The 144,179-nt window shown below is 44.4% G+C and overlaps 1 protein-coding gene across 1 annotated transcript; it reads left to right on the top strand.

Annotated features, from left to right (window-relative positions):
* The first annotated feature begins 21,342 nt into the window (after positions 1–21,342).
* Positions 21,343–107,692, top strand: FBL (fibrillarin rRNA 2'-O-methyltransferase). Its single transcript, XM_086930084.1, has 9 exons — positions 21,343–21,544; positions 51,765–51,893; positions 58,206–58,334; positions 59,529–59,623; positions 61,676–61,846; positions 64,861–64,993; positions 65,369–65,481; positions 102,016–102,161; positions 107,235–107,692. The coding sequence occupies exons 1-9, from the start codon at positions 21,535–21,537 to the stop codon at positions 107,257–107,259; spliced, it is 951 nt and encodes a 316-aa protein (XP_086786210.1). The 5' UTR covers positions 21,343–21,534; the 3' UTR covers positions 107,260–107,692.
* The last annotated feature ends 36,487 nt before the right edge of the window (positions 107,693–144,179 follow it).

Genomic DNA, 144,179 nt, shown 5'->3' on the forward strand with positions numbered 1-144,179 from the left:
TAGTTAACGGCTCACACTCAGCCGGTTAATTTTAATTTATATGTACTCATGCCCACTATCGAAACAAAACTTTTTGGGAGCATCACAGCTGACACGCAGGGGCATGTCCGTTTTTTATGTCTACATGTATACACACAGTCGTGTGTCTGTCCTCTGTGTCTACCTTCCTTCACAGACCCTAGTCACATCAAGCAGCCAATCGCTTCCACCTGTGATGAAAAGGTATTTAAACTCCACCGCGACCGAGTGCCAGCATCGACGGAATTCTGATGCAGGCCATAACCGGTTTGATACACGGGTCTCAGACCTTGACGAAGTAAGTGGGGCCGCCGGGGGGATCTTTCCCTGCATTTCTTGACAACGGAGATTTTTTTTCCCCGTCACTACTGCATCACTGATGTTTGTTATGTGTTTCTCTCTCTCCTCATATACTACCAGTGTGTGACTAAAGGTCAAGCCCCCTCCCGGAACTCATGGGGCTTTTCTCTGTATACACCAGAGTAAGAATTTGCTTACTTCTTTCTGTTTCTAATTCCATTGCCACTCAAGCAATATAATGCATTTACGCTATTGACTTTTGTGCACAGTAGCGCATACTGTTCAAACTGTTTTTACCGTTACGTATCATCCACCACCACGAGCCGTTTTCACTACCGCTCTTACCTTGTTTAGAGCACGGGCACAATGGTATTGAGTCACTTATACTGAATGTGCCTTGCTTGAAACTGTTTACCATATATGTGTGTTTGTTTTGTGTTTTTCACTGACTACAGGTATAAAGCCGCTAGAGGAAATCATCCTCTTATATAAATATTGCACCTTAGCGAGTGCGTCACATAGCTGGTCTTCACAGATTTCTTAGACCACCTCTTTCTTTTTAATTCACACTCACATTAGATCCTGAAGAAAGCCAGTTTAACCATGAGGCCTGGCTGAAACATGTCGACCACACTGGATATAGAAGTTCTTAAACACCTCCACTTATATCCACCGCCTTGCTTTTAATACTGCCAAGGGCCCATCATTAACCTCTTCGGGGCTCATGACGGAGCGGTTCCGTCATGAGCGCCGGTTGGGCTGTGCTTATGACGGAACCGTTCCGTCACGGCCACGCCCGTTTCTTAGAACTTTCAGCACAGCGCAAAAATTTGTGCGGCGCTGAAGGGGTTAAAGTAGTCTTTGTGGATATCAGGGACCCTTAGGACAGTCTTTTAACCTACACTCTTCCCACCATCACCGCACACTCACAAAAAAAAACCCGCTCTGCTGTAGTCAGGCGTCGCAGCACAACCAAGGTACACTCGGTGCCCTAGGAGGGACCCAATGATGAAGCATGCCACCAGCTAGGTTGGTGGGTGAGGGTCTTCATAAAAAAACAAATGTTTTTTACACACTTTTGAGCTTCTACCTACTAGCTAGTTCTAGTTGATTCTTACACTCATTTCTGGCACTTAGCCGCTCAGGTCTCTTTAGGACTTAGGATTGCTTTAATCTTTCTTCCCTACGTTCTTGCTTTCCCTGCATATGCTGTGCTTGTGGTTTAATTCTGACTGTCCCTCAGCCTCTCTCTATTTCTAATACCCAGCCCAACTTGTCTGACACCGTGCCCTCACCCTTCTCGGGACCGAGGAGCATAAGCCTGCTTTTCCCGTGTCATGCATTTTTTAAATGCTCGCTCGCTCGCTAGTTAAACACAGCACTGAATGCGCTCCTTTTTCTGGACACCCATCACCCCTCACTTGTCTTTATCACAGAAACGTGGACTGACTTATCTTTTGGCCCCGATAGCCTCTCCTACCCAGCTTTAGCATTTTCTGACACGACCGTGTGGGTAAGCTCGAAGGTGGACTGGCAATTATCCACTCTTCTGACCTTTCAGTTCACTGTACTCTCTCATCGCAGCTCTGTGAATCCCTCCTCTTCAGCACCCAGTTGTCCAGCACAGTCTTTCTGAGGTATTCTCATTTGCTACACCCCTGGACCGTGAGCCGTCTTCTCCCAGGACTTTAGTTGTCTCCTTGAAGCTGACATTTTGCAAAGAGACCTGTTGCTACTTGGTGATTCTAATTTATATCTTGATATCACGTATGAGCATTGCCCAGCAGCTCTACTTCAGACAATGTCCTCATTTAGTTTAGATCAGCTAGTAACGGGCCCTTCACATCTAGCTGGTCACACTCTGGATGGCATATTTTCTAAAAATCCTCTTCTTGGAAATAATAAACTACTCCTGCTTGTCTGGTACGACCATAGGGCCATTCTTTTTTATATTTCACTTACGAAATCTAGCATATTGATCCCCACAAGACCATCCTGGACTCTATCTTGCGCTTGGCAAAATGTTAAACTTTCGCTACTCTCTCATCTGCTCGGCTCTACTCTTCCAGCTTTTGCTTCAAATCTCGACTCAGCTGTTTCTGACTACACTAACTAACTCAACACTGCCGTTGCTATTTTCGCACCTCTGCAACGAACAAGGATCAAACTGCAAAATTCTTCAGCCCAGTGGTTTTCTAACAATCTAAAGGCCCTTAAACAGGCTTGCAGGAGGCAGGAAATCCACTGAAGGATCAGTGATGAAGACCTGGAAAAGTCCAATTACAAGCTTTATCTAGCTAGGTAGAAGTCCCTAATTTGCAAGGAAAAAACTGCTTACTTTACTGCAAAAATTGAGGCAGGTACTAACTCTACAAATGAACTGTTTGCAGCGGTCAGAAAACTCACGACCGACACTTCATCCCTGATCACAGACTGCACTCAGGGGCATATTACCAATGTTTAGCGATATTTATCGCTAACGAGGCTTAGCAACGAATTTTTTAACGTTAAGCATCGCCGGAAATTTTCTCAGAGATAACTTGCTATTAGCAAGGTTTATCTCAGAAGTGATAAAAATCCTTGCGCTAACTGCCAATTGAGAGATTAGCGCAGGAAAACCATTGATAATCTCTCGAAGTTTGGCGTTACCTTGATGATAGGGGCTCACAAACTTAGCCACGATATTCACCTTCCATAGGATATCATGGCTAAGTCAGGAAAATACCAGGTGTAAAAAAAGCAGTGCTAACCGCGGTTAGCGCTGCTTTTTTTTATCACTAACAGGGTTAGCGAAATCCTTGATAATAGGTGAAATGTCACTTAACAACATTTCTCCTATTATTTTTCTCTGGAACGCCCCCTTTGCATCTCATTAGAGATGCAAGGGGAAGCGTAGAGAAAAAGGGTGCTAACATGCGAATTTGCGTGTTAGCACCCTGTTGCTGATAGGGAGATAATTTTATCTCCGCTTTCTTGGCTTTTAAAGCCAAAAAAGCGAAAAATTATTAGCAGACACTTTTCGACTAAAATTAGAAAAGGTATACAACACCTTTTGTTTCTTCTGCTCTCACCGTCCTCCACTTTCCAGTCAGCCTCGTCCCTCGTTACCACTTCCTCACTTAGTGGTTTTTTGCAACCCTCCAGTACTGAGGTTAAATCTCTGTTTAAAACTGCCAAATCTGGCTCGCCTCCCTCCTAAGGTTGCCAGTCGCGTTGCCGATACCATCCAGCCCTGGCTGACACAAATATTTCCCCTTATGTTCCGTCAGGTTTTATTCTCTCTGCATAGAAGAAAGTTTCAATCCATCCACTCCTAAAAAACCCTATGCTTGATCATCATGATCCGAGTAGCTACCATCCAATTTCCTGCTTACCTTTGCCTGCCCAAATCATTGAAAAAGTTCTCAACATCCAGTTGATGGAGCACATTCAGGCTAACAGCCTCCTTGATCCCTCCCAACTCAGCTTCCATGCTAAGCACAGTACAGAGACTGCACTCATCAAGGCAACCGAGGAGTTCAGAATGATGCTTGAATAGGAGGATAAACCCTGATCCTGCTTGACCTATTAGCAGCATTTGATACCGTTTATCATGGGCTGCTGATGGTGAACCTGGGCAGCCTAGGGGTAACAGAAACCGCTTAGGAACTGATCAAGTCATTCCTCTCTGACCGCAAAAACTATGTCCATCTCTCTGACTTTACTTCTTCCTCCTTCTCTTTTCCTTGCATGGTCCCCCAGGGTTCATTGCTCAGTCCCACTCTTTTCAATCTGTATGTTACCCACCTGGTTGAGCTTATCCGATCCTACAATTTTGCCCTAACATCCTACGCTGATGACAGGTAAATTGTCATCTCTTCAGCCGCCGAAAATAACAGAACGGCTGCCAGGTTTTCTAACTTCATGAAAGCTGTCAGATCCTGGATGGCATCAAATTGCCTCAAACTCAACTCCAGTAAAACAGAGATACTACTGTTCGGAGCACAACCCTCTTTATGGACCCCTCATTAGCGTCCCGCTGAGTTGGGCTCATTATCTAACCTGGTTAAGGTGGTCAAAAATCTAGGCAATTTGCTCAACAACACTTTGTTGTATCACAGCCCAGTTAACGCAGTCACATCTTCTGCTTTCTTCATTCTCGAAACTACAGAGAAGATTCTACATTTGATTCCCACTCAACTACAAAAAACAGTAATCACCTCCTTAGCTCAATCGAAAATCGACTGCTGCAATAAACTGTACTTGAACACACACCAGCAGGTTCTTAATAAATTACATACTTGGCACAACAAGGCAGCACGTCATTTTTAAAGTGCTCATCTCATCTACAAAGCACTTCATGATCAAGGCCCGGCCTTCTTGAGGAACACCTTTACCCTGTATGTACCATTCATGGCTCTACGCTCTTCCTCTGCCAATCTACTTGTAATTCCCAGATTAGGGTGACTGGAGTGGATAGGCAGAGCATTTGTCTTTGGGGCAATTAAAGCCTGGAATGCAATTCCCTTATATATTAAAGTAATGGCCGATCTACTCGCCTTCAGGAAAAATTTTGATAATTTTTTCTTCCACTCTCTCCTTGTATGTCTCTCCGCTAGCACCAAGACGCCCCATCAGTATGCGAGAGCTCTACAACATTTATTAACTTAACACAGGAATTTATACAAAGATATTTATACATCTTACATGGTTGTCACGATATGCACCAATAGGGAACAAGCAAGAAGAAACATTTTACTACAGAATATATTTGACGTTTCTCTCATGGTAATAATACTTTGGGTTTGCAACCATTCTCACAATTTTTTCAAGTAATTCAATTGATACATTGTATAGAACCAGCCTGAGACGGTTGAAGTGGCCTTGCTTAGGTACGGTTGAGAGGATCTCTGTCTGGGAACACTTTCAGTTTATTAGTCCGGATCTAGCAATGCTTTATTTAGAACAAAGTACAGCAATAGTCAGTCATTATGTGATATGCTGTGAAGTCGGTGCAAGATGGAGGACACTGTAAACACAATCTAGGTTAGCGTCAGCTCAATGTATGATGTGTTTAATACCCAGAAGGAGAAGAACTCCCACAATGAGATGGGTCAAAGTATGAGACAAGTAGCTTGCACTCAGACGGATATTCAATCCTGTTTGCTACCTTTGGCACCTCCATATGACCACAGGCCATGCCACCTTGAAAAATGATCTCAAAGCACCTGAGTTAAACTCCTTTTGCTTCTACTCGCTCTCTGCTGTTACTTTAATTTTTCAGTAATATCTCAAATGTACACCTGCCCTGATTGTTTGGGTACTGTACTCATGTAACGCTTACCTTGCACTTAGTCTATTGGTATGTATGCTGTTCTCATGTTCCACTTTTCTTCCACTTACTCTAGATTACTTGATTTAAATTATCCCTACGTTGTATGACAGATAACTATTCTGTTTTAAAACGCTCTGGTGCCTCCGTTACAGTTTGCGCTATATAAAATCACAAAAATAAATAAAACTTTGAATATGAAACATAAATTAGGCATGCTACTAGTAGGTTAAGTAATATATTATTTGTATGTTTGTTATTTACATCTGTACTACACTTTATCTATGCAGTCTGCCTCTATCTTAGTGATCTCATTGGAGTAGGTCTAGAATAGAGAATGCAGTGAGTTCAGTTCAGGGCACCAGTCCTAACAAGCATTTGCAATGCAATAGGTCTCGCATTATGAAAGTTTGAGCTATTGGTCTTGTAAATGACAATTTTTTTTAATTGTGTGTTGGTTTTGAAAATAGCTAAATTAATAGCTTTGTCATTTACAATGCCAATAGTTATAACTTTAGCAAATGTGACACCTATAGCATTTGTAATGCAACATGTTTTGTATTTACGTGACTGAGATGTATTGATATTACAAGTAACAATGGCTTTTAATTTTTTTTAATAATTAATACTTAAATAAAAGTGATTCTAATTTATAATGGCAATATCTTAAACTTTTGTAAATAACTTTTGTGAAGATTATGTTCAGTGTATTTTATTGTGATGAAAATCCAAGAACAGAAGTGAAATATAAAAAAAAAATTGTGACATTTGTAATAAAGCTTGAAATATTGAGAGAACATATTTGAACCAGTTGTTGTTGAATGGTTGCAGAGATTGATGCTGTGATGGCGCGGAGTGATGCTGTGATGGCGCGGAGTGATGCAGGGGTTGCGCTGAGTGATGCAGGGGTTGCGCTGAGTGATGCAGGGGTTGCGCTGAGTGATGCAGAGGTTGCGCTGAGTGATGCAGGGGTTGCGCTGAGTGATGCAGGGGTTGCGCTGAGTGATGCAGGGGTTGCGCTGAGTGATGCAGGGGTTGCGCTGAGTGATGCAGGGGTTGCGCTGTGTGATGCAGGGGTTGCGCTGTGTGATGCAGGGGTTGCGCTGTGTGATGCAGGGGTTGCGCTGTGTGATTCAGGGGTTGCGCTGTGTGATGCAGGGGTTGCGCTGTGTGATGCAGGGGTTGCGCTGTGTGATGCAGGGGTTGCGCTGAGTGATGCAGGGGTTGCGCTGAGTGATGCAGGGGTTGCGAGGGAAAAAACAAGTCTAACAGAGGGCAGAAGGGCACAAAAAGCGAGTCTAACAGGGGCAGAAGGGCACAAAAAGCAAGTCTAACAGGGGCAGAAGGGCACAAAAAAAAGGGTCTAACAGAGGGCAGAAGGGCAAAAAAACATGGGAAAAAACGAGTCTAATGGGGCAGAAAGGCACAAAAAACGAGTCTAAGGCACAAGAAGCGAGTGTAACAGAGGGCAGAAGGGCAGAAAAACAAGGGAAACAAGGGAATTATGGGTAAAGGAAGAACACACAGGTGTCCTTAAACACATAACTTTGATAAGGTCACATAACTTTAATGAGGTGGGACTAACGCAAGTACCTACTTTCGAAATTGGCCTTCCATCAGAATGTGAAACTTATACCACCTGCTAAACCCATTTGACTACAGAAGTGTTTCCAAGCTTCTCTGCCAAAACACTTTTGCCAACAAAATGACTACTATCCATGCGGGTGTGGGGAAAGAAGTAACCATAAAAACATGTGTGTCCCTTCAGAGCCAGCAGAGTGCTTGAGAAGCTCTGCTGATTTTATTTAAAAAAACGTGTGGAATTTGACTAAAAAACTCCCTTTTCCACCTGGTGTCCCATCATGCACCCTATCCACCCTAACATCGACCAGGCAAGCCGATTCTCCTACTTCAAGTGCAAATCCTGTTATACCCCCTCTTGCCTGCTCTTTTTCTCATAATACTGGCACATTCAAAGAATAATGACCAACCACCATGTATCCTACGGGTCTCCGTCCCGTTCGATATTTTCCTTTAGACCAGAACGGAGTCAGTCGGATGGTTGACTCGGAACCCCCCCCCCCCCTAACTCTGTCACCGAATGAGCAGCTCTTGCTCGTCAATGATCTCCCAGTTTGCGAGGACAGCCATGGGTTGGGTTAACAACCAAGGGAAAACCTAATCAAGCACACGAGACAGCCACGAAGAATAATAGTTTACTACAGCCCATTCTCTCTCTTCCCAGCTGCACACACATACCATTGTGAGACATCACCGCCCTTGTGTAAGAAGTAAAGAACGCACAATGCCTCGTCCTCTTTACCTTTCCGACAGAAATGACCCTGTAACAATGCCTCGATTCTCTTTCCTCAGACGCAAGCAACTTTGTAACTTGTCACCACAATCACCCCGATGCAATATGTTTGTCTATGTCTGTATGTAATTCGAGTTATTCTTTAAACGAGAACAAGCATGCTATGTCTTCCGTATGATTACATCATGAATGATTGAATCAAGTCTAGGGGAACTCCTTCTTTTTGATTGTACTCATATTGTATATAAGTGCTGTTATGCTCCAAGTAAAGCAGACTACTCCTGAACCCGCTTGGTGAAGGAGCTCTCCCTTAACTCGAGTTCTGGAATAAAACCCTTCGAACCTCGAAGACCACGGACTCTGCTCCTCATTTTATGCATTACCATTTTCTTGGGTAATTACAGAAATTCCGAACAGCGTAAATAATTAGTTTTTTATTTACCACAAACGGGTGAATGTTCACAACCAAAGCTTTCCAGTTTGAAAGTAACATAAAAAGTAAGCACTGAAAGCTCTGCAATGTTACTGCCCATGTCATTCACATCAGCTCATGTCAGACGTTTTTCACTACACGTGCACCACAAAAATAACACTTGGCACCGAACATTTGTAGCTTGTCCGTGACATTAAGAACACCCATAGCTCGGTGCCTGGAAGAGAGAGAAATAAACAGCAGGGCGGGGTGGCGGGAGAGGGAGATGTCGAAAGAAAGAAAATCAGGGACAGAAATTAGGAATTCCAGATATGGACAGAGAGTGATAATGAAAGACAGGCCGAGCAGGACAAAAGTCAAAGAAAGGGAGAAGAGAGAAAGTCAGACACAATGATACACAAAGATACAGAGAGAGGGAGAAAGAAGACAGACAGGAAGTGGCAGAGAAAGACAGATGGAGAGACAGGGAGAGAGCGTCAGAGTGACAGATGGCTAGAGAAAGATGAGGAAATAAAAGAGAGGCATAAAAGAGAGAAAGCAAAAGAAAGACAGACTAAGAAAAACAGAGACAGGATGTTACAGAAAGAAAAAAAACGAGGAAGAAAGAATGTGAAGTCAGAGTGGGGCGGGGGAGAGCTCTTTGAAATGTGAAGCTCTCGGCGAGGGGGGAGGAGAAGTGAGCGGATCCCTTTGAAGCACGCACGGCCTTGCGGCCGTGAAAGAAGTGTGAACAAGCAACAAATGGCTTTCATGTGGTGATGCGAGGCAGGCGGATAGAAGCGTGTTCACGAGACCACATGCACTTCTGGAAATCCGCATTTTTCAGAGCTTAGTTTAGCTCTTAGTTTAGCCCCAATAGTCTCGTCCTATTCATTCCTTGCGGAATTTATTGTAATTTATAATAGAAATAGCTTAAACATTTGTAAATAACTTTTGTGAAGATTGTGTTAAGTGTATTTTATTGTGACGAAAATCCAAGAACAGAAGTGAAATATTAACATCTTTTTGTGACATTTGTAATAAAGTTTGAGACTTTGAGAGAACATATTTGAACTAGTCGTTGTTGAATAGTTGCACAGATTGATGCTGTGGTGCCCCTGAGTGGTGGTGCTGAGTGAGGGCGATAGATAGAGTGAGGGCGATAGATAGAGTGAGGGCGATAGATAGAGTGAGGGCGATAGATAGATAGAGTGATGGCAATAGATAGATAGGGTGAGGGCAATAGATAGAGTGAGGGCAATAGATAGATAGAGTGAGGGCAATAGATAGATAGGGTGAGGGCAATAGATAGATAGGGTGAGGGCGATAGATAGATAGAGGGCGATAGATAGTTAGAGTAAAGGCGATAGATAGATAGAGTAAGGGCATTAGATAGAGTGAGTGCGATAGAGTGAGTGAGATAGATAGATAGATAGATAGATAGATAGATAGATAGATAGATAGATAGATAGATAGATAGTGCCTATAAATAAACCCATCAAAAACATAAACACCTAATAAACAAAAATGCCTGATTATTGAAAAGGAATAGACCAATATATTAGATTTGTGAAAATACAATAAACAGAAGCAAGACAGTGAAGGGGCAGGAGAGAGTGAGACAGAAATAGAGGAAGAGTGAGAGGCCAACACAGGGAAGAGGGAGGAGAGAGTGAGACAGAAATAGAGGAAGAGTGGAGAGGCCAAGACAGTGAAGGGGCAGGAGAGAGTGAGACAGAAACAGAGGAAGAGTGAAGATGGCAAGACAGGGAAGGGGCAGGAGAGAGTGAGACAGAAATAGAAAAAGAGTGGAGAGGTCAAGAGAGTGAAGGGGCAGGAGAGAGTGAGACAGAAACTGAGGAAGAGTGGAGAGGCCAAGACAGTGAAGGGGCAGGAGAGAGTGAGGCGGGAACTGAGGAAGAGTGGAGAGGTCAAGACAGTGAAGGGGCGGGAGAGAGTGAGGCGGAAACTGAGGAAGAGTGGAGAGGCCAAGACAGTGAAGGGGCATGAGAGAGTGAAACAGAAATAGAGGAAGAGTGGAGATACCAGGACAGTGAAGGGGCAGGAGAGTGTGAGACGGAAACAGAGGAAGAGTGGAGAGGCCAAGACAAGGAAGGGGCAGGAGAGAGTGAGGCAGAAATAGAGGAAGAGTGGGGAGGCCAAGACAGTGAAGGGGCAGGAGAGAGTGAGACAGAAATAGAGGAAGAGTGGAGAGGCCAAGACAGTGAAGGGGCAGGAGAGAGTGAGACGGGAACAAAGGAAAAGTGGAGAGGCCAGGACAGTGAAGGGGCAGGAGAGAGTGAGACAGAAATAGAGGAAGAGTGGAGAGGTAAAGACAGTGAAGGGGCAGGAGAGAGTGAGACATAAATAGAGGAAGAGTGGAGAGGCCTAGACAGTGAAAGAAACATAGTACGTGGCTATCCTGAAAACGTGTCAAGGCACCAATCTTTCTGGACTTACGATGGACACCCCTGATGTACTGTTTTGTGTGCATGCATATGTTGTTTTAATGGTGTGCTGGCATGCACTTATGATAGTGGATCGTGCATTATTTGGGGTTTGGGTGCACGCACTGTATGCTATGAATGCATGCAGTGTGTGTGAGTGTGAGTGGGCTGTCTGTGCACCCTGTGCGTTAAGGGAGCCCAGGCACAGTTTGACAGCATGAAGAGTGGGCCGCTTGTGCTGTGCTGAATGGGCGAATGCACCGATTTTATGAGCAAGCACACTCTTTGATGTGCACGCATGCTGCAGTACACCCCTATGGAATGAATGGCTCGAACATTCCAGTTACATATGGTGCCAGTGAAACGCTACCGTAGTTTGTCGTGAAATATGACTCGCAACCATAGACTGAGGAGACACAACTTAGGAGATGCGTCACTTCCTGCTATCGGGGAACAGTAGGGAAATTCAAGATGACTGGCTGGTTGTCCTCCGTTTTAGCTCAAATATAGTCTGATTAGCTTTGATTGAGGCGGAGGAAACAGACAAAGACGGAAAGAGGATGTGAGAAAGGAGGGTCCGGCTGGGAGCCACCCAGACAAATTTATCAAAAGTGTGGAGCATTTCACACTTTGTACTTGAGTCTTCAAGGGAACTTTACAAAAGTATACGTACTCCTGCAGAATATTATTAAAAAAAGCTTACGATGCTCAAGTGAGTCATAACAGAGAAAGCAATTACATGCGTTTCTTGCTTTGCATTCATAGCACATCCAATCCTGTGCCACTCAGGCAGAGAAATGACATTTTCAGGAGGCCGCTGGTATTGTTCCTAATAGCGCAGAGTCGTGAACGGGGCGGCACTTGAGTCCAAATATAGAGTTAATGAACTTGGTCAGACAAAGCGTTGTGTTGGGATAATTGTTATAGATGGTGCCTAATAGGCAAAAAGAGCATGTGCTTCTTTTTAGAAAATAACATTTTGAGTACACCTTTAATTTAATATCTCACGATGATCAGAATAAAACCTGACATTCTTTACACTTTTTTTTTCGTCTACTGAAGAATGCTGCCGCAGGTGACATGGCCCTGCTCTCGCTCCCATTTCTCAAGCCTTCAATAAAGGCATCCAGACCCTGTTTGTTCGGCGCGCGGCTGGTCGTATTTACACTGCGCGAGGCAGTAATGGAATTTGGTATGAGATACGAGTGAAATATTTATGAATGACAGATGACGACTTGTCTAAAAAGGCCCGGCTTTGCAGTAGTGTCTAAAAGCTTTGCAGCGTGATCTATCCTCTGTGATGGCTCATTTGTAGGCTCGCCAGGCTGAATGCATTGTTTGTCCAAGCACCTTAAGAGAAGGAAAGAATGTGAAGTCAGAGTGGGGCGGGGAAAGAGCTCTTTGAAATGTGAAGCTCTCGGCGAGGGGGGAGGAGGAGAAGTGAGTGGATCCCTCTGAAGCACGCACGGCCTCGCGGCCGTGGATGAAGTGTGAATAAGCAACAAATGGCTTTCATGTGGTGATGCGAGGCAGGCGGATAGAAGCGCGTTTACGAGACCACATGCACTTCTGGAAATCAGCATTTTTCAGAGCTTAGTTTAGCCCTAATAGTCTCGTCCTATTCATTCCTTGCAGAATGAAATAGGACGAGACCTAAAAAAAGAAGTGGGGGGGACTAACCAAGATAGGCAGTATGCAAGTGATACACAAGGAGATCGGTAGTGGTGTATCCATATTGGAAAAGACCGCACATACACAGATAATAGTAAGATGAACAGCAGTACTGGATAATTGAAAAATCTTTAGTTTTTAAAGACGGAGTGCTACATGGACCACTGTCCCCCACTACCAAGAGGGACCAATGACAATCAAAAGATTGGCAAATGTACAACTAAAGAGAAGAGGTCAAAGAGAGCACATTCCTAGAGCACATGTATAAGAATGACTGATAAGTCTCGCAGTCTCAACAGCACTTGAGCTGTACGTATCCTATGATCTCAATGTTCAGACAAGACAAAGGAGCAGAAAAAGTTCATATTTCCATTTTCTTTATTTGAAGATCCATAAAGTTAAAGTTGTTAGAAAACAGCCAACACATGTTTCGTCAGTACTATGAATCAGTACTCTGACTTTTTCATCTCATGCTCAGAGGACAGATAACGAAGCCAGAGAAAAAGTTTTCTCTGGCTTCGTTATCATGTGGGGCCATCTATTATGCTATCGCCTCTAAACTTCTTCGAGGCAAGGCTGCAGGAGTCTTAACTACATACAGTCTTGGATACACCTCTCACTATATGTGGGGATCTTTAACCGTCCTCTGAGCATGAGATGGCACATTGATCTACCTTACCCCACACAACAATTAATTTGAGTGATCTTATAGGATCGTATGGACTTGACATCACTACTATGATTCCTGAGTCTTACATTTTCTGCCAAATTTATATGACACGAGGTTCTATGCGCCGAGCTAATTTCATCTTTATAACCTTGAAAAAGTCAGAGTGCTGATTCATAGTACTGACGAAACACGTGTCGGCTGTATTCTAACAACTTTAACTTTATAGATCTTCAAATAATGAAAATGGAAATATGAACTTTTTCTGCTCCTTTGTCTTGTCTGAAAATTGAGATCATAGGATACGTACAGCTCAAGTGCTGTTGAGACTACGAGACTTATCAGTCTTTCTTATACTGATGCTGGGGTGGCGCTGAGTGACGCTGGGGTGGCGCTGAGTGACGCTGGGGTGGTGCTGAGTGATGCCGGGGTGGTGCTGAGTGATGCCGGGGTGGTGCTGAGTGATGCTGTGGTGGTGCTGACTGGTGCTGTGGTTCTGCTGTGGTGGTGCTGAGTGATGCTGTGGTCGTGCTGAGTGATGCTGTGGTGGCGCTGAGTGATGCTGTGGTGGCACTGAGTGGTGCTGTGGTGATGCTGAGTGATGCTGATTGATGCTGTAGTGATGCTGATTGATGCTGTGGTGATGCTGAGTGATGCTGTGGTGGCGCTGAGTGGTGCTGTGGTGATGCTGAGTGGTGCTGTGGTGATGCTGAGTGGTGCTGTGGTGGTGCTGTGGTGCTGCTGAGTGTTGTTGTGGTGGTGCTGAGTGGTGCTGTGGTGGTGCTGAGTGATAATGTGGTGGTGCTGAGTGATAATGTGGTGGTGCTGAGTGATGCTGGGGTAGCGCTGAATGATGATGTGGTGATGCAGAGGGCAGAAAGGCACAAAAAGTGAGTCTAACAGAGGGCAGAAGGGCAGAAAAAAAAGGGAAAAACGAGTCTAACAGAGGGCAGAAGGGCACAAACAACGAGTCTAACAGAGGGCAGAAAGGCACAAACAAGTTATTGCTTAATAAAACACAGTGAATAGTAGCATGGCTCAGTGAGTAGAATGCTCTCTGCTGATACAAAATGGAGTGGTCATAGGGACACAAATCCTTTCTGCACACGGTCTGTGCCCAAAATGGTCCACACAGACCACAACCATGAGGTAGCAGCCAATATCACATACAATCAGGGACTCTGGAATGATGCGACAGGCAACTCGGGTGGCAGTGTTTAAGTAACTTTAGATTTGTTTGAGTGTGAAACTTATTTTTGTTAAAATCTGCAAATTACAAGTGAGTTGATTATGTGGCAAGTGCAGAAACTCCATAATGACACATAAAAGACTGCAGCCACTGAACAGCATAATTCCAGTGGCCCTGCATTTAAACCACCATTACCCAATAAATTAGCCTATGCTGCACTTGTTACAGTGTTAAGTGGCATGAGCCATACAAATGGTAAAATTCTGCTATGCAAATTAACTTACCATACGTGTTCCATTTCAGGTTTTTCTTGTCAAACGAAATTTGTATTTCACATCTCAATTCATTCCATAAGCACCTTTCTTTGATAACAGTTGCTACAAAAAGACCCAATTCAACAGTGCTCATTGAATCAACCTCGGAAGGATGAAAGTCTATGATGACCCAGCTGAGAGATTCAAACCACTGACCTTCAAATTTCATGCAGATATCTGCAACAGGCACATAAACCCCCAGAACAAATATGGCCATTACATCCTGCACACTGATGGCACCTGGTTCCAGGCCCGTCCAGTGGCGCAAGGTCACACGCTGAGAGAGTGATCTTCACGGGGGCGCTGAGAATGGGTGAAATGTTCCCTGTAGTGTTGTGTGTGCGCTATTGTTTGTGTTGGCCTGTATATGTTTTGCCGACCTCAAAGTGAACCCTTTCCAGTTACGCGTTCATTTTTAAAAACTGCCTGCATCACTTTCATGGTTTGTTCTTCACAAGCGGCGATAATGTTAAAGCTGTGGTTCATAATATGCCCCTAAATTTCTACACAGAGCTCAAACATATGGCTTCACGGGGGTCAAAGCAAATCAAACAGGTAATAATTGCGCATCAACACTCTAGTGGGAGCGCTCGGGGGAAGAAAAGGGAGGAAGGGGTTAAGGGTGGTTGCATAGTGGGAGGGTAACTCAGTGAGGAAAATGGAGAGAAACAGCCCAAAAAAAATGCCGATTGTTTTAGACAGAGAGGATGTGGGATAACATCCAGAGTTGACGACTTTGGAACTGGGGAGCTGGGTTCGAGTTAGCGTTGGCCCTGTGTCTACAAAAAAAGAGAAAAATGCCTGGACATGACCATCTGAAAAATGTAAATAAAAGAATGGCGAAAGTTGTAAACGGATACAAGCTCTTGGCATTGCTGTAGGGAGGCCGTGAATAATTAGGGGGGAGGAGAAATGCGAGACACGGCCTGGTGGCCGTGAAAAGTGTCCCAAACACACATTGAGGACACATGACAGCGACGGGGTGGGTGGGGGAGCTAGATGAAAGCGGGCTCATGTAGAATATAAGAAAGGCATGCAGCCCCCACCCCTATACACCTGAGGCCCCTGAAGCCCCTCCTATGCTTGGGGGAGGGGGAGTATCTGGGGCTACAATGCCTCATGCTTCCTGGGAAAGTAAATTTAAATGTAAAGGAACAGCAAAACTCGTTGTAGGTGGGGGAATAAAATAAAGCGCAGCAGCGGTAATTAAGGTCTGAGTCCCGTCGTGGGCAAGAAAAATGCTAATTAGGGAAGGGGCTATAGAAGTGCACTCCCTTCCGAGTCCGTTGGGGCAGCGAGTGGGGGCTGGGTGAAGCTGCACACGTCCAGCCTGGCAAGGCAGATACCAGGAAAGGGGTATTTGTGGCAAGAGAGCAGAGAAGCGGTCTCCGGAGGCAGAGAAGGGCTGCAGCTGTTCTTTCCAGCCCCCCCTCTCTATCCCTACGGTGGTTGCCCGAGTATGGGGAGATGGAGTGCCCGCTCTGCCTTGCCCAGTGCTAGAGGGACACGCAGGAGGCTCGGTTAGGCTTGCTCTCGCTGAAGACTGATCTGGGAGGAGGGTACGGGAGGGAGGTGCAATGGCTGCGGGGCTCCTTCCCATCAACGGAGGATTGATAGGAAGCAGCTGCACCCGTGTACGCTTTAACACTACCATATAATGTGCAAAAAAATTAAATATATATTTTCCTAAGCATTAGTTAACAACAAAAAAACTGCCCAAACCACAATACTATTTTTAAAACTTGCACCACTGTTCTCTGCCCGCATCCATACAAAGCACACGCATCTCCTTAAACTGTAAATAGAGTGAGTGTAAAAGAGAAAGAGTTAGGCAGAGATTAAGAGAGAGGGGTGGGCAGAGACAGAAAAAAGTATATGGAAAGAGGCAACGAGATAGGAGAAAAGAGAAACGTATACATACAGAAAGAGAGAGCGTGGCACGGACTGTCCAAACAAACACCATATTCACATCATGGCAGCTGCCAGGTAGAGAGGCCCTAAAGAAGGGGGTGGTGTTGTGATCCTCGGGGCGTACATGGCACAGATGCGGCCCCCACGCCAATAAGGTTTCCAATTACCAAATCTCAACTGAAATGTAAATTGAAACAGCACGAGTGGGAGGGGCCGCGAGGATGGCTAAACTTGGCGTCTCTAAATAAGCCACCACCAAATGGGGGCAAGCAAAGCACGGCGACTCTGAGGCCCCCGCCAGCGCACTGACTGGAACACATGTGCAAATCACAACATACAGTGAAAAATGCACTTTGCCAATCCTGAGCTAAAATTCAAACTAAATGCACGTAATCAGAGGCATAGGAGTAGCATGTTATGGCATGCACGAGGACAATGTGTAGTAAAGATACTTTCGAAAACTCTTCCGCGCTGACCATTACAGATACCAGACTGTGCCAAAGCTGCCTTGTTTTTGTGCGTGTTGACTCTTTCGAGGCAGCCATAGGAATCTTTTGCTTCCTGTAGGAATCTTTTGCTTCCCAGTGGGGCCTGGGGGGTGGGTCATAGTAAACAGATTATTAATAGTTGGTATTTTTGCATGCCTATTGAGCGCAGTTTATTGACCTTAAAAGGATGAGTGCGTAAGTCACACACACCATGGTTAAATGAATAAAGTCTTATTGGTGTACGAGGTGTGGGTTACAGGATGCAGGGATGACAGTAAAGCAGTCAGTGTCCAGCCTGACAGGCTGGGGACAGAAGGCTGGTCTTCCCGCCGTGACCACCATAAAAAAATTGAGAAGTGGGAAAGGAGAGAAGGAATTAATTTAAGAAGAAAATGAAATTAGGAAAAAAGAGAAGGAAAGGGGGAACAAGGAAGAGAAGGAGGAAGGAAGGAAGAAGAGAGGGAGGATAACCAAGAAAGACCAAAGAAACGAAGGAACTAGTGTGAGAAGGAGGCAATGAAAGGAAAGGGGAGATTGGAAATAAGGAAAGAATACAGAGGAAAGGAAAAAGAAACAAAGAAAGTAAAAGTAAAAAGGTGAGGAAGAAATAAACAAATATGAAAATGAGAGGCAACACAGTAAGGAGATCAAACAAGCAAAAAAAAAAAAAGTACACTGGGAGGGGGCAGGAGAAACGCGAGACAACGCTGACGTGAAAGTGAAAGTACGGCCGGCCGTGGGCAGTGAATAATTAGGGGATGAGAAATGCCTGAGGCAGAGAGCACGCTGGGGGATGCCTGTGGGAGGGAGGCAGATGGCTTTGATGTGCACGCACTTTTCACGGGCACTGCATGAAATCGCCCAATGGTTAAGCTGACATGACCATCTGAAAAATGTAAATAAAAGAATGGCGAAAGTTGTAAACGGATACAAGCTCTTGGCATTGGTGTAGGGAGGCCGTGAATAATTAGGGGGGAGGAGAAATGCGAGACACAGCCTGGTGGCCGTGAAAAGTGTCCCAAACACACATTGAGGACAGATGACAGCGACGGGGTGGGTGGGGGAGCTAGATGAAAGCGGGCTCATGTAGAATATAAGAAAGGCATGCAGCCCCCACCCCTATACATCTGAGGCCCCTGAAGCCCCTCCTATGCTTAGGAGGGGGGGGGGGGTATCTGGGGCTACAATGCCTCATGCTTCCTGGGAAAGTAAATTTAAATGTAAAGGAACAGCAAAACTCGTTGTAGGTGGGGGAATAAAATAAAGCGCAGCAGCGGTAATTAAGGTCTGAGTCCCGTTGTGGGCAAGAAAAATGCTAATTAGGGAAGGGGCTATAGAAGTGCACTCCCTTCCGAGTCCGTTGGGGCAGCGAGTGGGGGCTGGGTGAAGCTGCACACGTCCAGCCTGGCAAGGCAGATACCAGGAAAGGGGTATTTGTGGCAAGAGAGCAGAGAAGTGGTCTCCGGAGGCAGAGAAGGGCTGCAGCTGTTCTTTCCAGCCCCCCCTCTCTATCCCTACGGTGGTTGCCCGAGTATGGGGAGATGGAGTGCCCGCTCTGCCTGGCCCAGTGCTAGAGGGACACGCAGGAGGCTCGGTTAGGCTTGCTCTCGCTGAAGACTGATCTGGGAGGAGGGTACGGGAGGGAGGTGCAATGGCTGCGGGGCTCCTTCCCATCAACGGGGGATTGATAGGAAGCAGCTGCACCCGTGTACGCTTTAACACTACCATATAATGTGCAAAAAAATTAAATAAATATTTTCCAAAGCATTAGTTAACAACAAAAAAACTGCCCAAACCACAATACTATTTTTAAAACTTGCACCACTGTTCTCTGCCCGCATCCATACAAAGCACACGCATCTCCTTAAACTGTAAATAGAGTGAGTGTAAAAGAGAAAGAGTTAGGCAGAGATTAAGAGAGAGGGGTGGGCAGAGACAGAAAAAAGTATATGGAAAGAGGAAACGAGATAGGAGAAAAGAGAAACGTATACATACAGAAAGAGAGAGCGTGGCACGGACTGTCCAAACAAAAACCATATTCACATCATGGCAGCTGCCAGGTAGAGAGGCCCTAAAGAAGGGGGTGGTGTTGTGATCCTCGGGGCGTATATGGCACAGATGCGGCCCCCACGCCAATAAGGTTTCCAATTACCAAATCTCAACTGAAATGTAAATTGAAACAGCACGAGTGGGAGGGGCCGCGAGGATGGCTAAACTTGGCGTCTCTAAATAAGCCACCACCAAATGGGGGCAAAGCAAAGCACGGCGACTCTGAGGCCCCCGCAAGCGCACTGACTGGAACACATGCGCAAATCACAACATACAGTGAAAAATGCACTTTGCCAATCCTGAGCTAAAATTCAAACTAAATGCACGTAATCAGAGGCATAGGAGTAGCATGTTATGGCATGCACGAGGACAATGTGTAGTAAAGATACTTTCGAAAACTCTTCCGCGCTGACCATTTCAGATACCAGACTGTGCCAAAGCCGCCTTGTTTTTGTGCGTGTTGACTCTTTACAGGCAGCCATAGGAATCTTTTGCTTCCTGTAGGAATCTTTTGCTTCCCAGTGGGGCCTGGGGGGTGGGTCATAGTAAACAGATTATTAATAGTTGGTATTTTTGCATGCCTAGTGATCGCAGTTTATTGACCTTAAAAGGATGAGTGCGTAAGTCACACACACCATGGTTAAATGAATAAAGTCTTATTGGTGTACGAGGTGTGGGTTACAGGATGCAGGGATGACAGTGGAGCAGTCAGTGTCCAGCCTCACAGGCTGGGGACAGAAGGCTGGTCTTCCTGCCATGACCACCATAAAAAAAATTGAGAAGTGGGAAAGGAGAGAAGGAATTAATTTAAGAAGAAAATGAAATTAGGAAAAAAGAGAAGGAAAGGGGGAACAAGGAAGAGAAGGAGGAAGGAAGGAAGAAGAGAGGGAGGATAACCAAGAAAGACCAAAGAAACGAAGGAACTAGTGTGAGAAGGAGGCAATGAAAGGAAAGGGGAGATTGGAAATAAGGAAAGAATACAGAGGAAAGGAAAAAGAAACAAAGAAAGTAAAAGTAAAAAGGTGAGGAAGAAATAAACAAATATGAAAATGAAAGGCAACACAGTAAGGAGATCAAACAAGTAAAAAAAAAAAAGTACACTGGGAGGGGGCAGGAGAAACGCGAGACAACGCTGACGTGAAATTGAAAGTACGGCCGGCCGTGGGCAGTGAATAATTAGGGGAGGAGAAATGCCTGAGGCAGAGCGCACGCTGGGGGATGCCTGTGGGAGGGAGGCAGATGGCTTTGATGTGCACGCACTTTTCACGGGCACTGCATGGAATCGCCCAATGGTTAAGCTCTGGTTAAGCCCCAATATCTCTCGCCAGCAATGCGCATTAGCAGGCGAGACCTAAAAAGCACTCCTCTCTTAAGTATTTGTTTCCCCCTCCCTTGCATCTATATGTGACTGCTGCTCAGATAGATACCAGCCAGGATAGTGGAACTAAAGGAGGCCCAATGGCCCCTTAAATTCGGCTTTTGTTTTGAGTCTCCAGACGGATGGAGTCTGAAATACGGAAGCCCACTCACAGCCTGCAAGTTGCTGCTTTGAAATAAAGTAGGCAACGTGCAGGTACAGCTGAATGCGTCCTTGTGCCTGGAAGTTACAACGGGACAAGTAAATCACATGTCAATGAGGCCCAGCTTCTTTCAGGGTGAAAATAGTGGGTGAACGCCGTGGACCCCTCCTTGTGCCCTGGTTTGGTTCCATGTACCGACAGTTACAAAGCAGACGGTGAGACCGGATACATCAGATGGCTGTGTTGTGCGAGGCTTCTGCTGTATGAATAAAGCTTACAAACCTTTCGATTCTTCTGCTTCTTTTATGAAAAACCCAACACTACTACTTATATCGATAGAGACCCTCTGACACACACAGCACAATGCTTACAATTAACTACATTTAACTAACCATCTGGTAAAGTCCGCCAATTCAAATGGCCGACATTTTGCATGAAGACTGGAGAAATCGGGAAACGTGGTTGGCAGCCATCTCGAAAGTGGACAGTAAATTAACGGTCAAGGAAATTACAGAAGACTCACGTACATAAAGGGTTGCGTTGCTTTCCACCAAAATACAAGGAAGACAGCTGAGTCGGGTATCGAATAAACAACACTGTAAAATGTAATTATTAAAATGATGCACCTTTTTTCTTTATTATCTAGCAATAACTTTATAACGTCTCTCATAAAGTATTTATATTTTCTTGAGTCGTTTGCTATATCCGAGGAGTCCCTGTATCGGTTCGTTGAAAGAGTTGGGGAGTCTAAGATGGCCGCCACGGTAGCCCGAAGTGAGGCTATGCATTTCTCACGAAAGGACTATGGATACTTTCTTCTGCCACTCTATGGTCTTTTTCTGCGCATGCTCGGCTGCAGCTCGTAGTTTGTAGCCCTGTAGGACACGTGTGGACGAGGAGCTGTGCGTTGAAGAGCGTGCGACATGAGGCCAGGTAACGTTGGATTGAGTGGCCGTGCATGCTTGGGGAGGAGAGTGCATAACGCGGAGAAGGGTATCCGAGAGAAAGAAACACTCGAGTTGCAGAGTGATTATAAGGGGCGCCCTTGGGGATAGCGAGAGAAGTAGGGCCTACTATGGACCTTCAAGGAGTTAGGCGGAGGTAAAGGGGGCTGGGGGGCGGTAGCATTGAGGACACACCGATTTTGTTTTTGGGAGTGTGGGGGCTATCAAACAAAGTAGTCGAAGGTAGGGGGCGGCTGGTTGTGTGATATCTCCAGTGCCCATTGTAGTGTAGGTTCAAGGTGCGCTCTACAGCTCGTTTGATAAGTTTCTCCAACCTTACGTGTGGCGAGCTAAGTGTCTGTCCGTCCTATTGGTGTGTGTAGGTAGTTTCAAGTCTGCGTTTATTTCCTTGGTACCCTCAAGCGCCGCAGTCTGGAACCAATTCTGACTAATTTTGAGGCACTCTCCGGGAAACTTGATAGTTTAGAGCTTAGGTCTCGGTTCTTATGTCCAACAGTCAGGCTATCCCGATCGTGGCTGGACGTTCCTGGGTAAGTCACCAAAATCTTCTTAATAGGTTAAAACTAGGGTCTAGCGTATTTATTTTTTGACAATCAACTTTGATTTTTGAATATAACACACAGCACCATTCAGAGCTATATTGTCAGAGTAGGGTGAAAAACACATCACAGTGACATCAATGCTACGCAAATAATTCAATAATGACATATCCACGTGTATCTGAAGAGCGAACCACTCCATCTCAGTCGTCTATTACCCCAACCCAATCTAGCGTATTTATATGTTCTTTCTTGAGTGCAAACCTAGCCAAAATGCAGCAGAGGACTGTACATAGTAAAGCAAAGGTAAACTTAAAAACCACAAGCAATAGTAGAGGAAGCTAAGTTATGAACATTTAATATATTGTGATGTAGTGTTTTTTTTAAAAATGTGCGACTTAATTTCTTTCCTAAATTGAAGCATCACTGGAACGGTCCTGATGAATATGGGATGTTGTTCCACGTCCTAGGTGCATAGATGAAAACGGCCTTTTGGCAAGGGATTTAGGTGTCCACCTCTCCCTTTTGTTTGATATGGTTTGAGAGGTATACTGTGAGTGGACAATGTGTTGACCAATATAGTGTGCAAGGGGCAGAGAGTGCCTTGTTTGTATGGAGTGCATGATGTCGTGTATGGCGAGATATTAGACGCATGTTCTGTTGTGTATCTGAATGCCCTGTGTGCAGAGGAAGTGTGTAGTTGTATTATGAATGGTCTAACTTCGTGTCCTTTCTTCACGTTTTGTTGTTTGAAGGGATATATATGGTCGGTTTCCCCTTGTATTCTAGGGACTTGGTTCCAAAGTCAAGTGATATTTCTTTTCCTTTCTTTAGTGCTTAGGTTAATATTTTGAACCCATCTCCACCCGCCCCCCCCCCCACCTTCTTAATCTGCCTATTTCTGGGTATCAACTTTCTGGTACTGTAAGCATTTAGTTTTTATTAGATTAATTTGCTTTGAATATTTTCCCTTGTCTTGCTATTCCATCATGAACTTGAATTCAACTTAGGGTATTTATGCCTAGGTTTATTGTAGTTTTGTGGATGCGATGTAGACAAATTACAGCATCTGGTGGAATGTTCCTCCCTGAAGGGGGAGCAACTAAGAACCCTATATAAAGATCAATTAACCATCACCCCACCCGCCCTAATTTTACTCTTGGGTTATTTTCTTGACTGTAGTGTTATCTCTGTAATCCTTGGCTAACAGTGGCATTTGCCCTGTAGAAGAAAAAGACATGCATCCAGGACATGTATTGACCTATAAGTGATGAGGTGGACACAAGCACATAATTACAGCATATTTCTTTGAAATGTGAATAAAGTAATCCACAGTGTCACAATAAGTAACAGTGTCACAGTAGTTATATGGATTTTACATCCGTTTCATTGAAAGGTAATTTGTGGTGACTTTCAATTGCTGAGAATTCTGTTGCATTGTTCAAAGGTTAATTTTCTGATTCAGGAGAGGGACATCAGCCTATGTGTATTATCACCTCTTGCATAGTATACCTAGGGCTTTCTCAAGGTCGGAGTCATATGGATACAGGATGTCTTGTTGGAGCTTGCAAGCACTACAAATGAATATGAAAATCGAAAAGTCATAAAAGTACATTTGATGTGGTACGCAACTAGTGGCACTGCACAACTTTGTGTGGAAAAGTAAGAATTGCTGAGTGTGTCTATCCTTTTCTAAGAAATTAGGATGAGTCTCTTATATTTGATAAAGGAAAGTGTGATTTGAAAAATATGGAATCATTAATCCTAGTGTGTGGGGAAGAATTGCCTTTGTTGGTAATTCTGTGGTTAATCTAAATGAGTCCCTCCTGGTGGGGAATTGACCTCATAACTGTTACTTTATGGTTTAAGGAATGTAACTGCGGGATTCAGTGTCTCATCCTACCATTTAAACTGTGATGACTGAGAAAAAAGGGAAACACTACAGCAAAAATAAGGTGGTGGATGGAATGTTTTAATTCAGCTACTGCCAATCGCTTAGGCCGCATTCCAGTCCATTGGTTTTTGCCCCATGCTACTTTAGACAAAGGTGCGCCTTTTGCAAATCAGTACTGACCCTCCAGAACGTACCCTAAGCAACCTTAGACCGTTCTTGACCTGCTTAGCTCTCTTCAGTGAGTGATAACTTGAGTACTATGGCATAATGAATACGGAGTCCCGCATACTCGTCTGACTTACGGCATAAACTTGCACTATCGATGGTGGAATGCTTGATTGAATTTGTCACACTTTATACAAAGGGCTGCGTTTTTAGGTCGAGCCTAGCAGCGTGCATGTGCTGCTCTGCGAGGCTTCTTGCATCTATACTGTGTGGGTATGACTCCTACCATGCATTGGATTGGCTTTTGCGTGTGTCTTTCTATAATGAAATGAACAAACAATATCCCACAAGATATTAATTAACAGACAGTTAAGTATGTTTGCCAAAAGCATTACTAGCAATGAAAAGGTAGACTTAATTTAGTTTTTAGAAAGTGCATATAGCGTCATATATTTAAATTATCAACAGGATATACAGTTATGGCAGCACTGTATAGACTTAAATCAAGAGGCAACCCAAATTGCACTTGGTGCTCAGTGTGTATCGGTAACACAAGGTGGTGACGCAAGTGACAATGGTGCACAGCAAAAACAACGCAGGTGAAGTGAGTGGAATAATATACACAGTGTAAGGAAAAGCCTACATCGCGCTCGACTGAGAAGCTGCGCTCCCTGCCCCCGGATCCACCAGGGCTCGCTGCTTCATTCAGCTTCAGCACGCTGCTGATTGACTAGAACTGCCCGTACCCGCGACTATTATATCCCAGGAACTATTACAGCTACCTCGCGGTACCCGGCACCGCAGATGACCAGCATTCCCTCTTGATTTACTCCAAGGCTCTCTTAGACAGTTTTCACGCCGATCCTGGCCCAGCAGGCTCCCATTGCTGTAGCCCGTACTTTACCTGCAGCGCTTCTCTACAACTTACGGTGAAAATTGCAAAAAACAGTTGATGGACAGAATGTAGAACAATGTCATACATTCACCCCAGTACAAGGATCTGGGCCTAAATCCATCGGTTTTTTTTTGCACTCCACACCACCCTGGGTTAGACACTGGCTATATGCAAATCCGCTCTGACCCTGTGCCTCATGGGAACAGTCCAGTCCGAACTACCAAGCCATGTCTTTCCTAGAACGGAATCAAGCATCCAAGGACCGGTTTCTGGCTATCAGCCTTAATCAGCCTGGATAGCTTGACTCCAGACTGCAATTCTCTACAACTTACAGCACCATTCATTCACTGCAACCCCGTCCTGAGGACGATCCCAACTAAAGTGGATCGAAACGTCGTCGACAACACTGCGCAATCATTGGCGCAACTTCCTGCAATGGCTTACTTTAATTGTCATCTGTAAATCATACGTTATCTGACAAAATTACAAATTTTAATACAATGTCATTCTCATTTTTTATATATATATATATATATATATATATATATATATATATATATATATATATATATATATAATCTTTTTTAACAGTATTTAACTAATGTATTATATGTCAAAATTTGCAATGGTTTTAATTAACTGAGCAATAAAGATTACTTAAAAAAAAAAAATTGCCATTGCTCTTCATTACACTGTATATATTATTCCACTCCACCTGCGTCGTTTTTGCTGTGCACCATTGTCACTTGCGTCGCCACCATGTGTCACCGATACACACTGAGCACCAAGTGCAATTTGGGTTGCCTCTTGATTTACGTCTATACAGTGCTGCCATAATTGTACATCCTGTTGATAATTTAAATTTATGATGCTATATGCAGATGGACAGAATGCAGAACAATGTCATACATTCACCCCAGTACAGAGATCTGGGCCTAAATCCATTGCTTTTTTGCACTCCACACCACCCCAGTTTAGACATGGCCATATGCAAATCTGCCATTGCAATATGGCACTGTAACAAGCAGGGTGGCTCAGGTTTCTGAATCCTCTTCCAAGTGGTGCCACACCTCAGAAAGATTCAACCACATCCAGAACTGCATCTACCTAGTGGGGTCCCTGAATGCCTCAGTGACTTCTCCAATCCCAATGTAGCGCATGGCATTTTCGATCTGTGAGACATGTCAACTGGCTTAATCTGTTGGCACTGTCAAACTTGCAGTGTCAATGACTGCATGTGGAAGTATCCTTTAAAACTCTTTAGGAGATATATTTGAAATGGAAATCCACTACTTCTCCTGCTTTAAAGACAGACTAAGCCCAAATCATTCTTATTGTCCTGGAGTGGGCAAGGAGTGTTGTACCTAGAGCTGCCGAACCTGAGTTTTTCCCCTCTTTGCAGACTTACACTTCGGCAGGGCCTATTGCTTTACCAACAGGGCAGGGTCCTTCATCTGAGTTTCCACAACCCTTACCTTCATGTGTGGAGATTGAGAACCAACTGAAAGCATTTGTTGCGCCGACCGTGGTGGTTGATGGCATCCTTCCTGCCAGATACTCTTCCTCAGTCTACCTACTCTGAGTCCCCTCCCCCGCCCTCCCCACACACACACATATACTGATGTCTAAATGGGATCTGAACTTGCTTTTGGTATATCTCAGGTGCCTTTCGATCTGATGTATGTCTGTTTGTGACCATTGCTACAAACAGTCTCCATCATTGCAATTACGTCCGCATGTTGCATGAATGAGCTACGGGTGCCCTCAATACAACCACTTTACACCTCCTTTCTGGATAAACTCGCATTGCAGACTAGAGTGGTCTTCCAGTTGAAGGTTGCAGCCACTTCAAGGTTGGCCAGTGATTACTCTGCTAGTGTTTCCCCCAACACCATCCTAAGAGGAGGCAGTAGTACATCACGTGTCCCTTTGTGGGCTCTAGGCTTCATACATTTGCTGCACAAAAGACCATCGCATGGGTGATCATCTCCTTGTGGGTTTCTGGTGGGCAAAATAAGGGAAAGCTGTTTAAAAAAGAAGCCTGTCAAGGTGGAAAGTCCACTATATTAAAATCTTCAACACATTGGCCAAGGAGCAGTATTTTTTAAGTCTTCACATGACCTGAATAGATTAACTTGGCATGGGGAGTGCCTGGTCTTGACATCTGCAAGGTTGGTGGCGGTGCACACGCGCACGGAACATAATTTTCAGATAGAATTTTTTTTTTTTGGTGCAAAATACCTTACTGGAAACTAGGATATCAGATTTCCTGCCCTCTTTCCTAATCTGGTAATGCCAATGTTTAATCAACAGCTTTGCTTGTACAGTGTTTTGTGTAACCTGTCTGGATTAATTGAAGCTACGCATTTGTGAGTTTCAATATTATACTACAGCCAATCTCTGAGGCTGATCACATGTAACTTAAGTTTAAACACTTAGACCGACATAAAACCTGTTGTGTGATACTTTAGGCCAGTGGTCTTTAAACTTTTTTTAGGTCTCGCCTAGACGAAAGCAAAAGCGAAGCTTTTGCTGTCTATGCGAGACAACTTATGTTGCCACTTTTCTGGGAATATTGTGGACATCAGACTGTTACGAGCTTTTTCTGCTGTAGTCAGGCTGTCACGAGCTTCTCCTTTGGAGATTTGACCTCGTGAGCGCGCCTTGACTGCATCTAATGGGCCATGCGCTTCCTTTAGTCAGTTTCACTTTGACGCCTGCACTTTCAAAGTGAAATGAAACCATGTGTCTGGTAGTTGTTCATGTGGAGTGCCTTCTGACCTCGTGAGCGCGCCTTGACTGCATCTAATGTGTGTGGCTTTTTTTTCTCAACGTGGCCCTGGCGCTTGCTTCAGTCAGTTTCACTTTTAAGGTGCAGGCGTCAATGGGTCTGGTACTTGTTTTATTTCCATTTAATGCTCTTTGGAACAACAATTTTATATTACTTGTGTGTATTACCACTGGCCAGAATTTCAAAGACTTATATTCACGCAGGTGAAATAATACTATTGTGATTAGGGCCGATTTTTGGAGTCTGACCGTTCAGAGTGGAGCTTCAGAGTGGAGCTTCAGAGTGGAGCTTCAGAGTGGAGCTTCAGAGTGGAGCTTCAGAGTGGAGCTTCAGAGTGGAGCTTCAGAGTGGAGCTTCAGAGTGGAGCTTCAGAGTGGAGCTTCAGAGTGCAGAGTGGAGCTTCAGAGTGTCAAGAGCAATGCCAATAGCTCTAACTTTAACAAAGGCAAAACCATTGCATTGTAAATGCTTGTTATTTTACCGAATCACATGCTCATGCTGCTGCCTGGTTTGTCTACATGCACACAGGCAGAATCACTCGGTACAAAATGGCTCCTGTTCACTCGTCAGTACGGTCTTGCGCCGCCCCACCTTCCCCCTGCCAAATACATTCATTCCAAATACTGCTTATTTTCATATCAGACTGACTTCTCACATCTGGGATAGCAGGGGCACCTTCCACAGTGATTAGTGCTTCACAAAAAATAATTCTCGGCTAGCGCTCAGAAGCCTTGAAGCTTTGATTGAATGACACTGCAGTTTGATGCCCCGCTCGTTTTTTGATGCTATGCGTTCCAGACACTGATTTTATTAAGACTCACTTGGAGCTCTAAACTGTCACTTGATCTTTCTTTGGGTCATTTCGTTTGCCCGGAAGGACTAACATATCTGTGAAACCCTCTTCTTTTATAGTTTGAGCATCGTCTTCGTTTAGCAGGATAACATTATACATTTGAAAATACAAATATCCGGGAAGAGCAGAGAGCAAATCTCCGCGATGTTGGGCATTCTCCTATCATAAAGGAAGCGTGTTGGTGGGACCTGTGGCATCTAACGCATCATTTAACCCTATATGCGTGGGCACCTACCACAATAATGTATAGGATGCGTTTGTTCCGTTCCCGTTTTTAATTTGATGTAAAACTCAAATCACTGCACACTCTCTACTACACACTCTCTACTACACACTCTCTACTACAGTCACTACTCTCTACTACACACTCCCCACTACAGTCACTACTCTCTACTACACATTCTGCTACACACTCTCTACTACAGTCACTACTCTCTGCTACGCACTCTACTCTCTACTACACTCTACTACACACTCTCTACTACACACTCTACTACACACTCTCTACTACAGTCACTACTCTCTGCTACGCACTCTACTCTCTACTACACACTCTACTACACACTCTACTACAGTCGCTACTCTCTACTACACACTGTACTACACACTCTACTACAGTCACTACTACACACTCTACTACAGTCACTACTCTCTACTACACACTCACTACACACTCACTACTACAGCCACTACTCTCTTCGACACACTCTATACTAGACACTCTCTACTACACACTATCTACTACAGTCACTACTCTCTACTACACACTGTACTACACACTCTACTACAGTCACTACTCTCTACTACACACTACTACACACTCTCTACTACAGTCACTACTCTCTACTACACACTCTACTACACACTCACTACACACTCACTACTACAGCCACTACTCTCTTCGACACACTCTATACTAGACACTCTCTACTACACACTATCTACTACAGTCACTCTCTACTACACTCTCTACTACACTCTCTACTACACTCTCTACTACACACTCTACTACACACTCTACTACACACTCTACTACACACTCTACTACACACTCTACTACACACTCTACTACACACTCTACATTACACACTCTACATTACACACTCTACATTACACACTCTACATTACACACTCTACATTACACACTCTACATTACACACTCTACATTACACACTCTACATTACACACTCTACATTACACACTCTACATTACACACTCTACATTACACACTCTACATTACACACTCTACATTACACACTCTACATTACACACTCTACATTACACACTCTACATTACACACTCTACATTACACACTCTACATTACACACTCTACATTACACACTCTACATTACACACTCTACATTACACACTCTACATTACACACTCTCTACTACACACTCTACTCTACTACACTCTACTACACACTCTGCTACACACACGCTCTACTACACACTCTACTACGCACCCTCTACTACTCTCTACTACTCTACTACACATTCTCTACTACTCTACTACACACTCACTACTTTCTACTACACTCTACTACAGACTCTCCACTCTCTACTCCACACTCTCTACTTCAATCTCTCTACCTCAATCTCTCTAATTCAATCTCTCTACCTCAATCTCTCTACTTCAATCTCTCTACTTCAATCTCTCTACTTCACATTCTGTATTACACACTCTCTACTACACACTCACTACTCTCTAGTACACACTCTCTACTACACACTCTACTACACTCCCTACTACACATTCTCCTACACACTCTACTACACACTCTACTACACACTCACCACTCTACTACACACTCACCACTCTACTACACACTCACCACTCTACTACACACTCACTAGTCTCTACTGCTCACTCTCTACTACACACTCTCTACTACACACTCTCTACTACACACTCTCTACTACACACTCTCTACTACACACTCTCTACTCTCTACTACACACTCACTACTCTCTACTACACACTCACTACTCTCTACTACACACTCACTACTCTCTACTACACACCTACACACTCACTACTCTCTACTACACACTCTACTACTCACTACTACTCTCTCTACTACTCACTCTCTACTACTCACTCTCTACTGCTCATGACAATGCCATTTATTTATCTGTTTCCAAAACCAACACATAAATAAAACATTTGTCATTTACAATGCCAAAAGCGCTAACTTTTGCAAAGGCGAGACCGTTGCATTGTAAATGCTTGTTCATCTCTTCCACCCCCCACCAGAAAAAAGAAAATTATCAGGGCCACTCAGAATTTCCCAAAATTAGTTTATTCATTTGACAATGCTTAACTATGTCTAGACTTATGTAAACATTAGTTACGTTGTTGCCGTTTTTAAAAATGCTATCAAATACACAAATGCCAAACATATATTCTGGTCAGACAGGCCTTACTAAAGCGTACGAGTATGCGCTGTGGGGTGGGGGTTTTGAAGTATTTTTGAAGTCCCTTTGCTTTTGCCACATACTCCCGATAGGATATAAATGACAAAAGATGCTAGTGTTGGCCCATTACAAAGTGGTTTGCTGCTTGCTGCTCATGTGTTTTCAGCTTAAAACCAAGCAGTGTAATCAGAATAATGCTACTTCTGGCCAGAACTTGGCGCCACCCCCCTGGGAACACTGGAGGGCCCTCCAAGGGGGCCCGAACCCCAGTTTGAAGACTCATGCTTTAGGCAGTGAGTAGCCTCAGCAAACAAGCATTGGAAATGCAATAGGGCTCGCATTAGGAAAGTTTGAGCTATTGGTCTTATAAATGTTTTTTTTTTATTTATGTGTTTTTTTTTTTTAATTGCGAAATTAATATCTTTGTCATTTACAATGCCAATAGTTATAACTTTCGCAAATGTGACACCTATAGCATTTGTAATGCAACATGTTTTGTATTTACGTGACTTAGATGTATGGATATTACAAATAACAATGGCTTTTAATTTTTTTAAAAAAATTAATACTTAAATAATTTATTTAATTTCTAATGGCAATAGCTTAAACTTTTGTGAAGATTATGTTCAATGTTTTTTTATTGTGACGAAAATCCAAGAACAGAAGTGAAATATTAACATCTTTTTGTGATTTGTAATAAAGCTTGAAAACAGCTTGAAACATTGAAAGAACATATTTGAACCAGTGATGCTGTGGTTGCGCTGAGTGATGCTGTGGTTGCGCTGAGTGATGCTGTGGTTGCATCGGCGGAGCTGTGTCGGTGGGGGCATCGGCGGAGCTGTGTAGGTGGAGCTGTGTGGTGGGTGGCACTTTTTATAAATCATTAGTAAAAGAGATCAATGAAATTCAACTAAACCCATATATAGCAGAAGAGGAGAAAGCTCTAGTAACGGGATTCAGGATGAATGTATTCCTTTGAAGCAAATCGCCAGCATGTGAAAGGTGTAAAATAGCAATCCGCATAAAACGAAAATGCCAGCAAAAGACTTTATAAAATTCTGTGTGGCCTGATAAAATAATTAGAGCGTTTAATTATATCATGACCAACAACGGTTATTGTTTCAAGAGCAGCGTGCGAGATGGTTAGGCTGCAATATAAACAAGCCCTCGGCATTGCTGTGGCGGGAAGGGGGGCGGGGAGAGGCAAGAGGGGAAGAATAGGGGCCTGGAGCAGCAGCCTTTGATGTGCTGGCCGGCAGTGCAGTGAATAATTAGGGGATGAGAAATGCTGGTGGGGGAAACTTGAGATGCTTGAGGAGGCTGATGGCTTTGATGTGCACGTGCTCTCGGGCACTGCAACAAATCGCCGAGATGGTTAAACTCTGTTTAAGCCACAATATGCCTCGCCAGCTATGCGCTTGAGCGCATCAGCAGGCGAGCCCTAAAGACCAGTGCTGGGAACTTGAAACGCAAATACATGTTATGAAAGGATAAGGTACCATATTCACTGATTGACTATCTCCGTATTTGCATCTGAATGAATCTTGCCTCACATTCATCTTTTGAGTATTTATTTAGCAGCAATCTCCTGATAAAGGAGAGGACGAAAGAAGCTGGCTTTGAACCCCATAGCTTACCTAGCGATAACCACCATACTCTGAATTTAATTTAGGACTCTAAGCTCGCAGGGCATCTGTTTTAAATTATGATCAGAGTAAATGTATAGGAATTTTGTAAAATGTATTTTGGTGGAAGACTACTCTTTTTCTGGCTACATCATCCAACGGTTACATGCGGGAGCTGCTGCGTTTTCAATCTAGCAACCAAATTCTAGATTCTTCCTAAATGAATCTTTTTACTGATGAAACTTTTTAGTTCGTTCTGAAGGTCAATTTCAAGTTTCACACCTACTTTTCCAAATATCTCGCTTGTAGTTGGAATTCTATTCTTTAGATGAGTTACATACATGCCTTTCTCCCTTTGTCTGCTTTCTCATGTGTTCTCTCCTAATTCCAGCACTGTTGGTATTAAGGTTGGTTTAATATTTTTTTGTTCTTGAAATCAGTGTTTATTCGCTTTTGAGGTTGGAGGGTGTTCTTGATCCGGGTATCTTAACAAACTTGTCCTTGGGTCAGACGTTTGGCACGGACGTTGTTCCTGATTCTAGTGGGCTTAGGATGGACATGGATTCAAGTATTTGCAAGTTAGGGTGCTGCAGGGCTAGGCGGCTTTCTATTATAAATCTGATTGTAGTTACTAAAAGTATCTAAATTTCAGCAAGGTGCAGCTTTGTGCTTTGCACCAATTCAGCCTCCTTGTAGTTTTTCCTCTTGAGACCACCCAGGCTCACTGTCTTCCTCCCCCCCCCCCCCCCCCCCCTCCCCTCTTTGGTTTGGATGCCATCGAATAGTAGAGCTGAACCCTTGGGCATTGTAGTTCTTTTTCTGTGGCCAATCTAGTTCTCACTAATGCTGAGACTAAAACTCAACCATGTTTATTTACCTGTCTAAAGTAAAAGTGAACCCCTATGGGGTTCCTGAAATGGGTTGTAGTGTCCTTGGGAGGAGACATTTATAAATGATCAAAGAGGTTGAAAGCCCTCGTTCGGGTCTTCTCTACCTGATTCTTTGTTTGTCAGTTAACTCCGTCACCACCTCACGCCCCAAAGACAAGTGATCCAGTTTTTAAAAGCACATAGGTGCACTGAGAGGGCCCATTGCAGTACCTTCTCAATTATACCATGGTAGAGGATTGTCTTGTGTGAATATTGGTACTTGCTTGAGCTTACCGTTGCCTTACGTTTAGGATGTGGGAAAAATGCAGCTGTAGGTTCTGGGATTTACCCCCTTCACTCACAAATGCTTGCACTTGGAGATGTAAGGTGAAGTCTTATTTAAGCAAAATTGTTTCGCTACTATGCTTATGTTGTTTATTGTTTAGTTGTGTTGTGTAGCTGCCTTGTCGGGCGCCAGGACGCTCCTTAGCTGGAGCATCTGTGCGCCAATTAAAAATCACATAACATAACATAACAAGGGTATACAGTATCAGTGCCCAAACTACCATTAGTCGTGGAGCTTAGTTTGAATGCCAAACGTGACACTTAATGGAACCCCAACCTACTGGGACATACACACCACAGTACATCCTGTATGGGTCAATGATAACCTTAAACAAGCATTTGCAATGCAATAGGTCTCGCATCAGGAAAGTTTGAGCTATTGGTATTGTAAATGACTAATATTTTATTTATGTGTTGTTTTTGAAAATAGCTAAATTAATAGCTTTGTCATTCACAATGCCAATAGTTTTAACTTTCGCAAATGTGACACCTATAGCATTTGTAATGCAATATGTGTTGTATTTACGTGACTTAAATGTATTGATATTACAAATAACAATGTCTTCATTTTTTTAATAATTAATACTTAAATAAAAGTTATTGTGATTTATAATGGCAATAGGTTAAACTTTTGTAAATAACTTTTGTGAAGATTATGTTCAGTGTATTTTATTGTGATGAAAATCCAAGAACAGAAGTGAAATATTAACATCTTTTTGTGACATTTGTAATAAAGCTTGAAACATTGAGAGAACATATTTGAACTAGTTGTTGTTGAATGGTTGCACAGATTGATGTTGTGGAGGCGACGAGTGATGCTGTGGCATTGTGATGCTGTGGTAGCGCATAGTGATGTTGTGGTACCCCGGAGTGATTCTGTGGTGGTGCTGAGTGATTCTGTGGTGGTGCTGAGTGATTCTGTGGTGGTGCTGAGTGATTCTGTGGTGGTGCTGAGTGATTCTGTGGTGGTGCTGAGTGATTCTGTGGTGGTGCTGAGTGATTCTGTGGTGGTGCTGAGTGATTCTGTGGTGGTGCTGAGTGATTCTGTGGTGGTGCTGAGTGGTTCTGTGGTGGTGCTGAGTGGTTCTGTGGTGGTGCTGAGTGGTTCTGTGGTGGTGCTGAGTGATGCTGTGGTGATGCGATAGAGGGGATGGATAGAGGGAGGGCGTTGGATAGAGGGAGGGCAATGGATAGATAGGAGGGCGATGGATAGATAGAGGGAGGGCGATGGATAGATAGAGGGAGGGCGATGGATAGATAGAGAGAGGGCGATAGATAGAGGGAGGGCGATGGATAGATAGAGGGAGGGCGATGGATAGATAGAGGGAGGGCGATGGATAGATAGAGGGCGGGCGATGGATAGATAGAGGGCGTAGTGTGCTGCCCCTAGAGTACCCTATTCCTGCTACAAGCAGCACACAGCATTGATGACACATGAGCTGTCCTGCAAAAAGTGTACATTTGTGGTCCCTGAGGATCAGTGTTTGCCCCTTTGCTCTATGACAGCAAAAGTGAGAAAGAATGAGAAATGGAGATAGAGAATGTGAGAGGAAAATTAGAAGAGGAGAGAAAGAGACAGAGAGGGAAGGATGACAGAGTGCAGAAAAACATGTAAGAGAGAAAGAAAGAAAAAGAAGGCAGAGAAAGATAGGATATGAAAATAGAAGAAATAAATGAGGATACATAGGATATAGAAAGGAGCAAAAGAAAGGCAGTGAAGGAAAAAGATACATTAGAAGAAAATTAAAGGAAGAAAAAACGAAACAGTGAAAAGAATGAATGAAAGGAGAAGAAAAAAGAATGACAGAACGGCATAAAGAGACAAATAAGGAAATCAGAATTGAGAGAGGAAAGAAGGCAAGAGAAAAAAGACAACAAGAAAAGGATGTGGTGTAAGGCAAGAAGAAAATGAGAGGTGCAAAGAGAGAAGTTAAAATAAAATGGGAAAGAAAAAAAGGATATATTTTGTGAGTTATTAATGTCTTGAGTAGATGTTGTTTCTTGCAGTTATTGTAATGATTTAAATAAATCTGTTATATGTATGTGTTAAACAACATCCTATATAGAAGACACGGCCATGATCTAAATATCAAAAGATGATGCAGATATTGAAAATACCACTAGTTACATTAATCACCGATACAAGAATATTGATACATTAAAACAGTGTAATAGGTTATTGTTGTTGGATAGCTAGGAATGTAATTAAAATAAGAATGAACCCGGCCTAAAAGCATGAAAAGTCAGCATTTTGTAAATGTCAGTGTCTTTTACTCTGCATCATGTTTGAAACTGCAGAAAGTGAGAGGTGTCTGCCTTATAGTGTAGAGTCTGCAGCAATTATGACGGTTTTGTTATAAACAGCTTTGCATTTAAAATATACAAGTCCAGACCAGCAGTGCGCAACAACTTTTAACTCCTTACAGAGTCAATAGATTTCACGCTAACAATTTTTTTGAAAGGTCAAAAGAAAAGCCGAGCGCAAACATTTCCTGAGCCGATCATATATTGGGGTACTTTGCGCATCGGGGTTGAATGATAGGATAAAATGCCTGAGCTAAGTAGTACTATGCACAAAGTGGAACGAAAGTGTCTATTGTCTATGTCCTTTTCCCATTCAACAGACACGTAATGGGTGTGAAACTGTGGTGAACGTGACCCCAATCAGGGTCGGATTGGGATCACAATTTGGCCCGGGCACTGACGAAAAAGTGGCCCACATTAAGGGGGCATGGCCTACATTTAAGGGGTGTGGCCTACATTTAAGGGGCGTGGCCTACATTTAAGGGGCGTGGCCCACATTCGAGGGGCATGCCCTTTCATGAAACACCATTTGGTTACTCTTTGAGGTCTAATTTGTAGACAAATATTTAGTGAATTAAGCCTTTTAAAGCTTACAGAGCAAGTAACATTGGTAAAGACTAGGAGCACTGCAGTTCAGATAACTGAATACTTACTTGCAGTCTTAACGCCCTGCACAATGTCGTTGGATACTCTTTCCTAACCAGCTATGTCCTAGACTCTAATCATCACATAAACCAGAAATCTAGAACAAAGTCAAGGAGAAAGGGTAAGACTGGAATCTCTGGTAATAGAACATGTAATAACAAAAGTAAGAATTCACAAACGAGGAAAAGGCAGTCTGGGGTGTAAAGAATGCTGAAAAAATGTATCTGTACAATCTAGTCATACATTTATTTCACAGTCAGCAGGTGATGTCTATATACAAAAAACACAGTTTTATTCATATCTGTTGCTGCCTTAAAGTCTGGGCCATGGGGAGTGAAATAAAACAATTGCCTAGGATCACATGATCTGATTAAGATACGAAACCAGTATTAATGCCAAGTTGTTGGTATCACATTGTGCAATTCAGAAACTAGATGTATATGCCTCACTTCCCTTACACTCACCTTACCCCCAACTGCAACTCATCTGGTATCAACATAGCTCTTGGTCATAACTCAGACCAGATGTTGTTGCTCCTGGCAAAATGTTTGTGAGCACCTATGTTCAGGCCTATATCATAATGTAATACAATCTGGAATAATGCTGCAAAATCATTCCTTGGGTAAATTGTGTACATTAAATTGCAACAACATTTGACGTGGAATTCTGTGTGCAACCTGCCTATTTCTCACATTTTTAGTGGTAAGGGTGATTTGGTTGTTGTTTTGTGAGCTAGCACACAATATCACAATAAACCATACGGGCATTGTGTTTGCAATTGTAGCTTTAGTTATGTTTACTTATGCCATTCTTTCAGCAACAATGAAAACCAATGCGATGTTCTGAGGATTTTCACCATTCCATTGGAGGAAATCTAATAATTTCCTCCTTATATAGAAGAAGCAATACACACACTCTGTTCTCTGAATCATGGTACAAGAGACCTGCAAACAACTAGTGCTATTGGTTTTAAATATTCTAACCGTGTAACAATCCCTCACAATTTTTCGCATGTCCTCCATGTGTAAGACACATTATGTAGCACCAACTCTGAAGCACGTTCTGGGGCCCACATGCATGATAACAAAACACAACCAACCAGAAAAAGTTGTGCAATACCCTAAAAACTAATCCCACCATGGTCCCTTTAAATACCCCTGCACCCCATAATCATAACCCATCCTAACCCTAAAAATACACCCTGCACCCTAAAACCCAAGCCTATCCCTGAACCCTAAAAATACCCCTTTACCCCAAACCCATCCCTGAACCCTAAAAATACCCCTGTACCTCAAAACCCAAACCTATCCCTGAATCCCAAAAATACCCCTGTACCTCAAAACCCAAACCTATCCCTGAATCCCAAAAATACCCCTGTACCCCCAAACCTATCCCTGAACCCTACAAATACCCTGTACCCCAAAACCCAAACCTATCCCTGAACCCTAAAAATACCCCTGTACCCCAAAACCCAAACCTATCCCTTCACCCTAAAAATACCCCTGTACCCCAAAACCAAAACCTAGTCCTGAAACCTAAAAATACCCCAGTACCCCAAAACTATCCCTGAACCCTTAAAATACCCAATCACCCTAAAACATATACCTCAGAACCCCAAAACATATACCCTATATACCCATACTTACCTTATCCTAACATATACAAAAAAACATGCCATTTGACAGTTTTATGTAGTGTAAATTCAGCCCAAGACAAAGGCTATTTGAGTTCTATTCATGAGTACCAATTACAGTACACATGATCTGATTTTTTATTTAAGGGCCTGGGCGAGGAAATGATCTGCCCAGAATCACAGGCTGTTGAGCAGACCCTGGGATTCAAACTTGAATCCCCATCTCTGCAACTCTGGCGTTAGGCCACCTATGCCTATGCAAAGATAAGGAATGAAAGTGGGAGGATACTGTTCTTGCGCAGGACACAGGCCCAAGGTGACAATGGCCTACATGCTGAGCAACTAAAAAAACAGCAAGGCCCCTTTCTGTCACAAAATTATTCAAGAACTTCAGTGCAGGAGCACCTGAAAAGAAGGGAAGCCCCTGCTATTACTAACCTACTTAGCTCAAGAGCACATGAACAGCAGTATGGCCCCTGCAATTAGTAAATTAATCAGCCCTCCCCAGCCCTCCGGGCCCCAGGGCAATGTCTTGGCAGGGGAGCACAATGGTAGACAGGGGAAGGCTGAGGTGAAGATGGTGGGAGTTCAAAACATCACCTAGCCGCCACAGCCAGACCCATTCTTCCTCGCCCACTGTGCCCTGAATCTGAGGGGCTGTGGGCGAGGTGTTAAGATTAACACCGTTTCTCGGCTGGCTGCGTGGGCCCCAGGGGGGCCGAGGTGGAAATGGCTCAAGGCCTGAGCAACACCTGGCCCCCAGGGAGGCCGATTTTCGCAAACAATCACCGCTGCCCAGCCCACCCTTGGCGTGATTGCTTTTCAGGGGCAGGGGGTGAAGTGAGGCCACAGCTAATAATCACTGCATGGCACACAGTGAAGCGCTTTCATTTCTGTCTCTGTTTCCGTGCGCTCTGTGGGCCGTTTTTTTTTCTCCCCTTCCCAAGTTCACAGAGAGCAGATAGCAGAGAGCACTCTCTGTGAACTGAAAAAGGGGAGAAAAAAACCGGCCCACAGAGGGCACTGAGACAACGGCCCTTCGGCCGTTTCCCGAATGCCCGCCTTGCCAATCCGACCCTGACCCCAATGATCGGTTTGCGACACAAGTATAACTCATGTTACATGAAATGACAAGTTTCACATAAATACGTTCACCATTACATTTTCTTACACAGCCCAAAGAAATTAAATCTCAAATACTGATTATCCACGACAGATTAATAAAATACACATGTCAGTTAATACGTTCCTATTAATACACATTTGCGGGGGGGGGGGGAATTGTGTTGGGGCGCGCGGCCGCTGCACTGTTCGGATTTCACGTTTGCTGGCCTGGGGGCAGAACGGCTGGTGGGGGTGCTGAGGGCGGCAGGGTGCATGCCGCAGTGAGTGCATGGGGATAGGGTTCGCGTGTCCGTAGGGTCGGGTTGTCTTTGGGAGGGGGAGGAAGCGGCGGTGGAGTAGCGCGCTTAGGGGGCGCTCCTTGCTCCGGCAGGCTGCAGGCATTGTGCGGGGGCCTCCGGTTGTTTCGGCGTGTCGGGGTGGGAGGTGTTGCAGGGGTGGCCTTGGGGGGTCCCGGCTTCCGCTTGCGGGCTGCGCGGTTTTGCAAGGACGCTATTTTGTACCTTGTAACAGATGATGCAGGCCCTTCTTCCACATTCTCGGCAGAAACGCCTCAAATAATTGTCCCGGCTTCCGCTTGCAGTTTGGGGCTGCGCAGGGCCACGCGCTCTCCGGCGGGGCTGCCCTGCTGCTGTGGTTGTCCTCGTGGTAGGCGCCCACGTGGTACGTGCTCGTGGTGCTTTGGCGGGGCTTGCTGGGCTTGCTTGTGTGCTTCCCAGAGAGACAGGAGATTGGGAACGCGCGCACGCGGCCGGCTCCGATCGCTTTTCTGACCGTGCGCTTTTCTGAGCATGCTCGTGACAGTCTCCTGTCTCCTGGCAAGCAGACCAGGCAACTATAGTATCGCGCCTGCGCAATGGCATATTGCTTTGCCATATGCATCGCAGGCGCGAGACCTAAAAAGGGACAGTGAGCCTGTTTTTTACGATTGGAGTGATAATCAAGCATGGTGGTAAAGGGGTGGAAGATGTGCAATAATGCAGAACACACCACAGCTGCAAAATCACAAAATTCCAGTGGCCCTGCCTATCATCTAAGCCTGTTTTGAACGGCCATTCCAATTTATTTGATTGAAAAAGCAGACCTTTTATTATATTTATAAATGGTGCTACCATTCCTGCAAAACAAAAGGTGCAAATCTAGTATCATTCTGGGGGACTCTTTATCTCGCTTTGTCGGAAACTACAAATATTTGCAATGAAAATATGTGCATTTGTTGAATGTAAGTATGCATGTATGTGTATACTGAACCAATTGTATTAGCCTCTCCTCTTAGTCACGTCCTGCTTTCTGTGATCTGGTCTTAATTGATACCCAGTTAGAATAATATTCTGTGTACCACACCTTTGGTTTGAGGTACTTCTGCTACTTTAAAAATGGTTGATTTGAATGATTCCACTGTTTCTTGCACCTTTGGTCGTTGATAAAACTAAATAACATCAAGTATATTAGTGCAGCTTGCATCGTTGCCACCACACTCTGGCCTACCAGAAATACAATTTTGAATTTGTGGAATTGATGTCATGTTGACATTCTATTACGAAAAAATACCAAATTCATGCAGAATTACACAGATTGCAGCATTGGGAAGTGCAATTTTGCACCACATTTGTGAACTGCATATATTGCACTGGTGCTAGTGCAATCTCATACTAATCTTTAATCTGTTTGAAAGGTACAAGAACTGATCAACTTTTACACCAGTTGGTCCGTCCGAATTTTTGTGCAAAATTGCATCTATGGTGATGTAATATTTCTTCAACATTTTCAGATTACATAGGTTGAACCAGGGTCCTCTTACACCATTATTGTTAACGCACTAATATTCCAATTTGCTGGTTTATTCTGCGCCAACATTTTTGGATTGCACTTGTGCTGTGGCAGTCTATGCCAACACTTGTTCCATGTATTAAAGCTAAATGTCTGGTAGAGCCCGACCAGGTTAGAGCTACTGGCTTTGCCAAATCCTGTTAACTTTATCAGGATCTGCTTTTTGTCACATATAGAAGCTCAATTACCCTTTTAACAATAAAATATACCTATATGTGGTTTAGAAAAACTAAAAATGAAATCTAAAACGTTGTTTTCAAACTTATATGTGTTAATATATCCACACATATGTGTTTTTCATGCAAATAGTTTGGGGAAAAATGGGTCCATGTGTCAAAAACTGAGACGAGGATGCATTAAACATTGAAACAGAGCACGTGATGGATGGATTTACATGTAGCATACATTTTAAATTACTTTTGTTGCAATGTCCTATAATGACGCAAAAGCCCCTAAAACACGCACTTTTTATCATGGCCTGTGGCTGCACTTCCTGACGTGAGTGACATCACTGTCTAGTGCCTATGTCCATTCGTTCCCCAGGTATAGCTTTTAGGGACTTGTGTCCTGGCCACACACACTGTCACTTACCGTGCTGTTGCTGATGCTGTCCACCTCCTGTTTCCCAAGGTAACCCTCTGTGATCTTAATGATGATGGGAAAAGAGGTCTCAAACTTTCGGACAAACTCCTTCAGCGAGTATTCCCTCGCGCCCCACTTAATATTTGCCGTGTCCATCTTGAGAATCGGGAGCCTTGGAAGGGGTTTCCTCATTTCTGGTTGTTTAAGTATGTTTTCGACGACGCTGTAGCTTCTCTGCCATCGCCACATGGAGCTTTGCCGAGCCTGCTGTCCTGTGCACTGGGCGCTCGCTGCCAGCATGAAGTGTTTTCTGTTAAATAGACAGGCTTTGCAATGCACGGTTTGCTAGAGACTCGAGAAGGAATGCACAAACAGTGTCACTAGGAGCCTCTTACTAACCGGTTTTTCGCTCTCTGGTGGGTCTCTACACAGCGTCGCGTTTAGGCTTCATGCGGTGTGTTGTGTTGTGACTTTCCAGCAACGCGGAACTGAGACTTCAAAGAAGACGCCGATATCCCGAAACATGTGCAGCTCAAACCCAGAGGAGCGTGCAAGTGCGGGAACCCGACTTTTGTATTAGGCTCGCAAAACCCATACTGTGAACTATGGAAGAGAGATAGATATTGTTCACTCAACCATTGAATTTAAATGCAGTTTTTTTAGGAGGCATATTTGTTTTGTACACCGCATTCGCCAATGTCCTCGTGGTAGGCGCCCACGTGGGAAGTGCTCGTGGTGCCTTGGCGGGGCTTGCTGGGCTTGCTTGTGTGCTTCCCAGAGAGACAGGAGATTGGGAACACACACACGCGCGCGGCCGGCGCCGATCGCTTTCCAGAGCGTGCGCGTGACATCTCCTGTCTCCTGGGAAGCAGACCCGACAGCATTAGTATCGCGCCTGCGCGATGGCATATGGCTTCGCCATATGCATCGCAGGCGCGAGACCTAAAAATCCAAGAAGCTATGCCGCACCCTGGAGAAAACATGGAGAAAAAACCCGACCACAGACATGTCCACCCTCAAGGCAGCCACCCGCAAACACCACCAACTGATCCGATCAGCCAAGAAATCAGCACTCAAGGATCGTCTTGACAACAACACCCACAACAGCAAGGAACTTTTCAACATCGTCTAAAAATTCACCAACCCCACCGCAGCATCCAACGACATCACTCCATCCCAAGACCTCTGCGATGCGTTATCCTCCTTCTTCTACAACAAAATTGCCGACATCCACAACAGCTTCGAAAACATCCCCAGCGCTCAACCCTCCCCACCCCCCTCAGATCCTACTCCACCAACTAACAACCTTACCACCTGGAACCCAATCTCCACTGAAGACACCATCCGCCTAATGAACTCAATCCACTCTGGCTCGCCAACCGACCCCTGCCCCCACCACATCTTTAACAAAGCGGATTCCATCATCGCACCCCATCTCCGTGATGTCATCAACTGCTCGTTCAGGTCTGCCACCTTTCCAGAAAGCTGGAAACACGCCGAACTCAGCGCCCTCCCGAAGAAACCCACAGCAGACCCCTCCGAAATCAAAAACTACCGGCCCATATCCCTCCTCCCATTCCCGGCCAAAGTCATCGAAAAAGCAGTCAACAACCAGCTCGCCGCCTTCCTTGAATCCAACAACTCCCTTGATCCTCTCAATCCGGATTCCGAGCCAAGCACAGCACCGAACTGCCCTCATTGCAGCTACTGACGACATCCGAACACTACTGGACAACAGTGAAACAGTGGCCCTCATTCTACTCGACCTCTCCGCCGCCTACGACACAGTCTGCCACAGCACCCTTATACAACGCCTCAGCAACATCGGAATACAAGGAAAAGCCTTGGACTGGATCACCTCATTCCTCGCTGGGAGATCTGAGTCCGACTCCCCCCGTTCAACTCAGAAGCCACTGAAGTCATCTGTGGAGTACCACAAGGATCTTCACTCAGTCCCACCCTCTTCAACGTTTACATGAGTCCACTTGCTTCCATCGCGCGTCAACACAACCTTAACATCATCTTTTATGCCGACGACACCCAGTTAATCCTTTCCCTCACCAATGACCCCAACACCGCCAAAACCAATCTTCACGAAGGCATGAAAGAAGTAGCCGACTGGATGAAACATAGCCACCTCAAACTCAACTCAGACAAAACGGAGGTGCTCATCCTAGGATCCTCCCCCTCTGCTTGGGACGACTCTTGGTGGCCCCCCGCTCAGGGCACAGCACCCACACCGACAGACCATGCACGCAACCGTGGCTTCATCCTAGACTCCTCTCTCTCTCGATGTCCAGACAAGTCAACGCAGTCTCATCCTCTTGCTTCAACGTACTTCGCACTCTTAAAAAGATCTTCCGCTGGATTCCCCTAGAGACAAGAAAGACTGTCACCCACGCACTGGTCACGAGTCGACTGGACTACGGCAACACACTATACGCAGGAATCACAGCAAAATTACAGAAAAAACTCCAACGCATCCAAAACGCATCAGCGAGACTTATTTTAGACATCCCCCGCCAAGATCACACCACCGGACACCTAAAAGACCTCCACTGGCTTCCCGTCAACAAAAGAATTACTTTCCGCCTTCTCACCCATGCACACAAAGCCCTCTACAATCTAGGACCCGAATGCCTCAACAATCGCCTGTCCTTCTACATACCCACCCGCCAACTAAGATCGTCCAATAAAGCCCTCGCCGCGGTCCCGCGCATCCGAAAATCCACCATGGGTGGTAGATCCTTCTCCTTCCTTGCCGCCAAGACCTGGAACTCACTCCCCACTCACCTCCGCCTTACTCAAAACCACACCTCCTTCAGAAAAGATCTTAACACCTGGATATTCGATACATAATGAACCCCTTCCCCAAGCGCCTTGAGACCCTCTGGGTGAGCAGTGCGCTATACAAATCCACGAACTTGAACATGTAGGAAGTTGGTTCTTTATGTATTATATTGACTCTGATGTTGTGTAAAGAGTCCAGGTGTTCCCTTACTAGTAGGCAGGACTTGCTATGCAATCCCAAAGTGCTCTTTTAAGGAGTAGCGTGGTACAGCAGACTTGGGCTTTACAGAGAGGAGTGTAAGACACTTGCAAATACACACAATGATTAATAAATGACAGCCCAACTCGAGAAGATCCACACAAATTTATAAAAATAGCAAGTATATTTCTATAGGTTTAGGCATCATAAAAAATCGTCCATGTAAGTACACGTTCCAAATATAATTTCTTTTCACTTTAAGAAGTAGACACAATGCAATTTCTGAGTTCTGCAATGTTATCTTATGGAAGGAAGAACAAGTTCTGCAAACAGGTACAGTACATTGACTTACAGGACAAGTCTCCAAGTTAATGTGAGTGGTGGGCAAGGTCCAAGGCAGCCCCAGCAGTACACCACCAGCAGCACATGGGTGGCAGATTGCATTAATCGTCGGGCGCCCAATGCATTTTATTGAAGCTCAGTCCCTGTGAAAAGAGGCTGCAGGTACAGGTTCGTAAGCCAGTTGGGCTGAACCAGCATATGGACTCTGGCAATGCGATACTTGGAAATATGAATTGTTAAATATAAGTAATACATACTAGTTTTACTTTGGGTAATGCAATAAGACATTGTAAGCGGTTTAGCAAGTCTTATCCAGCTGGCTAGTATGGCTATTTCTCTTCATTTGGATGGGCCACTAACGGGCTGAGGTTTAGAGAGGTAGTTACCTATCTGGTCTAGTAGTCTCAGGGTCTTTTGTGAGTTTTTTGTACCGCGGTCCTCTTCTCCAAAGCCTTGGGGCGACAGGTGCAGAGGTGTCTTAGGCATACGTTGTTTTTTTTTTTTTTTTTTTTTTTTTACCAGAGCGGTCGAGGGAGCCTGTGTGCTGAGGTGACTTTGGGGAGTCCAGGGGGGAGGGGTAAAACAACAATTGGCTCTGGTGGACTGGGAAACCTTTTTGGGACTGATGGCCCACTTCAACTCGAGGCAGATGTGACTGGTGCAGTGGTTGCTTTGGGAGTCTGGTTTTGGCGATTCCAGAGGCCTCAGTCTCTTTGGAGTTTCTTCTTAAACAGGTCCACTGTTCAAAGGAGGTCTTGAGTCTTTTTCAAAAGCAGGTGGTCCTCCCACGTTTCTGGAGTCGCCTGTGCAAGACTAGTGGACTTTGGCCCAGTTTCGGCGAGGGTTGAAGATAGTAGTCTCCTGCTTTTGCTGCTCTTCAGTGCCCTCTCTTCTTGGGTAATCAAGATCTCCATAAATAAGGAATTTTGGGGTATTTGGGGAATGTAGGCTAGTAGCCAATGGGCTAATGACCCTTGAGGTCACTTCGCCCCCCTATAGGACCACTTGTGAGCAGAGTGGCATAACTCTGTCACAGAATTTCCAAGCATACCACGACAAAGATTGCTGCATCTGAAAAATCGTGTCTACCTCGCAGTTAGTATACCTTAGGGGTGGCACGCCAACCCGACGAGCTGATTTACCCAGCTGACCAGGCCTCTAGTATATAGGCCTGCAGTGAATCTCCTCTACTTCAGAGTGACAGATTGTTGCCTTTTTGAAATGTTGTCCTATTTCAAGAGCTTGTTGAAGATGCTTGACTTAACACCTTCGACGCTCATGACGAGCTCAGCTAGTCATGATGTACACCCCTCATACACATGACGAGCTGAGCTCGTCATGGAGCATGGGCTTCTGAATATCTCAGCACCCAGCGGGAATTGCTCTAGCAGCCAAGGTGTTAATATTACTGCGTGTGTCAGCAAGACTAGTCCTACCAACCACTAAAGGCCTTAGTTGAAACCAGCCGAGGTCGTGCGTGATCACGTTGCAATCTGGCAGCAATTATAACACTTTTAATAAATTAGTTTGGTCTGAATTTAGGTTGGGGTTCTAGTTCCTTACCTGCAAACTACTCGACTGTCTGAGCAGAACTGGTTTAGAAAATTCCTCTCACTTTTTCTATCACTTGACAAATGTAAAAGGTTTGTGAGTTTTCAGAAAGCGATTGTGATAATTGGGCCTTTTTGCCTCCTCTGAGCAGATAGCATCAATAATTTATTTTGCAGAGGTGGACAGATTGTGCAGAGCATGCTAGCTTACTATCAGTTCAGTGTTGAGTATTGTTTCTAGAGCGATTGTTGCATTTGTGTGCCTACTTACAGACAGAGGCAGATGATAAATTGATTAAAGTAGAGCATTTACTGCAAAGTTCCCGTATGGCGGTGTGTATACTTTGATTGTTTTGAACTTCCACATCGTTCTTACCAATTTTTAGGTCTCGCCTCTCAATGCGCATGCGCATTGAGCGGAGCGCGACTTTTAACAGACTTTACCCAACTGGCGATTTGGTGCTGTGCCTGCGTGCTTTTAGGTCAATGCGTAAGCGCATTGACCTAACATGCGCGTGCACAGCATCAAATTATCAGCCATCTGTTGCCCAACTTGGTGCCGCTGCGGCACCAAGGGTCGCTCCTTTGGTTTAAGGGCCCCTCAGTTGTGGAACACCTTGCCTTTGCCTTACGGCGCACCCCCAATTTGCTCCTGTTCAGGAAGAGCCTTAAGACTTGGCTTTTTAACCTTTAGGTTGTTTTTCTTTTCCTTTTCTGTCTCTGTTTTTATGGTGTTATGTTGTTACACTGAGCGGCCTAAATAAAGCGCCGGGACACTCTTACTGAGTAGCCGTGCGCTATAGAAATAACATAACATCAGAGGCTTTCACAGCCGGCCGTGCTTTCAGTTTCACGGCCAGCCTACCGGCCGTGTCTCCTTTTCTTTTAACTTGTTTCTAGTTTTTTTTAGGCGCTGAACACTAATTTGTACATGTTTCTGGAATTGGGTTGTCACATACACTCTTTACGACCAAAGCATGGTAAACATCTTTATTTTGGGGGAAATCAGTCCGGACAACTTGTATACTAAGGTTTTTTATACTGTAGGAATTAACAGTAATAATTGTGTGGACTTATCATTATATATTGGATGGCAACACTGGAAATCATTTCTAGGAAACAACATGGGGGTGGTAAATGTTAAAACTTGTAATAATATTCTTTGTATGTTGCGGTGCGAGCAAACTGAATTTTTTGGAGGCTGTTTCTTAAACGTTAGTCTTAGCCGTTGTAGGGCCCATCTTAATAATCTCTGAAAAATGGTAAGAAGTAAATACCTTACTACTTTCCGGGCTCTAATTTTTGTATTCTCTGGTTTCAATTTCGAGGCTTTGGAAATAGATCTTAAAAGTTAATTTTGAGAGTTTAAGGCTAATTGGCATCTGCTGAAGTTACCTCAAAACGACAAAGGATGACTTTGAATGCACCAATTCCTGATCATTGTATATCGCAGACCCGATTTTTGTAAAATAGGCTGGGTGATAGTTCTGAGACGAGTTTGAAACTTTAGATGGTGCTTTGAGACAATTAATAGAGGCAGTGCGGGCCTTAGACAGAACCCTTCGTTTAAGCCCTGGGGTCCACTAAAAGAAGAACACTGCCGTAATTTAAACGGGATCATGGACCTTTGTGTTCTGTGTGAAGTTGCCAATTAAGTGTCCCAATTAAACTTTTGATCCCAACTTCGATGTGTTCTAGGCTTGGTTGCACCCCATGTTATTTTATACTCTGGAACTGTACCATCCTTGCACGAGACGACCTTACCGCCATCGCCCGGCCACCGCCACTACCGCTCCCCTTGCTCTTCTTTCTCCCCTTCCTGCCTCATCTCACATGGCGGCAAAGGGCACTACCGGAAGTTAAAGATACCGGCACTTCATGCCCACCCTAGACTGCACCTAGTTAGAGGTTAAGCCATATTAGATTGAACTTAGTTTTTAGTAAATAAAACAATATTTACATACTTTTCTCAACAGTTAGTAGTTCTGCAATGACTAAAGTAGTTCTGTGAATCTAATTAAATTCCTATTTATGTTCGAAATGTACATTTAAAAAATATTTATAAAAAGAAACACCATTTTAATTGTCACTATAGAATAATAAATACGTGGAACGTAGTAAAATTCGAACAAGGCCTTCAGAGCTGAATTAAAGAATATATCACTATTTTTAACTGAGTTACCTGCAGTTCTGGGTATGTTTTTGGGTAAACCTTTGTAATCGACAAAGCGACAAGAAATACGTCGGCCAACTAGAACCAACCGCACATCCTACTTGAATTGGCAGTTGTCCTTCCTTTTCCATGGTTCTCTTTGTAAAGTGAATTGGGCAGTGGTTGTTGCTTTAATGCAGTAAAGGATCTGTGTCGCGAGCTGTGGTAGGAGCGGCTTTGGATCAGTAGATCTTTTCTACTAGAAGGGGGAGCGTTTCAGTGAAAGAAACAGACGGTGTACCAGTACATATTTGAGGATTAACCAGAGCGGTAGACACTCCCAGAGGTGACACCAGGTTCTCTGGTTGTGTTGAAGGCTCTGGGGAGGAGACAGGACCCAGCACTAGTAGAGGCACCATGTCTTACGCTTAACTGTTTAAGTACATCATCATTGGAGATACCGGTGAGCTATTCTTCCTCTTACCTAGCTTTCCACCTAAATCCGCCTGCCGTGTACCTCTATGTTGAATGGCTACATCATGCGTGACATCTTAATCTTCGCTTGTCTTTCTGGCCTATGTTACTTTGCATGCTGGAATGTTAAGCCTATGCTTTAATAGTTGAAGAGAAACTATAAGTCCGATTTAAGAGCACTGTCGTTTAAAACATTACGGATGTTATCTCGTGGGCTTGTTCTCTTGTTATGTGTCTTTGTAAAGTGTTCAATAGCTTCAGGCTTCTGATCTGTCTGCACATAAGCAGCTAAAACATCAAATGAAAGAATGTACGGGCAGGTGTGGGGGGGAGAAGATTTGTGTGGGCTAGCATGCTTCACTGCATTATCGTTCATGTGGGCCCATGGCGCTATGGCCAAAGATACACACAGCACAGTCCCGCATCCACCTAAAAACATACACACAGACACACACCCCCACCCCATCTCATGCACACACATAGGAATTTGCCTAACTCCCTATCCACTTGAACCCCCAAATATAGGCTTGCACTCACAGTATGACACACACTTGCACAATCACTCACACAAGTGTGTAATGTAACTTACCCAGTCATTGGCTAAAACACACCCAGTGACCCAGACACGCACCAATCGTACATAGAAATGGTTCCCTCACAGCTAGTAGGCTTGGTGTCCTTTTGAGAGTTTATCAGTGCCTCTTTGTGTCTACAGGTTTCTTTCAAGTGTGCTTGTTGCATATTTCTCCCTGTCCTTCAATTTTGCAATCACAAAACTGCTTAGCAGAAGCCCTTCCATCAATACAGTTTTTGTGAGATGTTCATGAATACCTTCAGAGTCTTTTTTTTGTTTTTGGTTTGAATATCAACATCTGTGGAGATCTGAGAGGAAAAATAAGTTTTACGGGTATCCAGTGTGTCCGCCGCGCAAAGCATATTTATCACTCTAACAATACTGGTAAACTTTTAAAATACAGAAGTAATCAACAACCATGTTTATTTTGAATGTATTGCATTGCACGGACTTTAGACTCACCTGCACTTGTGATGGCTTACTTCATCCCATAGTTGTTACGTGTGTGCTTGTTTTTTATTATGCATCAAGCTCCTAAACTAAACGTGCCTTCCTGGTATTTCATGGTGCTGGGGTCGATAACATGGTTCTCCCTCTCCCTCTCCCTCACCCTCTCTCCACTCCCTCTCCCTCTCTCCACTCCCTCTCCCTCTCTCCACTCCCTCTCCCCACTCCCTCTCCCTCTCTCCACTCCCTGCTCACTTTTCTCCCTCTCCCCATCTCTCACTCAGCACCACCACAGCATCACTGCACCACCACAGCATCACTCTGCACCACCACAGCATCACTCTGCACCACCACAGCATCACTCTGCACCACCACAGCATCACTCTGCACCACCACGGCATCACTCTGCACCACCACGGCATCACTCTGCACCACCACAGCATCACTCTGCACCACCACAGCATCACTCTGCACCACCACAGCATCACTGGTTCAAATATGTTCTTTCAATGTTTCAAGCTTTCAAGCTTTATTACGGTGTTAATATTTCACTTCTGTTCTTGAATTTTCGTCACAATAAAAAACACTGAACATAATCTTCACAAGTTATTTAGAAAAGTTTAAGCTATTGACATTACTAATTAAATAAATTATTTGAGTATTAATTATTTAAAAAAATTAAAAGCCATTGTTATTTGTAATATCAATACATCTAAGTCACGTAAATACAAAACATGTTGCATTACAAATGCTATAGGTGTCACATTTGCGAAAGTTATAACTATTGGCATTGTAAATGACAAAGCTATTAACTTGGCTATTTTAAAAAACACATAAATAAAAAAAATAGTCATTTATAAGACCAATAGCTCAAACTTTCCTAATGCGAGACCTATTGCATTTCCAATGCTTGTTTTTCTTTCTCCTAAGTAATGATTTCTTGGAGACATTTTCTTTCTCTTGGAGAGCACTCATTTGCCTTAAGTGGCTTTGGCAAAAATGGAAAATTCCACCTTTATCGTCTGACACTTTGAGCTTCTTTCAGTGAAGTAAAAAAGTTAATACAAGCTACAATATTAGTTTAAAATGTGCAGTTATACAAGTCAATTTCATGAGCGCTGCTTACATTTTTGGCATTCTTTGTTCTCTAGGATTCAGTCCACGTGGTCGAGGAAGTTTTGGTGACCGTGGTGGCGGTCGAGGGAGAGGTGGATTTGGTGACCGTGGCGGTCGAGGGAGAGGTGGATTTGGTGACCGTGGTGGCTTCAGAGGTGGTAGAGGTAAGTGAAATAATGACTGACAGTTTATCACCATGGTCAAATTGTTTAAAAGTACTCTTGATTTTACCCCCACTTTTAGGTCGAGCTGGTGTAGCAATGTGAAGCATTGGGTCCAGCGAAGTATCTGTTGTTGCCCACTTCCTGGGAATCTGAGACAGGGGATGTGCATGCGCAAGCCCTCTGCGATTTCACCTTGTGGGCGCGCACGCCCAGCCCGGTGCCATGCACATCTCCTGTCTCACATTCACAGTAAGTCAGCCTGTCTCAATCACGCATGCGCGCATACCCCCCACCCCCCGCGTGCGCGCACACAGGCATGCGCACACACACCCACGCACGCTTCCCCTCAGCCACCCCCCACTTACCTGGCTCTTTTGTCGCGACTCCCCTGGTATCTCCACCGCATCACCTGGCCTGGGTTGCATAATTCAAACAGCATCCAACAGCCGTGCGCCGAGACCGAGTGAAAGCGGACGCCGCGTTCCCAGCGCACCCCTTGCCTGTAGCAGCCGCCTCTGCTGACCCGGAAACGCTCCAGCCGCCTCCGGTACCCGGATGTGGGAGGTAGCCATGGGTACGTCATTGTAGTAAAAACACTCACAAGTGACAAACGCGAGATTGTTGGAACCTCAGGGTGTCTGTTGTGCCATTAGCGATGCTGTGCAACGGCTGGTTTTACATGTTGCATGCTGTGTAATACAGCTTAAGGGAATTTTTTTTTTTTTTAAAACATGTTATAACGCGTTTCATGTTGGCAATGTCATACCGCTTTTTCCCCGATACAAGAGATTTTGCAAGCGTTGCGCAGGAAAAATCTAAAAATTAATGTTCTATACTTTACTTTATAAACAAAAAAAATACATAAGGGAGCGGCAGAATGTTTTAAAGCCTGATTTGTTGGCTCTTTGAGAGCTATCAGAAGGTGTTAATCAGGGTAGAGAAGGTGGGTAGGTAGTGAAAATAAAGACCACAAAGGTTTCTGGGTAGCCTGGAGTTCTGCTGATCTTAGGGCATCGAGAACAGAATACCAGCCTGAGATTGCATGTCTTTACAAGATGGGATGAGCCCCTCCGTTGATGTTGCCTGGATCAGTTTTGGTTGTTATGGCTAAATGTGGCAGTGGCATGCATTTTATTAGATCGTTAGTGAGCGAGTCTTGAATTTGCCTTCTTTCTTGTGGTCTATTTGTGTTTTGTTCGCAGTCTAAAAAGCAGATATTTGGACGGGATGACTGCACAAATGACACCCCTAGTCTTTGTGCTCAGAGCCAGACGTCAGCTTGAAAAGATTCTCTGCCCGCACAATAATCCAGTGACGCTGTGCAGAATTGTATTTATATGTATTTTAAATACCACCTCGGCTTGGAGGACGAGAGCCAGGACGTCGGCCTTGAGACAAGCCCTGGGTGCCCCATCACACATATCCATCAGAACATGGCTGACCTACTCTCCCTGAATAGCAACCTTTAGGTTTTAACACAAATAAAAAGAAATAAAAAAATAAGCAACAAGAAGAAAAACAGAGACATGGTTGGGGTGATCTGTAGACGGGGCAAGCGACAGGTGTGAGGGAGCAAGCAGAGACACTAGGGAGGAGGAGGAGGGGGGAACAGGGAAAACCACAAAAAAATGAGGGAGGGGTGGCTATTGACAGCGTGCAAAAAGATGCACTCTGATGGAGTCAAGTGGCAATTTAGCAAATCGGCTTTAAGCAGCTTTCATACATCTCTCAGCCTGGACGGCATCGGCAGTAGTGTGGCATAATCGTCGCTTGCAGCATTACAATACTGTAAATCCTGAAGCCAGCCCTTAATGGTTGGATGACTCCTACCCCATTTTAAGGAAATTTGACGCTTAGCAAATAGGAATGACATTGCAGCAAATAGTCTGATATTTTTGGGGAGAAGCTTACCATATCCCATTAACGCTAAAAGTGGGCTAGGGTTTTGCTCCTGCTCCACCATTGAAGAATTGTGACGAAAAACCTCTTCCCAATAGCTCCGTACCACCCCTCCGTTCCACGTCATTTGTACAAAGTTTGCCCCCTCCTCAGCACATTTAGAAGAGGTGATAAACTTCATTAAATAAAAAATCATCCTATAGTTAATGTTAACCTGTAAATAATTGTTACCCTCATATATTATGCTAATTTTCATTTTCAAATGGGATTTTGTTTTTTTGCTAATGACTTACTTTTGACAGATGTGGCATCCATACCTCGCTTTCCACTGCATTCACCCTCTATTCAATGTAGGTCTCTCAATTACTGTTTTTGTCCTGGGGAAGTAACCACCTTCCCACCATATACCACTCAGTGCCACATAAGTATATGCTACATATTTACACTGCGCTCAACGCACAATACACTCCAAATACCACTCAGTGCCACATAGTTACACGCCACATAATTACACTCTATCTAATCACCACAGCATCACTAGTCGCCACCACACCATCACTCAGTGCCACCACCGCATCAATCTGTGCAACCATTCAACAACTGGTTCAAATATGTTCTCTCAATGTTTCATGCTTTATTACAAATGTCACAAAAAGATGTTAATATTTCCCTACTGTTTTTGGATTTTCGTCACAAAAAAATACACTGAACATAATCTTCACAAGTTATTTACAAAAGTTTAAGCTATTGCAATTATAAATTACAATAACTTTTATTTAAGTATTAATTATTAAAAAAAATTAAAAGCAATTGTTATTTGTAATATCAATACATCTATGTGACGTAAATGCAACACATATTGCATTACAAATGCTATAGGTGTCACATTTGCGAAAGTTAAAAGTATTGGCATTGTAAATCACAAAGCTATTAATTTCGCTATTTTCAAAACCAACACATAAATAAAAAATGTCATTTACAATACCAATAGCTCAAACTTTCCTAATGCGAGACCCATTGCATTGCAAATGCTTGTTCCTAATACTGCTCTGTTATGCTCTCTAGGATCTGAGGTGCATTATTGACAACTATGTGATTATCTCGCTTTCAATTGATTTTTATGTTTAAAAAGTTTAAGTAAATAAAATTCTTTCAATATCTGGATGCATCGTATCGTTAAAAACCGCTAATGTGCTCATCCTTTCCACATATTTTGTGATAATTTTGAAAGTAAATGTAAAATTCTCTGCAAAAGCAGAGGATTTCTGCTGCATTTTTTTAATTACATCAAATTAATTTAGTAGGAGCTGGTATGAGCAAGCTTGATCTTGCAGGCTGAATATTTTTTTGTATCACAGTGCTGACATGAGGGGTAAGAGGACAATAAAGCCTATGTAGTTCATTAGTCTGTCGGATAGGTTTTGCTGCCTAGGTAGGATATGATTTGCCTTGGAGATCTTGTCACAGAAACTGTTTCATATTTATTTATTTATCGGGACGCAGGAACCTACATTCCATAACCTGTGTGTTTGGAGCAAGGCATTTGTATTTGAGTCACATCAGCAAGCAAATGTTGAACCTTGCTGGTCAGGGCATTTACTCCTTAGGATACCATGCTCAGGATGTTGGAGAGTTATTGACTAGCTTTCCAGTGAAGAAACCAAGATGGCAACAATGAATACACAAAGTACCATTTTGCACTATCCATTTTCTCAGTAAACTACGGTTTGGAACAGAATGTTGTTGGGAAGTGGATTACGTAGTGTAGGTGTGAGACCTTGCCATGTAATAATATCACAATCTTCATTCGGTCCAGTTAGTTTTCTTTAATAAACCCTTAGCTCAGTCCTGGGTAGCTGTGGCACAGTGCAGTTAGGCTTAATCCAAGTAACCAGTTTAAAGCATGTAGGAGTTCCAAAACAGTCACTACAGAAGCAACACAACACAAAAATCCAACTCCAATTGAAAAAAGTTGTGTATTTTTATCTTAACCAAAATCTGAAACCAGAAATATGAATTGCTGAATGTAAGTAATTCATACTAGTTTTACTTTGGGTAATGCACTAAGACATTGTAAGCGGTTTAGCAAGTGTTATCCAGCTGGCTAGTATGGCTATTTCTCTTCATTTGGATCGGCCACGAATGGGCTGATGTTTAGCTAGGCAGTTACCTGTCTGGTCTAGTAGTTTCAGGGTCTTCTCTGAAGTTTTATTTTGTACCGCGGTCCAGACAAGTAGTGGTCCTATTTGTAGGAAGCGGAGGATACTCAAGAGATGTGGTGAGTATTCCTGTGGGCATCCCAGGTATCCACGAGTGTTTGGTAACATCTCAGGACGCTATCTCCCACTGTCCAGCAGGGGAGATCAGTGATGGTACAGTCGCCACTGGTCAATGGTCTCCCTGATACACGGGTACTGCGGTTGCTTGCAGGTAAGCTAATCTTTTCTTTTGGTGACTATGGTCCACTTCGGCTACTCGTCGCAGGGCTTAGGGATACATCGTAATGGTCAAGACTTGGCTGCCAGCAGGCACTTTGGCATCCAGCGGCAGGCAAGCGTTACTGGGAAGCTGGGCTCTCTGGTAGTGCAGGGTTACTTCGCTTTTGATGATCTTGAAACTTTACAGGTGGGTATCCAACTAGCTATTGAGTCACTTTTTCCATCCTGTCACAAGTGGAACTTGTTTTCACGAGTGGGCATAGCAGATGCAGTCCAGTCTTTGGTGCGGTCAGCCTTTATTGAGTCTAGAGAGCAGCAGGACAGTCCTCCTGTCTTTACAGTCCATTATAGATCGGAGGAAGTTTGTCTGGGGTGTCATTTTTATTCCGCCTTATTTTTTGTAGGAGAGGATTCGCTGTTCAATGGGGCAATGGTTTGCACAAGGCAAACTTACTCACTTTACATCACTTCCTTGTGTTTTGGCTACCAAACAATCCCAGGATTCCCTTCCTAACCAAATCCAAGATGGTGCAAGTAGCCTTACTTAGTGAGAGTCCCTGGGCACACCCCTTGGGTGTACACAGCATTATGAGGTACTCGTCTTGGAAAACCGGTACTGAGACAAACTTTCCCATGAAGACGATGCCAGCCTGTCTCCCTACACAAAGGCGAAGGTGTGATCACCATTTGCTTCACTGAGGCGGTAACATCCCTGAGTCTGGCAATTTGTGTTCACCTCCTTGATAATCAACCTGCTTGAATAGGTCGTACCGCCTCCCACCAGCAATTTGTTCCCTGTTCCTGGGAGCGCTTCACTCATGTTAGCGGGGCAGAATATTGTTTTGGGTGACAACTGCTGCGGATAGAAGGAAAGGCTACCCGATATTTGGGCAACAAATTGGTGACTTTCTAAAGTCTCCTTTATGTTTAATAGTTACTGCATCTATTAATTTGATACCTTGGAGTAATACCGATCGTGGTGCCCAGTGGATGTTACCACTACGCGTGGTGGCAATTGAAACTGTTAGTTACGGACACTACCATCCTTGGAACTGGAAAAACAGCAATTTTTGCGTGGCCTTTCAGGGAATATTAATCCCACAAAGCAGCATTTTTATAGGCCCAGATCTCTGTACTGGGGTGGATGTATGACATTGTTCTGCATTCTGTCCAACTGTTTTTGCATCTTTTTAATATTGAGCACCCTACCTGGTGGGATATTAAGGTCTTCCCTAAGGATGGTTTAATAATATTTAAAAGGACGTTTTTGACCTGGCAGAAGGGTTTATTTTGCCATGTCGCGTTAGCAGTCTTAACACTTCCCGATTAGGCTGCAGTTCCAGGCCTAGAGTCCAGTTTTCAGTATTGGGCATCTGTACGCATAGTTTTGGGGTCAGAGCACATAGACTGGGGCCTGGATGCCAATGCCCAGTGGCCCATTCAGTCTCAAAACCAGCACCATTAGCCCAAAAACATTGAAGGGGTGGATACAAAAATAGATCCTTTCCTACAAGCTTGCAGTAAGTTATTCAAATTAATTTAATAAATATAGATTTTACCACACAAACTAGTTTTGTTTCTACTTTCAACGACAACCCAAAACAAAACTTTACACTTTTCACAATGAATAATCAGAAGTTGACGAAGTTAACTTAGTCTGTGTAGAGCTATTGGCAGTACTGACATTTTGCTTTTACATATTGTAGCAGTCTTTCTGTATTACCTAGGCGTGTTGCCATAAATTGTTAATAGTCTGTTTCCCTCTAGTAGATTAAAGAAGCATGTCTTTTGTCATTAACATGAGACGTTAGTTTAAAAAAAAATGGGGAAACAAAATTGGCGTAAGACCAAAGGACATGATAAATGTGTATGGTAATTGTGTTGGATAGTTAGGTAAATATCCACTTTCTTGGGTATTTAAAATAATGTTGTGGCACTTTTGTGGATTTATTCAAGCTGTATCGTTCCTCCTTAGGTGGCTTTCGATCTCCTGAAGGTGGCTTCAGGCGTGGAGGGCCCCCAAGAGGAGGCAGAGGGGGACGAGGAGGCCGAGGGGGCTTTGGAGCAGGACGGAAAGTGACAATTGAGCCACACAGACATGAAGGTGAGTAATCTGAAAAGGCTTGAGCCGTACTATCTCAAGACGTCTACTGTGACTTTCATGAAAGATTTTTAACTTTCATCATCTTGACACACTAGTGGAGGTTTTGGGCAATCTGAGCCTCTTTTACAAATGATGATAAAAATATTCTGTACTAACTTTGCATTCTTTGTCTTGTTGAAGGCTTCCTTTGATTTCAATGAGTCTACACTAGAGAGATTTACAAAATCTCTGGGATGTGCCGTATTGGCATGTAGCACTAAATATGAACAATTATTTTACACCCTTCATTAACCCCCCTTATGGTTGGTTCTTGCTTCGCCTTATTTCTGCTATGTTATTGAAGCATTTTTGTGCTTGTGTGGGATAATGATTATAAGATTTGGATGTTGAGGACATTGTCACTAGGATCATGGATGAAAGAGTCATATAGTCTGTGAACCAAGATGATCAAATATTTTCTGGTATGCACCCACAGAGTGTGTGTGATTGTTGCCATTGGGCATTTACGACCTGAGAAGCTACTGAAATAATTTAATGCACACACTGTGCACTTACTACTGTGATTGTGAAGCGCAGAGAGTAACTAGTCATCCTCCGCATACGAAGTTAATGGTGTATATATGCTTTTGCTGAAACTGCAGCTGTACTAGTGAATTTTCGATGCCTTATCGTTATTCTCAGTCTGATGCGTTTCCTGAATACAATTATTGGTAAAGCCATTAAGTGTCACCTTAAATATTAGGTTTTTATTTCTTTGCATAACTTATTTAAAGTTAAATGTTATGTTTAAGAATGCACTCTTTGCAATATTCCTGCTCCATATTATAGCCGGCCGTGAATCATGATGCGTTGTCATTCAGGTATCTCATTGTTACATTTCAGTTTATACCAAGTAGTTACCAGTATTCAGTTAACCTGCAGCGTTCTCGGACTGTGAACCTATTTCGAAGGTAGTAAACACATTGTTAAAGAAATATTTTTCAAATCTCTATTGGCAGCATTTTCATAGTTTTCGCTTACTTGTGGATTTAATAAGTTATCAAAGTTCTGAGCAGTCCCCCGTTGCGTGCACTTTACACATACGAGCATAAGCAAAGTGCGGTGACTTTGGTTCATTTAATTAATCTACACTAAGTTGAGTAGAACGGAGGTCTCAGTGCTTCTATCTATGAGCAAAATGTTTCTTTTTTTTAGGAGTCTTTATTTCCAGAGGAAAGGAAGATGCTCTGGTCACAAAAAATATGGTCCCTGGAGAATCTGTCTACGGCGAGAAAAGAATATCTGTTGAGGTACATGTTTTAAATTTATCTATCTTCAATGATGTAGACTCAGGAAATATGTGGTGCGGGGTCCATTGTCATCAATGCGGAATACCATGAACTGTCCCAAATACTTCTGTAACCATTTACTCCCTGTTGCCAGTAGCTTTCAGGTTAGCCTAGAGATCTTGAAATTACCATGTACTTGTTGCCAAATATTAGAATAATCACCGGATATTAGGTCAAATAATTTAAGTAAACAAAAAGTTGTACCTAAATGCAAGCCATTTTATGCTGTTAGTCGACCAGCATCCCACCCCGCCTTCACAACCTTCAATCTCACATTATAGTTGAAAACACATTGAAATGTTCTATAGAAAGCACTGAGTGAACAAGGGACACGCTACCATCCAATCCAAAGACAAAACACAGGAAAGTCCTTTGGCACACCTATTCGACACCCAAGACAATACAAACACCTTTACAGATGGATTTTGCTTTCCTGCTTCAACTTCTAAAACAAACAAGCTCTACTAACTTAAAACAACCAATCTTTAACATAAGTACACACTTGAATAATGTCGCTCATGGAGCCACACAAAACAGACTATGGTAAGCACCATACAAATAAATGCCGGTAACCTAATTGCAGTTACTGGGCAGATTTTTGGATATGCTATTCATACCAATGGATTCTTTTGGAAGCCAATGTCACTATCTGTCCTCTGAACTCAGCAGAGTTGGTGAATTGCCTCTACAGCAATTCACCAACCGGTGGTAATTTCACCTGTCAAATTAATCTCCTTAACATATCCTAGCTACCATCACAGTTCCCAGCTGTGGGTGGACCGAACACGTAGTCACAATGGAAAACCAGCCAATCGTGACATGTCTTTTTACCTTTTATAATGGCAATTCCAAACTTCTAGTCTGTCGATCGCAGCCAGCTAAAACTCATGTTCTCCAGTCACATGGAACCATGACCCTATTATCCGTTTAAAATTCTCACCCCATAATTCTTGAAAATATCACAAACAGCATCACTGAAGTATAAGCATTACATTGGCACCAACTCAGCATGAACATAATAAAGATGAAAGCCCAGGCCTCATTGTTTTGTAGTCTGAGCCTCATCTAGAAGACGTTTGACTACTGTTTTTGAGCAAATTCAGTGTGTGTAAATTACTCCAGTCCTGCTTCTTTGTAGGTCATGTCTTGCAGGTGGCACTTTGCTTTAATTCTGCTCCAATTTCTACCCACTCTCTCCAAACTGGTGTAGAACAATATTACATGGCGACACCCCCTGCCTCCTTGCCATTTTCACTATCTGCGGCCAGGGTTTGCATCCACAGTTCAATATGCAAACTTAGTGAAGGTAAACACTCCCAAAATCCGACCCCAGTATCTTTTTCTATTCGGGTTGCTGACTTTCTAGTTCTTATGCTCCAGAACTGTTGCACATGTTTGAAACCCTTTCCATTAATAAAGATTTTCCCCCTCACTGTTTCTTGGCAATGCTTCGTTTGGCAAATCTGGAGGATCTCCCAGTCTATTTTGAGTGCCTCTCCTCTTTTCCCTCAAGATGTTCGTGTTTATATAGTTATCCTCTTCTTCGGAAATTGGCAGTATGAGCGGGAAAGGCTGAATGTGGAGGGTCTTGCTGGTCAGAACAATGGCTTTCGATTTGAATGGGGAGGACAGTACTTGTTAAGGGTTTCTTTTTCGTTCTGCTGCTAGGCTTTTAAGAATCTTCAGTCTTGGTTTTCACCCGCTTATTTTATGATTGGTTTGGAGATGGTTTGTTATAGTCTGTGATAGATGTTTTTGCATGATTTGTAGTTTTGGGAGGACTAAAGGAATCTCTGCTAACATTTTAAAAATGTGAATGGAGTTGACATGATGGCAGTTGTTCCAACAGTACATTGTGTTAGATGTTGAAAAGTCATTAGGACACCAGTTGTCTAATCTAGCATACTGCTGTCTTGATCGTTTGACCTGAACATGTTTTTAAAGCGTTGGCACCTTATTTGTATATGCCCTTAAGAAATCTTAAACTGTGCCTAACATATTTTTCTGTTGCAGGATGGGGAACAAAAGATTGAATACAGAGCCTGGAATCCTTTCAGGTCAAAACTAGCTGCTGCCATTCTCGGTGGAGTTGACCAGATTCACATCAAGCCTGGTTCCAAGGTCTTGTATTTGGGAGCAGCTTCTGGCACAACAGTGTCACATGTGTCTGATGTTGTGGGCCCAGTAAGTACAACCTAGATACAGCACCAATGTCTATGCAAATAGTTCTACTACTAAAACACCATTGATGGATAATTTATGTGCTTATCTGATTCACACTATAGAAATGAAGTAGGAAATAGTGCAATTCAGCAAAGCATTTTGAAATCTTGCCTCTAGAATTTTCAAATGTAGCAACACGGAATACCCTCAATGCATTTTAACTTCAACTTCTTTTGATTAGGTTTTCAAAAAACATAACAGGCATTGCCGAAGGCAGCATTGTTCAAGTTACATAGCCATTCCATAACCAAGCCTGAAAATGTACACTGGAACCATTAGTTGCTCTCACGTCCTGCTCCCTAATCTCCTTGACCTTACCCTAGTGAGGGTTTAGGAATGGGCGTTTCAGACCATGGGTCAAGAAATCATGTGTTGGTTGGTATGTAGGCAAACTAATGTCTGGTGCTGAGGGAGCTCTCCCAATGTGTTGGGAGGTATGGATGGTGGAGTTTGGGCGTTTAGGGTCTGTAGGGCCCATGGCCTGGGATCTACATTCTTATTTTGAACAACTGGAGGACCCTTTGTGCCCCAGGGGTTTAAAAAGTCTACAAGTAGTCTGGCAAGGATTTCTACCTTGGTATGAACATGCACTTTTATAATCTATAAATACATACAGAAACTATCTATTAGTATTCTTAAGATGGTTTTCCCTGCCGTAACTTGCAAGTGCCCGATCAGTAGGTGTGCAGATTGACAGGTAGGGGAAGTTTAAAAAAAGAAAAAAAAATACCTAATGAAGCTTTTATTAATCCAGATATACAGCTGTTATACGGTGAATGTTTTTGAGAGACTGAATTCTACTATATATCTATATTGCTAAAACATCTTGGACATTCAAATATAAGTATACATTTATCAGCTGAATAAATGTGGAAATACACCCTTTCCAGCTTCTTTTATACACCTAACACAAGATAAACAAGTATTTGCAATGCAGTAGGTCCCGCATTTACGTGAGTTTGAGCTACGGGCATTGTAAATGACAATGCCTTTTATTTGTGGTTTTTAAAACATAAATAAAAGGCATGGACATTTACAATGCTAATAGCTTAAAATCTAGCTAGCAAATGCAGACCTATTGCATTCCAAATGCTTATTTGAAAACGTGCCCTATGCTGAACTTTCACTTTAATAGCAGCTCCCCCTAGTCTCTAGACTATCCGCATCTAAAGAAAGGTGTGCAGCCGCCATTAACGTAAAAGCGGAGAATGGGCAAGTTTAAAAATAAAAAGCATTTGTTAAGCAGCATCGTGCGTGCAAAAGTGCTGCACCGTGCAGGAAACAATTTTGTAAGATAAAGCGCAGCGTCCATGATCGGGCGCCGCCATGAAAAAAAGAGTTGGTTAAGGAGAGCCTTTTGTGCCTGCAAATGCAGCTAAATTGTAGCAAAAACAAACTGTATGACAACACAAGCAGAAATTACAGTTTTCATGGGAGCTTACAAATGTAGAATGGTGTTACTAAGGCGGGACTAACACGCCTATTAACCCGTTGCGTGCTACTGACTAGCTCAGCTCGTCATGAGGCACGGTTGAGCTGCACTCATGACGAGCTGAGCTAGTCACAGCCCTTGGAACGTTCACACGTTGGGATAATTTCCCTGCTGTGTTGAACGTTTGAAAAACTGGTGTGGCCGCGACGAGCTCATCTCGTCATGAGTGCAGCTCCGCTGTGCCTCATGACGAGCTGAGCTGAGCTTGTCACCAGCACGGCGGCACCGCGCACGTCTCCCCTTCCCCCCGCACAGGAGGTGAAAAACCCAGCAGGAAAGGGGTTAACAAATTGGAAGCAACCATTTATAAAGGACAGGAGCCAATTGAAAAGATGGGCGGCGCTTCAACTCCATATCCGAACACAGCATGGTAAGCAGCGCATGCGCTGCACAGGCTCGACCTAAAAATGAATAAATATACATAAAATCAACACATAGATGGAAATGACGAACAGAATACCATAAAACCGAAAGTCCTTGTTACAAACTCATGCATCTGCATTGTCTATGCTCAGTTGTTTGTAGTACCTTCTGATTTAGTCGCAAACAGCACCAGCTCCGTATCCGCAAACATTGTGAAGCCCAAGGTCCGCTTCATGTGTCCAAAAGCTTCCATGTAGAATGTCTATGTCGCTATGCATGATCATTGTTTTTGGAACAGGCCTCCTATCTCCACAAAACTGCTAGAAATCCTCAGTTGCCATGGGTAAGATGTAGCCTAAGAACACTAGGGTCATGTACTACTGATGCATTATCTCATAGGGTGATCCCCTCTGAGGAGTGCTTAGATAAATCTTGGGTGTCACAGCCCACAAGTCCTTCCACTGACCCTCTGTGATCGGTCTACCCAGTTCTGTATCCCATCTCTGCTGATGGCAGAGTGTCTCAACAGCTTAACTAATCTGAAGTGATGAGTATCCAAGAGCATTCCAATTGGCATACCAAGTTTTTTTACATGAGACATGTGTAAGGCCTAGTATCTTAGATTCAGATTTGTAGAGCGCATGGCTACCAGAGGGCTTCCCCATCCTGATGAGTCCTGTAAAGAGAGCGAAGCCCATTAGTGGCTTAGGGGAAACACCCAAACAACATCTTAATTGGCAATATTTGTTAACGGTATGCAGAAGTTTGCTTTGCAAGTTGGTCTGCAACTGAAGAGATGTTGCAGCTCATTCTTCCTGTAAGGGAATATATTGGCCCTATTTGCCAGAGTGTTTGGGTTGTGGCGGATGAGCATGATTGCTGCCAGAAAATGTTAATTTTACTCTTTAGCTTGAAGGTAAAGTCCCCAAATTCCTAAGCTTACAGGTAATGGTAGAGCTCACATTCAACTCATTGGTTTACTACCATGTACCAGAATTTTAATATATTTTAATGGCCTAGCTGCCATGAAATTGAAATGCAGCATAGGGCACGTTTTCAAATAAGCATTTGGAGTAATGTGTACAATGCAGTTCTCAATCCCAACCACTTTCTTTTGCAGGAAGGACTCGTTTATGCAGTAGAATTTTCACACAGATCCGGTCGTGATCTCATAAATGTAGCCAAAAAACGCACCAATATCATTCCAGTTATTGAAGATGCAAGACATCCACACAAATATCGGATGTTAGTTGGTGAGTAAATTGGACTTGGATAGTTCTTCCTTTTCAGCGTAGTTATTAGAATTGATAAGTCCATGTGAATGCCATTGCATTGGAGTTTTAAAGTATTTTATCATTCAGGAGCTGCAGGATCAGTTGGGGTGAACTGAGATAGTTAACATTAAATTTAAATGACTAAGGCTTTATGTAGCATGTTTTCTGGACAAGTCAAAGTTTTGTGTTTGGGAAATTTACTTTTTGGGGAAATATTAATCAACTACTCTTTTGTATTTACATACCACAAATATAACCTAAATAACATTCCTCAACCATGAGTTGCATGTGTCATAGTTATTTACCCTTCTGTATTTGCTGCTATTTAATATGCAACTCTTTTCTTTCTGCTAGGTATGGTTGATGTTATCTTTGCAGATGTTGCCCAACCCGATCAGACTAGAATTGTTGCTCTAAACGCTCATAATTTCCTCAAGAATGGTGGCCATTTTGTGATCTCCATCAAGGTACGTCCAGTGTCACTTTAAAAAAAGAATAATTGGAAACTATTATGGAGTACTCCCAATTTTTTTCTTAGGATAAAAGGAAAAAGCTTTGCTAATACGTTTTGCATTTGATTTAATGTGCCCCATACATGACAAAGCATTCATGTTCTGTTCCACAGTTTAACCGGATAAGATGGATTTCTGTGGATGTTCATGATTCTAATATTTTCCTACGCAGCTGCGGGTGTATTTATTTCTTTCGGACTAAAATCTATTGCTTGCACCAACTCTGCTGCTTTCCACTCTTGCCTTACCCTCTAAGTGTGAATACAAAGGCATTTCATTATGTGATCTTCAAGTCAACCAAAGTGATCAACCCATCCTGTTAGCACTATAACTACTTCCCAATTCACCATACGTGGGAGGTTTGTGTTGCAGTCCTAGTGACCTGACCCTAAACTGTTTCTACTATGCACCTCTTGGCAGGGTTGTGTTCTGCAGGCGACTGTAGTGCTGGTGAACAGTTGCCTGCAGATGACCTGTTAGATGGCTTCATGAAAGTATTTGTTTTGGTCGGAATGATAGCTCGGCTTCCCCTATGCACAGATAAGGCTTTCATTATTCATGAAGATGAGTGTCTTACCAGCTGTCATATGCTTTATCATACCCTTTAATGGGTGCAATTACAAGCTTCTGCTAAAACTGTTATCACTGGTGTGGTTTTCCACAGGTATGGATTCCCAGGCCTCAAACGTACAACTTTTTTTACCAGCCTGCAGGTCTCGTGACTTGAGTCTACTCAACCTAACTGTAATGCACTGGACCCATATAGTCATCTCAAACTGTGTGAACTTAGACACCTATTTTATTTCAAAGTCTCCTTTTTTAATTATCACACTAGACACCTGCAACTATGTGGGTTCTGCATATCTGTTGTACAAACACTTTTTAGGTTTCGACTTTTGGCGAGGGGCGAAGCCCCTCCCAGTCGAAATCTTTTGTTTTTAGTAGTGAGGTTAGGACAGCCTCTCTTTCCAATTGGCTAGCTCCATAAATGGAGGCTAGCCATTGGGAGGCAGAGGCTGTCAATCGCGCTTTCTCACGAAAACGCGATTCGGGGGCGTTTCTGGTGCTTTTTTAAGCCCCGCCCCTTTGTCCCGGGCCGCGCTGCGATTGGCTGTCGGCCCGGGACACCCCCGTGACGTCATTCCCGGGCCGCGCTGTGATTGGCTGACGTCACGGGGGTGTCCCGGGCCGGCAGCCAATCACAGCGCGGCCCGGGACCTGACTTGTTACTTCAAGGCTTAAAGCTGTGTTTGCGACGCATACAGCCTGTGTGCAGTAGGGGAGAGGGCAGAGGTGGTCTTTCAAATAAAAATACGGATATTTCACTTCTAATGGACTAACAACCTGAACAATGCGAGTAGCATCAGTCAGATCTATCTGACGAGAGAGACACAGCAGGAAAAACAATGTGCTGCTATCGCTCTTCCGGAACCCAACCGAGAGGTTGTTGGGATTTTAGGTGGGGCGACTGAAACTAAACAGTAACACGCATTTCCTTGACCAAGTGCAGCCCTTGCTGCCAGAGCTGCCCTGCAAAGGCCGCCAGTGCCGCGTCTCGTGACCTACACGTCAGTCCAAACTCCTGAATAATGCACGGTCTGGCGAACACTCGCAAGAGACGTTTGAAAAGACCCGCGGAATGCAGGAGGGAGCTGTGAGCCGATGCACCAGATGAAATAGCCCCCCTCGGGCTGGGTTGTGCCGGTCTCCATGGAGAGGAGTTCAGCATTACCACAACACACTCGGCGCACACAGCCTCTGTATTAGGCGAAGTCCCGTCCCTATGCACAGATGCAAACATCACAAAGTTTCAACTGCACTGCCCACTTACTAATTCGTGTAGGAAAAAGAAGAAACATACAGTAACAATAATAGTTGGGTTCACTCTCTGAGAGAGGTCGTCCTAAACCCAATAGCAGGTGCAGTTTGGAAGGAGGGGGCGCTACAGGTAATGAGCATAGCTAAGAATGCAGCTGGGAGACAGTATACTCCTCATAAGTATACTGCCGCTCCTTCCTGCTGCATTCGCCCCCTGCCTGCTGCTAGGCTGTCCGCCGAGGGCTCCCCGGTCCTTCCCTGGCCGCCCGGGAGTGCCCGACCTCCAGACCTCGCATCAGCTGCCCAGCCTGCCCCTCCCGTCGGTCCCACGCTCGTTCACTCCTCTCTCGTGCGCTCGCGGGCCACCTGAGTCTCGCGGAGCTCGCTTCCGTGAACAGGCGCGCGCCCTGGGGTGGCCGAGGGGTGCGCACGGCACAGTAATGCCTGTGCCTGCCCGTGGGCACCGAGTGGCCACGGCGCGGAAAACTTTACATTAACTTCACTACTGAAATAAGATAACCGTAAGAAATAAATTAACAAACAGAAACCACGCCCCTGCCCAAAACACTTTGATCTGAATATTGTAGAACAGGTGCATGTAACTTATAGGTTCACAACTGAGCTACTTTACACAGCCTCACAGGCTCTAGGTTTAGGCTGCGCGTGTGCTCTTCAGGGACACACGAATTACATGTTCGGGGAGTGAGATATCACCTCTGGCAGCCCAGAGAAGCTTTCTCTCACAGAGTCCTGGTTACGCTCGATATGCTCTTTACTGGAGAACTCACGTCATTTATTTAAAGGAAACAGCAGCCACAGGCACCGAAGGGTATTTAATGTGTTCTGGGCCCTAGACACTGCCTCATGAGGACATGGGGGGCTCGTTTCCCTTTAAATACCACCAAACTCTCTCTGTCACATCTCACCGGAAAACTGGGCTCCAAGTGATAGGACAAAGATTAATAAAAAAAAATCAGATTTACATCCGGACTGGAAGTAGGTCCTGGGAGTCGAAAATGTGAAAAGTTTTGAACAGCCAAACCACTGCCTCCAGACTCTGCAGCCCTGCCTCCAGGTGTAACTTACATTACTTACCACAGTCTTCAGAGCTCCTGTTCCAGGTTTTCATTGTCCACGTCCTAACCCTGTGAGCATTCTAGTTAATGAGACAGGCAGTCTCCCATAGACTTACATTTTTCATCTGTTTATAAATCTTTGATTTTAGAATAGAAGACATTGAATTGTTTTGTCCTTTCTCTGTTCCGAAATAATCTATCCACCCTACTCATCAGATTGAAGCTACACTCTGCTACTTTCAGAAATACCAACACTGACCTGAAGCGATAATGAAGGAATACCTCGTCTAGGGGTGATGTCCATCACCAGAAAACAATAGGTCATTTTCTCTACGTCTCGTCTTCCTCGGCTCAGTACTGACTTTGCGAAAATGTATCCAGTAATCAAACAATAATACATAAAATGTTACAACCAGCCAATTGTTTTTATTGCCTCTTTTCACGTATTTTTCCCTTTTTAATGCATGAAAAACTAAAAATATAAGCTACAGAGATCGTTCTCAGAAATATGAAATTTAAAAAACTACTTTTTGATTTATCTCTTCAATCACAAGGCAATACTCCTCCTGTGTGACATCTATAATCCTGATCTGTAGCGTGTAAGGGGTAATGATGAGTAAATGTAGCAGCCGTGCATGTTTCTATTGATGATATGCCCTTTGCTTTAGCTCAAGAAGTTTCAATACGTCTCGTAGAGGAGCCCCGAATGCCCAAATTCCTTTCTTCACTGACGAAAAAGCTGTTTTGAACTATTGACTCTTAGTAGGAGTTGTAGTTTTTTGGACCTTATTAATTGTTCCATAGATAGCCCAAAGAGAATTACACAAACATGTTGAGTGTGCATTTTCTCTTTTTCCAGGGATGAAGGATTCAAAACAACAAAATGTAAACATTTTCTTGTTCTAAATGAATTCGAGAAGTAATCTTTAGATTTAATCCCAGCTCTGGTTTTAAGATTACACTACCAGGAAAAAATTATGATATGGGACATCTTTTACCAGAGCCCTGATCTCTCGTCTTACTGAAGTTCTTGGCGAAAGAAATGCAATTTGCGAAGTAAAAAAAAGGGTGTACTGATCGATTAGAATGGCTCAAAAGAGGAATCCTCTAGCCCCCTTAAACCTTTTGGTAAACCCCATACCCGGGTAGGTGTATGTATTAATAACACCTTAATAAGTCTTCTTGCTAAATCTTCTACAGATGATACTGAATGTACAGTCTCACTAATAGACCCCTATAGGATATTAGGAGTATAGAGTGAACGGTTGCTTTTCAATTAATCTCTCAGGAAGGTTAACACCTAAAACAAAATGGAGCCCACCCGCAGAATGTGAAGGATCTCTCAGCTATTCATTAGAATGTGGCGAAGGGGGCCCCCAACCCTTCAGGGGCCTCTAACCTGTCAGTGGCCCCCAGTCAGCCACATTCTAATGAATAGCTGAGAGATCCTTCACATTCTGCGGGTGGGCTCCATTTTGTTTTACCCCACTGCAAAAATTGTTGCAAGAAATAGGATCCAGGCCTTCATCTTAACACCATTTGTTCTACCTAGAATATGATTTATATCAGAAGCGACTGCTGCAGAACATCCTGATTAATGAAAGGGCTAAGCTCTCAACATGTATGCCGTCAGATGGAGATGAAACAGAGATTGTTGAGAGAGTTTAGGCCAAAGTTACGGATTGCTAGATAACAAGAGGTGAAGAGGAGGACATTTTGAAATTTAGTTCAGAAGAGAGAGCCATAGGATCCTCATCCAGAAAGGTGCTTTTAGGAATACCTAAACTTTATCCCTCTGAATCTTCTTAAGCACCTTCAGGGGAGTTGGGGGAAAGGAATATAGACCATTGAAATAGCTGGGCATCCACTCACCCATGTTCTTGGGCATCAGTGTATTGAGTAGGGGGGTGCAAAATTAATGTAATTTGTTTTTGTTTAATTCCGTTAAATTCTTTTAAAAAACATGCACAATTTCACGATATGGAAAACTGGCACTTATCACTATATTTTAGGGTGTAATGTAGTGCAAAAAAATCACACAAGTGCCATGAACAACAGCTGCTTACATGTAGGTTGTTCACATTATTCCTGTTCTCCTGAGCTGAAATTATGCCACAAGACCACGTGGTAAAATGGCATCATTTTGGGATTTTGTGTAACAAGTATAACAGGAACATAGGAATTTGCCAGTGTAACATATATTTATCCTGGGCCAAATACTTCAGCAGAACAGTGGGAGAAGATTGACTTCCCTATAGCAAAATAAGGTCTAACTAACCATGGGCAGAAATCAGTCAAACGTCTAAATAGGGCCATAGATGAACCCTTATTGGTGGAGATATGGAACAATAACACCAATACCTTTGTAAACACTTGGTGCACAAGACATTCAGAACAGCAGAGCTTTGAAATGATAGTGACTCTGCCCCAGAGACAAATTTCAGGAATGTGACCAGGAAGCTGGTACCCCTTAAAAGTTAAGTAGGAGTAAAAGTATCCGTTTCCAGCCCCAGGTAGGATTCACCTGGGTTCATAAGGTAGCTTATACTCTTTTAGAATTGAGTGTCAGTGACTAGTATTCTCACAGTAATCAGTTTTAGGCATCCATCCGCCCTGTAGAATGCCCCAGACCGTTTAGGCTACTATGGGCAGAAACATGTTGGCGGAGATGGGTCTAAACCATTGATCTCAAAATATCTGTCCGAGTTCGGTTTTCTGAATAAAGGTAATAACCTAAGAACCCAGAGGTATTTTTAGCATAATATGGAACACCTCATTACAAGAGTCCCAGGAGCCCCATCAGATTCTGAACTAATCAAGGCGAGAGAGCAAAGACAACACAACGCTGTAATATTGCTAACTCAGGGTCGGGCTGGACTTTACGGCAACCAGGCAGTGTCTAATAGACTGGTCTGACAGATGAGTTTGTGGGCTGTTTTTGATCAGTTGTGGGCCAGTCTTATGGCCAGCTAGGCCGGTTTTCACTGTTGATTTTCCTGATATTACCCCATTTTTATTAGCTATTTGCTTCGCTAATGGGGGCCTTTTTTTTTTTGCTGTCTGGGCCCAATGTGTGACCCAGTCCGACCGTGTGCCAACTAAAGTGAAGCACAGTAAAGAGATACTTAAGCAATATAGGTGACCCTTTCATTTTGAAGAAACTAGTATCTCACCTTTGTAACGGGAACAGAAACAGGAAGTAATACTGTGAAGATAAAGTCTTGTGGGTTGTGAGGACGGAGTATTTTGGAACGGAGCGATTCAAAAGGGCAATACTTTTGCTTATATATTAAAATGAAAGTAAAGGAAATGAAGGAAAGATTCAAGGAAAATACTTACTTTATTTACAGTAATGCTTACAAGATTAGGACTAGGGTGAGGAAGACAAGACGTGGTCGTAAAACATATGTAGGTTTGTGTGCTTAACTGAAGGTGACATACATTGTGCAGTAGACATGGTGCAAGACTTGACTTATTAGTTTAGCCAAATTTCTTCTTCTTTGCCACTCATCTCCTTTCCCTGCTTTTCTTTTCTACCCCCTGCGTCTTGTTTGTCTTTCTTATTGTCCCTCTTATTCCCTTTCAAATTGATTCCGTCTGCCTGACTTCCAACGCTTTGCTGTAAAACAGTTTTTATTCGTGAACTGTTGTCCACCTCCGGAACAGGAAGCTAAACCCGTGCCAAATATTAAGCTGCCACTCCTATTAAGCGTAAAACACTGACTGTGTAGCCGAATTTCATTTATTCGCATTGAATGAACATACCACGTGCCACAGAACTGACCCCTGCGCGCGCCACTTTACCTCGTCGCTAGCCTGACTCTGTCCGCGCGCTCCTGACCGCAGGCCTCTCTCTGCAGCTTGTTCAGCGCGCTGGAGCCGGCTGCAGGTGCAGCCCTCAGAAGGCGTGTCTGGCAAGCACTCCAGGACTCCGGGAAGAGGAAGTCAGGATTGTTCCTTAACACGTTTTTAGGTTTCGACTTTTGGCGAAGGGCGAAGCCCCTCCCAGTCGAAATCTTTTGTTTTTAGTAGTGAGGTTAGGACAGCCTCTGTTTCCAATTGGCTAGCTCCATAAATGGAGGCTAGCCATTGGGAGGCAGAGGCTGTCAATCGCGCTTTCTCACGAAAACTCGATTCGGGGGCGTTTCTGGTGCTTTTTTTAAGCCCCGCCCCTTCGTCCCGGGCCGCGCTGCCATTAGCTGCCGGCCCGGGACACCCCCGTGACGTCATTCCCGGGCCGCGCTGTGATTGGCTGCCGGCCCGGGACACCCCCGTGACGTCAGCCAATCACAGCGCGGCCCGGGACCTGACTTGTTACTTCAAGGCTTAAAGCTGTGTTTGCGACGCATACAGCCTGTGTTCTTTCTCGTTTGCAAAGAGTTTGTATCCGTTGCTACTGCTGCTCATTCTAATCTCCAGGCTTGCCACTTGTAACTGTCGCCTTTAGTAAGATGGCGTCACCCTATCTCCGGCAGATCGCCGAGTGGGCGTGGCCCGGTCCAGACGGGCCACCGTAGGCCGACGCTGGCAGGCCGGTTTGGGTGTTGGAAGTTGTGCGGGGTCCACCCGCTGCACTGGGCCGGTAGCAAGCGGAGGCATGGGCGAGTGGCGCTGGCTGGGCAGTGCCCAGTGACAGTCGGGGAGGGACTCGCAACCCGTCGTAGGGGCAATTCAGAAGAACTGACAGCTCTGGCGTGAGGACGTGTAATATCCGGGGAGAGAGGAGTAGCGCTTGGAACAGTATTAACAACGCTGGCGGTAGAGAGCCTGGAATGCCCAACTGAAGGAAGAGGCTGGGATTTACCCTCGGGGAGTGACCGCCCTGGGAGCGGCAGGGACAGCTGGGTACCAGGGAGAAAGACACTAACAGAAGAGTGGGCGCGGAAACCCAGCGAGAAGGCGGCAGGGGCCGCATCACTACCCCAGTCATGGAGGACATCAACTCCAACCTGAGTGCGGACGCGGAGGTGCGCAAGCTGCAGGAACTGGTAAAAAAGCAGGAGAAGCAGAACGAGCAGCTCCGGAGCCGCAGCTCTGCCGGTCCGCTGCTCTCCCGGCTGCCGGTGTCCCTGGTCCACGTCTTTCTCACCCAGCTGCTGTAGTAGCAGCAGCTGCACTTCTGGGTTCAGGTCCTGTGTCGCGGGCGCTGCTGGGCTCCTTCTGTGTGTTTGACAACCCCGGATCTTATGCTGAAGAAGAGCTACTATTAAACAGGAGGCTGCAAGAGGTGCCGACGCCCCCGGAGCCCGAACTGGACCATTCCCTTCTAGACGAAGTGAAGCCTTTGGGGCTCGAGGAGATGGACAGACTGATAAACTTCGAGCAGGAAGAGAGCTGGTGGGGCACATGTTCCTATATGAGTATTTAATATCCTGTAATTATTTAATTCATTAGCACCTATTAGGCATTATTTTGGCACCTGGCATCTTTTAGGCTGTTTTCCCTGTCTTTATACTTGCTAGCCGCCTGTTTTTGAGTGAATGCTGGACTTCGTTTTGCTGGTTTCGTGTTTCTGCGCACTTTGTCACTGCTATCCTGTGCTACAGTGCAAGTTCATCTATTGTACTTTGTGTTATGATTGGGTTTCCATGAGTGGTATGTTTGATTTACTGGTAAGCCCCTAGTAAAGTGCACTGTGTGTGCCCAGGGCCTGTGAAAAGATGCTATTAATGGGCCTCCTTTACTTTGTTTATCACTGTACTTACACCTTTGCTGCTTTATGTGGTGCAACACTGCAAACTTAATTTGAATTTAGGTAAGGGTCCCCACATAAAAAAGAGAAGTTTGAAGTGACATGGCTGTTGCTGGAAAAGCGATGGCAATTGATGAGAAACGGCAAATGAGATAAAAATGCCTGGTTGATGACGAGAAAACTAACTTATAAGGGAAGGAAGGAACCATTGACCTAGAAGAAATAGGACAGAGCCTGGAAAGTTACGTTGGAAGTGGAGATGGATGTACGGTTACATAAAATGGAAAAATAAGTTTATTTTTTTGGTCTTAGGGATCATTCTCTGTGTCTTGTTAAATTCAGATCGGGAAGAAATGGTATTTGTGTCACTTCAGATTCAGGTTTGGTCCCAAATTGCGCGGGGTCCTGGGGATATTCCCTGCCTGAAGTCCTTTACCCATTAATTGGAGGACTTTTCTTGTGAAATCTGTCGGAAAAGAAGATAACGTTTTGCTTACTTTAAAATTCAAAACTACACAGTATTTCCTAAAATCTCCCGCTATGCGATAATGTTATTTTCTCCCATTGCTTTTACCTTAAAATATTTTTTATCAGTCTACAGCGGAGGCGCTCAGGGCTCCATTCCGACTAACGAAGGTAATTGGAGACTCTGGTGCTGACTGTGTTTACATCTGAACCGCATTAAACTTTGTATGGCAATTGCTAACACATTTTCCTCCAGGTACTACCTTAAAGAGTGTGTGTGTGTTTGTGTCTATGTAAGAGGGAGCTTGCAAAGGGTGGCATTTCAGAACGAGGGAAATAGTGGGAATTAGGATGTGGTACCTCCATTTCTGCATTCGGAATAGTGAAGTGAATTTTTCCTGGAGATAAGTGCAACATATAGTAATGGAATTACCCTAGGGCAGATTCACTGCTCAGTTAGTTGAAATTAGGGCATTTGTCTATCCAGTGGGGAGGAGGGTAATTAAGGTGAGAAAGTCCTAAGGTTATCCTGCTTTGGAAGGCTGATTAAATGCGGTTGGGAGAAGCATGGCAGTGCTTTACTGGCAGCGCGGTAATATGCAAATTAAGCGCTGGGTGCGAGGCTCCTTTTCGGAGAGCACTGTGATCAACAAAGATGTCAGAGAGCTCTGCATGTGTGACTAAGTACTTTAATGAGGTGATCCTGGGCAAATCACTCCTTTCCCCTCTTTTCTTATTGACAAAAGCCGACAGTGCTTAGAAATCTGGCAGGCTGTATGAAGAACTATGTAAAACATACGGGAGAGATCACTCCGTTCAGGCTGGAGTAGCAGTAGGTAGCTGCAGTGTGTTATGATTATCTGATAGTGCCTTCTATCGCTAGTAAGGCTTCGAATCGCTTTCTTAGCGTGATCGCCGTTTTCATGCTATTAACGGATTCAATGAAAACTATGCTGCACCGGCCTATCTATAAAGCTGCAGGGTGTTGTTTAAGGGAATGGCGGGGTGTAAAAGCAGAACGACGCATTATTTTAGTGATTTCATTTAGAGTTGTGCTATGGTGCAAACTACTCACTCACACACACTCACTCATTCACTCGCATACTCACTCACACACACACTCACTCACTCACACAATCACTCACTCCTGCCAGTCCTCCAATCGTAAGGTAATAAGGCGCCAGGGTGCTTGGAGTAGTCCAACAGTGTTAATGGGATCAGGGGAAGTGACAATTCCCCCAAAGAGTGGGTCACTCTGGGGAGTGGGCTCAAGAGACCCCCATGCCGTGGGCTTCCAGTTTGTCAAGCTTCGCGCCCGGGCTGTGTGGGTGTGTGTGGGAGGCTCTGTGTGGGGGGAGGCTCTGCGTGTGTGTGGGGGGGCTCTCTGTGGGTGTGTGTGTTTAGCATTTGCGAGAGATTATGCTATTGGTATTGTAAGTAACAATGCCATTTATTTATCTGTTTTCAAAACCAACCCATAAATAAAAATATTGTCATTTACAATGCCAATAGCTCTAACTTTTGTAAAGGCGAAACCGTTGCATTGTAAATGCTTGTTTTTAATTTAATGGCCTATAAAGGTTTGCTCCATGTATAAAAATGGAATCCACAGATTGGGTACACATGAACACAGACCTGTCTCGAAGTTCACTAATAGCATTGTCATCAGGGCAAGGTCAGGCTTGTTTCTCAGTTCATATTTTAAACGCTTTTTTAATAAATTCATTATTAAAGCATAATGTAATTTACAGACAGTTCCATTGAAATGGCCATGCATTTTACTCCAGACCTGCAGTTATACTAATACAACTATATAGAGTATAAACGATAATGTGTGGAAATCAGATTTCAGCAAATATTTTTCAATTGTATATCACGAAGTAAAGTTTTATGATTTGGTTTAATCTTCTTAAAGTCTTTGTTTCCACTTCCCATCAGAGGGGGAAAAAGTGCTTTCCAAACTACTGAAAAATATATTTCGAAATATTCCGAAATATTTGAGTGAATTTACCTGTTTTTTAAACATTGTGTGCCAAGCGTGATTGTCAGACAGTTCACTTTACAAAATCCTCTAATTTAGTAGTCCGAGAAAGAAAATTAAACTCTACTCTTCAGGAAAAGCTGCAGTTTATAAGAAGACATAAGCTGACATTTGTCTTTGTATGCACAGCAAATGTGACAGGATAAAACTAAATTTTAGAAGGCATCTTTGTTGCTTATTTATTTTCTGAATGAGAATACCTGTTATTTGCCAGCTTTAGCTCTGTTGCCAGTTCAGGTCGGTAGGACCATAAAATAACTTGCCTGAAAGAAATCAGTTACCATTTCGGACAGGCTAGTATATTTCTCAAGGCCTATTTTCGATGGCAGCAAAGGCCATCTTTAGCTTGCCCAATTGCTTTGTGGTAAGTGGTGACTAGATTGAGGAGTTTCAAAGCTCTATATTGGGGTTATAGAGTTGCTGTGCATAGTTTTAAGATTGCTTTTTCATGTCCAAATCGCAGTCTGTGATGGGACTTCTTTGCATTTGCATGATGTCCCTGTGAGTCTCGCCTGAGACTGCTGCTTGCAAGACATTTTGTTCGCTTAAAGGGGGATTAGAGCCCTCCCCTAGCTTACCATTGGTTGGCTTCATCATCCCTCTTATTTGATGGCTCTTGTTTGGTTAGCGAGTGGCGACTTCACTTACTCTTCATGTGTTTCTCCCCTGCAGCATGGCCAGAGTACTGATTTCTTTGTCATTGTCCTCCTTCTGCCTGCACTTTTTCTCTTAATTTTTTTTAACCTAATATTCTTCTCACCCAAATTTGCTTCTTTCCCCACTCCCACCCGTTGTTGCTTACACTGGCACCGTCCCCAATCGTTGCTTGCCCATTCTTCCTGTACACTCGCCAGAAAAAAACTCTGATGCTTCCAGTGCTAGCTGTCATAGTACTTGTTTTCTCAACTTTTAGCCATAATGCACAGCACCTGTGCTGCTGTATAACCTAGCTAAAACACATTGACTCAGTGAAAAAAAACTTGGTCTTTTTGCAGATGTCTCCCAATTTTTTGCCCTCCTTTGAACTACTAATGCTGGCTTTCGACTCTTGACAGTGCACTGGAGCCGACTAACCAAGCCCCAGTGTCACTGCTCTTTCCCCAAAACTGTTGCTTGAATTGGCAATCCCAATTGACAAGGAATTTACCCCTTTTAAGTCCCTAGTGTATTGTACTAGGAGTACCTAGGGGATAGGTGGTAAAAGGGTGCCACCCTGGGTAGCCAAGTCAAACTATTGACAGCAGGCCCGCCATTGCAGTAGAAACTGCCTGAACTCAACTGTGTCCTCACCATGTGTGGCACAGTCAAATGCACTAGTTTTGGTATGTCAGTCACCCCTAGAGAAGGCCTCTTGTGCCCAGGAGGCAGGGTTCAGTATATTGAGAGTGTAGACTTATATGTACAAGCTTACATGTCTCTATAGTGTCTACCATTAAGGTACACTATAAGGGATATGATGTCCATAGGTTAACATTGGATCTCCACCTGAGCAGACACTGTTTGCCAGCTCCATTATGGTACCACCTAAAATGTCGAGTTTTGTGTCAAACAACGTGCCTTGTGAAATGAAATTGGGTACTTATAAAGCGCGCGGATACTCTGTGTCCCGGTGCTAATCTCAGAAACTGAAACCGAAAGAGCCCCGCCCAGTCGCCATAGTGTTATTGTTGGAACAGCCACGTTCCAAGTTGTTTCCTAAAAGACAGCAAGTCCTGTGTCAGTCTTGGGTAAAGGGGCAATTCGTTCCACAGACCAGCAGCTTGAACCTGAAATGACCATCCTATCTGTGATCTTGGGAATCGCCATAAGGGATTGTTTCGAATCTTAGGACCCGTTGAGGCTGATAACTTTGGATCCTATTTCTCAGGTAAACCGCACCCATATCATAGAAGGCATGATAAGCGAGCACTAGGGCCTTTAAACAGGACCCTCATTCTCACTGGGAGCCAGTATCTTCAGGTGGGGCGACGTGCGCATTCTGGTGTTTACCATAAGAATAGCTCTGGCTGCAGCGTTCTGGCCAACCTGCAGCCGATTGAGCAAATACTCTAGCAGCCCCAGATACAAGATGTTTACGTAGTCCAACCTTGATGTAATTAACGCATGGGCATTGACTCCATCCTCAGATTGTTTTTTTCCGCCATTGGGTTCGGATGTCTTTAATTCCCTCTTGTCGGAATCGATAGAAAACTTTCTTGAGACCAAAAGGTCTTTAGTCTATACGTTGGTATTGTCTTGCGTTCGGCATTACTTCTTCTAGCTCGGTTCCGAGCCGGATTATCTACCGCGTGCTCTCGGCACGGAATGCCCAGTCGACGTTCCTGATCTATCGACCGTCCATCATGGACCGAAGTCCATTCAAGAGCTGTCCGGTCTGTAACTCTAAGTACCCCCACATCAACGTCCACCCGGTGTGCAACAAGTGTCTGTCGCCGGACCACGATGAGGACAAGTGTATGGCTTGTTCACGCTTCAGGTCCAAGAAGACGCTTAAGCTTCGAGCTGCGGGCCAGGAGGCCCAGCAATCTGCTCCGGTGCCTGTGGACATCTTCGATGCAGGGGATGTCGAGGACGAATCTATCCAGGACATTTCCGAATCCAACCCCGCGTCGGACGTCGACGATGACTACGAAGCAGATGCTGAGATGTTCGAGGGCGAAGAAGTCGTCGACGAGGTAGGGGACGACGACTGGGCCCTCGGGCCATGGAGGATAGCTCGGATGAGGAGCTTCCTCAAACTGACTCTGGGGCCGTGCCGATTTATAAGACCCAGGTCGAGGGATCGCCTTCGGGCCTTACCCAAGATCTCGCTATGGGTTCCACGGCCCCGCCTTCGGGCTCGGCCACGGACATTGTTGCCGAGCCACTCCCTGGCAAAACGAAACCTACGGTCTCGACGCCAGATACTGCGCAGGTGCCAGCCTCGAAACCGAAAGTGCGCATCGCTTTGGTCGGCTCCAAGGCCTCGGAGGCTTCGGCGCCGAAGAAGCCGACGGTGGCTGTCGAGCCGAAGGTTTAAGTCAAGGGCGTCGAGACAAAGTCTGCTGTGCCGAAGACTAAAGTGAAGGTGGTTGAAACGGGCGCGTCGGCGCCGAAGACTATCGACACCAGCAAAAGCCTCGGCGACCCGAAGAAGGCTGTCGGCGAGCCGAAGAAGACTCTCGGTGACCCGACGAAGCGACTCGATGACCCAAACGTCCTCACGACCCCGCGTCCGCAGGACCAGGCCAAGGGCGCCGCGCCCCAAGGGTCGACTCCAAAAGTGGCCTCGAAGGATTCCATTGAACCGTCATGCCCATCCGCCGCGTTCACCAAGAAGGTGACGGACTCCCTGCAGCGCATCCGTGAAGGCACCGTGTCGGTCGATCCGAAGGAAACTCCGCCTGCGAAACCTGTGGAGAAACCACTTAAGGCGTCCACGCCAATCCACTTCACGTTCGCTGCTGAAGGCTTTCGCTCCTAAGGCGGTGGCCGGCGTGCCCGAAAAGGTTTACTCTGCGCCGAAGGAGTCATCGGTGGTCCGCGACCTCGACTACCTTCGGGGGACGAGCGTCAGGAACACTTCATCGACGCCGAAACGGGCAGGCTTTCCCTCCTGAAGCGGAAAATCACCCCAGAACCCCAACTGGAGTCTTACAAGATCCCTCTCAAGAAAAAGGACTCTGCTTGCTCTCCCGTCTTGGTGGAACCCCTTTCCCCACAGATGCATGATGTGTCGCCCACTTACTCAGATGTGGACGCTGGTGAGGGAGATGATGAGGATGAATAGTTATCCTGTCTATACAGACACTGAGGATACCAATGAACCCTGGGGATCCTCAATCAGGACAAGACCCCCAACTTTTTTCTGCTAAAACGTCCCCTACAGAAGACTCTACAGCTTTCAATGCACTCATTGAGCGGGCAGCTAACAATCACAACGTCCAGAGACATGCTGACCCTGTGGATGTAGATTTCCTCTTTGACACCTTTTCAGTCTCAGAAAAAACTGTTACGACTCTGCCTATGCTGAAAGGTGTTTTAAAGCATGCTGCTGAGATCTCTAAAGAACCTACCCGGGCAAGGGTGATAAACCCTAGGATTGACAAGAAATAAAAGTCGGCGCCTACTGATCCTACCTACATCAAAGGACAGTTGCCTCTGGACTCCCTTGTCGTCTCGAATGCCCGGAAGAGGGCTAATTCTCAGACTACGGGTGATGCTCCTCCCCCAGACAAAGAATCCAAGGTCTTTGAGGCTTCGGGGAAGAGGGTAGCAGCACAGGCAACCAACATCTGGCGCATTTTTAACACACAGGCGCTTCTGGCGCGCTATGACAGGGCACACTATGATGCACTGGAGACCCTGTTGCAACATCTGCCTGATCAATACAAGGAAGGGGCTGAGATGCTGATTCAGGAAGGGAAGCTAATCTAACGCTTCAATTAAGTGCGCTCTGGACGCAGCTGATACCGCTGCCAGAGCTATAAACACTAGTGTTATGCTTCGGCGACATGCCTGGCTGAGAATCTCTGGATTTAAGCCAGAAATCCAAACCACCATCCTGAACCAAATGGTTAACCCAGAGCACCTGTTTGGCCCAGAGGTTGACACCACCCTCAAAGATAAAAAAAGACACCGAGACTGCAAAATCCGTGGGTGCCTTATAGTCCCAGCAGTTTCGGGGTGGGTCTTTTCGTCGCTCCAGCATTAGAGGCGTTTCCAGGGGCCAGCTCTCCCAGTCCACGCAATACTACAAGGGCAACACTCAGACCACTTACACCAACAAAAGTCGAGGTGGATATTGTGGCAACAGCGCCAAGGGCAGAGGACGTGGAAACAACAGCTCCAGATCCTCTGCCACCAACAAACAGTGATGCCTTGTCACTGCCCCCGACCATACAACACCGGTCGGGGGGAGGCTCCGGCAGTTCCTGCCCGTCTGGAAGTCCATCACCACAGACAGGTGGGTCTGAAAACTTATCCAATACGGTTATTGTCTGGAGTTAACATCCACTCCACCCAACATGCCCCCAAGACACTGTCCTATGTCGGTCGAGCACTTGCACTTATTGCAGCAGGAGGTCACCGCCATGCTGCAAAAAGGAGCAGTAGAGCTCGTGCCACTGCAGGAAAGAGGCACAGGGGTATACTCCCTGTACTTCTTAATACCAAAAATGGACGGGTCTCTCAGGCCCATCCTGGACCTCAGGCCACTCAACTACTACATCCTGTCGGAGCACTTCCATATGCTGACCCTGCAGCAAGTGCTCCCGTATCTCAGGAAGGGGGATTTTCTCGCAACTTTAGACCTAAAGGATGCGTACTTTCACACTCCACTGCACCCTTCACACAGGAAATACCTCTGTTTCACCATACAAAACCAGCACTACCAGTTCAAGGTTTTGCCTTTCGGTGTCACCACGGCACCCAGGGTGTTCACAAAGTGCCTGGCGACAGTGGCGGCGCATCTCAGGAGACGGAACATCCACGTCTACCCTTATCTGGACGACTGGCTCATCCAAGCGAAGTCAGCCCAGCAGTGTGTCTCCCACATGTCCCACACCATTCACCTCCTGCACGATCTGGGATTCTCACTGAATTACACTCAATCCCACCTCCAGCCCGCCCACGTACGGCAGTATCTGGGTGCGACCATAAATACTCTGGCGGCCACAGCACAGCCGAATTCAGTGAGGGTCAGCAGCATTCAATCGCTGATACAGAAATTCAGACCTCAACACTCGCTTCCAGCAAGAGTGTTCATGCAGTTGATAGGCATGATGGCCTCCTGCATTTCCATAGTCCCGCACGCGAGGCTACATATGCGTCCGCTTCAGGAGTGCTTAGCACGTCAGTCGACTCAGGCTCACGGGCAGTTGAAAGACCTAGTGTTGGTGAGCGGTCGGGCATACAACTCTCTGCATTGGTGGAATCCACGAAACCTTTGCAAGGGCCGACCGTTCCAAGAGCCTGTGCCACAGATCATCCTGACAACGGACACCTCTCTCCAGGGATGGGGAGCTCATGTACTCCATTACACGGTGCAGGGACTATGGACGCAACAGCAACGGAAGATGCACATCAATGTTCTCGAACTGATGGCGATCTTCAAGGCACTCAAAGCCTTCAAAGTACATCTGTGCAACAAGGTTGTGTTGATCCGGACGGACAACATGACAGCCATGTATTACATTCAAAAGCAGGGAGGAAAACACTCCGCAGCTGTCTCATCTGGCTCAGAGCATGTGGAAGTGGGCCATTCAGAGGAACATCTTCCTCATGGCAGAACACCTCCCGGGCAAAGTCAATCAGATGGCGGACCTGCTCAGCAGGCACAGCCACCAAATGCACGAGTGGGAGATACATCCATCTGTACTCCAACCGTACTTCCAAAGGTGGGGTCATCCAGAGATGGACCTGTTCGCCACAAGGGAGAACGCAAAATGCCAAAGCTTCGCCGCCAGGTTCCCACACCCACAGTTGCAGGGCAATGCGATATGGATGAACTGGTCAGGCAAATTTGCGTACGCTTTTCCCCCAGCACCTCTGATACTGCTAGTGGCACGCAAGCTCAGGCAGCACTCGATGACTCTCATCCTGGTTGCTCCAACGTGGGCTCGCCAACCATGGTACACCACGTTTCTAGAACTGTCCGTGGTACCGCATCAAAGGCTACGTCTCACACCCAGCCTTCTGACGCAGAACCATGGCGACATTCAGCACCCAGATCCGCAACAGCTCAACCTGGCTATCTGGCTCCTGAAGTCCTAGAGTTTGGCTACCTAAACTACCTAGACTGTATGGACATTATTCGGGAGGCGAGAAAGCCCACTACTAGAGCCTGCTATGCGGCAAAATGGAAGCGGTTTGTCATTTATTGTGCGGACCACAACATTAACCCGCTGGATGCTTCTATTCAGAACATCATCGGTTACCTTTTCCATCTGTACAAGTGTAATCTGGCCTATGCTTCCATTCGCATTCATCTGTCTGCAATGGCCGCTTATCTCCAAAACAGGCAGCACCTCTCACTCTTCATGGTGCCTGCCATCAAGGCTTTTTTGGAAGGCCTCAAGCGAGTCATTCCGCCACGGACTCCACCAGCTACTGAGTGGAACCTCAATGTGGTCCTTACCAGGCTGATGGGTCCTCCCTTTGAACCACTGCATTCCTGCGAGATTCAGTTCTTGACATGGAAAGTGGCTTTCCTCATAGCAATTACATCGCTTCGGAGGGTTAGTTAATTGCAGGCCCTCACAATCCAAGAGCCTTTTATCCAAATTCATTCCAACAGGGTGGTGCTCCGCACTAACCCTAAGTTTCTGCCCAAGGTTGTGTCACAGTTCCACATCAACCAAACAATCTAATTACCTGTTTTCTTTCAAAATCCTGAGTCACTGGTGGAGCGTATGCTCCACACCCTTCGCGTTAAACGGGCCCTGATGTATTACATTGATAGGACCAAGGATTTTAGAAAGAAAAAGCAACTCTTTGTCGCCTTTGCGCCTCAACACAAAGGTAACCCTATTTCCAAGGCTGGTATTGCTTGGTGGATCGTTAAATGTATCCAGATCTGCTATGCTAAAGCAAAGCGCACTCTTACCATTCCGCCAAGAGCCCACTCCACCAGAAAGTTGGGGGCCTCTATGACATTCCTTGGAAACATTCCTTTGGAAGACATATGTAGAGCAGCCACATGGTCTACCACACACATTTACTAAGCATTACTGTGTTCATGTGCACTCCAAACAGCAGGCAGCTGTAGGGCAGACTGTTCTAAAAACACTTTTTCAAACTGCTGCAGCTGGCACAGGCGGCCGCCGCTAATGAGGGGACTGCTATGTATTCTATGCACAGATATGAATTCAGCAGCCCACATGCCTCGAACCGAATATGCTACTTACCAGTATGCATCTGTTCTTGATCTATGCTCTATTTTGAGCCCCACACTTCTTAATATTTATATGGCCCCACTTGCACGTCTGGCAGAATTGCACAGAACAAAGATTATTTCCTACTCCGACGATACTCAACTTCTGTTTACTTGACACACAAGGTGCGAATTTTTTTTTTTTTTTTTTTTTTTTGTGGAATGGAGATGAATAAATGTTTACGAATATGCTACTTACCAGTATGCATCTGTTCTTGGCATGTAGGGCTGCTGACATTCATATCTGTGCATAGATCGCCGCCTAGTGTTGGGTCCGGATGATTGCACATTGTTGTCCTGGAAGAGTCTTCGAAGTATCACGAGATAGGTGGCTCCTCCCCTGGACTACAGTGCGCATGGGCATCGACTCCATCCCCAGATTGTTTTTAGCCATTGTGGCCAAGATGGAGTGAAACTCAGTGAATGATGACCATGCTATGAGTATATGTGAATACTGCAGCTGCTACAGGCGCCGGGGAGGAGGGCGGGCGATATGAATGTCAGCAGCCCTACATGCCAAGAACAGATGCATACTGGTAAGTAGCATATTCGTAAACATTTATTTATCTCCATTCCACAAAAAATCGCACCTTGTGTGTCAAGTAAACAGAAGTTGAGTATCGTCGGAGTAGGAAATAATCTTTGTTCTGTGCAATTCTGCCAGACGTGCAAGTGGGGCCATATAAATATTAAGAAGTGTGGGGCTCAAAATAGAGCCCTGCGGGACCCCTACTTGCATTGGAGGAATGGCAGCTGTAAAGGGCGGGGACCAAATTTCCTGCTGCTGCTCAGTAATGAAGGAAGCAAACCAATGTACACCGTGCCCCCAACACCACACTCCGCTAACCTGCGCAGGAGCCGGTCATGGGGCACTGTGTGAAAGGCTGCGGATAAATCCAGCAGTATCAACACAGCACTGCCCCCTTTGTCCATCTGAGTTTTAATGGTTTCTGAAACCTCCAATAGGGCCGTTTCTGTGCTTAGAGTGGTTCTAAAGCCAGATTGACTGTCATGAAGCACATGGTTTCCTTCTATATAATCTGTTAGCACGGAGTTAACCTACTTATCCAGGACTTTTGAAAAGGCCAGCAGGGAAATGGGCCTATAATTAGATGTGACCGCAGGGTCCGCTGTAGGCTTCTTCAGGAGGGGGATGATTTTTGCCCTATTCCAGCAGCTAGGTACCATTCCCTATCCAAGCGAAGAGTGAAGAACTGAGTTAACTGCCGAATTTTTAAAGGTTCTGCAATATTCTTCAGGATTTTTCCTGGATGGGGGTCAGAAGGAGAGCCCAACAAGGGCAAATTGGGTAAGTGTGTAACTAACACCCGAGGGCGGGGCACTCAATGTCTCATCAGTTTCGGCTGTGCCCATAGGGGCAAATGACTGTTAATCAGGTAGATTTTGTCATGAAAGAAACCAGCCATCTGAGGAACCCAACTGAAGGTGGGAGTAAATGCCTTGCTCACAGCACTGGGGGATTAGAAATCCTTAACAATTTTAAAAATGTCTTTGCTTTTATTTTTAAGGTAAAGACATTTTTCTTTTCAGCGTGCACATCGTTAAAATAAGCTTTCAAGGCTTGCTTATAGATGGCTATTTCCTTAAAGTCAAACTTGGTTCGCCACACTCTCTAATCGTTTGCAGTTTGCTTCTCTCCCCTGACACAGATCTTGTGGCATTCACCGATGTGGCACTTTAGAGGTTGCCTACCCGGCTGCCCCAGCTTAACTGCCCTGTGGCTGACCAGTCCATGCTTTCCTGTGCCTGCTGCTGTCAAGAGTACTCTGACCTCCTGCCAGGCAGTGTGTTCACTCCCAGGAGTCAAGGACAAAGATCGAAGGAGTTTTCAACGGCCTATGTTGGTTACGGGCCCGCACCTCATTCGTCTGTGGTGTCTGGGCCTGAAGTCGTGCTCATATTGGCAGGCCATGAAGGCTTTGATGGAGTGGTCCCTAAAGCTCAACATGTGTCAACACAAATGGAGCCTCCGGTCAAGAGGACGATAACTGGACCAGCCCGAAGTCCCTGATGCACAAGAAGAAGTGCAAGAAGTCCAAGCTCTCTTTGACTTCTCGTCTGTTGCTACCAGGAAGCATCTGCATTCAAGGCCTGGTTCCTTGGAGGCTGCGTCTGGGCAGTCTCCAAGACAACCCCCGCCTAACTTCTCAGGCCATGTGCCTCATATTTGGGTGGCCCGACCCCTCCGAAACATCTTTGTACCCATTGGGGTCGCTGTTGGCACCCTCTGGTTCCGTGCCTGTACCTCCAGCAGGTCCCCATTGATCAATTCCTGAATTAGAACCAGTGCCGGTCGTAGCAGCTCTTCCTTTCCTAGGCCCCAGTGTGATGCTCCTGGCAACAGTGGCGCCATCCCCTTTGTTATCCCGCACTGAACATGGAACTGAGTGGGCGTCACCGGACGCCCGCAGAAACTTTGCTTCCTAGATCGGATAGGGTTAGGCGTTATGGAGGGATGGGAGGGGGTTGCTGGACCCTGCAGAATACCAGCCCTACGGAAAAGAAGCTATGGACTGGTGTTAGGAACGGGGTACAGCAATTGGGCTGGAAATGTCTCCAGATACTGGTGTGCTTTTACCCTTGCCATGGCTACGAGGAGGGAGCTTCATATGGAAAGGTTGTTCAGGAGGGCGGCTGAGGTCCTTGGCCTTTAGTTGCCCTCCGTGGCAGGCAGGACTTTCTTCGCGGAGATGCTGCAACCGGGAGTCTCAGTATATTTGTGAAGCCAGAAGAAATCTGGTATCATCCCGTATTGGCACACACAGTTTCGTGTCTTGTATGGGAAAAAAGACACTTTCATACTGTTTCTATGATATCTTCTTATTTATTTCATCATTTTCAATTATTTTCAGTTTTTTTCATATTTCCTCAAATGTCATCATTTATACCTCAGGCGTTATCAGAAAAACATATCCAATGCATTTCGGGCATTTGAATAATATGCCCTTCATCAGGGATTGACACTACAAAAAAGAATGTGAACGAATATTAGGATCAAATTACTACATTACATATGTCAACATGCTGGTAGTTATACTGTTGTGCATTTCGCTAACTCTTATGCATTGTTATATTGAAAATAAAACTCATGCTCTCTGAAAACCAACGTGGATAAAAATAACGTGGATAAAAGTAAATGGGTGTCCACTTACAAGCCTGGTGTGCGTAATCGCGTTGATCTGAAAGGTGGAGGGAAAAAAGATCGTGAGCAGTGGGTTCTGTGTCGGGTCGGTTCATAACGCGGTAGCGTTAAAAAAAGTTCGAGCAGGTACTAACCTTGAGTTTAAAGTGTCTCGCGTCTCGTCCGGAGTTTAGCAGTGTTGACTCGCCGGTGAAACTGAATAGTTTCCGGTGTTCTTAAAGTGAACTATTAGGTTTCCCGCGCTCATATGTTTGGTCATGTGATTTAATGGATAAGGAAAAAAGACTACCCGGTGGGTGGTCATGTTATTCGTAAAAATGATTACGTGCGGGAAAAAGTTACAAATGATAAAATAAAGTAATCTAAGGTTCTAAGGGGATGCGAACCTTCAAATGTAAAGTAAATGTCCCGGGGTGAAATGTTGTGAGTTAAAAAACGATCTGCTGCAGGATCGAACCGCTGACAACAAAAAGGAGTGTTGTGTGACTAGACTAAGCTATTTCAACTGGGTACATTTTGAGCTAGCAAAAAACTCAACCATATAGTATTTGGAGCATGCACAGTTACAACATGGTCAATTATCAGAGCAAAATCATTATAAATAACAAGAGAATTCAATTCTTTCATTTAGTCCTGTTGGTTTCTGAGTGCATAATTTATAAATCCAATGATTTTCTCGTCTCAATAGTAGTTTGTTATTGTTGACTCCTTCATATTTAGGAACGGTCTCTAGAACAATGAACTTCAACTGGGAAACGTTATGTTGTAGTTCTGTGAAGTGTGCTGCTAATGCTGATTTTGTGTTCTTGAGTCTTATGTTAGATTTATGTTCGTTGAGACGTACTTTGATTCGTCTCTCTGTTTTTCCCACATATGTTTTGCCGCACGGGCATTTGATCCCGTAAATTAAGTTGCTGGAGTCACAGGTTGCATTGACTCTTAACTTTATCGGGTAACCTTTAGTTGGATGGTTGAAAGTGTGGCCTCTCATGATAGAATTACAGTTACCACAATTAAGACAAGGTTTTGTTCCGAGATATGTGATTGGGTCACTGGTTTTGTTCTGCAAAATTTCGCCTAGGTTTTTAGATCTGGTATAAGCGAATATCGGAGGTTGGTTAAATGATTGTTTGAAATCTGGTTCAAGGTTGAGAATCATCCAATGTTTTAGTATGATTTGTTTGAACTTTCTGCTGTTGGTGCCAAATTTAGAAACCACTACTGTTCGGGTTTGTTCAGTTTTTATGGTTGGTGTTAACAGTTTAGATCTATCGGATTTTTCCATTTTCATTTTAGTTTCTTCGATGAGACTCTTGGGGTAACCTCTTTGCAAAAATTTCTCAGACATCTCTGTGAGTCTTGATTCCAGGGTAGTTTGCTCCGAAACGATCCTTTTGACCCGTGCCATTTGCGAGTATGGTAAATTTCTGATCAAGTTGGGTTCGTGAAAGCTGGAATGTAAAAGAAGATTATTTCGGTCTGTGGGTTTGACAAAAAGGTCAGTGGTAAATCCATTTTGTGTTCTCGTGACTCTCACATCCAAAAAATTGACTGCTTTGTTTGAAATTTCCCAAGTTAATTGGATCCTCTGATCCATCGAGTTGAATTTATTCAATTGTTGTTTCAATTTTTGTTCAGACTCGGACCATACAATGAAGTAATCGTCGATGTATCTCGATATCATTATTAGATGGTTAGTCCAGTTGGTGTCCTTGAGGATGTGTTGGGTTTCATACCAGTGCATGAACGCGTTGGCGTATACCGGTGCGGCCGAATTGCCCATTGCCATTCCGGTTAGTTGTTGATACCATTTGTCATTAGCTTTGAAGTAGCTGTGATTTAGGATAAATTGCATAAGTTCCATCAAAAATAATTGGAAGTCATGATCAATGTTAGTACTTAGGATCGCTGATTCCATTGCCTCGATACCCATGTTGTGGGGTATGTTAGTATATAAACTGCTGACATCAGCAGTACACAGTAGTATTTCCTCGTTGGGGTTTAGTTGAATTTGTTGTAATTTCAACAAGAATTGCGTTGTGTCCTTGATGTATGTTGTTGTAGATTGTACAAAAGGTTGAAGGTATTTATCTATGAGTTGTCCTGTAGGTTGATGTATACTGCCTCTGGTGGAGACAATTGGTCTCATCGGGGAGTCTCCACATCGGAACCACTACTCTCATTCAATGAGGCCTCACTGGCGTCCTTTTGGGAACCTGGCCCAAATCCAACATATCCAAATCCAACATATGGGCTCTGGTAAATAGGACGATTGCATGGCCACACTGCCCCACCCCAGGGGACCAAATGTCCTTACCCAGCACCTTACTCCTTAGAGGTTGGTGGTCCAAGTCTCGACAACCCAAGGCTGGTTGATGACGACTGGCTTTTCATAGCTATGGAAGAGGCTTTCAAACATGCCAATTCCCTTCCAGCCACAGAGCTGCGGGTGCTCCCCAACCTATGCATGGATCAGAACGTGGTACTCACGGAGCTCGTTTGCCAGGTGGTCCGCGTTCTGGTCATTCCCACCCCAGAATCTCTCCCTTTACCACCATGGGCATCCATCCAGTTGGCGGTAGGCTTCAACATCACCTTCCCCACCCGCAGCCCATAGCACCAGACAGGTGTGTTTTGTAATTCATCCTGAAGAACTACTCTCTGCATGCCACCATGTTACGACCAGATGACGGAGGCTAATCTATCACTTCTCCGTGGGGAAGCAATGCATCTCTTGGCCAACCGCACTATAGACAAGGTTCCGGGGCCAGAAGTAGGCTGTGGTTGCTATTCCCACTACTTTCTAGTTCCTCAAGAATAACAAAGGCATTCGTCCTATTCTAGATCTCCGGGCCCTCAACTTCTTCCTTACGAAGGAGAAATAAAAAATGCTAACTTTGGCTCAGGTTTTGTCTGTCCTTTTACCCAGGAGAGTTGATGGTGCTGTTTGACTTGTAGGATGCTTATTTTCACATTCCTGTCCTGCCTGCCCAGACGCTGTTTGCGGTAGGAGGCAAGAATTTTCAGGTCACAGTGCTCCCAATTAACCTTGCAGAGCCCCTCGGGTGTTGACCAAGGTGATGGCGGAGGTTGCAGTTCATCTGTTTTGATCGTTTTATATGACGCAAACAGGACCATTGCGTGTATCGAAGCGCTTCTCAGGTATTCGGAGATCAGTGCAATAATAATAGTATCCTATTCGAGGAAAAATACAGGATAAAGTAGTGTCCAGAAAGAAAGTGTAAGCTTTGCAATGTTCAGATCGTAGAGGAGATAAACCAATAACAGAATTATCTTAGTCTAGAAAACTGCAGAATCATACAGTGTCGAGAAACGTGTGGGTAATGTCACGGCTGAGAAGTTGAAAACACCAGGTTGTTGGTATGCCGTAGTCCTGAGGAAAATTAAAGAACCAGACTGGGTATCTTGGGATCAAGAAAGAAATTTGTTCAGAAGGAGTGCTTTGACTACTTTCTTGAAGGACACAGTTGAGGAATTTATTCTGATTTCAGGTGGCAAGGAGTGCCAAATTCATGGAGCAATCCCAGAGAAAGATCAGTTGTAGGTTTTCTCTTTGCCGAATCTGTGAGGTTTCAGAAGTAATGAGTTGGAGCTTCAGGGTGATCTGGATCCGCCATAGTTCTAGTTTCTGAGCAAAATATCTAGGGGTATTGAAGTGGAGGGCTTTGTGTGTCATGCAGGCAACTTTTAGCTGTATTATTGCTTCTTAAGGGAGCCAGTTGAGGGACTTAAAATCGGGGGGTGATATGGTTGGGTTTTTTTTTTTGAGCCAGTGATGAGCCTAGCAGCAGATTTGAGCGAAGGTCTCTGAGGAGCCAGTATAGATTTGGGCACCCAAAGAGGATTACGCTTTCATAGACCTGCCTGGGAATCCAGTATCTGGCACAAAGTTAGGGGGTTAGACTCTTCCTCTCCACATCCCTTTTTACTCCTCTCAAGACTCCCACTACTGCTATGACCTTCAAAAATAAACTAGCGAAAAAACAAAACAAAAAAAGTCTAAATCTTCACTCTTCTGTCCCTCCTCTATCCTTTTCAATCAAAATAACAGACTAACATGTCCACTTCTCAAATTTCATGTTTCTCAATACTAATTCACCACTAATCCTTTGAGTTCCAGAGTAGTGTTTCAACACCTCATTTGTGGTAGCAAGCACTATATAATGCAAAACATGTTTCCTCTTCTGTCCCTCCGATATCCTCCTCAATCCAAATAACTAACATATTCACCACTCAAATTACTTTTATATTTCACTATACTAATTCAACACCCCATTAGGGGTAACAAGCTATATAAATCCAAACCTTTTTTTTTCCCTCCGCTATTCCTCTCAATCCAAATATCTACCACTCAAATTACTTTCGTATTTTACTATACTAATTCACCACTAATCCTTTTCGCCGTAAAAGCGCTTTGTCGCCTCGTCAGGGGTAGTAAGCGCTATATAAATGCAATTACAAGTGGGGAAGGGGGTGACCTCTCCCAGGACACCCCCCGCGCTGCACGGCTCGCCAGCTGCAGCGTGTCTCGCCTCTAGCCCGGTGCCCTCGCTGCTGCTCGCTCTTTGTCCCCTGCCGCCCTTCCTGATTTCTGCTGTTCTCTGTTGTGTCTGCCCTCATTTGTGAATCCTGTCGTACTCTCCCTCTGTTTAGATTATTTAGGCTGTGCCTTTCTGCATTTCCCCTGGTGTGCCCCCACCGCTCCCTCGAGGCCCCCCCCCCTTCTCCGCTGCAACCCCATAGGCCGCCCTGCTCCCTCCTCCCAGCTGCCCCTCCCACTTCGCCTCCCACTTCGCCTCATATGGAGCCCCTCGCGTACGCGCAGCGTTCACGCGCAGTGGGCGCAACGATTGTGCGCCGAAGGCATGCCAAAGGCAAGCATGTCTTGGACCGCGCCCAGCGCCAGAATCCCTGGCCCCCGTCATCGCCAACCCACACGACGGACCTACGACGCCGCCACCCTCGACGCATTCAAACCCAACCGGAACCCAGCTTGCTACCGAGCCACCCCGAAACGCACCCACGCACCCTTCACCTGCCAAGCCTGCAAATTCACCTGCCTCCGGACCTGCACCGAACCCGCCAAGCACCAGCAACAACCACCCCAAGCGCATCCTGCTCAACACCCGCTCCGTCCAGACACGCCGTCGAACTGTGAAACCTGCTCGACACAACATCACCAGACGTCGCCTTTCTCACGGAAACCTGGATGAACGCCTCCTCAGCGCCTGCCATCGCCATCCTGGACAGATCACCCGGAGGGACTGCGTCAACCAGACTGGAGAATTCATCGACATCGTACACCAGAACACCATCCGCATCACGACCAACTCAGACGACACCTTCACCGTCGCCGAATACCTCCACTTCCAGATACACACCGACCCAAAGACCACACTCGGAGGCACCCTCATCTACAGACCCCCGGGACCACGCACACAATTCAGCGAAGATATTGCAGACTTCAGCCCGCACACCCTCCCCTCCGCTGACTACATCCTCCTAGGGTACCTTAACTTCCACCTGGAGAACAACAAGGACAGCAACACCACCACCCTGCTGGACAACCTCGCCAACCTCTGACTCAAGCAACTGGTGAACACCCCCACCCACTACGCCGGCCACACAGTTGACCCAGTCTTCTCCAGCAAGCACATCTCCTTCAGCCACTCCACCGGACTTCATTGGACCGACCACAGCTGCGTCCACTTAAGCTTCGGAAGAACCACAACCGACCACCACCCGCAACAGGTTCCTCGCAGGAGCTGGAACAAGATCACCGCCGACCAACTCACCACCTCCCTCAGCCAGAACCCTCCCGCCAGCACAACGGACCCCAACGAAGCAGCCCGCAACCTCACACAGTGGCTCACCAACTGCGCAGACTACCTCTCACCACTGAAGACCCCTCCCAGCAGACCCGGCAGCAAGAAAGCCTCCTGGTTCACCGACTAACTTAAGAACTCCAAGAAGAACTGCTGCACCCTCGAGAAAGCCTGGCGCACCGACCAGGCCACAGACAACATGACAGCCCTCAAGCACGCCACCCGCAAACACCACCAGCTGATTCGCACCACCGAGAAGACAGCATTCAAAGAACGACTGGACAACGCCCACAACAGCAAGGAACTCTTCAGCATCGTCCAAGAGCTCTCGAGCCCAAGCGCCGGAAACGACATCACTCCCACCGCAAGATCGCAGATATTCACAACAGCTTCGGCACTACTGAACCAATGCCCCCCACCACCACCCTCTGCGCCTGGACCCCGGTCAGCACCGAAGACACCACCCGCACGATGAACACCATGCACTCCGGATCCCCAACCGACCCCTGCCCCACCAGGTCTTCAACAAGGCCGACTCCATCATCGCACCCCAACTCCGGGACATAATTAACACCTCGTTCAACACTGCCACCTTCCCGGAGAGCTGGAAGCACGCCGAGCTCGGCGCCCTCCTGATGAAGCCAACAGCGGACCCCATTGACCTCAAGAATTTCCGCCCCATCTCGCTCCTCCCTTTTCCTGCCAAAGTCATCGAAAAGACAGTCAACAGACAGCTTGCCGCCTTCCTCGAGACGAACGGATCCCTCGACCACTCGCAGTCTGGTTTTCGAGCCAACCACAACACCGAGACCGCCCTCATCGCAGCCACTGACGACATCAGATACGTGCTCGACAACGGGGAAATAGCGGCCCTCATTCTCCTGGACCTCTCCGCAGCGTTCAACACTGCCACCGCACCCTAGTGCAGCGCCTCAGCAACATCTGAATCCGTGAAAAGGCACTGGAGTGTATCATCTCGTTCCTCGCTGGAAGAACCCAGAGAGTCCGCCTCCCCCCGTTCAGATCCGATGCCACCTAAGTCATCTGCGGCGTACCACATGGGTCATCACTCAGCCCCACCCTCTTCAACGTCTACATGAGCCCCCTCTCAGCCATCGCACACCAACACAACCTCAACATCATCTCCTACGCCGACGACACCCAGCTGATCCTCTCCCTCACCAACGACTCCGCCAGAACCAGCCTACACGAAGGGATGGAAGACTTCGCCGAGTGGATGAAGAACAGCCGCCGGAAACTTAACTCAGACAAGATGGAAGTCCTCATCCTGGGATCATCGCCCTCCGCCTGGGACAACTCCTAGTGGCCCCCTGCCCTGGGCACCACTCCCAAGCCAACGGACCACGCACGCAATCTGGGCTTCATCCTGGACTCCTCCCTCTCGATGACCAGACAAGTCAACGCCGTCTCCTCATCGTGCTTCAACACCCTGCGCATGCTCCGAAAGATCTTCCGATGGATCCCCACCGAAACCAGGAAGGCGGTCACCCAGACACTCACCAGCCGACTGGACTATGGAAACACCCTCTACGTCGGGACCACAGCCAAACTTCAGAAAAGACTCCAACGCATCCAGAACGCCTCCGCACGACTCGTCCTGGGCATCCCCCGATAACAGCCACATCTCCGGCCACCTGAGAAACCTGCACTGGCAAGAGGATCACGTTTAGACTGCTCACCCACGCACACAAGGCTCTCCACGACCTGGGCCCCAAGTACCTCAACAACCGCCTGACCTTCTACACGCCCACCCGCCAGCTACGATCGACCAGCCAAGCCCCCGCCTCCGTTCCACGCATCCGCAGAACCACCGCCGGAGGAAGATCCTTCTCCTACCTGGCTGCCAAGACCTGGAACTCCCTCCCCATCCACCTTCGACTAACCCAGGACCATCTCTCCTTCAGAAAGCTACTCAAGACCTGGCTTTTCGAGCAGTAACATACCCCTCTCCCCCAGCGCCTTGAGACCCTCCCGGGTGAGTAGCGCGCTATACAAATGCCAAGATAGATGGATAGATAGGGAGGTGTTCCCACCTTTGCCAACCTGAAAAACCTGCCCTGCCTTCCAAACCCAATACTTTCTCTCCCGTAGGCACCAGATTTTGTTCACCAACAGACTCTGGCCCCAGCCAAACCCCAGAGTCTGAACCAGACGTCTACGTCTCGAGTTCGAGTGGCCCAACACCATGAACCCGCATTTATGGCTCCAATTCGAGTGGCCCAACACTACAAGGAGGTCCCCCCGGCGATCCTGACCTGAGATATGGTGAACTCTGCATTGCTCCAAGAATGCCTGCAGTCTCTTTCTGGAGGACCCCCATGACCTGAGCTGGTACAAAAACGAGATGCCTAAAGACGCCCCTGCACCCATTGTCCAGCATTCACAGGCAGCCCAACTTACCTCTCCAAGCAGTGGTCACCGGCAGAAGATCTTTGTCCTGAGCCTGCAGTCTTTCTTGCAACCTGAGAATCCCCATTGAAAGCAACCAGGCACCCAACGCGAAAACAGCAGCCCGCACCCAGCCGCCGCTGCTGCAGGTGTACTCCGGGTGCTAACTCTAATCCCCCTTTGCCCTGAGCATAACAAATTATTTTTATTACAAACAAATTGGTCTGAGTTCAGTCTTTGAGTGTATAACATTTGCTGCCTGCGTGTACAACAAATGCTTAACACTACCCTCTGATAAAACCGTACTGCTCGCCCACACGATCACAAATGGAGAGTAAGGTGCTATCTACTTTTACCTCTGCCTACCTTTTGGGATTGCACTGGACTCTGTGCACACTATACCTCATTTTGGTATAGTATATTCAGAGCCAGCTTCCTATACAGGCTGCTGGTGGTGCAGTCTCAGTGCTCTTTGGTGGCCCCCTTCAGTGCTGATCTTGACCCCCAAGGCTTTTGTTCCTGAACCGCAGGTACTTAGCTGTAACCAGTACCTCTTTGAAGTGGCCCCATTCTCCATATGTCTGCATTGGACCCAGTGACCTCTGCATCCGGTTGCACCAGTGTCGCTGGTAGTACAATACCTACCTTGGTCAGACCATGGCCCAGTGTTGACCCAAACCCCTGGAGACTGAATTTGAGAACCGCTTACTTAACTGTAATGAAATTAAATCCAGTATTTGTAAAGCGCACAATTACCCGAAGGTGTCAAGGCGCTGAGTGCCGTAGGGAAGATTAAGTGAGCTATTTCCCAGAGTCACGTGGTGCTGGATTAACCTGCCGCCGGCACCAGGGATCGAACTGTGAACCCCATGGTCCGCTGTCAGGCGCCCTGGCCGCTGCACCACATCTCACCCCTCCCCTGTAAGTTACTCACCTGTCTTTATCCCATAGGATTGCATTGGTCTCTCACTGTATTGTGCTAAGTGTGATCTGCATACAAAACCTCCTTTATTGGAAAGCATTTCATGCACATGCAAGGTATTGTTTGATTCCATACAAAACCTATTGCCAGTAATTGAAAGTATTGCATAAAAGTCTACCTACCTGTAACTGAGTTCAACTTGGTTCCTAGAAATAAAAATAATTAAGTCCTATTTTTCTACACACATTGGCCTGGAGTCTGTTGAGTGTGTTTCTGCCTTGTAGGAGTATGTACACCAAATGCACTCACACTCTGATGAGCCTAACTGCTCAGCCCAGCTGCCTCTAAATTGACAGTAAGGTATTCTCTACTTTAACCTCTGTTATACATTTGGGAACTCGCTGGACTCCGCACACTAAACCTCTTTTTGGTATAGTATATGCAGAGCTAACTTCCTACAATGGGAGAAATCTGACCGGACTTTAACCAGTCTGGGATAGTGCATGAAAGGAGGGAGGCATTAACAATCTAGGGCCAAAATGGAGTATGCGGGTATGATTACCTTTAAGAAGTTGCGAGGTAGAGGGTGATTGAAGTGATTTGAGCATTGTTAGAATATTACTCCCATCTCAGGCTGCCAATGGAGGATATGAAACTAATTGACATACCTTTTGGGCAGCCCCATCGAAAAACATATTGCCGGTGTTAGCACAAACTAAATTCTGGCTACTACATCAAGCATACTGGACACCAGCGCGTCTAGCATCGATGGGCCCGAGAGATAACGACAGATGCTGGAACTATGACACAGAAAAGGGGGACCTCGCACACCTCATCTATCACTGCAGTAAGGTCAGCAAATTCTGGGAGAAAGTGTTCAGCTTCGTCAACAAAACCATAGTACTGCACTCTGGATCAAACATTCGTCACAACTACCACAGTTCACATCTCAACTGACGTAGCAACCCAACAGGACAGAAACCTCCTGGATTTCCTCCCGACGACAGCAGTCAAAACAGTACGAGCCAAATGGAGAGATGCCACCAAAGCCACATTCAAAGGATGGCTGAATTGGGTGACATTTCTCAGAGGGGCGGACGACGCTGCACTCAGGCACACACCATGGAAGAACCCCAACAGAGGGATGTGGTCAAAACTAGACATATTCCTAAACCCATACAAACTGCCATTAAGAACAAAAAATCCTGACTTTAACCACCCAAACACAATTCCACGACGGCCGAGGACCTGACACCAAACAACCGCCCAACAATTCTATGTTCTGTGTAATGTTTTGTGTATCAACCAAACACGCGACCAACCGCAATACCCTAAAGGTTCAATGTTATATGTGCGTAAGACTGGGGGGCAGACACGAGAAGACTGTAAAACCAAACTCCCGTACAGAATCGAACACAACCACCACCAAAAGCCGCAATGCCCTATGTTAATGCCCGATAAACTTATTTGTTGTATGTCCCACTGTACTCTAACATGTAAATACCAATAAAAATAGATTTAAAAAAAAAAAAGAAACTAAGTGACATGGAAAGTGGTGAAGCCGGTTGGGGGTGGGGGGTGAGGATGCCACCACTTTGGGGACTTCTTAACCAGTGATCTAAGGCTGCAGGCAAAAGTGTAGTGCAAACACACTGCACACAAAGGCAGTTACACACAAACACTTTGGCCCCATACAAACACATCAGATATTGGGCAGAAGCAGTCGAATGGTCCCAGGAGCAGAGAAAGAAACTCAGTGCACACCTTTCATGCTCTCTCACCCTCCCCTACCGCTTGCTCTTTTATTCTTTGTCTACTTCCTCTGCCCCTATCCCCTTAATCTCTCCCTTTGCCTGCTACGCCGCCTAGCCCCCTGTCCCTTGTGCCCTTTAACTAAGCACTCCTTCTCCTTGTTGGGGAAAGATCAAATTACTTATACTCGAGTCTCAGTGATCCCTCAGTCCACAGCGCCATGGGAGCCACTCACAGTTAAGGTATGGTATGGTGCCCCTTGCCGAAGCACTCCCTCCCTCTTTTTGCGGAAGGATCCAGTAGGTAGGCTTTGGAGTCTCGGAGAGCCCTCTGAGCGAGTCCACGCCTCTCGCAACGGAGTTGGGGGAATGATACCACTTTCCCTGGGATCACAGGTTGCTGGACTTTGGACGCAGCTATTACCAGTCTACCGGTTTGTGCCCCCGTCACCCTACCTCTCTTCATTCATGCTGTCTCTCACCCTCCCCCTCCTCTTTCCTTCCTTCATTCACTGTCTACTTTCCCCTGAATCTCTCCCCTTGCCTGCTTTTTCCCTTACACATATTGTCCTTATTGCTTGTCTCGACCTAACATGTAACTATGTAGCTATGCTCTAATAACTGTGTAACCTTTGTAACGATGTAACCTGCAACTATGGTCTGATACTCATGTAAGGCTCTCTGATACCTCCGGGTCTAGCCAGCGCTATATATAAAACCTTTCAAATAAAAAAATAAACTAAAGATTCGGACAAGATGTGGTTGATTGAGAATCCTTTTGAAGGTGAAAGGAAAAGGAACCTAATTATGAGGAGCTTGAGCCTAGACTAGTTCGGCGGAGATTTAGTTAATTGGTGCTCAAGAGGACATTCATATTTTGCCTGTTTTTTAGCATTGTGGGCAGGATTGCTGTCACTCCCCATGCCTCTGATGTTGAAGTCCCTTGCAAGTAGAAATTTGTGTGAGGCGATGTCCAGAAGGAGGGCCTCTAAACAATTGTGTAGCTCATCTTTTGCAGACTGTTTTAGGGCTTTGGGAGCATTATGATAAGTTTATCAGGAGTGGGGGAGTTTTTTCATGGCATTGTTATCCCTGAGATTATGGCAGCTTGGAAAGCTGGTGAATTTTTATTGTTGGACATGACTTCAATCCAGCTGGTCTGCTTAACTAAGATTGAAAGACTGAACTATGGCTGACTGAATAAGTTTGTACGTTTTTGTGGTGTGAAAAGCTCATAGTAGCCTTGTAGAACTATTGGGGTAAGTGCCCACGTCTCCTGTAGACAGAGAATATTGCGTCTATGCAGGTATGCCAGCGCTGATTTACTTGTCAAAATTGACTCGTGGTTCCATGATGTGATTGTAAACTTGGGTTCCATCGTGGACGTCTTGGGTTGTAAGTGGCCTGGGAGGTAGTGGCTAGTAATAGTTCTCTTGACTGCCACAATCTAAGTTCCACTGTTCGCTCCACCCTTCATGATTGTTACTTGTCAAGTATCTTAGATTTCTTTGGTTGTGGGCGTTTTTTTCTAGGGAATTTGAAGCTTTTTATGCACTTGGAAGCCAGTCATGGGTTCCACCATGGGACACTCCTGTGTGGCCTTGGGAGTTCCTACGGCATTAGCATGTGGGGAATTTGGCGGGTGGAGCTTTAGAAACTGCCCCATTCCTCAAATCCTTGATTCACTCAAAATGTCTGAGGCCCTCACTCAGCCAAGTTGTTATACAAGAGCCCATGGTTTCTATTTCTTGGATTCAAGCGAACTCTAATGACCAATGTTTAGCCCCTTTCGCCCTTACCACTGCGTCAGTCTTTCCCTGCACTGATGACATTCGATATTTATAGTGGGAAGCACCTCTCACTACAATCAGGAGACATGGGGCAGGCAGCAAGAGACTGGCAAAAGGATCATGCTCCAGATGGGTTCTGCATCAATATCTGCTACGCAGTGGCCAAGAAGCAACCTCTTGAAGGCTTGCAAGCTGATTCTACCAGAGCTAAAGCTGTCACCATTGCGTTAGCACTTTAAGTTCCAGTCATGGACATATGCTAGACCGCAACATGGGCCTCCTGGTACACGTTTACTAAACATTTCCGTCCATACAGTCTGGTTTGTAGAGAAGCGCACTTTGCCCACTTCTCCCTGCAGGACTTCCTTGTATGGATTTTGTCCACAGTCCCACCTCTGGGCGGGTATTGCTCAGGTATCTATGCAAAAGTAAGGAATCTGTGGCTAAGTCTCTATCAGATGAACATGTTACTTACCTTCGGTAATGCATTATTTAGTAGAAACTAAATTTATCTGCACATTCCTTACCGATCCACACATCCTGACCACTCTGCCAACGGATTTCTAGGGACAGGACTGACTCTTTTCAGGGACCTAGTTTTGCACACCAGTGGTCAGTGATGTTCATGGTTTCTGGCATGAAAAGTTACTGACAGCGTGCCTAGGTGGCAGCCATACAGGTACTGCGACGTCGCTTCCATCTCACTGTGCACGCGGAGCTGATCAACTCCTCCCACTGGTGTGCATGGGTACTGCTCACAAAATCTTCTGTATCCAGTCTTGACACCTAAGCAAATTTAAAGGTAAGGAATCAGCGGCTAGATCTAGTCTATACCAGATATGGCGTTGTCTAAGGTAAGTAACTTGTTTTATTTTTCCATTTTAGAGTAGAATTATATTCTTATTCCAACAATAAGTGCTGTTGCATTTAATTTGATACCCCTCTGCAATTGGTAAGCCTGTGTAAAGAGTTCCAGCCCCCCTCATACAGATTATCATATATTTAGTACTCCTGTGTTTTTTGACGATGTCCTTTGTGAATAAGTGTTACAGGTAAGTAACCTACTCATACACTCTGATTACATATCTTATCATTGTCTTTGATGTAAATTGCACACCTACTAACTACTACTATTAATGCTACTGCTGCAGTAATTAGAGGATGCAGTTACACTAGCTTGCTCCTGTGGAATGGGCAATTACTCAATTTCCCCATGACTTCAGTAGGTTCACAGAACACAAACCAGAATTGTATGCAGTTTACTCCAATGATTTGTCAGGCCTAACCTTTGGCAAATCGTAGAGGTAACTCCAGTGCCTGGTGCATGTGCTTGACTTTATTTCTGCCATTAACCTGAAATAAAGTCTGGTCTTAGAATTAACACCACCACTTAACTGAAAGTGTTCTTAATTTGAGTGTACAGAAATCCATATTATGTACCGTTAACAACAAAAATGGATAAAAATAAATTTTGAGCGGTCTGTCAAAGCTTTGTTGCTGGTTAGTTTTTAAGGCTGACAGATGTCGCTTTAAGGATTTAGAGCAGTGTTTTGAAAAGTTGCTAAAGATGGTTAAAGTATTGATCAGTGACTGTTTCCTTTCAGGCAAATTGTATAGATTCCACAGCAGCTCCTGAAGCTGTTTTTGCTTCTGAAGTAAAGAAAATGCAGCAGGAAAATATGAAACCACAGGAGCAGCTGACATTGGAACCATATGAGAGAGATCACGCAGTTGTTGTAGGAATCTATAGGTATGTGCGAGTATACTTGGATAGTTCACCTTTCACAATGAAAGCTTAACCACAGTCTGCAGGATTTATTAGTAAAAAGGTTAAAAGGGTGTGAAATAAAGGCTTTGCCTATTTCATTGAAAATTAGATATGCTTTCGCTCTACTGAATGCTTCTATTCCGGTCTAGAAACACTAATATCAGTTTGACCATGAAATACAAGACACTTATTTATTTTTTTTGCTCTAGGTAGAGATTTGACTGCTCCCATGAGGTTTTGCAGTTTAAACCGATTTAAAATGCACATGTTACACAATGTACTAATTGGGTCTGGACATATTCTCTGTTTGTGCCGTAGATATTACATGACATTGAGCTTAAGTCTGCAGTTTTGCAAGATTTTTAGGTCTTGCTGAAGCTAGCCCGTTGGGGATACTTTGGCGAGATTAAAGTAAGGGCTTTCAAAGGTGCATTCAAAGTGCGGATCGGGTACAGTGCATGTGACACAACCACACGCATTGTGCCCAGCTGCCATTTGCCACCAGACACTTTGTGCGCGCGCGCTGCCACACGCATTCAGCTCACGAGGCTGCACACCCGCTCACCCCCATATGCTCGCTCGCCCTTCCTTTGAACTCCTGAGTTCTCACAGGCTCCTCTCCGCCCCCTTCCTTTAATGGCCCGGCCATTTGCCACCAGACACTTTGTGCGCGCGCTCTGCCACACGCATTCAGCTCACCAGGCTGCACACCCCCTCACCCCCATATGCTCGCTCGCCCTTCCTTTGAACTCCCGAGTTCTCACAGGCTCCTCTACGCCCCCTTCCTTTAATGGCCCTTCCCCAGCACAGAGCGCGCATTGCTTGTTTTTTAATGCGTCCCCTGCCAAGTGTCAGGATTCCCACTCCTGCTTAGTTTTGATGCTCCCTTTGCCTCCTCCACCCAAGACCACAAGACGTTTTAAGTCTAATATGCGCACAGCCCCGAAAAGACCCTGAAATATTGAAACTGGTGCATATCAAGCAACTAACAGGTACTTAAGTAGCCAGCTGACGCACTTTTTAAATCAATATTCAATGCTCTTTTTCAAACGATGAGTTGTCTAAGCAAAACAATATTGTAATCCTTCAATAAAAATATCAATTTTTTCTTTTATCAATCTAATGGTAGCAGATCTCTCTCTACACCCCTCTCTCTACACCCCTCTCTCTACACCCCTCTCTCTACACCCCTCTCTCTACACCCCTCTCTCTACACACCTCTCTCTACACCCCTCTCTACACCCCTCTCTCTACACCCCCCTCTCTCTACACCCCCCTCTCTCTACACCCCCCTCTCTCTACACCCCCCTCTCTCTACACCCCCCTCTCTCTACACCCCCCTCTCTCTACACCCCCCTCTCTCTACACCCCCCTCTCTACACCCCCCTCTCTCTACACCCCCCTCTCTCTACACCCCCCTCTCTCTACACCCCCCTCTCTCTACACCCCCCTCTCTCTACACCCCCCTCTCTCTACACCCCCCTCTCTCTACACCCCCCTCTCTCTACACCCCCCTCTCTCTACACCCCTCTCTTTCTACACCCCTCTCTCTCTACACCCCTCTCTCTCTACACCCCTCTCTCTCTACACCCCTCTCTCTCTACACCCCTCTCTCTCTACACCCCTCTCTCTCTACACCCCTCTCTCTCTACACCCCTCTCTCTCTACACCCCTCTCTCTCTACACCCCTCTCTCTCTACACCCCTCTCTCTCTCTACACCCCTCTCTCTCTCTACACCCCTCTCTCTCTCTACACCCCTCTCTCTCTCTACACCCCTCTCTCTCTACACCCCTCTCTCTCTACACCCCTCTCTCTACACCCCTCTCTCTACACCCCTCTCTCTACACCCCTCTCTCTACACCCCTCTCTCTACACCCCTCTCTCTCTACACCCCTCTCTCTACACCCCTCTCTCTCTACACCCCTCTCTCTCTACACCCCTCTCTCTCTACACCCCTCTCTCTCTACACCCCTCTCTCTCTACACCCCTCTCTCTCTACACCCCTCTCTCTCTACACCCCTCTCTCTCTACACCCCTCTCTCTCTACACCCCTCTCTCTCTCTACACCCCTCTCTCTCTCTACACCCCTCTCTCTCTCTACACCCCTCTCTCTCTCTACACCCCTCTCTCTCTACACCCCTCTCTCTCTCTACACCCCTCTCTCTCTCTACACCCCTCTCTCTCTCTACACCCCTCTCTCTACACCCCTCTCTCTCTACACCCCTCTCTCTCTACACCCCTCTCTCTCTACACCCCTCTCTCTCTCTACACCCCTCTCTCTCTCTACACCCCTCTCTCTCTACACCCCTCTCTCTCTCTACACACCCCTCTCTCTCTCTCTACACCCCTCTCTCTACACCCCTCTCTCTCTCTCTACACCCCTCTCTCTCTCTCTACACCCCTCTCTCTCTCTCTACACCCCTCTCTCTCTCTCTACACCCCTCTCTCTCTCTACACCCCTCTCTCTCTCTACACCCCTCTCTCTCTCTACACCCCTCTCTCTACACCCCTCTCTCTCTCTACACCCCTCTCTCTCTCTCTACACCCCTCTCTCTCTCTACACCCCTCTCTCTACACCCCTCTCTCTCTCTCTACACCCCTCTCTCTCTCTCTCTACACCCCTCTCTCTCTCTCTACACCCCTCTCTCTCTCTCTCTACACCCCTCTCTCTCTCTCTACACCCCTCTCTCTCTCTCTACACCCCTCTCTCTCTCTCTACACCCCTCTCTCTCTCTCTACACCCCTCTCTCTCTACACCCCTCTCTCTCTACACCCCTCTCTCTCTACACCCCTCTCTCTCTACACCCCTCTCTCTCTACACCCCTCTCTCTCTACACCCCTCTCTCTCTACACCCCTCTCTCTCTACACCCCTCTCTCTCTACACCCCTCTCTCTCTACACCCCTCTCTCTCTACACCCCTCTCTCTCTACACCCCTCTCTCTCTACACCCCTCTCTCTCTACACCCCTCTCTCTCTACACCCCTCTCTCTCTACACCCCTCTCTCTCTACACCCCTCTCTCTCTCTACACCCCTCTCTCTCTACGTCTGCCGCCCTTGCTCTGTCAAATGACAAAGCTATTTATTTAGCTATTTTAAAGGCCAATAGCTCAAACCTTCCTAATGCGAGATCTATTGCATTGCAAATGCTTGTTTTCTCTGTCATGGGGTTAGGAAGTAAGATGATGTGAGTGCTATTGTACTGGAGTAGAGGGAATAGTCCTTAAATGGCTGAAATGAATAAAACTTAAAATTATCAAAAACATGAATGATTTTCTTTTACTTAAGGAATATATATATATATATATATTTCTCACACTTCTCCCCTCGCGGAAAGGAATTGAGTCGCAACTAAGGGGACTTCAAGTTATTCAATGTATTGCAAAATAAAATAAAAAAAAATATATATATATATATATATATATATATATATATATATATATAATTTTTTTTTTTTTTTTTTTTTTTTTATTTTGCAATACATTGAATAACTTGAAGTCACCTTAGTCAATTTAGGGATGTTAAGGGTAGTAACTATTGGGTTGCTTACCCTTTGGGTCACTACTCCCCCCTATAAGCCACTTCCAGTGGGAAGTAGTCAGAACCCCGTCCTAGATTTCCTAAGTGTGCCAACACAAAAATGGCCACTTCTGAAATTTGTACCCCCATCAGGTTAGACCACCAAGTGGTGGTACTAGCCTAACTGGCACGTCTACCTGACTTGCTAATTATCCGCCCTGTCCATGTGTCATAAGGCACTGTACTAAGGGGTTTGGCTTCCTCTCCTGTGAGGGGAGCCATATTTGCATTTCATAGGCGGCAACTTCTTTGAAGCATGCCTGCCTAGGAAGGATAATTAGTAGGTCAACCTGCAGGAGGGGTGTGACCGCCTCTTCCCAGACAGGCTTTGTTCCTGACCTCCTGAGAGAAGAAGGTTGTCACTTTAGGAGGTCAAACGTGTCTCAGGCACAGGCTGGCAGAAACTAGTCAGCCAAGACACCAGAGGCTGGTAAGTTCAAGGGGCACCTCTAAGTGCATGTATTAATAAATCTGGCACTGAAATCAGTGTGGGCTTATTAATATGTGATGTTTGATGTTTCAGTGAAGCGTTATGTAACTGTGGAATTCGTTTTGACCAGTGCCGAGTGCATACCTTAAGATGGCTTCCCTGCTCACTCACCATATCCTGCAATAGAACTAGACATCACGGGGCATGTCTGCTCATTCAGATATGTCTCCTCATATCATATAATTCACCCTACCATAGGGCTCAAAGGCCTTCCTTAGGGGTGACTGACATTGATTAGATGCAGTGACTCTGGCATGACACACAGGAGTGTGGCAGTGTTTTCACGCATGGTTTGCACCGTATCATGCAGCCTGCTCTGGCAGACTGTGAATTTTGTATCTGGGTCCCTTAGGGTGGCATAAGCTATGCTAAGTGCACTAACAGTGCACTTAGCCCAGCAAATCGGCTTCTAGTAGCTAAAAAACAGGGGGAAAGGTTGGGGGCGGGGGCAGGGGGGGGGGGGGGTGTAACTTAAAAAAAACTTATCTAAAAATTACCATACATTCTAAATTTGAATTAGCAGTTAATTCATTGAATTACATAGTGACCCATGGGATTTATTCTCTTGAAGAGAGTAAAACTTGCACAGTCTAAAAATTCGATGGAGCTTTAAATTGACCTCTTTCTATCTCACGACTTCAGTCATTTCCAGCGTTGCTGAATCTTCCTAGTTTTTTTCCCTTACACTTAAGCTTTTAGGCATATCCAACTTTGATGCCCGCTGTAGAAACCGCATTGAGCTTACTACTTTGTTTATTCACGGTTTCAAAGGTTAAATGTTGCACTTGGAATATCACGGGTGAGTGGAATGAAAGGTGACTGGACAAACAGCTGTAATGTACCCATTTGAAAACCTGCGAAATTCTGATAAACCAAAGTCACCTGTCCTCTGTCAGGATCTAGTTAATAAGCGTTTGGGTGATGATGCTGTTTGGGTCCCTGTAGTTAAATGTCAATAACAGTTTTTTATTTTTTTATCCCTACAGACCACCACCAAAGCAGAAGAAATAAAGTTGAAATCTATTTAAATTTTAGGCCTAAAATATATATGCGGCGTGCTCCTGGGAGACAGATGAGCTTTTTATCCCAAAACTCTCCACTAGAGACTGGTTTTGTGCCACACATCTTACATATGGCCTGCTTTGCACCAAGCACGGACGTGTCTGGCTAAAAGACGTTTCTGGCTTAAGACTTTAGGCCAGTTTTCTGTATCTAAAATTGTAAATGATAAATTGTTACTTTTATTTTTTTTGTACCAGTAATCTTACTGGATGCATTTGTATAAAGCAAGACTGTACGAAAGGGGTTTTTTTTGTTTGTTTTTTAACATTTAAAATCCACTTGATTGTTTTTTACCAAGCTTTCACGCTTTTTTGGTTCAGCAGCACAAACTCGGGTAAAGAATTTTGAAGTGTTTTTTTAAATAAAAATGAAAAATGAACCACATCACTTGGATTTGTACTTTGTGGGGCTTATGAGGAAAGTATTAAATTATCATAACTGTTTAGTAGAATGTGTTCTTTTAAAAGATTGCTAATACGAGTTTCCACTTGCTGATGCCGGTTTGTAGATAATCTTGTGCACTCTAATGACATATGCCACTCTAGACCTTTGTCAAGGTAAGTCCACAAATTACTTGAAGCCAGTGGTCATCCTCTTTCAATGTTGTAGCAGCAGGTGTCCCTTTTCAAAACAAGAAAAGTTAAGCAGCTGCACCTTACATGGCCTGAAAAGTTACAATCAGTAGCAATGGATCACTTGCAGTGAAAAGAAGAAGAAATTCTATGTGGAAGATGGTTGTAATGAAATAAAGCTAGCAGATCGCCACATATGACAATGAGCTAAGCAGGCCCGTTTTATTATTGCCTTGTTCGAATTTCATTGCCGTCTATATTTGGCCTTTGTAGGTAGAGGAGACTTTATTACATGCTAATAATATTGCAATTCCCAAAACCTAGCCAGTGAGAGTATGCCTTCACTGGAACACAACTGGCAATCAGAGTTTTAAAACGTACATTTCACAAACTACAAAAATAGTGACAGGTAAATTGTTTCATAAAGCCCCATAAGCTATTTTCAGATCTCTGTAGGAATGTCTTGCAGGCTGCGCCATTGAAGTCTAACTGATGTGTACATTCTGTATTCAATCAATTTGTGCCTAATGTAGAACTATAGAGTAACATGTCAAACACTATACGGGAGAACATGGTGTCTGCTAAGTGAGCAGCTGCTTGCACTCTGGGCACCTCTCGCCCGTTCTATAGCATGAGGCAGCCCTAGCTGGTCGTATACGTTCGGTGAATTACCGGAGCATCTCTGGAGGCTTTGGTGCTGTGTTGGGCTCCGTGCAGTGTTTCTTGTGCTGGTTGGAGATGTGTATCGGGCCCCCTGGCGCTCTGCATTCTTCCTGCTTGCCGCGCTGGAACGAGGTCGCCATGGGGCTTAGGATTAGCCGCAGAGCAGCGGCTCGCGGGCTTCTCCGGGTCGACGGGGGCAGCGTCTGCATCAGTTTATCAACGCATCTAGATGGTTTGAAGGAGAACCAGGAAAGGCGTCCATTATTTCTCCTGCCATTTCTGCTTTTTCGGTGTGTTTAGAAGCTGGAGGTGTACTGCCAGAATCAGAGCAACTGCAGGAGGTGCAACCACTTGGGGGAACACAAATCACAGGCTTGCTCCCCCTGCAGGTTGAGGGGGACTTCAGATGTTCTTGGGGCCTTAGAAGTGGTCATAAGAAGGAGAAAAAAAGTAAAGAAATATACCTGGGGCCACCTTGGGACTGGTGAGGGCCAAAGGGAGCGAAAAGGGGAATAAACAACTAGCTGAGGAGCAGAATAAAAATCAAGCTTCTAAAAGCTTAACAAACGAAGTTCCCAACATATCCGGTCAAAAGCAGGAGTATAAATCCTGGGAGAAATAAAAGTAAATCTACCTCTCCCCACCCCCTCCCTAATCGGTAAAGTCGGGTTCACTCCCTCCTTACGATTGTTTTTTCGGGTGCAACCCGAAGTTCTAGATATTGCCGAGAAAGGGATGGCTCTTAGAGGGGGGACCATCGGTGATCTTTCGGCTAATCTACTTATTGATAATATGAATTCTGCTAGTTTTTCAACCACCCAGGCCGACTCATCAACAGTTACCAATAGTTCACTCAAAACAATGCCAGATAAAACAATAGAGCTTGCTGAAAAGAATCATGTGGGGACTGTCCGCCATGAGTGCGGAGGGGTAGATAAAAGTTCTACTTCTCAAGCATCTGTGGGGCCTCCAGCAGTCTCATTGGAAGCTCTTTTTGCCACATTAACATGAAATAAAATAAGCATTGGAATAGCCAATAGGTCTTGCCTTTGGGATCTTATAAGTTTAGCCAAAGGCGAGACCTATTGGCTATGCCAATGCTTGATTCTATTTGTTTACTTTTGCTACAACCGTGGCACCTGCGCTTTACTTTAACCATGTTAAAGGAAAGTGCGGGTGCGGCGATTGCTACAAAAGTAAAGCAATATCAAAAAACATCTATTTTTTCACATTTGCAGCAATCGCGGCACCCACGCTAGGTAAAGCGCCCTGGCTGTCTAGTTTCACCTCCACCAGCTCTTGTGTGCACATATACCAACAGCAACCCAACAGGAATGGAGCAACAGCTCGCAGTGGAGAGTGCTATGGTGGTGAACAGTGTGGAGGTGACCAGTGACTGGCTGATACATTTCTCCATGCATCTGGGCTCAGTGGGAGAACGTATATACCCATTATCTGATCCTGGTGGTCCGGAGATCGGAGCAGGTGAAGGGTGCACACAGAAGCAAGTGTCTTAAATAGGCACAAACCGGTTAGAAGATCTTGCAAGCAGCTCCCGTTGCAGATCATGACCCGTTGGCTAAGGCACCATGTAGCAGGCTCTATCAAACTCTACCACCAGTGAACGTCGCTTCCAGGCACAAAAAGCTCACTGTTTTAGGCACTGGAGCGACTACTGTTCCAAAATGAAGAAACCCTCGTTTGCATGAACAGAATCTAACATCACCGTAAGGAACACAGGCTGGGAAAAATACTGTGCTTGTATCTTGAATTACACAACCCAAAATCTACTGGTTCCTGCAGTAGGGCAATGGTGAGTATGGAAGGTGCGGGTGGCCAGCCATAGAGCTCTTCTGGTCAAGCACTAACTTTCAGGTCCTTTTTTGGGGTCGACACAAGCCAGGAAGGATTCGGGCTGTACTAGTCTGCCATGGCCCCCAGAATTTCCCAGGAAGGATGGAGAAGACTGCTTTTAAAGGGGATGGAGGTTGTTGGCCTGAAGTCCAGTCTACTATCTCTATACTATCCAATACAGGGAGATTATAACAGAGAGAGGTAGACACCTAGACCCCTTCTCAAATCCGAGAGAGGAAGGAACCTCTTAGGGAAAAGAGCAATATAAAGATCCTACACTAAAAGTGCCAGTACTTCCGGGAAGTACGCTTAAACTGCCTCATCTCCTTCAGACCAGCAGAGGTGCATGGAAGAAGGGTTGAATATGGAAGGCTGGGAAAGAGATGTGCAGGCCCTTCCGATAAGTGTGCTGATTAGTCCCTCATCCTCCCACAGGGTCCCTATATCCAGAGCAGAACCTGCTTATCGGAGCTACTATAAAATGTGTCTTATAAAGTTGAGAAACTACAGAAGGTGAACTTCACAGAACTCCGATATAATGCTCAACTGGCTGAGCAACACACCTAGAATCTAGCTCCACATGCCTTTCAAGGGTCCACAGTATTCATCCTCTTCCATTACAGTGAATGGACACTTGTATCGCACTTTAAGGGCATTAAATGAATTCAGCAACTTACCAAGGACTCCATTTCTTGAAAGATGTACTCAAACATTTTTGCTTCAGTGGTACTATGCAGAGAGAAGTTGGGGCCCCCTCAATAAAGGTGTATGGAAGGTCGGAGAGAAGAGGGGGGGGAAGGCAAAAACCCATTGGAGCTCCCTCATGACCTATATTTCTTATCTTATTCACATAGAATTCAACACTGGTCATAAAGCATATTTAAATTATAACATACTGCAAGTACCTCATTGTAATTTCTAAGTTTATGTATTCATTTTTTAGCTCTTATCAAAATTACTTGTCAATTAAGTTATAATTCAGTGAACATATACAATAAATATTCTGAGCATGTCTACATGTACACAACTTTTCATATCTCGGCCTCATGTAATCCCCAGGTAAAAGAACAAAAGCACACTCTCTCTCATACATTCATACCTATTCAACAACATTCATACTTCATTTGTAAATCCAAAACACAGACATAAGTATGGTATCAATCTCCTTTGACCAATAAAGCAATTGCATTGAGCAGGATCTAAATGGCAATGGTCGACTTGTTTCGATGGTACAGGAAGAAGATGAACACCACCTTCATCAGGACCCGCTAGATAACCAACCAAAGTTACAACACCCAGGGAGTACCTAAAAAAATGTATATAATGCAATCCGTTAACGACCCCAAAAACCTTTTTTTTAAATTTGCAGACATATTAGGTGATGTATGCACTATATGCAATTAAAGTGCAGTGACTTTGAACTCAATCGTACCACAATACCAACAACAGTAAGAAAACCCAATAAAGTTTTTTATAAGTAGTTACCTCTATCATGATGCCCCTACTTACCAAGGGCACAACATTCAAGAAGTAGTGCCAAAACACTGTCCCCCAAAAATTTGACTTTGTGTGTCACACCATCACCAAAGAGATAAGAAAATTACCCATGAAAACGCCCTGTATTCCAGAAGTGATATTTTTTCCCCCCAAACAACCCTAGAGCCAAATATGATCCAAACCGTGCAATGCTTTCTAAATCAATTACTGTCACAATACCTGTGGTCTGCGATATTTGTATATAAAGACCGACCCTTTAATGCTGGCAATAAATGCCAATTTCTGTAGAAAAAGGAGAGAATGCTAATTGGGCCTTGCAAGTGTCTATATTTTGAGTTTACTTTCCGATGTTCAGATGTCGCCCCATCTGTTATGTCTTACCCTCTATCTCCAATATAGGTGCATCTCTTAATCAATCAATTTTGTTTTTTATACCCCAACCTATTCTGAGAAGATGGATAAGATTTTGATTATTAGAAAAATGCTAATCCAACGGATAGCATTAATTATACTGTCTATATCAATTCTGTATACCTTTTAAGACTTGTGTTGACCCTCAAAATTATGCATGTCGTCAGCATTTTATTCTGATGACATCTTGTCAGATGCAGGCTGGAGACAATCCCCAACTAACTGCCGCAGGGCTAGGAAGAATACTAAATTTATATATATATATTCACTGAAAAAACCATAGGTTGTAGACCATATATAGTTAGGGATTAGCATTTAAAAAACCTTATTTTATTTGCACAAAACCATTGAAATTCCATATATAGTTAGTTGCACTAACTATATATCGCGGACCCGCAATCCACTGCTAATGATGTCACATATTACATCATTCATGACATGGTCAGTGACATCACTGATGACATCACTGATGACATCTCAAATGACATCACTGATGACAACACCCAGTGACTGTATGTTTCTGTAAAGTTAAAATATGTCTTAAGTTAAAATATGTCTTACATATTGAAGAATGAGTGGATGTATAAGTGTCTGGATGAAGGATTTAGTAGGTGCATGACTGACTGTATGAGAGAATGATTAAATGTGCCTCACTGAGTGCATGGGTTAGTGATTAAAGTGTCTTAATTTGGCAATCATTATTTATGTTCTTCTGTAAACTGCTGCATGTTTAAATCAGTAGCTATATCAGTAACTATATGGGTTATTGAATGGTTGCCCAAGTATTTGTATGGGAGACTGAGTATGTGTGTGGGTGGCTGGGAGGTGTATAACTCTGTGCATAGATGTGTGAGCAGTTGATTCCCTAGGTGTATGGCTTCAAAAGTGCATGTAGAAACAGCTGTATGGACAGTTGACTGTGTGCATGATTATATTGGTGAGGGAATGGATATCTCAGTTCTACATGTCAAAGTAAGTACATATGTAAAACACACTCCATGTGAGAGTTGACATATATAAATAACTGAACATAAGAGCCAGTGAATGTGAGAGTGGCTGTATGAATCATTGTGAACTTGTATCAGTGATTGTATAAGAGAGTAAATATGTGTTAGTATATGTTTGAATAAGTAAGGTGTGTATAACTGTATAGTTGAGGAAATGGAGGTGTGATTGATTCTTTGCATGACTGACTAGGTGTGTGAGTAACTCCATGGATGTGTGACAGTCTGTGAGTGCCTGTTTACACTGAGTGTATCTAAGGTTATATTAGAGTCTGAAGATGTATCACATAAATGATATCATCAGTGATGTAATCAGTAATGTCAAATGAGATGTCAGTGATGTCATCAGTGATGTCATTTGAGATCTCATCAGTGATGTCATCAGTGATGTCATTTGAGATGTCATCAGTGATGTCATCAGTGATGTCACTGACCATGTCATGAATGATGTAATATGTGACATTATTAGCAGTGGATTGCGGGTCCGCGATATATAATTAGTGCAACTAACTATATATGGAATTTCAATGGTTTTGTGCAAATAAAATAAGGTTTTTTAAATGCTAATCCCTAACTATATATGGTCTATAACCTATGGTTTTTTCAGTGAATTTTCAAGGTTTTGTAAATGCAAATTCCTAACTATATATGGTCTATAACCTATGGTTTTTTCTGTGAATTTCATTGGTTTTTTAAAAGCTAATATCTATAGCTGTAAAATATATTCTTTATTAAGTGACGTATCACGTAGCCCGTGAGACGCCTCATGATGCATCGCATAACCGTGACGTATCGTCTCTGCAGCGCAAACCAAACCCAAAACGTAAGCGCGCCAAAACACGCTTAAAGATATATATATATATTTTTTTAACCTTAATTAGACAAAATCCACACGTGCACATATCACAAACGTTCAAAAAACACAATATGTCGGACTCCCGTTACGCTGCCGGTTAGCTGCCCGGTTAACGTACCAGGAAGCACCTTTACCGCGAAAAATCGCATTTTTTTTTTCACCCCCCAGGGAACTTTAATAGCCCCCTCATCAATCCTAGGGGTTCAGGAGGGGTCTGCCTTACCCCTTTCATTCATTTACACCTTTTTTCCACCTCTTGTCTCTCGATCCCACAGAGAGACAAGATGGCGGCCGCTCCAGACTGTTTACAAAGATAACAGCCAATCAGCTTCTCCTCAGACTCCCGTTACACTGCCGGTAAGCTGCCCGGTTCGCGTACCAAGACGCGTCTCTACGGCGAAAAAATCGGAATTTTTTTTTTGGGCCCAGCGTGGCTCTATAATATCCCCTCATCAATCCTAGGGGGTCAGAAGGGGTCTACCTTGCCCCTTTCCTTCATTTCCCCCTTTGTTTTGGCCTCCTCTTGTCTCTCGATCCTACCGAGAGACAAGATGGCGGCCGCTCCGAACTGTTTACAATGTTGACAGCCAATCAGCTACTCGTCAGACTCCCGTTACACTGCCGGTTAGCTTCCCGGTTAGCTGCCCGGTTCGCGTACCAAGACGCGTCTCTACGGCGAAAAAAACAGATTTTTTTTTTTTTTTTGGGCCCAGCGTGGCTCTATAATATCCCCTCATCAATCCTAGGGGGTCAGAAGGGGTCTACCTTGCCCCCTTTCCTTCATTTCCTCCTTTGTTTTGGCCTCCTCTTGTCTCTCGATCCTACCGAGAGACAAGATGGCGGCCGCACCGGACTGTTTAGAATGTTGACAGACACCGGAGAGCCAATCAGCTTCGCTTCGCAAAGTTCCGATAAGCGAAAAGTACGCGAACCGGATCGCTGCCCGGAGCGCTGTTACAGATATATATCTTGATTTAAACGTTAATTTCTCAAAATCCACTGAAGCACATATATTGAGACCTAGCAAAGGCACATCGGGCTAACATTCAGCCGTTCGAGCTAAAAGTGAGTCCAACCGCCCTATGGAAAACTCAATGTTAAAAACGTGTTTTGGGACCCCCCTTTTTTCTCAGCCCCCCCTTGACGAAACCCCCCCAAATTTCCAGGAGCTGCTCAGAAACAAAATGTGCCATTTTCCTGAAAATTTCAGCCGATTCCGTCCACAAACGCCAAAGTTATTAGACATAGAATTTTCAGAAATCCCATAGGGAAAAAATCCTAACTATATATACCTACTGGCGACCGCCAGTAGGTAATATATATATATATATATATATATATGTATGTATGTATGTATGTATGTATATATATATATATATGTGTATATATATATATATACATATGTATGTATGAAGCAACCTACATAGAATGTAGACTAAACTATATATGTGCTGTCATAACCGCCTTCTACTAGAATATTACTTACGAGATGCTTAAAAGAGAGTCAACGCTTTCTACTTTATATAACACTGCTTATTATTCAATGGTTTAAAATCCGACACTTGTACAAAACTTGACTGTACTCATTTAGTATGATCCCCCAAAACCTGGATGCGTCAGACATAGAAATAGTCCAGCCATACAAATTTGTCGATCTAAACTACTGTAAACTAACAGGAGCGAGTTATACATGTTCACTGAAGGTACCGTATTTAATTGCTGTTACCCATAGTGTTTTATGATCTTTACCACATGGTAGGGCAGTAAATCTTAATTCGCAAAAACTACTACTGTTGTCTAGTTATTAAAGTTGATAATCCCAAGCGGATGGTAATCAATGCCGGTGCCATTGAGAGATTAAAAAAATTGGCACGCATATGCATAAAGTATGGTACACAGCTTCACAAAGCCCTGCATCTAACTACAGCTCACTGCAACTAATGGTTAAAACGCTGTTGTACAAACCAATTCATGTCAACACAGCGCAAACCGGAAACTTAATCTAAATGCATCTCTCAGTTAGCAAACCATTACAAATACCCATTCTTATACACACGACCCGAACCAACGATAGCGTAGATCCCGCCACTCACCTTTTCTACGTGAATAACTCCATGTACACAGCATGTGGGAGAAAAAACGGATAATGCCAGGGTTCGGGTCAAGACCTTCTTCTCCGGATCCCAATTTTTTTATACGCAGGATCTCCAATCGGCGAAGCATATGAAATTCAAACGTGCTCACGTCAGGCAAGAATAGAGATGGAAAGCAGACAAGCCTTCCGTTTACAAACTTGCCATCTTAATACGGGTAATGATTGGGCTAGTTTATTTACGCTGTGAACCACAATTCGTACTTCCCTATTGAAGTCCCTAATCTACATAGTTGTTGCTGAAGGGAAGCCAGCAACATTCTATGTGAGAATACCTCGTCTCAAAAAATCAGGTTACCTTTATACATGATGTAAAAACAAAGTATCGCATTCACTTCAAAGGATAGAGGTCTTTAACCCCTTCCACGCTGATGACTAGCTGGGCTCGTCATGGCGTAGCCTCCTCGCACGCTGATGACGAGCCCAGCTCGTCACGTAACATGCGCTTTTGAAAAACTCAGCGTAGGAGCAGAATTCCACTAGCGCGCATGTGGTTAAGTCCTAATAACCTGAACGGTGTGTTTATGCGTCATACAGACAAGGCCCGACCAGAGGTAAAGACCTGTATGGCATAATATAACCACAGATCACTAATATGGTTATTGATTCTATGATACAATAATCATTATTAAAGGGAAGCTCAGCTGGTGAAGACCTTAATATCAGTCACATTGACTTATCTTTTGTTGACATAACCAAAAAGGCTGTCTTTCCCAGGTATGCTAGTTCTATGGTCCGCAGCTACTGACAACAGTCCGCCTCTGCGTAAATTGTAACATTAGACCACTGTCTAATGTTTCAAATACCCTACCTGTTATTGACTCATTAGGGAACGCTAATGGTTCCTTACCAAGATCTGGTGACATACCACTGTATATCCATATTGACTCCACGTTTAACACTGTCAAAAGTAAAGATCCAGAAGGTTTCCCTTTTCTTCCGAACCTCAATTGGTGTGCCAGCTTGACCTCCAAGCTTTTCTAAAATGCACCACCTGATGTCTCCTGAATGTTTATCCCAAAAATGTTGGACAAGCGGGGCTGAGACTTTACTCTTGCAGATAGCTGATTTGTGTTTGCCATATCTAGTGCGAAACTCACACAATGTTTCCCCAATATAGGCTAACCCATAGGTACATGTCAACATATACATGATGTTTTGACTCCTGCAATTAGTAAGATATCTTGGCTTTAAAGTGGTTCCTTGATATTGTATGTAATCCAGAATCGCCTGGAAAAAGTTACGACTTAGGAGAGAGAAGGGACTGGGCGGGGTACATGTTCCTGGCTGTTAAGTGGCTAGTTTGCCTGAAGAGGATTTTTTGTTTAAATTTGGGGAAACAAAATGCTTCAAAAAATGTCAACTCAAAGTCTTCCAGGCAATGGTCAGAGCATGAGCTAGACTAAAACATCTGGTGGACTTTAATTATTTTTCAAGCCTAGTGCCACTTTAGGACTCGACTGAATTCCTTCGGGCTAGGCTTGCTTTACCACTCAGAGAAGCACGTTTGAAAGTATTGGGAGGTCTGGCCTATGAGAGTACTCTAAGTACATGGGAACAGTTGAGAGAGAGTGGGAGTGGGCCTCAAGGTTCAAGTACATCTAACCCAGGAAAGCCAGAAAAAATCTATAGGATGTTTTGTCTTGAGCAACAGCAAGTAGCCAGGCCGGTAGGGAGGAAGGAGGTCTCCTATTGGTACTGGGCAATAGAAGAGGCAGTGGATGGTGATTCTTTTTTTTTTTATTGATATTTTCAAATTACTGCAATATACATGTTAAGTAACAAACCAACATGCCAGTTTCACATGTTCAAGGTATGCTATAGCACAGAAGACATAAATCATTAACCATCCTGATCTTATTACAGCGATATGCATTAGTACAACCCATTACAGTATAAACCTAATATTAGGCATTAAGCAATTAAAGCACCTGAGTATAAAGGCAAAGTCCAGACCCTTCCCGGTCTTATCCATCACTTCAACATAGCAAAAAGTAAAAAACAATGTCACAGGTTATACATCCCCAGTGGTACCAGCATTTATCGCAAGCTCCCCCCCCCAGGCAATGAATGGCTCCCATATGTCTCGGGATCTCGAGGTGGGTGGCATCCACTCCCAAAATGTGGCCAACTGGGCATGACCATACGTAACCTCTCAAATCCATTCAATAATTGTAGGCTTCCTCCTCCCCTCCTAGTGGACTGCAATGTGAAACTTGGCAAACAATAGCAGTAACGCATGTAATTTACGTTTCTTGACATGTTTCCTTAACACACCCTAACAGTCCTAGTAAAGGGGATGGTGCCAGGGACATACCAAGGATCTGATTTATTGGAGTGAAAATCTGTGACCAGTATGCGGTGAGTTCAGATCATTCCCATGCCATATGTAGGAAGGAAGCGGGAGTAGCCCCACAGCGCCAGCAACACTGATCATCTCTCAGCCCCATATGGTGCAGACCGATGGGCGTTCTGTAAAATCTATGGATTAATTTAAAATGGAGCAAGCGGAGCTTATAATTGGGGGACAGCTCAGTTAGTTGACTACAACCGTATGCCCATTGATCTTCAGTCAGTGGCGGAAGGAGTTCTGCCTTCCACCTCCGTAATGCTCCAGGCCTCGTCACATGGGCAGTAGTTAGCATGTGTGTATAAAGACGGGTTAAAAGTGTGCGTGGCGATGAGGAATGAAGTAGGTTTTCTAAGGCTGATAAAGGAGGTGGGGAGGCTGGAAAGTCACTATGCAGTGTGCAATATACAGCTCGTAATTTGTGATAGAGGGTGCCATTTGGGGAGATGTTTCTCTGTCAATCTTCTGCAACCGGGGGATCCCTGAACGTTTCATTCGGGTATAGGTCCACAAACGTATGTAATGTCATCTTCTGCGCTATCCTTTTGCTTATCTCATCCTTTATGTTGGGCAGTATGTGGTTCTGTGCTATGGTAATGGAAGGGGCATACAATATCTGGGCCCCTGCTCGCCTTTGCAGTCCATCCCAGGCCCATCTGTGTTTCTGAGGTGTCTATTCCCTCTGTTGGATGCCTGATAAAATGCCACCCGGAGAGGAACCAGTGCCACTGCATCCATCTCCAAGGCTACATGTGGCTGAAACGGCGTAGGGTGAACCCAATAGTGTAGAAATTGTTAATGTGCTCAAAGTGCATACAGTTTCATATCTGGTGTGCCCAGACATCCTTGTTTTAACAGAAGAGACTATAGTTCCCACAATACTCTAGCTTGACCGCCCGCCCACACCTAAGATAGCAGTGATCCAGCGGGCCAAAGGAAATTGTGTCTCCTCTCTTCACCATGATACTCACCATAATTCCTAAGCGATCACTAGGCCCATAAATGTCCATGACAAAATTTGACCAACTGAATCATTTGACCTAATTATTCTGTACACATAATAAACATTTATTAAGTCAAAACATTGGCAATGGATTTAACTAATGGTAACTTAAAGAAACAAACAAGACCAGCTTGTCATTTCAAAATCCATTTTATTATTTCTATTTATTCAAAGAAAGGAGCGTTTCAAATATTTAATTCTTTTTATTAGCAAATCAATAAGCAGCATTTTATTAGAAAGGCACATTAGACTGTCAGTTTAAATCAAAACAGCATGAGAAAATGCTCAACACTCAAGGAGTCTTTTCCTAAACCCTATTTCCCTAACTTAGCTAAAGAAACCTAAAGGGAAAACGTATATTAGAATAATTCTTGCGTGAGTCAAAAATCTGGCAGCATCTCTCGAGCACAGGAACAAGATGAACAGTGCTCTTTCTAAGGGGCAGTTTTTATACCTTTTTCCTATCTAAAACTAACTAAAGAATACAAATATTCGAGCATCACGAAACGTGATTGGACCAGAAATATCGTCTGATGAAGTCATTGAACTTTCGTAAAGAGAAAATCACGCTTCCTCAAGAGCGGCATTGTTCATAGTCTACGAGTGTCATAGGCCTTTCCATGACATTGCAACATTAGGTAAAATAACCATTTTGCTTCCTCCGCCCAAGCTTTTCCGCCGCTGCTCATCCTGTCTGTCCTTGGCCAAGAAAACTTTGTTTATCAAGAAACATTTACTTACACACAGCCTTGCTTCTACGAGCGTCTTTTCAGAATATATTTTCCATTTTCGAATGCTGCTGTGCAAGGCCCAACTTTGACAGGACTTCAGACTTCCATTTTAGAAATAGGCCACAGGCCTCTTTTAGCAAGACTCTAGTATGCAAGGAAACACAAGACAATAATTAATTCAAGTAATGATAATTATTCTGTTACCCACCCCCTTTGCTAAAGATAACCCATTAGTCTAAGTTACCTAGCTTCGTATACAAAGGACAAACATAACACAGCCTCAACCAAGATGACACGACATAAACAAAAGCACACTTAAAAGAATGCACATGCTATTATTTGAAACAGCTGCAATCAATATAGAACAAAAGACAAGGTGAATGTATTATTTATAACAAAATGACCAAAATGACAAGAGCACATATAATTAGACCCGCGTGTTTGTGTAGGTGTACATTATTTCTAGGTTGGATCAGTAAACAAATACGTGCAAAACATGCAACACTCATTAGTGAATTAAAATTATGGAAGTTTCATTACTGCGTGCTTTGATTCATTATTAATTCTTAAAGCCCGCTCCATCAACTCCCTCATCTGGTGATTTTTAAATCACCAAACAAACCAAAAATGTTATCTAAATTTTACTTTTTGAAATGTCATATAATCTCTCTCCAGGTTAGTAATTCTATACTCCTGTTTCATCAGTATGTGCAGTCTGTCTAGAGCTCTCGTATTGAGCCCTGCGAAACTCATCCATTTCTATCTCCTTCTCCTGAGCCTTTCTAAGTTTATAAATGCGTCTCTTTTCCCTCACATGCTTCTTTCTCTTGTGAATCATGCAACTGATTTTTAACAAAAGTGTCACTATAACAATGATTATTACAGGATAAAGCACTTTGCCAATGATTGAACTGCCGATTTCAGCAAACCACTCTTTGATTGCCCCAAATCTTTTTGCCAAATGTTCTGAAAAATTGTCACTTTCCATAGGTTCTATTTCCGAGTGAAATTCAGTGATACTCTTAATCAACAATTCTATGTTCTGACTTTTATCTGGGATATATGTGCAGCAGTGCTGAACATGCAAAATCCCACAGACTCCTCCCTCTTTCGCTAGGAGAATGTCTAAAGCAAGCCTGTTTTGCATAACCATGCTTCTGGTGGCAATGAGCTCAGTATTGACCAATTAAAAACCACTTGCAGTATCAGTGGATAATCTGTCAATTGTAGAACTTTTTGGATTTTGATTGCATTCAAAGTGATTCCTACCATAGAATTATCGCACCAAATATATCTCCCATGATCTCTGAGAAGCTTTCTCTTTTATATCTATTCAGGTGTTTGCCAATTTCAAATGAACCTTCCTCATTTCTGGCAACATGAAAAATTTTGGGAAAGACCAGACCAAGGTAGCACGTACCATACCAGTAGTCTGGAAGACTGAAATACGCTTTGTTTCCACAAACAAAGTAAATTCCTGGGAAAATTGGGTCTTTTCCACCTTTAAATCCCCAACCCCCTACAATAAGATAAGTATCCTCACATTGGCTTGCACCGACAAAATAATGGCGTGACGCATGTTATCTCTTCTAATATAGAATTTTCCAATAACTGGATCATCTATATGAATAGCAGCATTAGTATATCCACCATTAAGCTTTTCATCCTCTTGCTGCCAAAACCTGGATTTTGTCTGTTTCAGCATTTCATTTCTCTTATAAATTGCTCTTCTCTCCTCAACTCGATTAAGGAAAGATTTCTCTTCAGGTCTCATTTTGCAGGTTAAATTATTTTTGTAAGCATACTCGTAGGTGAATTCATTAGTCACCAGAATAAATTCCCTCATCTGTTTAGCAGGTCGATTTTATTTAAACTATTTACGACCTTCAAATTAGCAAATATTTCATCATGGTCTGAGTAATAGTACTCCAAACAACCAGTCTGATAAAACAAGCTTGCTATCACACTGCATGTTATGCCATAAGTAAGGGGAAGCATATTATACTTAACCCCTTCGGAAACGGAAGCTTAACACACACGTAACAATCTTTAACATCCATGACTCTAACATACTCCGATAGGAGTCTGGAAAAAGAATTAGTAGAAAAATCTCCAACAGACCTGTCCTGATGAATCTCAGGTCTGTGCTCAATAACTCTGTTAGTTTTGCCTGTAACATCATGAACAGCTTGTTTAGAATCAACTTTGCTCGTCATATTCACCTTATAGTCCTCCTTGTTGATGCGAAGGGGAAAGATAACTGCTAAAATTAACCAAACTAAAATAATTAGAATCACACAAATGGATGACATTTTACATCATCTCCTAAAGATAGCACACCTTGAATTATTAGTATTAGGCATTGTTTTTTTTTTTTTTTACTAAAACAAAATTTTAAAACTAGTATTCAATTAATATACCCTCCTCTTTTGAAATTTTTTTTTAGTAACCCTCTAACAGCTTTTCTTCGACCTTGCGTCCATAAAAAGTGATTCCAGCTAATACAATTTCTTCGATCTTGTGTCACCTAACACAATTTCTTCAGCCTTATGCCAAAAATAAACCTCAACTTATAGAAAGCTAACCTAATCGTTGTCACTATTTTCTTCCAAGTCTTCCTGACTACTACTGCTGACCTCAACTACTGGTGGGATTATTATATAGGCCCACTCTGGAGACTTGTATTTTTGATTTGGCTTCAATGGTCTTTTGCTCTTCCTGCTAATCACTTCAATTTTCTTCCCAATTTGTTCTTTCTTATCAAATTCACTTTTCTGACGGGTTATCTCATAATTTTAAATCTTCTTTTGGCCAGATATCACCTTTCTCAGGAGTTTCTTTTTAGGCTCAATTTCATTACATGCAGCTTTCCAAGTTCTTTTTCTGAATCTTCTTATTTCAGATTCTTCATCACTTTCATCAGAGTCAGTTTCAGAGATTTCAATTCTGTATCTAGTAACTTCTTTACTCTGCAGCTTTACTCCATTAGGAACATCGTCTCTATAACTGGTACTTGGCAATTCATCCTCCTCTTCTTCCGGAATTGCTTCTAGCTTCCCAGTTTCAGAATTCCTGTTCCTGCTTTCAGAGCTTTCAATCTGCTTTTCAATACTCTCCTGAATTTGAATCTCTACCAACTCTGTTTCTTTTTCAGTTCTTTTTCTTAGAACATCTTCATCATTCTCTGCATCAACGACAACAATGTCTAGATCTTTTTCACTTGATGCTTGATCAACTTCTGAATTTTCCAGATGTCAACTTCCCTGTCGATCTCCAGATTCTGGATTTTCAGGTTCCTCTTCTGAATCTGAATCAGCTGTAGTGTCGTCACTATCTTCATCAGGGTTTTCAGGTGCTGGTACACGAATGGTGTGGCTTGGGTGCACCCACCTTTTCAGACCCTTACATTTGATTACGTTTGTTGTCACTAATATTACCTGCCTTGCTTTTTGCCACCTGGGTACCAAACAGTTCCTCCTCCGATGAACCTTTGTCCTGACCCAGTCTCCTGGCAATAGATCTTGAGCCTGCTCCTTTTCCTTTGAAATCACATCTGTTCCCACCTGATGGAATACAGAAGTCATGATATCAGATAGTGCAATTTTAGACTACTGTCAGCAGTTATCATTTATTGCTAACAGTTTTCCAACAGGAACAAAAGCCTGTCTCATTACCCTTCCCATGAGTATATCATGAGGGCTAAGACCTGTTCTTTTATCTGGAGTGCTTCTCGAAGACATCAAAACAAGTGGAAGTGCATCAGTCCACTTTATTCCTGTAGCTAAACACATTTTTGAAATTCTGTTTTTAATTGTGCTGTTGATTTGCTCAACAACACCTGATGCTTCTGGCCTGTAAGCACAATGCAGTTTTTGTTTAATGCCAAAAGCTTCACAAATGAATTCAATCAGTCTGTTTTCAAAATGTGTACCATGATCACTTTCAATGGTCACTGGAAATCCGTACCTAGGTATGATCTCTCTTAAAAGCAATTTTGCCACAGTGATTGAACCATTGTGACGTGTTGGGAACGCTTCCACCCATTTGAAAACAAACAGACAATAACAAGGACATATCTCAACTTGTTATGTGGTGGCATGTCAATGAAATCCATTTGCAGTCTAGTAAAAGGACCACCCTCCCGTCCTATGGTTCCCATGCTTACAACCGTTTTTATTTTTGGATTGATTTGCTGGCAGATCAAACATCGTCAGCAAAGTGACTCTGCAATAACCCTAAATTTTGGATTATACCAAGTCTCCCTGAACAGTCTGATCATTGTGTCTCTTCCTAAATGACCTGGACCATGGTACATCCGTGCCATGTCAGCAATCATGCAACTGGGCATAACAGGTCTGCCATCTTTCTAAACCCAAATTTCATCTTCTTCAAGCTGCCTGCAACCTTACTTAAGCCATGTGTTTTTCTCTTCATCATCTGCCTCATCTTGTAAATCTTTCACTCCCTGCCATGTTTCTACCACAGATATTAGCTTGAGAGTTCATTGCATGGTCATTGTCCTTCTCCCGATTAAGTGAAAGATTATTCTTCGCACAGTAACGTGGTGTTTCATCTGCAAAGGCATTTCCTTTAGCTATGTAATCTTGTCCCTTTTTGTGCGCTCTGCATTTAACAACTGCAATCTTTTCTGGTAACTGAATGCCATCAATCAATCAATCTTTTGATCAATTTTGCATTCCTGATTGGAGTTCCCGCAGAGGTCAAATAACCCCTTTGAGACCAAAGCTGGCCCTAGTCGTGGACTACGCCATATCCATACTGACTATCAGTCACTATGGTAGCTTTCTTCCCTGCTGCTTTTTCACAGGCACGAATTAAAGCAACTAATACTGCCACTTGTGCTGAACGAATTCCTTCAAGAGTTGAACCTTCAACTATTTCAGAAACTGTACAGACTGAATATGCTGCTCTCAGAATGCCTTAATCTGTTCTTAAACAGGAGCCATCAACAAAGTAGACAATGTCTGATTCTGGTAAAGGCACATCTTTGAGGTCCCTTCTAGGTTTAGTACAGAATTCTAAAACATCCAAACACTCATTTTTTTTTTATGTTTTATTGAAACACTTAACATACTGTTACATCATTATGAGCATATTTCAAGGAGGGAGCGGAAATCTGACCAGCATGTGCATTATACATGGAAACAATAATTCAGTCATCAATCCGGTAATTACAAACGTCACTGAACTAGGCGAATAGCATCAGTGGGAAAACCCCCTGCAATATAACCAGATGACATTCCCTCGTTACACATCATTGTATGTGGAGTCATCTATCCCACCAGAGCATCCGGTCCACCCTGTCGTCCAGGGTGCGCCCTTGGTTCGTTGCCCTCTGTGCTACCCACAACCTCATACTTTGTGTTACGGCGTGTTGTTCCCCAAAGAAGTGACCTCTCTGGGCGGGTCGGCCGTTGAGGTGGGTGTGGTGATGTTGCCGTCTGTGAGTGCTTCATGGCCATTGTCTTATGTCAGCAGATGAATGTGTCGTGGGTCGCCGTATGGCATGTGTTCGTGTATGTGTTCACTGATCATGAAAGTACAGCGCTGTCAACTGGGGGGCAGCAGTCTGTGAAACCAACCTCCGAACAGAGGGGGGAAGTAAAGGAAATATCGGGGAGGGGGTGAACATTAACTCTAGGGGAAGGGGGTGCTGCATTACGGCTCTGATTGTCAAAGTCCTGTGGCTAGGTGCCGTGTCCATGTGAGATGGGGATGTTCTGTATGTGTGAGTCGGTGTGTGTGGATGAGCGGCGGGGTGCGTCCAATACTGGGGGGGTGCGGTTCTGCGTCTGCTGGTTGCATGGTCGGTCGTTCCCGGGGGGAGGAGAGATGGGGGGGGTTGTGGTGGACGGAGGGGGGAGGGGCAAGGCTAGGGTATGACTCCGTGTCCCATATGTGTGTGTGTGTCAATCGCCAAGTTGCTACCGTGCGTCTCTCCCCATCTGCGTGTTTTCGTGCCATGAGGGGGATCGTCTTGTTTGTTATGCCCTGCTCCTGACATGCCTTGCTAAAGGCCTGTAGGAGGTCGTCCCAGATCTGTGCGATCGGTATGGCCCTCCGTCCCACATTCTCTTCTCTACGGAGAACCAGGCCTTCTGCTGTCGCCCAGTAGGTGAGAGAGGCGCACCAATGTTTCGTCTGCAGCGGATTTGCGTCTTTCCAATGGCGCGTTATGAGCCGTTTGGAGGTTATCAGTCCCAGATCCCAGAACCTGGCATGGGCTTTGTTTTGCTTCGTCCTCTTGAATAACCCCAGCACGCAAGTCTTCCAAGTATATCGTAGTTCTGTCCCTGCACCTTTTGTTAACAGTGCAGTGACATCCTGCCAGTACGTCTGCAGCCTGGGACATGCCCGCAGCATGTGCAGATGGGCAGCGTTTAGCAACGAACAGCGCGGGCAGCCGGAGGTGTCTAGTGCAAAGTATCGATTAATTTTATCGGGGGACAGATATACCCTGTGTATGACGTAAAATTGTATGATTTTAAATCTCGAGTTGCGGGGTATGTGGCGTGGTCCTTCCAGGATTCTCTCCCACTCCTTGTCCGTCCAGTCCCTCCCCCTGTCAACCGTCCATTTATCTCTCAACGGTTGGAGCGTGCATGTTGTGTGTGACTGTAGTGCCTGTGCCAGCCAATGTATCACATGGGACCCATTCCCCATGATGTGGAGGTACTGCATCAGCAGGTGCGTCTGAGGTTCCTCCGTCATGTCTCCCCAGTGTATCGTGTATTCTCGGATCATAGAGGCATGTAGTAGGAACTGCCCGTCTGCAAATTGGCGTCCTCCACCAGGCTCCCAAACGGGATCAGGGTGCTGTCTTTGTACAAATCTGCCATAGTTTCTATCCCTGCGCGCTCCCAGCTTTCTAATAAGGTCGCAGTGATCACTCCTCCGATTCTGGGCGTGCCCTGCAGCGGGAGTGCGGGGGCGTAGGGCGTGACCTCCCGCGTGAGTCTTAGTGCGCGTTTGTAGCATTTAAGTGCCACCGTGAGGTGTAGTTGTGTCCCTCGGGTTGCTTTAGCTAAGGGGTGGAACAACGCGAGTGCCCGTGCTTGGGTCAGGGCCGGTGTTTCCGAGGCCGTATCGCATAGGTTCTTCCCCGCGAGCCAGCCCACCACCCATTGGAGCTGTGCCGCAAGATAGTAAAGTTCCTGATTGGGGACCGCAAGGCCCCCCATCAGTGTCGGGGCGTATAGTTTTTTCAGCGCCACTCTGGGCCTCCCTGTGTTCCAAATGAGTGCCCGTACCATAGTCTCTAGCTCTCTGAAAATCCGGGTGGGAACGTACACCGGTATATTACAGTAATAGTAAAGGAGTCTCGGTAGTGCTATCATTTTCGTGAGGGTGACTCTGACTGGGACATTCAGTGGGAGCGTGCCCCAGAAATCCATTTGGGCTCGCAGGGAGGAGATAGCTCTGACCAAGTTGCCGTCCAGCACGTCTGCCGGGGACCGGTAGATATGGATACCTAGGTATAACATCCAAACACTCATGATCAACATCATGAACTTCATTGTCGATTTTCGAAACCACAGTATCTGGTAAAAGTGTAGCTGGATTAAGATTAACACACCTTGCAATGGATACGTTATCTGATCCCAAAATAACTTTTTCCTATTTGGTCAATCTGTTACTTGACAGGTGTTGTGTTTTACTTCTAGTAAGAAGTGTCTCAACTGAATAAGGTACATACACCTTTACAGGAAATCCCATTATGATCGCCTCCCTTTGTTCAAGGCTTAGACTTGTCGCAGCCACTGCCTTTAAGCAACCTGGCAATGCTTTTGCAACAGGATCAAGAACAGCTGAAAAGTAAGCTATAGGTTTTCTAATTTTTCCATGTTTCTGGCTGAGAACTGACAATGCACAACCTCCCCTTTCACTGCAATACAGCTCAAATTCTTTGTCGTACTCAGGCATCCCTAATGCTGGTGCTTCACAGAGACTTTTCTTTAGCTTTTCAAAAGCTTCCAATTCTGTTTTTGTTAAAACAATGGGGTCTTTTATGTCTGCCTTTGTCAATCTTTGCAGTGGTTTCGCAATTACTGAAAACTCACAAATCCATTGGCGACAGTAACCAACCATTCCAAGAAACATCCTGATCTGCCTTTGTGTAGTTGGGGGTTGTATTGCTCGAATCATTTTTATTCTTTCAATTGTCACTTGTCTGATTCCCTTTGCAATCCTGTGACCAAGGTATTTAACCTCTTGTTTGCAAAACTGTAATTTTGCAGGTGACACTTTGTCCTTCAACTGCCAACCGATTTAAAAGTGTAATCGTGTCAGTTACACAATTTTCTCTTGTTTTCCCTGCAATAAGGAGATCATCTATATACTGGACCAATGTTGACTCTCCAGGTAATTTTAAATCTTCCAGGGATTTCTTTAACAACTGATTAAAGATAGATGGACTCTCAGTATACCCTTGAGGGATACGACACCATGCTAAGATGCGATCCTGGAATCTGAACGCAAACATTTGTTGGCTATCTGGATGCAATGGAACCGTAAAGAAGGCATTACAAAGGTCAATGACTGTGTACCATTCTGCATCATGATTAATCTGATATAAGATTACGGCTGGATTTGGTACAATTGGACAGCAAGGAACAACTATCCTATTAATTTTTCTCAGGTCCTGAACTATTCTGTACGTTCCATTTGGCTTTTTAATTCCCATAATTGGTGAGTTACATGGACTACTTTTAATTTCTCTCAAAACACCTTGCTTAATGATTTTTTCAATCACAGGAATGACACCCTCAATAGTTTCAGGTTTCATTTTGTACTGGGGAATGTTTGGAAAATCAATTCCCTGTTTCACAGTAATTTTCACTGGGTCCACATGTTTCATTAAACCCATTTCATCACCAGTCAGATCCCAAATTTTCGAATTCATGGTTTCTTTCAATTCTTCAGGTAAGTTATTTTTATCAAAAGCAGGGAACATTTTATTTTCTTCATCAACCATTAGCAGTGTCAATTTATACAGACCATCTTCTTCTAATGTCTGAAGCTCAATACCCTCTGGTGAGCAATAGATTTTGCAATTAATCTTGCATAACAGATCTCGTCCTAAAAGATTAACAGGACTACTGTCACAGACAATAAATCTGTGCTTGTCTTTATAATTTCCAATTTCTACATCAACTGGCCTTGTCAAATTTGTTTTAATCTGCTGATTAGCTACACCAACTACCTGGTTGGTTTCACCCGAGAGAGGAAGATTTTCAATTTCCACTGATCTAACAGTAGAACGAGTAGCACCAGTGTCCACAAGAAAAGTGATATCTTTATCATTCACTTTACCATTTACAAATGGACCTGACTGATTTACCTCAAGAGTGGCTCCAATCAAACACTCTTCCCCCTCTCTCAGGCACCATCATGAGTAATCATCCGAATCACTGGTCTCGTTTTCTTTCAGTCAAAATTGTTGAGAGACATTTGACACATTTACTTTTTGTGACCTTTTTACCTGTTCAGTTCCGCAGAAACCCGTCTCTGGAGTATATCTTTGTGTATTCATACAATTTGGCAACGGTGGCTGTGGAATTTGGCTCTGCTGAATCAATTGGTTCTGCTGATTCGCTAACTGCCGCTGTAGTTGCTGCCGCTGACTTATTTCATTTAACTGTCGCTGTAGCTGTTGCTGATTTATCTCACTCTGCATCTGCGGATTTAACGATGAATTTTTAAAATTTCTGGGAGGATTCTTACACTCCCTCTTCCAGTGTCCAATTTCGCTGCAATTAAAACAAGGTAGCTTTTGTTTTAGCTCTTCAACGTTTATGTTAAATTTAGGCTTGTTTGTAAAGTTCCCTCCTCTGAACTTTCCTGGATTCTGCTGAAATTTTTTATTTTCTAAGGTTGCTATCTGCTGTTCAGCCACCTTCACTTGTGCCCACATTGCCTTTTCCTTAAGTTTCTTTTGTTTTGCATCTAACTCATCACTGCAGTACTTTGCCTTTCTCAGGATGTCATCAACTGAAAGTGCTTGCCAACCAACAATACCACTTTTAATCATTTCCCCAATCTCAGGTCTAAGGCCATAGACAAACCTGTAAATAAAATGGCTCATATCACTTTCACTTAATTTTTCTCAGCCACTGTATTGTTTAAATACCAGGAGTAATCTTTCATAAAAGGAATGAACTGATTCCTTTGGTTCTTGATTTGTTCTGTCTATTTTAACCCAATCTACTTCTTTTGGAGGAATCTTGTCTTCCAGCCAGACAATTACTTTGTCATAAAAATCCATGACAATGTCTCAAGGAGCACCTGTTATTTTATGTCGAGCTGGTTCTTCTTTGGACCAACTAACAGAAATTTTACATTCTGTCCAAAGATCTGACGGGACAACAATGTGAAAGAAACCATCAAGATCAATCCACAGAACTTTAGAAACTTTAATGAACCTTTCAACCTGACGGTACCATTCCACCGGCTTTTCCCTCAGCCGTGGAAAATCATTCGTAAAAAGAAGAATATCCTGTCTTGTCCATGGGACATGAACATAACCTCCACCAGCTATTTCCCTCATAGGAAATTTACCAAAAACTTCTCCTTTTTCTCTCCTGTCTTATTCTCTTTTCTTAGTCCATTTAACTCTCCATTTATTTAAATCACCTAATCTTTTTAGATACACAATGAATTCTTTTACATGGGTTATTCTGCCGGTAGTATTTAGATTCTCAACATCTTTCTCTGTAAAATCCAATCTGTAATGTTTTTGCAATTGTTTTTGACAACTCAAATTATTTCTAATTCAGCAGCTACTTCTTCAAACTGTTCATATTTATTCTTAGTTTTCCACAGAATGCTCTTGCAAATGAACAACAGCTCATCATCCTGATATTGCTTCAAACAGTCAGTACCAATTGTGCCAATAATTAATTCTTCTAAATCTGCTTTTAATCTTGCAACATCAAGTTGTTTAAACTCAGGAACTTGTTGAGTGTGTGTTAAATCTGTTTTATTCATGGAACCAGAATCTGATTCTGCAGCTGATGGTGTGACATTTGACAAACTTTGATTTAAAGTTGGCATTGTTTTATCTTTGTGAATTTCTGTTAACTCAGAATAAAATTTTTCAGCTACCTTTTGAATTTCTGCATTTAAAGGATTTGATACAACAGAATGTCTATTTTCACTTTGATCAAAAACTGGTACAACAGGATCAATTGTAACTGGGACTGTCACTGCTTCCATGCCTTTTGTTAACTGTTGAATTAATTCTCCCTTAGCTTTTAGATATTCTGAAATGTTTGGTATATTACCAGGCAACTCTGTCTTTTTATCATTTCTCGGGAAATTATCTCTCGAATTCGAACTTGCTCTTGGTGTAGTTGTTCTGCTATCTGATCTTGTTCTTTCAGGTAATCTCATAAATCTGGGTGAATCCTCAATCTCTCTAGGTGCACTAGGAGAAATACCTGGAAGACTCCTTGGAGTAGAATGTGAACAACCTGGCTGATAAGGTGGAGGACTATTTAACATATCCTCTAAAACTGCATCATCTAATTCTTGATCAAGATGACCTTTTTTCTGAGAATTCTTTTGACCTGATTGTCCTACAACCATTTCTAAAACCGGATACAATCCTTCATACAGGTCTCCTTTTCTCCAATGACACACTTTATCTTGGTGAGTTTCCCTATTTATGCCTCTAGGTTTTCCCCAATTTTCTCGCTCAAGTTCCATCATTTCAACTTCCCATTCAACTAAAGTTTCAAATTGAGTGGGTCTGGGTATTGTTGAAAGAGCCATCATTTTATCTCTCAAGTTTCTTAAAACTTTAACATTAAACAATCCATCTTCTGGCCAGGCTTATACACCATCTTCTTTGGTATAAAGCATCCAATTTTCAAACCAGAGAACTGTATGGTAACCATATTCACCTTCCATATATGCTGCGGGTGTTTTGTATTTATGAAGTAATTTTCCACCACGCGCTTCAATTTTCTTATCAGGATTAAATACATTTTTCATTTTCTGAAACCATGAAGGCTTTTTCTCTTCTTTATACCAATAACTCATGTTTTTAAACTATTCCGTACAATTTAGAAAAGATCGTAATATTTTTCCGTTGTTCCGCTGCTCTGACCAATCCGTGCGCGAAACTCACTAAAGCCAATCAGGTTAAGCCACGTCACTACCTCGCTCAACCAATGAGAATCCTGTTTTCGGAAAGGACCAATCCGCTAACAGCCCGTCACGATCACGTGAACCAATCAGCGTGCTTTCTGTGACGTATGTCAACCAATCACAGCGCGAACCCTGTGACGTATACTGCCGCTGCAGCGATGCTGCACGTATCAGTGTCACTCCGTAAACTCACCCCTCCTTTATTGTTTTTTGTTTTACTAAATATTTTCACAGCGCCATTTTAAACAATCCTTTTCTATGGATTTCAGTTAATAACTACAGAAAAACAAACCATTTGTCCGTTTCACTAAACAAAGTGATAGTTTCACCAGACATTCAAGATTTCACTCTCGTGAAATAGACGACGCTATTTTCACAAAACAGTTTCAAAACTTTTAAACGGAAAACCCTACTCACGCATACATGAAATCTTCGGCAGGACTCTAACCAACCAATAGAAATCCAGAAACGCCAGTAAGAATAGACAACGCTATTTCACCATTCACACAAGCTCGGAAATAATCCTACTACTCTTTTCCCAACGAGCTTTAAAACGGGCCCTTTGTCCCTATACTCAGAGCTACGATTTCATAGGCAAACCTCACTATTCATGCAACCTATCATACCTAAAAATCCCTAAACTTGTGTTGTATGTCCGCAAAACTTAGTGATATTTCAGTACCACTAATTTGAAACAGAACAAATGAACCGTGTAACTTCACTTGTCACACTACTCTGCCGGCAGACACATAGGACTCCTGAAAAAAACCTTTCGACAACAAATAACAACTAGACAAAACTTAACATGAACATGTGTTAAACATGTATCCTATGTAATTACCATGTAACATGTCAGTTTCCATAGTAACCGAACTCTGCTACCAAGGATTTGATCCAGCGGGCCAAAGGAAATTGTGTCTCATATATTCAACTCTTCACCATGATACTCACAATAATTCTTAAGCTATCACTAGGCCCATAAATGTCTGTGTCAAAATTTGACCTAATTATTCTGTACACATAATAAACATTTATTAAGTCAAAACATTGGAAATGGATTTAACTAATGGTAACTTAAAGAAACAAACAAGACCAGCTTGTCATTTCAAAATCCATTTTATTATTTCTATTTATTCAAAGAAAAGAGCGTTTCAAATATTTAATTCTTTTTATTAGCAAATCAATAAGCAGCATTTTATTAGAAAGGCACATTAGACTGTCAGTTTAAATCAAAACAGCATGAGAAAATGCTTAACATTCAAGGAGTCTTTTCCTAAACCCTATTTCCCTAACTTAGCTAAAGAAACCTAAAGGGAAAACATAAGTTAGAATAATTCTTACGTGAGTCAAAAATCTGGCAGCATCTCTCGAGCACAGGAACAAGACGAACAGTGCTCTTTCTAAGGGGCAGTTTTTATACCTTTTTCCTATCTAAAACTAACTAAAGAATACAAATATTTGAGCATCACGAAACGTGATTGGACCAGAAATATCGTTCGATGAAGTCATTGAACTTTCGTAAAGAGAAAATCACGCTTCCTCAAGAGCGGCATTGTTCATAGTCTACGAGTGTCACAGGCCTTTCCGTGACATTGCAACATTAGGTAAAATGACAATTTTGCTTCCTCCGACCAAGCTTTTCCACCGCTGCTCATCCTGTCTGTCTTTGGCCAAGAAAACTTTGTTTATCAAGAAACATTTACTTCCACACAGCCTTACTTCTACGAGCGTCTTTTCAGAATATATTTTCCATTTTCGAATGCTGCTGTGCAAGGCCCAACTTTGACAGGACTTCAGACTTCCATTTTAGAAATAGGCCACATGCCTCTTTTAGCAAGACTCTAGTATGCAAGGAAACACAAGACAATAATTAATCCAAGTAATGATAATTATTCTGTTACCCACCCCCTTTGCTAAAGTTAACCCATTAGTCTAAGTTACCTAACTTCGCATACAAAGGACAAACATAACACAGCCACAACAAAGATGACACGTCATAAACAAAAGCACACTTAAAAGAATGCACATGCTATTATTTGAAACAGCTGCAATTAATATAGAACAAAACAAAAGACAAGGTGAATGTATTATTTGTAACTAATTGACAAACATGACAAGAGCACATATAATTAGACCCGCGTGTTTGTGTAGGTGTACATTATTTCTAGGTTGGATCAGTAAACAAATACGTGAAAAACATGCAACACTCATTAGTGAATTAAAATAATGGAAGTTTCATTACTGCGTGCTTTGATTCATAATTAATTCTTAAAGCCCGCTCCATCACCAGCAAAGAGCATAGCGTTTAAAGAAAGGGTTGTGTAAGGATGATCGGCAACAAAAAGATATAAGAATTTAGGCAATACAACCATTTTTGCCAAAGCGATCTTCCCTGCCAATGACAAGGGGAGTTTTGTCCATAGAGGAACCTTCTCTTCTAGCCAGGTTATGGCACAGCCGTAATTCAAGTTCCACATCTCTTGCAGGTCCCGGCTTATCCAAATACCCAAATAGTTAACTTTTTTGGCCACCCACTTCAGCTGGAACTCAGAAGTCACTGCCCTAGTGTTATCAGTTAGGGGGAACATGACTGACTTAGCCCAAATAATGGATATACTGGCCAGCTTCCCAAATTTGCTAAATTTCCTCAAAATAACATCCAAATTCTCTGCAGGGCTCAGAACATACAGGGTGACATCATCCGGGTAGAGTGATATAATTAGGCTTCTAGTGCTGAACCTACCCCACTTCCCCTTATATGGAAGTGCGCGATGGTCAAAGCACTACTTAAAAAATCCAGCCTGGATCCATCCATACTTGCGAATTACCATCCTATCTCGCTTCTGCCATGGCTTAGCAAACTATTGGAGAAGCACATAACATCCTGGTTGACCATCTAGAATCCAACAGATTGTTGGATGATACACAGACCGGATTCCGTCCAAATCATGGGACGGAGACCACGCTGTTGTTCGTAACCGAAGAGGCAAGGAGGCTGGTGGATAAAGGGGGAAGGGCCGCCATTATTCTCCTGGACCTTAGTGCAGCGTTCGATACGGTCAATCAAACCATCTTGATCAACCGACTTGAGAGTGTCGGGGCATCGGGCGCTGCTCTGGTCTGGTTCACCTCCTTTCTCAGTAACCGCCTCTTCCAAGTCTTTGAGGGAGATGTGGCCTCCTTTAGACTGTCCCTGGAGTATGGGGTACCGCAAGGCTCGGCCTTAAGTCTGACTCTCTTCAATGTGTACATGAGGCCACTGGCAGGAGTCATCCACCCATTTGGCTTCAAGATCGTCAGCAATGCAGACGACACTTCGTTAGTGGTATCTTTGTGCCACGACAAGGGATCGTCTTGCATGCTGGCTCCCTGCTTGGAAGCAGTAGCCAGGTGGATGAAGGGCTCCTACCTCCGTCTTAACGGAGACAAGGCGGAGATTATACTACTTGGCAATTCTTCCCCCTCAATCTCCGTCCCTATGTGGCCCTCGTGTTTAAGCCCCGCTCCTTTACCAAAGCTGCACATAAAGAGCCTAGGTGTGTGGCTGGACGATGCTCTTAATTTCGGACACCAAGCCACGGTCCTATCATCAACCTGTTATGGACTGTTAAGGATGCTACGTAAAATTCTCCCTCTACTCCCGTTGGAAGCACGCAGAATAATGGTCCAGGCCTTGATACTATCTCGCCTGGACTATGGAAACGTGCTGTACCTAGGAGCTCCATTGGCCACTATAAATAAATTGCAGGTGATCCAGAACAGTGCAGCAAGGATGCTTCTGCAGATTCCCAGGATACAATCTGCAAAGCCAGCCCTTCGACAGCTTCACTGGCTACCTATGGCCGCCAGGATACAGTTCAAGGCGATGTGCATAACCCATAAGGCCTGGTGGAAAACGGGCCCTGCCATTCTCCGCTCCCTGCTATCACCCTATTTACCATCAAGACCCCTCCGCTCTAGCACCCAACACCTGGCTTCTATTAGTAAGATCAAGAAGGCAAGATGGGGCGGGCGTTCTTTCTCATGTACGGCGGCCAGATTGTGGAATTCTCTTCCTCAGAGTGGAGTGGTGTGGCTCACTGGTTAGAGGCAGCAGACCCGGAAGCAGAGAATGGCCCGGGACCAGGGTTCAATTCCCGACGCGGCAGGGTCGTGGACCAGGGTCAGCGGACTCGATAATTCTCGCCTCTGTGACTAGTCTAACCAGGGATCACACTCGGCAACTCTGGGCATTAGCTTGCCTCATCGCTACAACGGCCCCCCACATTCGCCGGGGATGCCTGGTTTCACCTTGGAGATACCCAGTAGGGACCATCTCACAGGGATAGCCAGGACGGGTTCCCCAGCGGTCTACAGCGCCACGACTCCTCAGGGCAGCAGTGCGCTTTACAAGAACACATACATTACATTACATTACATTCTCTATGTGAGAATATCAATTTGACGTCCTTCCATAAGCCTCTGAAAACACACCTATTTGACCGGTCCTCTTAGTTGAGAATTCTGTCTGTGCTGGCTTCTGTTCTTCAAAGCGCTACAAGGCCTCCGGGTAGTCAGGCGCTATAGAAATACTCTTTCATTCATTCACTTGACCGTATGGTGCTGCCTAATGTGTGCAGCCAGTGGTTCCATCGCAACTGCAAAAAGCAGGGGGGATAAGGGGCACCCCTGCCGAGTGCCTCGCGAAATCGAAAATGGGTCAGACACGAGACAGTTAGCTCGCACCCTAGCTGTGGGCTCTGTATATAAAAACCTAATCCACTTAATAAAAAAGGGACTAAATCCCATCTGCTCTTATATCGCAAAAAGATCCGGCCATTCCAGCATATCAAAGGCTTTGGTGGCGTCTAAAAAAAAAAGTACGCAGCCTTCACATCCCGGTGTAAATAGTGCAGAACTGAAAAAATGGCCCTAAGGTTCTGTGACGTAGACCTCCCCGGAACAAATCCGGACTGATCTCGGCGAGCAATAATGGGGATCATGGGTTGCAGCCTATTAGCAATTAACTTCACTAAGATCTTAACATCCACATTAAGAAGCGACAGGGGACAGTAGGAATCCAATTCAGTGTCCGGCTTCTCTTGTTGTAACAGGTTAATTATGATTGCCTTCCACATCGTTTGGGGAAATACACCCTACGTTTGCTCTTCCTCATAAACCACCAACAGCCTGGTGCAAGCTCCTCTACATATGTTTTATAAAAGGCGGTGGTCAACCCATCTGAGCAAGGGGCTTTGTCTAGGGGCAGACTTTTAATTATCTTAAGAGAACTCATTAAGGATATCTGCTGGGCCTCTAAAGACACCATCTTCCTCGTTAACCAGCTCTGGGATGTAAGCAGTGGAACGCAGGGCACGAATCATGCTAGCTAGTGTCTGCCCTGGTCTGTCTCCCTCTCAATATCTGCATGCCTTGGCATGCTTCCCAAGAAACTTCACCTCCCTCTGTGCCTCGTCAGCATAGTCTAATAGTTTGGACTTCAATTGGGCTAAAATAGCAGGTGTACCATCAGAATAAAATCGCAGTTCAAGATCTTTGATTTGAGCCTCAATTGAAGTCAGCGTGGTTCTGATTGCTTTAAGTACCCCTGCCTGTCTAGAAATACATTGTCCCCTAATGACCACTTTAAATGCTTCCCATAAAGATACTTCCGTATCAACAGATCCGGTATTATTAGCAAAATAGTCAGTTATGTTGTTGCGTATTTCTTCCTTAAAAGCCTCATCTAACAGCACATGGGAGAAGGGAGGGGAGTCTACAAGAAAACATTTGCCGCATTGAGTCAGGGAGTGAGAGGCACGGGAGGCAGGGGGAGTGATCGGACAGTGTTCGTGAAAGTGTGATCTCTCCACAACCAAGCTGGCCACATCTCGAGATACCAACCAATAGTCCAGCTGGTACCAAGACTTATGGTGCTCAGAGAAGCATGTACCCTCTCTAGACAGGGGGTTCCATAATCACCAGACATCAACAAGGTCCTCTGTTGTATCTTGAGTCTCCCTGCTGCTCAGCTAGAATGCATGTGTTGTAGAATGTTGGATGAGTGGAATGTTAGTATGTTATGAATGTCAGTTGAGTGAGGGCTGAGCAGCAGGACAGCTGCTCCTGATGGGGTTAACTTTATAACTTAACTAACTAACTTAAATAAAGTAACTTAATCCATCTTACTTGAAGTATCCTTCTTCTCTTTGAGTACAACATTTTGGCGACATTTTGGGACTGTTTTATAAAGAATCTACGCGTGCAACTTAAAAGGAGAAGACTGTATAAAGAAAACTTCATTGTGACCAAGGAGCGAAGAAAAGAATAAGAACCGGTAACATACAAGTACTGTTGAAGAGGAGAGAAGAAACACTAAGGTAAAACACTTTAAGTCTGGATGTAAAGTGTGTGTGTAACGTTGGCTGGCAGACTAACCACATCAGTGACCCCTACATCGGTCGCCCTGAGATCAAGATTTGCCAGAGTGATTACACAAAATTTACTATCGTTGTGATCTGCATGGTTACCTGGTTAAAGCTTCTTGGAAAAGCAGAAAGGACTAGTGCTGTAACTGATGAAAAATTTTAGCAAGAAAGAAGTGTTTAGCGCTGTTCTGTTAATAAAAGCCAGAAGAGATTAGCACTGTGACAGTTTATACTTTGAGAAGCAGAAGAAACTAGTGCAGTGACAGTTATAAAGGAATATAAAACGTTGACAAGGCTTTGGGAAGGCAAAAGAAACTAAGCGCTGTGTCAGTTAAAAAAGGAAAAACTGTGGCAAGGCAAAAGAGAATAGCGCTGTAATTGTTTAAAGGAAAGTGTGCCACAAGCAGAGAATGGTTTGAAACCGATTGAAACAATGAGTAAATAGAAATGTTGTTGGCACGGAAGTGAAGAGAGCAACTGTTGAAAAGCAGAAGTTATTGCCGCTTTCTGTTTGGAAACTGTACCGCAAAATGACCCATGGTAAAGTGATTTTGTCAGACGTAAATAACAAAATGTGATCGGCGTTTTAGGCGATTTGTGATCATTCTACAGAGGCGTCTTTCGAAATTTGAAACTGCAGTGACTCGAGCGGAGAGGCACGAGCTGATTTCCCACTCACCGTTCGAATTTTCTGCACAGCGGCATCTTTCTTAGAGTCACGGTAGCGCTGAGGAAGCTGGAGAAACCTCAAAACGTCACAAGTAGTAGTGATGCAATCACGTCACGTAGCGGCCATCTTGGAGTAACATTGGGTTACTAGGCGACAAGTCTGAGAGAAAGGCAACGCGTTCAGAAAAAATAACACGTCTCGGAGATAACACGTCTGAGAGAAAGGCAACGCGTCCAGAAAAAATAACACGTCTCGGAGATGGAGCGGGACAGTGATTCATTGTGACACTTTAAATCCGTCATTCCAGAAGGTAGTGAGTGCCATTTAAGTAATTGTAATTCTGTCAAGGGAAAATAGAAGGGGTGTCTGCGGAAGGTGAAGGTCATCGATGTTTCAGTTTACAACAGGCACTGCAACCTGTAGACTTAAACTAAAAGAGACAATATGAGTAGTAACAGCGAAGGGAAACAATTATGCCATCATACTGCCTGATGTCGTTGACATGGTGTTGCTGCTATCTGTGGCTGGAACAGGGGGATGTCCTAGTGATGGAAGACGATCTACGCTGCGGACACCTTCATGAGACAGTTGTCGCTGAATTTAATGTGCAGTGCTATGTAAAGGGTGTTCTTGAGGATGGGTGTAGTTTACTGCTGTGAGTGAGTGGAGATCTAGGGAATGTTTCATATTTTGTTTTCTGTGTGAGTACTGGTTGTTTCACATTTGGTGTTGTCACTTGGTTGTTAGAGGGCTTTGTTGGTGTTGGTGATCGTTTCACTAGGAGTTGTTACACAACTAGTGTTGTGTGTGTGTCGTGCTCAGTTGTTAGGCGACTCATTAACTCATGTTGGTAGTGGTTATGTAGTATGTGGTGTATGAATGAGTTATGTAAGAGCTTGTTCATTTGTGTGAGAATGAGTTATGTAAGTGCTCGTTCTGGTGTAGGAATGGGATATGTAAGTGCCCATTCTGGTGTACGAATGAGTTGTGTAAGTGCTCGTTCTGGTTATGATTGAGTTATGTAAGTGCTCGATCGGGTGTATGAATGAGTTATGTAAGGGCTTGTTCATTTGTCTGTAGTGTACACGTTGATTCCTGTTATTTCGTGCTATGGTTTGTTCGTGTGAGTGCTGCATGTTGTTCTGGTCTGGCCAACTGGTATGATGTGTGGCATTTCGGATTGATGGTGTATGATGATGGATAGCGCTTTAATTCAGGGATCTTTCGTGACGTTCTGCTCAGACTGTGGTGTGTGAGATGAGGCGTTACATAGTGCCTCGGGTTGTTTTCGTTTGATGTTTGGTGAATCGTGGTATAGCGATTCAGGATGTATCTTCTTTGTAAGTTCATTGGTAGAATGGTGTTGCATATTTGCATATGTTTTATTTGTGCATTGTTTTAAGTTTGTGACTACGTGTACTTAACATGTGGTCATTATCTTATTTGTTCACTATGCAATTCTTTCCCCTATAACGAAGGGAGATATGTTGTATCTTGAGTCTCCCTGCTGCTCAGCTAGAATGCATGTGTTGTAGAATGTTGGATGAGTGGAATGTTAGTATGTTATGAATGTCAGTTGAGTGAGGGCTGAGCAGCAGGACAGCTGCTCCTGATGGGGTTAACTTTATAACTTAACTAACTAACTTAAATAAAGTAACTTAATCCATCTTACTTGAAGTATCCTTCTTCTCTTTGAGTACAACATCCTCCTCATCTAGTATGGCTTTCAGGGCTTTACCAGCAGCTGGATGGAGAGTTCTGTATTCCCTGCCTATCCATGACATCGTTTAATACTGCAATAAGATATCCTCCCCATAAAATAGTGGAACATCCAGTCGCTTTAATCTTGGCCCATACATCTTGAAAGAAGCTCGGGGAATCAATGTTAGGTCCGTATATTGCTACTATGGTTATAGGAATACCTCCCAGCGAGCCTAACCGAATAATGTACCTGCCTTAAGGTTCCGTGTGTACTTCCCTCTCTCTCCAGTCAGTGCCCCTCTTAACCAATATCGCCATGCCACAGGAATAGTTAGAGTAGACCGAAGAGTATGCAAATCCCCACCTCCTATGCTTGAGCTTTAGGGAGGGATTGAAGTGAAGGTGAGTTTCCTGTAACAAACACAAATAGATATTATGTCTCATTAGGTAGGCATGAACTAGTCTGAACGTCCTGCCATCATTTAAACCTCTTATGTTCCATGTTAAAAATCTTAGTATTAGGGTGGTGTGCCATACTGTGACGGTCTAAAATCATTATGTCTAGGGCAACAGATCCTATTCATAAATCTGGCTATGCATTCTTTCCGATAGCATGTAAATACACTGGCAAACCTTTTATCAACATACCCAACCCTCCACCTCTCACCCACACCAACCCCCCAATCAGGTTGAAGATTACCCATCCACCAACAAAAAACAAAACCGTGTAGAGCTGGGAACGTTCCCATGGGGATGAATGAGCGCCAGTGCACTACCTTACCGTGGCAGGGTGGCCAAGAAACTGCAGTGAGTCCGGTCTACAGCCCAATATAAAAATAATTGAGCGGGTACATAATATAACTGACCGCACAGCACCACGCCCTTCTCCTTCAACACAATAAAGCAGCGATCAGACATAGATAACAGATCAGGTGTAACAAGGAAGAAATCAGCATTGGCCCAAAACAACCAAATGCAATTTTCTAACCATGTCAGGCCAGCACATCGCATATATATATATATATATATATATATATATATATATATATATATATATATATATATATATATATATCCCAGCTCCAAACTTTCCTCTTATCCTTCAGGAAAGAAAAGCACTCACGAGGATTCTGTAGCTCAGCAGCAGTTTATTCAGTCCTGAATAAACTGCTGCTGAGCTACAGAATCCTCGTGAGTGCTTTTCTTTCCTGAAGGATAAGAGGAAAGTTTGGAGCTGGGATTTATATCGCGGTACGCCACCGCGTTTTTTGCACCCGACCAGGAAGTGCCCCGCCTATGGCGTGTGGAGGAGCGATATATATATATATATATATATATATATATATATAAATCCACCTGTTGCGTGTTTATCTAGGTTCCTGATCGATACTGTGACCTTATGCCCCTATTCGGCTATAAATCCCTTTATTCCCTATATTGGCATAACCGTTCAAGTGCGATTTTCTGAAAAGTCATCTCTGGCCTCACACGAACAGAGCCACATTCCAGCATAGTTCTCTCTGCCACTTCCTTTGCGACCAATTAGTGCAATGACAAAGCAGTAGTCACTATCTGATATTCCTAGATAACACTCCGAGTTCTTCAACAAGATAAAAACTCAGCAAACCTGGAAATCCCCGCTTGCTATGTTTTGATTAGTAATGGAACTCTAATGAGCAACTGATAACTATCACTTCCTAGTGACATCTTTAATTGACGTCTTATGTCCAGCAAACTTGCGTCAAACCCGGCACCTGTCAGGTATAAATATTACCAACGTTGCCTTAAGCAATGTGAGCTGCAAGCTACTGTTGCTGGCTGCCTGCAAGACCCTGTGTTGGTAAATCTAGCACTCTGTCGCTGCAGCCTGCTATCCTGTGGTGGTGAAGCTGCTGATACCATTATCGCCGCTAAAGCGCGAACTATGGTGCAGTACGCTTAAGGAGCTGAACAGACCGTCCCTCTGCGAAGACATCCAGCAGATTCCAGCTGCCCGCGGACGGTGTCCCCCCTCCTTCCTCGACGCGCTGAAGAGACCCGCTGCCTTTCTCGTGCAGAGAAATCCAGCTCCGGCGTTTCCGGTCTACCCTCGCGGGTGACTGGGATATCGAGAGTGACCCCTGAAGGAGATACCAATCCTCCATCATTCTATTCAGAGGTATGGTGTTGACTAAACCCTTAGACGAGAATTCTTGAAACAAACCTTGGCAAAACCAACTTAACTTAAAGCTACTTACTTACTCCCCTTTCACGTGTTAGGCTTAGGTCAGGCACACTGGGGTAGGCTTAGTTAGAAGCACCAGTTGAGTATGTTAGCCTAATGTATATATGACTGTATATATGTTTTATTACTTTTAAACCATTGTATGGCTAAGAAACCATATCAATGCTTTTACAGTTCTATTTCGCAATACTTATCTTACTGTACGTACTTTTTATAATAACAATTATTGCAATTGTGGCAATACATTTCTCTTGTACGAGAAGAAAGACTGTTCAATAAATGTTAACCCTTTATTGATAAACGCCCGTCTCTCTATTCTCTACATCTCGTGAAAGTAAACTGCACTAGACTGACTGAGTGAAATACATGTCTATTGTTTCACACGACCCTAGAGATTGACTCTTGATCTGAGGAGCAAAGTTGTCATGTTGCACGGTTGTTGGAAAACTGAATCCCTTCTTGTCTGTGCCAAGGAAGCTGATCACTTCCTATGCAGAGAAGAAAGTTTCCAGTGACCTCTGAGCTAGTTGGTAACAAAACCCAATTAAGTTTAGCATAGTCAGTGGAGGCCTGGAATATCTGCAGTTCCACGTCGATACTACT

The sequence above is a fragment of the Lissotriton vulgaris genome, chromosome 7 (assembly GCF_964263255.1).
Source record: "Lissotriton vulgaris chromosome 7, aLisVul1.2, whole genome shotgun sequence".
NCBI classification, from domain to species: Eukaryota; Metazoa; Chordata; class Amphibia; order Caudata; family Salamandridae; genus Lissotriton; species Lissotriton vulgaris.

Coding starts and splice junctions, on each gene's coding strand:
- FBL (XM_086930084.1), top strand. Junction 59,624..61,675: donor AGAAAAGAATATCTGTTGAG/GTACATGTTTTA, acceptor TTTCTGTTGCAG/GATGGGGAACAAAAGATTGA. Junction 65,482..102,015: donor ATTTTGTGATCTCCATCAAG/GTACGTCCAGTG, acceptor GTTTCCTTTCAG/GCAAATTGTATAGATTCCAC.